Here is a 144,179-nt window from a genome sequence, read left to right on the forward strand (position 1 = left end):
CAACCAAAGTTCCCTCTAAGGTGCAGAGTCTTGTGAGCAAAAATTCTCCTTTGTGAGCTACTGGGATTAAAGTTGTGAGCTGCTGCATGAATTAGTGTGCTCTGGGCACATCCTTCCTGAGCTAAGGCGAAAACGTGTGAGCTGGGGGCTAAAAATCTGTGAGCTAGCTAACTCAGCTTAGAGGGAGGACTGCTCCCAACCCACAAACCTGGCCCTCCTTCTCTCCCCCCTGCTGGCTCCATCCCTTTGTTGGGAAATTGCTGCTCCTTGCACAACTCCCCTTCCCTCACAGTCGTCATTTGGTGGAGCAGGGGTAGTGAAAGTTGCTTGGCTCCACCCATCGATGTAGTGGTTTCGCCAGTCCTCTCTGAGCTGTGGTTGGACAAGGTGGGGGGGGATAGGGTTGCCAATCCCAGTTGGGGGCAGGGGATCCCCCGATTTGGAGACCCTCCCCCTGCTTCAGGGTCGTCAGAAAGCGAGGGGGGGGGGGAAATGTCTGCTGGGAACTCTGTTATTCCCTATGGAGATTTATTCCCATAGAAAATGGAGAAACGTCAACTTGGAGAAACGTCGACTGCGGGGTGACATGATAGAGGTTTACAAGATAATGCATGGGATGGAGAAAGTAGAGAAAGAAGTACTTTTCTCCCTTTCTCACAATACAAGAACTCGTGGGCATTCGATGAAATTGCTGAGCAGACAGGTTAAAACGGATAAAAGGAAGTACTTCTTCACCCAAAGGGTGATTAACATGTGGAATTCACTGCCACAGGAGGTGGTGGCGGCCACAAGTATAGCCACCTTCAAGAGGGGTTTAGATAAAAATATGGAGCACAGGTCCATCAGTGGCTATTAGCCACAGTGTATGTGTGTATATAACATTTTTTGCCACTGTGTGACACAGAGTGTTGGATTTGATGGGCCATTGGCCTGATCCAACATGGCTTCTCTTATGTTCTTAAAATCATGGAGAATTGATCTGCGGGTATCTGGGGCTCTGGGGGGGTTGTTTTTTGGGGTACAGGCACTAAATTTTCATTATAGCATCTAGTGCCTCTCCCCAAAATGTCCCCCAAGTTTCAAAATGATTGGACCAGGGGGTCCAATTCTATGAGCCCCAAAAGAAGGTGCCCCTATCCTTCATGATTTCCTATGGAAGGAAGAAATTGAAAAGGAGTGCCGTCCCTTTAAATGTGATGGCCAGAACTCCCTTTGGAGTTCAATGATGCTTGTCACAGCCTTGAACTTGGCTCCACCCCCAAAGTCTCCTGGTTCCACCCCCAAAGTCTCCTGGCTCCACCCCCAAAGTCCCCAGATATTTCTTGAATTGAACTTGGCAACCCGGGGGGGGGGGGGGAGAGAACATCATGCTCCTCTTTCTTTGCCTTCACTGCCGTTCCCCCGCACTGCTTTCCTTCAGCCTGCTCTCTAGATATTTCCTTTCTATTTATTGACAGCTTCAAAGACTAGGGTTGCCAAGTCCAATTGAAGAAATCTCTGGGGACTTTGGGGGGGGGGGGGTGGAGCCAGGAGACTATGGAGGTTGAGCCAGGAGACATTGGGGGCGGAGTCAGAAACAGGGCTGTGACAAGCATACTTGAACTCCAAAGGGGGTTCTGGCCATCCCATTTAAAGGGACTGCACACCTCTGAAATGCCTTCCCTCCATTGGAAAGAAGGAAGGATGGGGGCACCTTCTTTTGGGGCTCATAGAATTGGACCCTCTGGTCCAGTCCTTTTGAAACTTGGAGGGTCTTTTGAAAGCTATACTGAAAATCGGGTGCCTTTACTCAAAAACCAGGGGGCCCCAGAGACCCAGATACTCATGGATCAATTCTCCATGATACCCAATGGGGGCTGGTCTCCATAGGGAATGATGGAGTGCCCAACAGACATTTCCCTCCCCCTCCCCACTTTCTGTTGGACAAAGGGGATGCTTTGGAGGGTGGACTCGATGGCATATCCCACTGGAGTCCCTGTCCTCCCCAGGCTCCACTCCCAAATCTCCAGGAGTTTCCCAACCTGGAGTTGGCAACCCTACCCCCACCTTCTGCCCATGGGCAGGGGAGTCCTGACAACCTGTGGGCGGAGAGCTCATCAGGCATTTCACGAATCTTTTGCATTGCTCGTGACTTGAACTCTGCTCTCCTGCAAAGTTCCCCAGGAGAGGTCATTTGGAAACCTGTGTCATTGGCATTCTGTTCTTCTTTTCTTCAGAGTCAGATGAGGCAGCGGGAAGTCCAAACCAGAGTCTGGAAACCGTCACGGCCTGGAGGACAACTGAGGCTCCGGAGAAGGATGAGAAGCAGTTGGTTGATGATATTGCCTATCAAAGCCTATCAAGTAAGCTTCGTTTTCTGAACAAGGTGGCAGTGGGGATCTCAACGAGGGTGTGGGTTTAAAAACTGAAAGAGCCCCGTGGTGCAGAATGTTAAAGCTGCAGTACTGCAGTCCTAAATTCTGCTCACGACCTGAGTTCGATCCCCGGTGGAAACTGGGTTTTCCGGTAGCCGGCTCGAGGTTGACTCAGCTTTCCAACCTTCCGAGGTCGGTCAAATTTATTTATTTATTACGTTCAACTTATATCCCGCCCTCTCCGCAAGTGGACTCAGGGCGGCTTACAACATCATGGCAATACAGTTAAACCAATAAAACATATAAAACCATAATTTACATATTTCAATTTAAAAAAAAAACCTATTACAATTTTTTAAAACCATTCTATGGTGCTGCATCAGTACAATATAGGCGGCATTGAATTTCCGAACAGCGATCACCAGCATTCTATGTGATGTCTCGGTGGCAGCCCTCTTTCCGTCAATTCGGTCTTACAGGCCCTGCGGAACGCAGACAGATCCCGCAGGGCCCTTATGGCTTCCGGAAGGGTATTCCAAAGCTCTGGTGCTGCCACCGAAAAAGCCCTAGATCTTGTCACACATAACCTGGCTTCTTTTGGTCCAGGGGCGGACAGTAAGTTTTTTGCCCCTGAACGCAGTGCTCTCTGGGGGATATATGGAGAAAGGCGGTCCCGTAGATAGGCAGGTCCCTGACCATAAAGGGCTTTAAAGGTCAATACCAACACCTTGAAGCGAACTCGGAACACAACAGGTAGCCAGTGCAGCTCTTTCAGCACTGGCTGAATGTGCTCCCATCGCGGCAGCCTCATTAACAGCCGTGCCGCAGCATTCTGCACTAACTGTAGTCTCCGGGTTAGCGTCAAGGGTAGCGCCATGTAGAGAGCATTACAGTGATCTATTCTTGAGGTGACCGTAGCATGGATTACCATCGCTAAATCGTTGTGCTCCAGGAAAGGAGCCAGCTGCCGCACCCGCCGAAGATGAAAAAAGGCAGATCTAACAGTGGCTGCTACCTGGGCCTCCATTGTAAGGGAGGACTCAAGGAGCACGCCTAAGCTCTTGACCTTAGGGGCCGGTATTAGTGGCACCCCGTCAAGAGTCGGCAGATGGATCTCTCCCCTTGGACCACCCCGACTCAGGTAGAGAACCTCCATCTTCGTCGTACCCAGTTTGCTGATGGGAAAGCGTAGATGACTGGGGAAGGCAATGGCAAACCATCCCGTAAAAATTCCACAAATGCAATAAAACGGTATTTGTACAAATGGCTCCAAGAAGTATCTAAAAGTAGCAACAGACAATTTATTCAAATTACCTCGATATTTTACTAGCTCTCGTATTTTTTTTTTTACCACCCTTTGCACCTCATTGTATTGTAGCATTTTCAAAATGTAAAGCTGTCTTCCTTTTGATTGACACAGCCGCACTTACTGGTAATTCTTAAGACACTGTAATACCTCAATTATGGCATCACAGATGCGAGATTTCTATTTCAACCCACCTCACCGCACAATCGAAGGGAAGGTCAACACTTACTATCAAAGTAATTTGTACATTAAATACTCAAACAATATCCTGCTATTTCCTGCCACCAGTAGGCAGGCTGAGCGAGTCAAGTCAAATGTAGGTCTCCTTTGGCATTGTAGACAATGTCCCGTCTCCACGGCACGGGATCGCATGTGCACATAGTACATGAATCGAGCTGTCATGTTGCCCATGTGTTAAAGAAGAAGAGATTTCTTCAAATAATGTTCCACCTGCCAGATTTCCACCCCCTCCCAAGCTAATTGAACACGAGGTGCTGGCAATCTGGTGAGAACAGCCCTCTCTGCAATGACTTTTGCGAACTCAAGGCCATTCCATAGGCATCTGAAAATCCTTCTAATAAATTCACTGGTCACAGGTGTAAGAGCTGGAAGGGGAGAATTTTGCTCGTCTTCCAGAAAGCTATGGATTAGGGCAGGGGTGTCAAACACGCAGTCTGGGGGCTGAATCAGGACTCTAGAGGGCTCCTATCAGACCCCCGAGCAACCGGCTGTCATCTACTTCCTTCTCCCTATATCTTCCTTACTTCTCCATAACGGTTTGCTTTGCAAGGCTTGCTCAGTTGCACAGGAACTACAGAGCAAAACCTTTTTATTTTCTCCATTGCCTGATGCTCCTCCCTTGGGGAAGGGAGGGGGGGAGGCAGAGCTTGTTTTTCCAGGCTCTCTCAATCACACAGCAGAGCTATTGAGCCATGTCTCTTTTCCTTCTATTGGCTGAGGCTCCCCCCCCCCCCCCACAATCCCTTGGGGAAGGAAGGAAATAATCACAGCTTCCTTTGCCCAGTTCTCTGGATCCCATGGGAGAAGTACAAAGAAAGCACCTTTAAGACCAATGAGTGCTAATGTTTTACGCATGTTTTACGTTTAAAAATATGTGTGTGTGTTTTTATCCTTTATAAAGTTTATATCTCTGCTACCTCGTCTTAAATAGGTACACACATGGCCTGGCCCGACATGGCTCAGCCCAACCCAACATGGCCCGGCCCAACAAGGTCTCATTTATGTCAGATCCGGCCCTCATAACAAATGAGAGCAACACCCCTGGATTAGGGATGGGCAGGAACCAGGAAGATGAAGGTTTGTCCGAATTCGTGAGGTCCCAGGAATTCACATGAACCTCCACCTGGTTTGTGAACCAGTTCAGTTCATGGATCTTCCCCTCCCTCCTTTCTGCCGTTGTGGCTCCCCAAGGCCAGCAGAATGGAAGGTGGGGGGAGAGATCTTGCAAAAGGCTGGGGTGGTGGGAGGGGGAAGAAAGGGGGATTGCAGAAATCACTTCCAACTGGGAAGACATTCAAGGCAGTGGCATGGCTCAGCGAGTCAGCCGAGGAGGCATTTAAATGCTTTCTCGGTTCACTTGATAGTGGTGTTTTAGAGGTGATGCGGCTTGCAAGAACAGTTTAAAGGGATCCCTTTAAATGGGTTTTGCAAGCCATGGCTGTGTAGCTTGGAGTAGGCATTTAAAGAGACCGCAGTCTCTTTAAATGCCTTCTCCAAGTCCCGCTGCCGGCGCCAGTGTGTCTACTGACACAAAACATACAAACCCACCTGGGAGCTTCATGGGGTTTGTGAGGTTTGCAAACTACAAACCAGGCCCAGTTCGTGATGGACTTTAGCTCGTGCCTATCCTCATTGTGGAGAGTGTCTTAACTAGTTGTAAGAGGTCAGCAGATCGGTAAGCTAAGTTTCCTATAACTGTGTAGACTATCTTCATAGATCAGGGGTGGGGAAAATCCATCCCAAGGGCGGTTTATGGCCCTCAAAATCACTTGGTCTGGCCCTCAGGGATTGCTGGGCCGAGCCAAACCATGTGGCAGCCTCCCTGGGGCCTGGCTGACCAGCAAGGATCATGCGGCCCAATCAAGCTGTGCAGCAGCTTCCCCGGGGCCTGACAGGTGGCAGCTACCACCAGTTCAATTTGCATCCCTTGGCAGAGCTCTGTTTTTTTAAGTTGATAATTTTGTATGGCCCATAAATGATGTTATAAATATCCAAATGGCCTTTGGCAGAAAAAAGGTTCCTCACCCGTCACGGATGTTCACGCATTTTTCCCCGAGCAACCTTCTCCTTTGACATCTACATATTATGCCAGTGCTGCATTATCTTACCATTGCATCTACTTGTCAGGCTCTGTAACTTTATCATACTGAAATTATAGAATACTAACCAAATGGACTCTCCATACTAACCCACAGCCTTTTGTTATATTGTAGGTAGCATGCATATCAAAGGGGGGACGTTTGAAGTGTTAACTTTGTTTAGGTCGTAAAAGGAGCAAAGGAATGTGGCCGTTAATCGATACCACCGCTGGCCAGCATCTTCCCAGAGGCAAAGAGAGAAGCAGAAGCTCTCGTGTGAAAGTTTGCACCTTCACTCCCTGTTGCTTTGAGAATAGTGCCTTTGTTTAGATATCGCTTTGATGTAGATTCCATAAGACTACGAAACACCCATTCCCAGGTATTAGTCTCAACTTTTGTTTCCAACTATGAGTTTCCAATAAAGTATTACATTGTCTCAATGAATACCGCCTTGAGTCTCCATCGCCTGACACGACTTTGGAAGAAGCTGCTCCAATCCATATTGTATTCGTCAATGCTTCAAGAATGTAACATCCATGTAGTAAGAACCTTAAGTAGGTGTATCTAGGAAGTGTAGTTTAGTTTTTATAGAAAAAAGTTTGAGTTCAGGGGCACGTTAAAGACCAACAAAGTTTAATTCTGGGTATAAGCTTAAAGGAGCCGCTGGACTCAAACTTTATTCCATTACTTCAGACCAACATGGCTGCCCACCTGAATTGATCTCGTTTTTATGCCCTTTGAACGCTCATTGGAATTATATGGCTTTTAACCTTTTGTTTTCTTTACAATAAAGCTTAGATAGAATCGTCAAATCATGGAGTTGGAAGGAACCCCCAGGGTCATCTAGTCCAACCCCCTGCACAATGCAGGAAACTCACACCTCCCCCTCAATTCACAGGATCTTCATTGCTGTCAGATGGCCATCTAGCTTCTGTTTCAAAACCTCCAAGGAAGCAGAGCCCACCACCTCCCGAGGAAGCCTGTTCCACTGAGGAACCGCTCTAACGGTCAGGAAGTTCTTCCTAATGTTGAGCCGGAAACTCTTTTAATTTCAACCCATTGGTTCTGGTCCTACCTTCTGGGCCACAGCAAACAATTCCACACCATCCTCTATATGACAGCCCTTCAAGAACTTAAAGATGGGGATCATATCACCTCTCAGCCACCTCCTCTCCAAGCTAAACATGCCCAGCTCCTTCAACCTTTCTTCATAGGACTTGGTTTCCAGACCCCTCACCATGTATGTTGTTTGTTGCTGTGGGTTGACTGGCCCTAACCTAGGGCATTCTCGGTTACTTTATCAAAGGGGGGGCCTTGTTCCAGAGCCTTGGGTATAAGAAAGGAAAACTGTTCACGCAAAACGATGTGGGGCAGCCTTGATGCCATGTGCTAGTGATGGTGTGATCGGTGTGACCCACGTATTCAGAGATTTTATACACTGAGAGGCCTGAAGAATGAGACTGTGGATGAAGTTGAGTTCATGTTGCTCCACTCTTCGATATGATGTGGGTAAAAAAAGGTAAAGGCAGTCCCCTGTGCAAGCACCAGTCATTTCCAACTCTGGGGTGACATTTCCAACTCTGGGGTGAAAAAGATATGCATAGAAATCATTCAGACAGAACTGGTTACCCTTTTAAGGATTTAAGCCTGAGAATATATGAAGTCTGCATGTGATGTGCCGTGAAGTCACTTCTGGCTTAAGGCAACCCTATGAATTAATGAACCCACCCACCCACCCCCCACACAAAAAAAAACTTCCTATCATTGACAGTCTTGCTCAGGACTTCTTCTGTAGCAGGAACTCCTTTGCATATTAGGCCACACCCCTTATATAGCCAATCCTCCATGAGCTTACAGGGCTCTCATTACAGGGCCTACTGTAAGCTCCAGCAGGATAGGCTACATCAAGGAAGTGTGACCTAATATGCAAAGGAGTTCCTGCAACAAAAAAAGCCCTGGTACTTGCTCAAGTCTTGCAAACTGGGGGCCTTTGTGGCTTCCTTGATTGGGTCAGTCCATCTTCTTGCTGCCTTCAACTTTTCCTAGCACTGTTGTCTTTTCCAGCGCCTATGTACACATACAATTAGCACACCAAGCTTGCGTGTTTCCAAGTGGCCACTGTGTGACACAGAGTGTTGGACCGGATGGGCCACTGGCCTGATCCAACATGGCTTCTCTTACATTCTTATGGAGCAGAGGTCCATCAGTGGCTATTAGCCACAGGGTATTGATGGAACTCTCGGTCTGGGGCAGTGATGCTCTGTATTCTTGGTGCTTGGGAGGGGCAACAGTGGGAGGGCTTCTAGTGTCTTGGCCCCATTGGTGGACCTCCTGATGGCATCTGGGTTTTTGGCCACAGTGTGACACAAAGTGTTGGACTGGACGGGCCACTGGCCTGATCCAACATGGCTTCTCTTGCATTCTTATGGAGCAGAGGTCCATCAGTGGCTATTAGCCACAAAGTATTGATGGAACTCTCTGTCTGGGGCAGTGATGCTCTGTATTCTTGGTGCTTGGGAGGGGCAACAGTGGGAGGGCTTCTAGTGTCTTGGCCCCATTGGTGGCATCTGGGTTTTTGGCCACAGTGTGACACTGGCCTGATCCAACATGGCTTCTTTTATGTTCTTATGTTATAAGTGAAATGTCAATGCACAATACACATTTGGGTCCACTTGCCAGCAGGGCACCGTTTGACAACTTACATGAGCGCCTGGCCAATCTCATTTGATCTTCCGATGTTCACCGTAACTTTGGTCAATTTCTAGGAGCTGCGAGTGGAAGGCCTAATCTAACTGGGCTGTTGCAAGACCAAGCCCATGACAGCCCAACTCTAGTCAGCACTGACTAAGTTTGCAATCGTAACACTGCTTTCATGGGAGTAAGCCCCACTAAACAGACCACAGTAGACCAACTTAGCATTGTTCTCTAAGTATGCTACCATAGGCAGGGGGTGGAATTCTAGCAGGAGCTCCTTTGCATATTAGGCCACACACCCCCCCGGATGTAGCCAGTCCTCCAAGAGCTTACAAAAAAGAGCCTTGTAAGTTCTTGGAGGATCAGCTACATCAGGGGTGTGTGGCCTAATATGCAAAGGAGCTCCTGCTAGAATTCCACCCCTGACCACAGGGGGAAAAAGGTAGCAGTCAAATCTTCCTCAGCCGTCAGCTTTCAATACATGAAGTCTTTTATTGATTCCGTCAGATTTTGCATTCAAATCTTACCAGTTCAGGTTGTTCAATAAGCACACTGGAAGCAGCGGGGTCAAACTGTGACTCGGGAGCCGCGTGTGGCTCTTTCCCACTTAGTGTGTGGCTCTTGAAGCCTCTACCACCCTGGTGGCTGACTTGGAGAAGGCATTGCTCTCTTTAAATCACTTCTCCAAGCCAAGCCAGTTGGCGGCTGGGAGCATGCATTTAAAGTTGCTTTCGTTCCACCTCTCTCTCATCCTCCCATCTATTTTCTTTCTTCCCTCCCTCCCTTCCTTCCTGTCTTGTAGCTCACAAACATCTGACATTAATGCCTTGTGCAGAACGCGGCGGCCAGGTTGTTAGTGGGACTACCCCGGTGGGAACACGTGCAGCCTGGGCTATGGGAGCTGCACTGGCTGCCGGTTGTGTACCGTGTTCGTTATAAGGTGCTGGTTATTACCTTTAAAGCCCTATATGGCCGAGAACCTGCCTACCTTAGGGACTGCCTCTCCCCATATGTTCCCCAGAGAGCACTGAGATCTAGTTCTCAAAATCTTTTAAAAATCCCTGGTCCAAGAGAGGCTAGATTGAAAACAACGAGGGAGCAAGCCTTCTCAGTAATGGCCCCCCGATGGTGGAATCAACTTCCAGAGGTGGTGCGAGCCCTGAGGGACCTGAACCAGTTCCGCAGGGCTTGCAAAACCACCCTCTTTCAGCTCGCTTTCAAGATAGAACCCGGCTAAACTGACTTCTAGCCATCTAACCATCTTATATATGACTGTGAATTGTAGCACCTTAATTATTAATTATTAACATATAACAGCTGTTTTATCTAATTTTATCCTAACTTATAATGGTAATTTAATTGTATTTTAATTTGCCTTATTGTATTGTATTGATTGTATTTTATAGAAATCATGGTTGTTCCATGTCTGTGAGCCGCCCTGAGCCTGCCTTTGGCGGGGGAGGGCGGGATACAAAAATAAATTTACCTTACCTTACCTTGTGGCTCTCAAACATCGGATGTTTATTCTGTGTGGCTCTTACATAAAGCAGGTTTCGCCACCCCTGTTCTAAGCAGAGCTAGTGTGATCGAGCTCACAGTTTTTTAGCCTCCAGCTCACACATTTTGGTCTTCGCTCAGGAAAAATGGGCCCCAGCACAAACTAATTGATGCAGCGGCTCACAGCTTTAATGCCAGTAGCTCACAATGTGAAATTTCTGCTCACAAGACTCCGCAACTTAAGAAGGAGTGCTGACTGGAAGATGCTACCGAGTAGTAAAAGACAAACCAAAAACGAAGTAGAGCGGGGTGGCTTTTATTGATGGCAGTATTAACAATGGGTTTTCTTTTGTATGTAAAAACGTCATTCAACTAACTTAAAAAAAAGTCTCTGGTATATTCCGTACTCCGTGCTCGTCCCGGCCTTCTTTATCAACTCCCATTCCTCAGGCAAAAAAACCGGACATCTCGACCACTGAGCAGAACGCGAAGAACTTTAGCCATAATGAAGAGCCTAGGGAAAATAACAAAGACAACAAGATGTGAAGACGAATAATGGAAGGTGGATGGCACGTGACAAGGTAATCAAACAGGGTATGTGTCCTGGCCAGGGGTCATTTTGTAGAAAAATAGGAGGCGGAGCTCATTAGCATAACTCATTAGCATATGCCGCTCCCCCCCCCAGCCAAAAGCAACCCAACGCAAGAAAGGAAAGCCCCGGGCGAGCGAGGCCTGCTTGGGCTGACTAGAGATCCAGCCAGCCCAAGCAGGCCTTGCTCACCTGGGGCTCTCCTCGGCTGCCCCCCACCCCAACATTCAAAAGGTCAGCAAGCCCCCCGCCTCCCCCAGATCACATAAGAAGTGGAGAAAGGGTGGCAAGATCTTCTCCAGGGGTTAATGAGGGCTGCTGGGGGTGTGGCAAAGCCCCTGGTGGCTGGCTGCCTGTCCGCTCTCCTAATCCAGGGATTGTTATGCAGCTGCACCTACTATTCAATGGACAAGGTAGATGGGGAGGAGGAGGGGGAACCCTCAGAAAGGTTCGGGAGCTGCGCTCCTGTGAGCTGCTGCTGAATTCAAGGCCTGGTCCCAGAGAAAACACTTGAAGGAACCAAAGGGGGAGCAAGAACCTGATGTTTAGAATTTGTCATTAAACAACTTTTATGAGCTGAGTACAGATTTAGAATGCATTTTTAGCAACGTGCTACTAAGAATTAGCAACCTCTTAATTACTGTCCCCTCACTAAATAGAAAAACAATCAACATTCACACTGGTAGTCCAGCATTCATAAATGCAAGAGGGCAACTTTGGTTCCAGCAGTAACTCCCACTGGAAGAGACAGCTCAGAGGGCAAACTACCCAATGTCAAGATCCCTTGCCATTTTATTGTATTACTATCTTACTCAGGGGCAGCTTGCCCCACTAACAAACTAGGCGGTTGCCTAGAGTGCCGGCAGGGTGGGGGCGATAAATTCAGCCTTCCCCCCTCCCCCCTAAGCAAACGCCTACTTCCCCCCCCTGCCATGCCTCCTCCTCCCTCTCTTCCCCACCCCAGGTCTATTTCAATGCTTGGAAGGGCAATCAAACGCCTCCTGGGCTGTCTAAAGGCGACTCCCACCCGTCGATCAGCTGATCAGTGGGTAAAACCGTGCTGCACACTCGCTCAGCGCCCGGGCAGGTCAACGGCAGCACGAATGAACCGCATCCCGAAAGGGCACTGCTGACTCCTCCCCACTTCTTTCCCATCCAAGAAGTGGGGAGGAGGGAGCAGCAGCGGCGCCATTTTGGGATGCGGTTCGTTCGTGCTGCCACTGGCCTGCCCAGAGCCGGTTTGGTGTAGTGGTTAAGTGTGTGGACTCTTATCTGGGAGAACCAGGTTTGATTCCCCACTCCTCCACTTGCACCTGCTGGAATGGCCTTGGGTCAGCCATAGCTCTGGCAGAGGTTGTCCTTGAAAGGGCAGCTGCTGGGAGAGCCCTCTCCAGCCCCACCCACCTCACAGGGTGTCTGTTGTGGGGGAGAAAGGGAAAGGAGATTGTAGGCCGCTCTGAGACTCTGTCCTTGAAAGGGCAGCTGTTGTGAGAGCCCTCTCCAGCCCCACCCACCTCACAGGGTGTCTGTTGTGGGGGAGGAAGGGAAAGGAGATTGTGAGCCGCTCTGAGACTCTTCAGGAGTGGAGGGCGGGATATAAATCCATTATCTTCTTCTATCTTCTTCTTCTTTAGACAGCCCAGGAGGCACTCGATCGCCCTTCCGGGCATTGAAATAGACCTGGGGTGGGGAAGGGAGGGAGGAGGAGGCACAGTGCCACAGGGGGGCATTGTGGAGGGGGGCAGCAGGCCACCAGTCTGCCTAGGGCTCCATGCGCCCTCGAGCCTGTGCTGGTCTTACTGTTCTGTCTATTCCAAATCACCTGCTATGCTGGCTGGGAAAACGGAAGTATTTAGGTCCTCTAACACTGTCTAACTATCAAGGTCATCACTATCCGTTAGAGTGTTTTGCTAACGACTCACGTGGCATGAGAATGTCTGCCTTGTAAAAATTTAGTGTTTTGAACTTATCTCGCACCAGAAAACCAAGCACGCACGTAACGGCTAACTGCTTCTGTGCGTGTATATATATATATTCACCTCCGTTTGAACTGCCTTAATTTCGCCATTGGCTTTGCCAGCGGTACTATCCCATCTTACAATAAACGCTAATCCTGATGAAATGGGAGAGTTGTTATTCTTGAAGACAATCGCAGACCTGACACCAGAGCCACAAGCCTCTGCCAGACTCTTAATTTTGTTGTACATTAAACCAGTTCACATTCTTGACCCCCTCTTCTTAGCACTTGTTTTCTACTCAATTCTCAGCATCTCCCGCTTTCAGGGTCCAAAACATGCCTTAGGCTAAGACCAGGCTGGTCCCCAAAGGAAATGTTCACGTCTCATTACAAGTCCCCCCCCTCCCCTTCTGTGCTTTGTTACATCGAAGAAAATTCCACACCTGCAGCCTGGCTGGTGTCTAAACTGCTAAAAAACAGCCAGATTCTAACACACTTAAAGGTGCCCCTAAGCACTGAAAAGTCCTACTGCGCTCAAGCCAATGATGTGGGTGAACAAAAAAAAATCATTAAAAGATGGTTTTTATTCACCTTCCCCTCCAAGTAAATAACATGAAGAAGACCACAGATTTACACCCCGTCCTTCTCTCTGAATCAGAGTCTCAGAGTGGCTCACAATCTCCTTTATCTCCTTCTCCCACAACAGACACCCTGTGAGGTGGGTGGGGCTGAGAGAGAATTCACAGAAGCTGCCCTGTCAAGGACAACTCCTACTAGAGCTATGGCTGACCCAAGGCCATTCCAGCAGCTGCAAGGGGAGGAGTGGAGAACCAAACCTGGTTCTCCCAGATAAGAGTCCGCACGCTTCACCACTACACCAAACTGGCTCTCTCAGTTTGTAGCTGAGAAGAAGAGAGAACCAAAAATGCTCTTAATCAAAGAGATGAGTAGCTATTGTGCATGTCAGAAAATTAACATTTCTGGTCTTATATGCTGAGGGCCTTGTGAGCAGAGCTAGGGGTTCAAGAAAACAGTTCTCCTTGCAGAATATGAACGTGCCATCGAGTCACAGCTGACTGAGGTTGACCCCTTCACACAGGGTGTTCAAGGTGATTGCAATAAAAAAGGCCAACGCCATGCTGGGATTGGGAATTATTAGGAAGGGAATTGAAAACAAATCAGCCAGTATCATAACGCCCCTGTAGAAATCGCTGGTGCAGTCTCATTTGGAGTACTGTGTGCAATTCTGGTCACCGCACCTCAAAAAGAATATTATAGCGTTGGAAAAAGTCCAGAAAAGGGCAACTAGAATGATTAAAGGGTTGGAACACTTTCCCTATGAAGAAAGGTTAAAACACTTGGGCTCTTTAGCTTGGAGAAAGGTCGACTGCGGGGTGACATGATAGAGGTGTACAAGACTATGCATGGGATAGAGAAGGTAGAGAAAGAAGTACTTTTCTCCCTTTCTCACAATACAAGAACTCATGAGCATTCAATGAAATTGCTGAGCAGTTGGGTTAGAACAGATAAAAGGAAGTCCTTCTTCACCCAAAGGGTGATTAACATGTGTAATTCACTGCCACAGGAAGTGGTGGTAGCTACAAGCATAGCCAGCTTCAAGAGGAGATTGGATAAAAATATGGAGCAGAGGTCCATCAGCGGCTATTAGCCACAGCATCTTATTGGAACTGTCTGCGGCAGTGATGCTCTGTATTCTTGGTACTTAGGGAGGGGGGGGCAAAGTGGAAGGGCTTCTAGCCCCACTTGTGAACCTCCTTTGTTTTTGGTCACCGTGTGACACAGAGCGTTGGACTGGATGGGCCATTGGCCTGATCGAACATGGCTTCTCTTATGTGACACAGAGTGCTGGACTGGATGGGCCATTGGCCTGATCCAACATGACTTCTCTTATGTTCTTATGTGACTCAGAGCGTTGGATTGGATGGGCCATTGGCCTGATACAACATGGCTTGTCTTATGTGACACAGTGTTGGACTGGATGGGCCATTGGCCTGGTCCAACATGGCTTCTCTTATGTTCTTATGTGACACAGAGTGTTGGACTGGATGAGTCACTGGCCTGTTCCACCATGGCTTCTCTTATGTGACACAGAGTGTTGGACTGGATGCACCGCTGGCCTGATCCAACATGGCTTCTCTTATGTTCTTATGTGAAACAGAGTGTTGGACTGGATGGGCCATTGGCCTGGTCCAACATGGCTTCTCTTATGTTCTTATGTGACACAGAGTGTTGGACTGGATGGGCCATTGGCCTGATCCAACATGGCTTCTCTTATGTTCTTATGTGTGACACAGTGTGCTGGACTGGATGGGCCATTGGCCTGACCCAACATGGCTTCTCTTATGTTCTTATGTGACACAGAGTGTTGGACTGGATGGGCCATTGGCCTGGTCCAACATGGCTTCTCTTATGTTCTTATGTGACACAGAGTGTTGGACTGGATGGGCCATTGGCCTGGTCCAACATGGCTTCTCTTATGTTCTTATGTGTGACACAGAGTGCTGGACTGGATGGGCCATTGGCCTGGTCCAACATGGCTTCTCTTATGTTCTTATGTGACACAGAGTGTTTGACTGGATGGGCCATTGGCCTGGTCCAACATGGCTTCTCTTATGTTCTTATGTGACACAGAGTGTTGGACTGGATGGGCCATTGGCCTGGTCCAACATGGCTTCTCTTATGTTCTTATGTGTGACACAGAGTGCTGGACTGGATGGGCCATTGGCCTGGTCCAACATGGCTTCTCTTATGTTCTTATGTGACACAGAGTGTTGGACTGGATGGGCCATTGGCCTGGTCCAACATGGCTTCTCTTATGTTCTTATGTGACACAGAGTGTTGGACTGGATGGGCCATTGGCCTGGTCCAACATGGCTTCTCTTATGTTCTTATGTGTGACACAGAGTGCTGGACTGGATGGGCCATTGGCCTGACCCAACATGGCTTCTCTTATGTTCTTATGTGACACAGAGTGTTTGACTGGATGGGCCATTGGCCTGATCCAACAGGGCTTCTCTTATGTTCTTATGTGACACAGAGTGTTGGACTGGAGGGGCCACTGGCCTGATTTAACATGACTTCTCTTATGTTCTTATGTGACACAGAGTGTTGGACTGGAGGGGCCACTGGCCTGACCCAACATGGCTTCTCTTATGTTCTTATGTGACACAGAGTGTTGGACTGGAGGGGCCACTGGCCAGATCCAACATGGCTTCTCTTATGTTCTTATGCAGAGATGTTCAGAGGCAGTTGGCCATGGCCTTCCTCCACATAATAAGCCCAGTCTTCTGGGCTTCAGTGGTCTCCTGTTCAAGTATTAACCATGGCTGATCCTGCTGAGCTGTGGGAAAGACATGTCCTCTGTTTCATTCAGACTTATTTATTTATTTAATCAAATTAATAGCCCGTCCTCCCCTAACGGGCTTAGGGCGGCTAACAATTGTTAAAAACCACATATATTAAAAACAATATAAAAAAAATCAACTCCACGCATTTTTAACCATAAAATCCAAGATGCATGTCGATGTTTCTGAATATCTGTATTTGTCCAATGGGATTGTCAGTGCTGTGGGGCATTTGCTGCCTCCCCTTTACCGTTGAAATTGTTTGGTCTTACAGGCCTGGGGGAACTTGGCAGGTCCCGCAGGGCCCTGATGTTTTGGGGGAGGGCGTTCCACAGAGCAGGGGCTATTATCGAAAATGCTCTGGCTCTAGTGGTGGACAATCGAACTTCTTTCAGTCCAGGGATCCGAAGGAGATTTTGGGACCCTGTATAAACCGATGTGGTCCCGAAGGCACAAGCAAGAGAGCAATTAACAGTCGGCATTTATTGCCTTGTGACACTCTCATCATCGTTCTCCCATTCTTACATTACTGTCTGATTGGTTCCCCATGCAAATGCTATCCATATCAAATGTTCTTTCAATTTGTTAATTTCCCTACTTCGCCATCAGGTCTAACGTTGCACCACTTTGCATTCTTAACTGCGAGCAAGAGACTCCTAATTTCACTTATATATGGACATCATAATCACCCGTTTGGTTGCCAGGGTGCCTGGAGATTCAACTCACACACATTTGCTGTGATTTGTGGGTTTTATCTACCAGTTTATAAGAGACTTATGTGAGTACTAATGGCCTCATTACAACAGCACTCTATCTCTCTGGAAAAGTGCTAGCCAGAAGTACACATGGGTTTCCAGCCGCTCCGTGCATGCACCATCTCGGCCATTGCAGTGGAAGAAGTTGCGCCATCAGGAGCTGTCCGGACAAGCAGTTTCCAGCCTTGACCATGAAAGCCATGCTGGTAGGCGAACATCATCAGCGACCATCTTTCTGCAGTGCCAGACTCCATGACAGCGAAGCGAGAGGCTCATGTACTCAACAGCTGTTACTTTTGCATAAGGCAATCAAGCTTATCTTAGGCATGGATCCTGCCAGGCTGCCTAAGCTTTTATTCAATGGAACCCAAGACAAAAGATGGTGCCAGCAAAGAAGTAAAGAAGAGGAAGAAAAACAGGTTGCTTACCTGTATCTGACGATCTTTGAGTGGTCATCTGTGCAGTCACACACATGGGTTTTCCGGCTGGAATGAACCCGACCTCAGAGAATTTAAAGCTAGCCTAGGCGTTTATTTTAGCACACATTCCCTTTTGCTCTGGGGAGCAGGCATCCACTGTGCATGGGTGGGAAAGCGCTCCACCCACCCAGTTTCTTCTAGCCGCTGTATAGAGGAATCTGAAAAGGTAAGCATATCATAAAGCAGCAGTGGGGAAGGCTGGGTGGGTGTGTGTGACTGCACAGATGACCACTCGAAGATCGTCAGTTACAGGTAAGCAACCTGTTTATCTTCATCGTGGTCTCTGTGCACTCCCACACTTGGGTGACTGGTAAGCTGAAGTTAAAGGAGGCGGGTGCTGGTTCTGAAAAGGAACAGCAGGGATTAAGTATGCATATATAGACACCCAAAAATATTGTACTTACAGGAGAGGAGACTGCAGGCTTCAATCAAAGATAGAGCGAAGTACAGCTTGTCTGAAGGACACGTCTCGCCGTGCACGGATATCTAAGGCGTAGTGCGTGGTGAATGTCGATGAAGAAGACCAGACTGCAGCAGCACAGATGTCTTCCATCAGTACGCCCTTGGAGAAAGCCGAGGATGTAAAAAGAGCTCTAGTGGAATGGGCTCGTAAATGTTCAGGTATAGGTTGTTTAGTTAGTTGGTAGCATAACGCAATAGCAGCTACAACCCACTTCGAGAGTCTCTGGGTAGAGATTCTTTGTCCTTGTTTATGAGTTCCGTAGGCTACGAAAAGTCTTGAGTCCTTACGAAAAGGGCTTGTTCTATCAATATAGTAGGCAAGGGCCTGACATACGTCAAGATTGTGTAAAGTTCGTTGGCCCATGTCACTAGGTTTCTGAAAGAAAGAGGGTAGAGTGGTTGGTTTTCCCAGATGGTAAAGTGAAACGACCTTTGGGAGAAAGGTTGGATCAGGACGTAGAACCACTCTGTCATTGTGGAAGACAGTGTAAGGTGGGTCTGTCCGGAAAGCACAAACATCACTAGCTCTTTTGCCAGATGTAAGTGCCACCAATAGTGCTGTTTTCCATGATAAAAGATGCAGTGGGATAGATGCCATCAGTTCAAACGGAGGTTTCATTAGTTGACTCAGAACAAGAGATAAACTCCACGTAGGTTGCAATTGACGAATTGGGGATCGTAGGTGTAGAATGCCTTTGAGGAATGATTTTGCAGCAGGATGAGAAAACACCATGCGTCCTTCGATATGTGGATGGAAGGCTGAAATAGCGGCCTAATGAACTTTCAAAGAGGAGTAAGCGAGGCTGGAGTTGGAGAGAGATAAGGTGTATGACAGGATTTGAGCTATAGAGGATGATGTAGGTAAAAAATTGTGATGGGCGGCATACTCAGGAAATCGCTTCCATTTTTGAGAATAAGACCTTCTGGTGGATGGTTTTCTGGCATACAACAGAACGTGTCGGACTTCCACAGGAAATTCTAAAAACTGATCCTCCATGCAGTCAGTCGCAGGAGCCCTGGATCGTGATGTTGGACCTTGCCATTTTGTTGCAAAAGGAGGTCCTGAGTTTGAGGGAAGTAATGAAATACACTGTTGGAGAGAAGGAGAAGTGTGATGAACCATGGTTGATGAGGCCACCAGGGTGTGACTAGTATGCAATCGGTCTGATCCGATTGGATCTTTTGAAGCATTCTCGTTATTAGTGGAATGGGTGGAAAGAGGTAGTGAAGCAGTCCTTTCCATTGGTGGAGAAAGGCATCTCCTGCAGACTGAGTCGATGGGGGACCTCGCATGTAGAAGCGTGTGCATTGGATATTGTCCGGGGAAGCAAACACATCTATGGCCGGAACTCCAAACATTTTAAAGACTGGTTGGAGATAGCATCGTTTGAGTGTCCATTCGTGATCGTTCACGAGTTGGCAACTTAGGGTATCCGCTTGGATATTTTGGGTCCCAGGTAGATGCACAACTGTCAGATGTATGTTGTGAGCAATGCTCCAATGCCAGAGAGCTAGAGCTCTTTTGCACAGACGGGTAGATGCATTACCTTCCTGCCGGTTGATATAGAACACGGTCACAACGTTGTCTGATGTGACCTGAATGTGTAGACCATGAAGAGATGGCAGAAAAGACTTGAGTGCTCTGTGGACGGCCAAGAGCTCCAGACAGTTGATATGGAGGGATTTTTCGTAGGCTGTCCACTGCCCTTGCACCGTTAGTGTGTCGAAATGGGCTCCCCAACCCCATCTCGAAGCGTCTGTCGTGACAATGGTTGATGGAGGTGATCTCAGGAATGGCATTCCTGCCAGAAGGTGATGTTCTATTGTCCACCATTCCAGTGCTGGAAGAATGTGATGTGGGACTGTTAGTAGAGTTCGCTGGCATTGACGGCGTAGATGGAATGACCTTACGAACCACAATAGTAGGGGTCTCATGCGAAGCCTTGCATGACAGAGGACAGAAGTCGTAGACACCATAAGGCCCAGCATGCGTTGAAAGATGAGAACTGTATGGGTGGGATGAGATATGATGGCATTGGCTAGGGTCTGAATGTTGTGAACTCTGTCTGCCGGCAGGTAGGCTTTGTGAGCTATCGTTGATAGGTGTGCGCCTATAAATTGGATGTCTTGTGTTGGGGAAGATTGGATTTTTGGAGGTTGACTTGTAGGCCTAGTGAAGATAGAAGTGTTAGAGTAGTCAAAATGTCCTGTTGAAGTTGCTCTTGGGATTGAGCCACAATGAGCCAGTCGTCTATGTATGGATATATGGAAATTTTCCGTTGATGGAGTGACGCCGCCACCACCGCCATGCACTTTGTGAAGACTCGGTGCTGTCGATAGGCTGAAGGGAAGAGCGGGGAACTGATAGTGGTCGTTCCCGACAGCGAACTTCAGAAATCTTCTGTGGCAATTGTTGATGGTAAGATGGAAATAGGCGTCTTGAAGGTCTATGAGTGCCATCCAAGCGTTCTTGAGAATTAGAGGAAGAATAGACTGCAGGGTGATCATGCGGAATTTTTTGTATCGGATATGACGGCTGAGTTCGCAGAGGTCCAGTATTGGACGCTGTCCTCCATCTTTCTTTGGGACCAGGAAGTATCGGGAATAGAACCCCGTGCGATAGAATTCAGGTGGTACTGGTTTTATGGCTGCCTTGGCCAGCAAGGTAGCGATCTCTTCCTGGAGGGGTAGAGAAGGAGGAGTAGGTATAAAGCGATGGTGCTTGGGGAGCAAAGCGAACTCTATGATGTAACCCCTGTGGATGATCGCCAGGACCCATGAATCCGATGTTATGGATTCCCACATGGGATAAAAGGGAAGCAGTCTTGTTGCACGGGGATGTAGATGATGTATCGGTGATGATGGCATCAGCAAGTCAAAGAGACTGTTTCGGGGCCGTAGTCGCCTTCTTAGTGGATTGTGGTCATGGTCGCTGATGGAATGGTTGCTTGGCTGGTGAAGCTTTGCGTTTCCAATAATCAGCTTGCCTGGGTGAACGGGGGCACTTGTAGAAGGATGGTTTCCATTCTCTTTGCCTGCTAGTTTGAGGTTGTTGCTGGCTAACCTCTAATCTCTTGGCTCTCTTTCTGCTGTCATCTACTGTGGTTAAGATGTCATCAGTGGTTGCGTTAAAAAGACCTTGGCCATCAAAGGGCAAATCTTCTATTTTAAACTTTATGTCAGGTTGAAGTGATGAGGAACGGAGCCAGGAATGCCTACATAAGGCAATGGAGGTGGCCATAGTTCTCGAAGAGCAAGCAACAGCGTGCCGGACTGAGTTGATTTGTCGCTTACTTACACGGTTAAGCTCTTGCAGTATCTTTGAAGCTTGTTTCTGTGAAGTTTCAGGTAAGGATGGAACCAATGTATTCAGTTGGGATGATAAATTGAAAGTATAGGCAGCGAAGTAGGCCAAATAGTTATGAATTTTGGATGTAGCGGTGGAGAGGGAGTAGAGTTTTCTGCCCAATGTGTCCAACTTCTTTCCTTCCTTCTCTGGTGGGACAGGGTGACGTGTCTGCTTTGATTTCGAGGATGAATGTACAATCATTGAATTTGGAGCAGGATGATTAAATAAGAATTTCGAATCCGGTACATGTATTTTGTATAGGGATTCAATTCGTTTAGACATTGGCGGAACTGATGCCTGCTTATCCCAAGCTTCCTTCAATGCCTCTAAATGGACAGGTAGCATGGGTAAGAAGGATCCTGCAGGTAAATCAGCATGGACCAGGTCGTGGACCACATCTGATTCTCTCGGCAGATCTGTGGTTAGTTTTATGTTTAGTGTATTTGCCATGCTCGTGAGTCAATCCAAATAAGCTTTAGCTCCCTCAGATGGAGATAGGTCAGCTGGCTTTGTAATGTCAGACGTAGGTGATGTTGGTGATGAGACTGAATGTGATGACTCAGCGTTTTCGGCTTCGGAATCCTCTGGAGCATCTACAGGAGTTGTGGGTCTGTCAAGTACCGGTGTCGTCAAAGTTAAAGGTTTCATCGCCAGGGTAGGTTGGTTTGATTGTACTGTATGTTTAGATAGAGCGGATGTCGAAGGAGCCGGTGATGTCTGCTTTGGTTCCTGTCAGAGTCGATAGTAGGCTTCGTCATGGTACCGGTGATGTGGATCTTCAATGTGCCTGTAATGATGAGCTTCCTCTCGGTACCAAGGTTGATAGGATTCCTCATGGTACCGAGGTTGGTCACAGTACCTATGTCGGTATTCTACAGATGGGGATCTAGAAGGCCTGTAATAGTGATGGTGTCAGTATGGAGATGGAGACAGAGATCTGAACTGGCTATAATAATAATATCGATCTCTATGTCAACTTGGAGATCTTTCTCGGTACTGACGAGCCGGGGATTCCCGATGGAGTGGGAAGACAGCAGAATCTTTAAATGTTCTTGGTGCCGATACCTCACGGAATGAATGCACCTCAAGAAAGTTGGCTCGTTGTGTTTGGATTTATGGTGATGGTTCCATAGACTCAGTAGCTAAGATGTCTTCGGGCAGGGACTCGCGAATGGATGGTGATCGGGATCGAATCCGTATTATCTCGTCAGCAATCACATCTGTGGGCATCGAAAGTTCTGGTGGAACAATTGGTGCTGTAGGTTTCGATACCGAAGTTTTCGATACCAAGATTGTACTCATGATATCCGAAGCTCTCAGATCCAGTTGGGTCCTCGAAGTCGACTTCGATGCAGCTTTCAACTCCTGCTGTCGCTTAGACGAAGGTTCCAAGTGGTGCTTTCTCTTGGATTCATCCGACTTTTTAGTATGTTTGCCGGACTTAGGCTTACTGGGATCCGATACCACTGAAGCTTCTGGTTTTGTCACGTCCTTTTGCGGGGTCAGGGAAGGTGGCGAGTTTTGGGACCCAGAAGCGTGGGACATCACAGGCCGCAATGAAGACTCTAAAAGGTGACTCTTCAGCCTAGCTGCGCGTTTTTTTTCGCCTGTTTTCCAAATTGGCTGCAATGGGTACAAGTGTCGGTCCTGTGGGCCTCCCCCAAACAAAATAAGCACTGAGAGTGTCCGTCTGTTGAAGGGATTTTCGCCCTGCAGCGAGTACACTTTTAAAAAGTGATTTTTGGATCCTTTCCTTCCATTTGCCTGGGGGGGGGGAGAGGGAAAGGAAAATGAGGCGATAGTAAAGCGGGTAAAAAAAAAGCAGTAGAAGATTGAAGAAGACAAAGATGGACAATGAAGGAATACGAAGGTTGAAGAAGGTAATAAGGCTAGTAAAGTTGAGGAGACACCATGAGGAAGGACTATCCCGAGCGGCAGCTAGAAAGAAACTGGGTGGGTAGAGCGCCTTCCCCTCGCTCCAGGCATGCACAGTGGATGCCTGCTCCCCAGAGCGGGAGGGAATGTGCGCCAAAATAAACGCCTAGGCTAGCTTTAAATTCTCCGAGGTCGGGTTCGTTCCAGCCAGAAAACCCATGTGTGGGACTGCACAGAGACCACGATGAAGATCAGCTTCATCTAGAGCCAGAGTTCTATGTATAAATCGGGTGTCAACTTAAGTACCAATTTGGCCCTCTATTGTCACTTTTAAATAAGTTGGATAGCTTGTTTAATCACCTCCACCCAATACCCCCACCCATGCCTTGTCCTAACTGTCACCCTGGAACCTCCCCCTTGCCCATTGTTACCTGGAAACCAAATCAGGTACCCGGGGCCAGGTCCTCTCATTGGCTGCATATGGGCATCCAATAAGGTACCCAGAATAGACTGGCCACTGCCCACCACACAAGCCAAGCCCCTATGGTCACTTTGGAGCCTCCCCTTTTTTTCTGAGGTCATGTACTAGCTGACCACCTGTCATCCGCCCCTGCACCTCCTACCCCCTAAGGGTTCAAGGTAGTCCTTATAACCTCTGACCCAACTCCCCACACGTGTGCATCTGACAGAACTACATACTCTGCTGTTACATACACTCCTGATACCTGATCAGTTGAGGGTCCATCCCCCATCTCCTTTTTCGTCGCCATTGGAGCCTTCCTCAAAGACTACGGTAGGTAATTATCACCCTGTTTGTCAGTCTTTGCGTTAACCCCCATCTATTTCTACCCTATTTTTATTAGGACTGTATGTGTGCTGTGTGACTTTATACCCTTGTATGTTTGCCTTTATTTTATAATAAACCCCTTTTATTATTATATCATATTGTCTCGTTACTGGGTAACTTCCAAAGCAGACACCTTGTGTATAAATCGGTTTTTGATCTCGCTAAAAGGCAGATTGCCCTCCACTCTAAATTCCCCCCAAATCCTATTTTTAGGGCAATTGGCTTAACAAAACCACTATCCACCAGCTGTATGTGGCTCTGCTCACTGTGCCCCGTGCCATTGTCTGATGAAATCTGCATGCACACGAAAGCTTGCATTCTGCATAAAACTTGGTTGGTCTTAAAGGTGCCACTGGACTCCTACTTTGTTCTATTACTTCGGATACTTCTGGCACACTGCCTCAGTAAACCCTGGGAAATACAGTCCTTGGAGAGCCTGACATAGCATAATCAGTTAAACCCATTTTTTTTAAATCCCACAGTTAGCAAATTAATGGGTTCAAAACCCAGCTACGTTCCAAGTTTCTAGGAAATCGAAACAACCTAGAGAATTCCAAGTAAATTCTATTAAATTACACCCGAAGCAGCGTTTTTAAAAGATGGAACTTGCCTCCCCCACCCAAACGTTCCACGTTTATCGGGCAGCATTTACCTTCCTTGCTGTCAGTTCCTAGCTCTCGGAGGCTGATAAAACTGCTGGGTGGGCCGCGTTGACCGCCGTGGTTGCCCGTCGCCACCTCTGCGAAATTCTAACGTTTGTTCATAAGCGATTTCTTCTTCCTCCTGCAGGGAAACAACAGGATTTAACAGAACACACTGCCAGGATGATACACAAAGCAAACGCTGGGGTAGGACTTCTTCTCCATTCTCCAACGAGGGACCTTTGCAAGTAGCAAGACACACACTGAACTTGGAACCAGACTTACATTAGGCATGCTTTGGGAACCATTTGGTAATTAGAATAATGAGACAAGGCAGGACATCTATTTGCTTTTTTAAAAGTCAAGTGGAGTGCAGCAGGAAAGAAAGGAACGCAAGAGTCCCATAAAATGCCAAGACAGTCAAGCGGATGAGCTTACGGTAACCTTGTGGAAGCAATGAGTCTATTCTCTGGCTTGCATCCACGCTCCTTCCTGATCCTGACCTGCTTGATTTCCTTGGCACCCTGACCTTTTGGCTTTTGGACACTGACTTCTGATTCTGGTTTGTGATTCTGCATTGGTGACCTGGCTCCTGCTTGACTTCCTGGACTTTGACCTTGGACTGGCTTTGGACTCCTGACTGCCTGCACCCGGAGAACATGGCAGAGTGCATCTTGGGATAGTCAAAAGCTCCACAAAACTCTAGTTAAACCCTTTCACCACAAGGAGGAATGTTCCTTTTGTTTACAAAAGGAAGAGACGGTGACTCAGTGGTAGAGGGATGGTGGCTCAGAGCATCTGCTTGGGAAGCAGAAGGTCCCAGGTTCAATCCCCGGCATCTCCAACTAAAAAGGGTCCAGGCAAATAGGTGTGAAAAACCTCAGCTTGAGACCCTGGAGAGCTGCTGCCAGCCTGAGTAGACAATACTGACTTTGATGGACCGAGGGTCTGATACAGTATAAGGCAGCTTCGTATGTTCCTATATGTTGCGGCAGGACGGTGGCTCAGTGGTAGAGCATCTGCTTAGTAAGCAGAAGGTCCCAGGTTCAATCCTTAGCATCTTCAACTAAAAAGGGTCCAGGCAAATAGATGTGAAAAACCTCAGCTTGAGACCCTGGAGAGCCATGGCCAGTCTGAGTAGACAAGACTGACTTTGATGGACCGAGGGTCTGATTCAGGAGAAGGCAACTTCATATGTTCAACCACAGGTTTTGCATATTTAATAACTCAGCAGTTCTGAGAAATGTTTTCAGGTCATCTTTCTGTGAAAAACAAAACGGGACTCTCTCTCTCAGAAGGAGGAGGAAAAAGAGGAGATTGGATTTATACCCTGCCCTTCGCTCAAAGTGCTTTACAGTCTCCTTTCCTTTCCTTTCCTTTCCTTTCCTTTCCTTTCCTTTCCTTTCCTTTCCTTCCCTTCCCAACAACAGATGCTCTGTGGGGCTTCGAGAGCTCTTTCAAAAACTGCTCCTGAGACCTTTGAGTTACGACTGACCCAAGGTCATACCAGCAGGTGCAGGTGGAGGAGTGGAGAATCAACCCCGGTTCTCTCAGATTAGAATCTGTGCGCTTAATCAGTACACCAGACTGGCTTCTCTTCCTTGGCTCTAAAGAAATTAATGGACTTTTTAAAAAAAAAAAAAAAAAATCTCTTCACCCTTTTGTGGGTTTCATTTCGGGGAGGGGAAGAATACCGCTCACAAATTCAGCTGGGTTTTTTTTTTGTAAGGTTGTTTTATATGATACAAGCGGCCTCGTGGCGCAGAGTGGTAAAGCAGCAGTACTACAGTACTGAGGTCTGAACTCTCTGCTCATGATCTGAATTCAATTCCGGCGGAAGCTGGATTCAGGTAGCCGGCCCGAGGTTGACTCAGACTTCCATCCTTCCGAGGTCAGTAAAATGAGTACCCAGTTTGCTGGGGGGGGGGGGGGGGGGTTGGAGTGTAGATGACTGGGGAAGGCAATGGCAAACCACCCTGTAAAAAGACTGCCGTGAAAACGTTGTGAAAGCGACATCACCCCAGAGTTGGAAACGACTGGTGCTTGCACGGGGGACCTTTCCTTTCTGACAGCGTGGTGGGAACAATCACAAAATGGACACTATGAGAGGCATGACCAGCCATACAATGGTTGCTGCAAGTTGCATTCAGTCACACAGCGGAGATCCTTGTGTTGTGACTGCAGCTGCTTCTTGAAGCTACATGGATAAAAATCTGCCCAGCCAATCAAATCTCAAATGGCCAATCAGAAGCCTTCCTGGGAAAAAAAACCACCCTGGACTTGTCCATTTTCTAAAAACACTTGGTAGGCACCAGAAAGGTTTTCAGCAGGTACTGTTTCCCTCACAGGCACCACACTAGGGTGAGAAGATAACACTAAATGTGATGAGGGAAAGAAGTACAGATATACCTGCCAATCTCTGGGCTGGGGATGTTTAGCCTGGAGTGGAGGCCACTGAGAGGTGATAGGATCACCATCTTCAAGTACTTGAAGGGCTGTCCTATAGAGGATGGTGTGGAATTGTTTTCTGTGGCCTCGGAAGATAGGACCAGAACCAATGGGTTGAAATTAAATCAGATGAGCTTCCGGCTCAACATTAGGAAGAACTTCCTGACTGTTAGAGCGACTCCTCAGTGGAACAGGCTTTCTTGGGAGGTGGTGGGCTCTCCTTCCTTGGAGGTTTTTAAACAGAGGCTAGATGGCCATCTGACAGCAATAAAGATCCTGTGAATTTAGGGGGAGGTGTTCGTGCGTTTCCTGCACTGTGCAGGGGGTTGTACTGGATGACCCCAGAGGTCCCTTCCAACTCTATGATTCTATGATTCCTGACACAGTGGTTACTCAGTGCAACAGGCTTCCTCGGGAGGTGGTGGGCTCTCTTTCTTTTGAGGGTTTTAAACAAAGGCTAGATGGCCATCTGACAGCAATGCGGATTCTGTGAATTTAGGGGAAGATATTTGTCAATTTCCTGCATTGTGCAGGGGGTTGGACTAGAGGTCCCTTCCAACTCTATGATTTTCTATTATTCTATTTCATACAAACTCACGTACTTTGCTAAGACCATCAGATTGTTCGCATAATTTATAGAACGGGCAAACAGAGATAAACTAAACAATGTCAGAATCTACAAGGATTGTATTTTAAGACTCCACGTCTACCGTTAACTCCAAAGCAAAATTGACTTGGTACAACAAAAAGCATCTAGAAGATTTGTCACCTTTCGACTTCCAATTGCTTTTAAAAAGCCACTGTGCTATTTCACCAGATGTTTCATATGCAATTCCAACAGCTATCACCTAGGAGTGCGAATTTAAATTTAAAATTGATTTTTAGGCCTTCCCATCTGCTCCCTTCCATTTATTTTAACGCAGCCTCCAATAAGAAGGATTAAAACCTGAGAAGAAAAAAATGACAACGGTGGGAAGAGGGAGAGAAGAAAAACAAGACATACGGGGATTGATGCCGGCTATTTATCTCTCTTTTGTGTGTTCGTCTAAATGGTCTTAAGAAACTGATCCTTCTTAAGTTTAAACCGCACGTTCACTTCCTATTAAATGCCACAGTACCCCTTTGTCTATCAGCAGCTGGGGAGAGGGGATTACTATTTCTCGTAAATTTAAATAAGTCAGACACAATTTCTGTGACTGCCGTTGCTATCAAAAATTCGGTAATGGTTACGGAGTAATTTGTGCGCTACGTTTATTGCCACACAGAAAAAAGGACACACAGGACTCTGGGAAACTGATCAAGAATAACAGCAAAGAGTTCCATTGAGTACCTTTTCTTACTCCCTAACGGAGCTGGTCTTTAACCATTCGTGATGACACAAACAGGGGTTTACAGAACATCTTGGATGGGAGGGTGAGATACTTGATAAACAGTTATAAAACCTAAGTGGCTCAATCTAACCTATCAAATGCCTTCTCTGCATCTCATAAAAAAACCGGAGCCTTACAAGGAAACTGTCTCCTCCCCACCTGTTACTAAACCCCACGGAGATGATCTCCTTTCTGTTGCCTCAGCAAAGAGCTAATATTCATACAAACGTAGAGTTGGAAGGGACCTCCAGAACCATCTAGTCCAACCCCCTGTGAAATGCAGGAAACTCACAAATACCTCCCTCACACACACACATCTCCAGTGACCCCTGTTCCATCCCCAGAAGATGGCTAAAAAGTCCAGAATTGACAGGCTGGAAAACTGGGCTAAAACAAATAAAACAAAGGCAGCCTAAACGTACACTGGACATACCAGCTTGTGGAACTTCAGATTATGGTCAAGAAGACTGAAGTGCTTGGAATTTACCATTAGCACCAAATTGTTTTCATATGTTTTAATTGTTATACTGTTTAAGGTTTTAATTAGTTAATGCTCAGTATTTGTAAATGTTTTTTTATTGTTGTAAGCCACCCTGAGCCTGCTTCGGCGGGGAATAAATCCAATCAAATAAATAAATAAATAAATAATGGTGGTTTCAGTTCTTCACAAGAAAGTGATACCACAGAAATCTACCCTCTGAGCCCTATACACACACACACATATATTGGCCACTGTGTGACCCACAGTATTGGACTGGATGGGCCAATGGCCTGATCCAACATGGCTTCTCTTATGTTCTTATGTGACACAGAGTGTTGGACAGGAGGGGTCAATGGCCTGGTCCAACAGGGCGTCTCTTATGTTCTTATGTGACACAGAGTGTTGGACTGGATGGGCCACTGGCCTGATCCAACATGGCTTCTCTTATGTTCTTATGTGACACAGAGTGTTGGACTGGATGGGCCATTGGCCTGATCTGACATGGCTTCTCTTATGTTCTTATGTGACACAGAGTGTTGGACTGGATGGGCCATTGGCCTGATCCAACATGGCTTCTCTTATGTTCTTATGTGACCCACAGTGTTGGACTGGATGGGCCATTGGCCTGATCCAACAGGGCTTCTCTTATGTTCTTATGTGACCCACAGTGTTGGACTGGATGGGCCATTGGCCTGATCCAACATGGCTTCTCTTATGTTCTTATGAATCCAAAGGGAAGCTCTCTGCCAACAGCACGGTCTCACAGAAGGTTAGAGAGAAAAACCTGCACCCAGCTTGACTAAACGCAGCATACAGATCTCAAGGTTGCATAAAGGTCATGGCCATTAAAACGCCTTATTGCTCTACCAATGAACTTATTTGATATCCATTGCATGGTTGGCAGTGCAAACACTGCTAAAGCAAGGCTGACTGCATCAGCAAGCCAGAGAATGCTGTGCATCACTTTCGCTTTCATCAACTGGCCATAGGCAGTTTCGGGACCAATAAGAACACCTGAGCCTGAGTCATCCATCACGCAACCTGCTGCCATTCCTCAGGCCAATGTGACGGTTTTGTTAAGAGCCACGGACTGAACAGATGGGGCTGTCTGGGCAGCTATCTGTATTCTTGACCACTATTAATCATGCTCAGCAAAAGTTTAGGGAGTCAGCTGACTTCGAGGAATCAGCTAGAGCTCCCTGGCATACCCCTTCATCTTAGGGGGTCAAACTTTAGACAGTCTAGCAAGAAATCAAACATAAAAGAAATAATCAAGGGCAATTATTCATTACAGCCCTTTGGTGCCAAGTGGTAAAGCTGCGGTACTGCAGTCCAAGCTCTCTACTCATGACCTGAGTTCGATCTCATAAGAACATAAGAGAAGCCATGTTGGATCAGGCCAATGGCCCATCCGGTCCAGCACTCTTTGTCACAAAAGAACACAAGAGAAGCCATGCTGGATCAGGCCAATGGCCCACCCAGTCCAACACTCTGAGTCACATAAGAACATAAGAGAAGCCATGTTGGATCAGGCCAGTGGCCCATCCTGTCCAACACTCTGTGTCACATAAGAACATAAAAGAAGCCATGCTGGATCAGGCCAATGGCCCATCCAGTCCAACACTCTGTGTCTCATAAGAACATAAGAGAAGCCATGTTGGGTAAGGCCAATGGCCCATCCCGTCCAGCACTCTGTGTCACATAAGAACATAAGAGAAGCCATCTTGGATCAGGCCAATGGCCCATCCAGTCCAATACTTTGTGTCACAGAAGAACATAAGAGAAGCCATATTGGATCAGGCCAATAGCCCATCCAGTCCAACACTCTGTGTCACAGAAGAACATAAGAGCAGCCATGTTGGATCAGGCCAATGGCCCATCCAGTGCAACACTCTGTGTCACACAGTGGCCAAAAAAAATTATATATATATATACACACACACACGCACACACACTGTAGCTAATAGCCACTGATGGACCTCTGCTCCATGGAAGCTGGGTTCAAGTAGCCGACTCAAGGTTGACTCAGCCTTCCATCCTTCCAAGATTGGTAAAATGAGTCCCCAGCTTGCTGGGGAGGGGGGGGGGAGTGTAGATGACTGGGGAAGGCAATGGCAAACCACCCGTTAAAAAGTTTGTGAAAACGCTGTGATGTGATGTCACCCCCAAGTCAGAAATGACTGGTGCTTGCACACTACCTTGACCTTTACTAATTATTCATTACCTGTTGAGTTATAGACAGGAGCACGACTGCGTCTCACTTCTGACAGGCACATGACATCACCCAGGCAATAGTTACTCTAATTTCTCATAAGACATGGTAGAACAACTCAATTGGAGTCCAGTGGCACCGCTGAGACCAATGAGGTTTTCAGGGCATTAATTTCAGAAATCCAAAGCTCCCTTTGCCAGATTTGACTCTTGAGAGCTTGTACCTCAAAAATCTGGTTGGTCTCTATGGCGCTACTGAACCTAGCTGCTCTACTGTCGACCAACATGGCTACCCTCTCAAATGGTAAGAGGCTGTGTAACTAATTAGTACTGATAGTGCTGCTCACCTCTGTACCTACACATGCAGGTACCACTGAAGAATGCTAACACAGAAAACTTGCCACAATAGTTTACGATCTGAAAGAAGAGAACCTGGACATGCAAGTACACAAGTATGGAGATTTACAAGACTATGCATGGGACAGAGAAAGCAGAGAAAGAAGTCCTTTTCTCCCTTTCTCACAATACGAGAAGTCGTGGACATTCAATGAAATTGCTGAGCAGTCGGGTGATTAACACGTGGAATTCACTGCCACAGGAGGTGGTGGTGGCTACAAGCATAGACAGCTTCAAGAGGGGATTGGAGAAACATATGGAGCAGAGGTCCATCGGTAGCTATTAGCCACAGCTTATTGTTGGAACTCTCTGTCTGGGGCAGTGATGCTCTGTATTCCTTGTGCTGGGGGGGGGGGGCAAAGTGGGAGGACTTCTAGTGTCCTGGCCCCACTGATGGACCTCCTGATTGCACCTGTGTGACAGAGTGTTGGACTGGATGGGCCATTGGCCTGATCCAACATGGCTTCTCTTATGTTCTTATATACTTATGAGCAAGGAATCAAATAACACTGCAGTTGGGTTGACCTTTTCTCCACTAACCTGAGTTCTGTCACCAAAATGATCAATATCACACAAACTGCCTCTTTAGATCTCTCTCAGACCATTTCTGCAGTAGTGAAATTCCCTGCACTGACAATTTTAAAGTTACATATCATCTGAAACATTCTTCAGTAGATTTTTCCTAACCAGGCACAAAACTGAAGTTGTCTCCTCCTAACCCCTCGTTTCCAGAACTCACTAAAACTGGGGATTTTGAGAACACAGTGTAAAGGAGGAGAAAACTTGAGGTTTGCTCCTGGTGAGGAAAAATCTACTGCAAAAAAAAATTCACAGTTTTAAAAACATCAATGTGGGGGATTTCACTACTGCAGAAATGGTCTCACTGCTGCATTAAAAATTCCATAATTTCCCTCACTACATCACACAAACATAGTTTAGTTAGCATCTGAGCTGTTGGGGAGGGGGTGGAAAAAGATACTGGTCAAGTCAAAGGCAAAAGTTGCCCAAATAATATTTCACTAGAGAGCTTTGATTCTGAAAGGGGAGCACGTGTGGGGGGAAATAGGTAGCAGAACAAAACATGAAGATTCTTGAGCCCAGTCCCCCGAAGAACATCTCCAGGGTGTCAGGCCAGATTACATGGGGACTATCTGACCTAGAGCAGTTGCTGAGCATTTCACAACAGTCCTGCTTTCCAGGCAAAGTTCTCTTGCAGCTAACAAAAATGATGTCCCTTTCAGCACCTGGACAGCTCCTTTTTTAAAAAACGAGGTAGAAAAACTAGAGATCAAATGGCCAACATTTGCTGGATTATGGAGAAAGCACGGGAGTATCAGAAAAAAGTCTATTTCTGTTTCATTGACTACGCTAAAGCCTTTGATTGTGTGGATCACAACAAACTGTGGCAAGTCCTTAAAGAGATGGGAGTACCAGACCACCTCACACGTCTCCTGAGAAACCTGTATAAGGGACAAGAAGCAACCGTCAGAACGGGATATGGAACTGATTGGTTTAGAATAGGAAAAGGAGTTCGACAAGGATGTATATTGTCACCCTGCTTATTTAATTTATATGCAGAGTACATCGTGCGGAATGCTGGCCTGGATGAAGCACAAACCGGAATTAAGATTGCCGGGGAAAACATCAACAACCTCAGATATGCAGATGACACCACTCTAATGGCAGAAAGTGAGGAGGACCTAAAGAACCTCTTGTTGAGGGTGAAAGAGGAGAGCGCAAAAGTAGGCTTGAAACTCAACATCAAAAAAACTAAGATCCTGGCATCCAGCCCCATCACACCGTGGCAAATAGAAGGGAAAGCCATGGAAGTAGTGACAGACTTCACATTTCTGGGGTCCAAGATCACTGCAGATGGTGACTGCAGCCATGAAATTAAAAGACATTTGCTCCTTGGGAGGACAGCTATGGCAAACCTGGGCAGTATAATAAAAAGTAGAGACATCATCTTGCCAACAAAAGTCCGTATAGTCAAAGCGATAGTATTCCCAGTAGTAATGTATGGCTGTGAGAGCTGGACCATAAGGAAGGCCGAGCCCAGAAGAATAGATGCTTTTGAGCTGTGGTGCTGGAGAAGCCTCTTGAGAGTCCCATCAGCTGCATGGACATTATATGCGCCAATGGGGAAACAAGACAAAATACCAGAAATGTGGGAATGGACTTTGAAAGTCATGCATTGGAGTGAAATGGACAAATTTACAAGAATCTTAAAAGAACAAGATCTAGAGAAGTTTAAAAACAAGTGGAGAAAGTTTCAAAAATATGGAATGTTAAAGGACATTTGGTGATCTTTGACAATGGTTAATTTTTAAAGAAACTATATATGGATTACAGTTTAAAAACTAGGACTATTGGATTATAACTTTTTCGTTTCCTTGCTAATGATTAAGAAGAACTATCAGGAAGATGGATTACAGCTATAACCTTTGGGCTTTTTTGAAGAAAGATTCTTTAGCAGATAGAGTTTATTACCTTATAACAAATTAAGTTTAATACTAATAAAGAGATGTTTGTTAAGAGGGTAGGCACTGCTGGGGGGTCACCAAAAAGGGGGGTGGGGTGGAGAAAATTATATATGTGTATTAACATTTAATGACCAAAGATAATATGCCATTACAATGTATTACATTATAATAAATTGTTTTATACAGGAAAAGAATCTAGAGAGTCCCTTGGACTGCAAGAAGATCCAATCAGTCAGTCCTAAGGGAAATCAACCCAGACTGTTCCCTGGAAGGTCAAATGCTGACGCTGAAGCTCAAATACTTTGGCCACCGAATGAGAAGGGAGCACTCCCTGGAGAAGACCCTGATGCTGGGAAAGACAGAAGGCAAAAGAAGAAGGGGAGGGCAAAAGAGGAGATGGCTGCACTGCATTACTGATGTAACAAACATGAATTTGAGCAGTCTTTGGAGGATAGTGGAAGACAGGAGGGCCTGGCGTGACTTGGTCCATGGGGTCACAAAGAGTCGGACTTGACTGTGCGACTGAACAACAAGAGATGCCAGAGAAGAGCGATCTTTCTTAAGCAATTCCTCATTTGGATGACAATGGGGGATTTGGTGCCTTGCCTAAGCAGCAGAGCCCCATGGCGCAGAGCGGTAAAGCTGCAGTACTGCAGTCGGAGCCCTCTGCTCATGACCTGAGTTCGATCCCCGGTGGAAGCTGGGTTTTCAGGTAGCCAGCTCGAGGTTGACTCAGCCTTCCATCCTTCCGAGGTCGGTAAAATGAGCACCCAGCTTGCTGGGCGGAAAGTGTAGATTACTGGGGAAGGCAATGACAAACCACCCTGTAAAAAGACTGCCGTGAAAACGTTGTGAGAGCAACATCACCCCAGAGTCGGAAACGACTGGTGCTTGCACAGGGGACCTTTCCTTTCCTTTATATGATACAATCACAGAGTTGGAAGGGGCCATACAAGCCCTCTAGTCTGACCCCCTGATCAATACAAGATCTGGCCTAAAGTGTCTGTCCAGCCTCTAGTGGAAGCCTGCCTGTGAAGGGGAGCTCACCCAAACCCTCCCTGGTAACCGATTCCACTGCTAAACTACTCTCAGTGTAAAAAATCCAAATATCCAGTTGGTACCTTTTCACACAGAATTTAAACCCATTACTGCAAGTCCTATCCTCTACTGCCAACAGGAACAGCTCCCTGCCCTCCTCTAAGTGGGAAAGGAAAGGAAAGGAAAGGAAAGGAAAGGAAAGGAAAGGAAAGGAAAGGAAAGGAAAGGAAAGGAAAGGAAAGGAAAGGAAAGGAAAGGAAAGGAAAGGAAAGGAAAGGAAAGGAAAGGAAAGGTTCCCTGTGCAAGCACTAGTCGTTTCCGACTCTGGGGTGATGTTGCTCTCACAACGTTTTCATGGCAGACTTTTTATGGAGTGGTTTGACATTGCCTAAGCAGCCCCGTGGCGCAGAGTGGTAAAGCAGCAGTACTGCAGTACTGTGGTCTGAACTCTGCTCATGACCTGAGTTCAATTCCGGCGAAAGCTGGATTCAGGTAACCGACTCAAAGTTGACTCAGCCTTCCATCCTTCTGAGGTCGGTAAAATGAGTCCCCAGCTTTGCTGGGGGGGGGGGGGGGAAGTGTAGACGACTGGGGAAGGCAATGGCAAACCACATCGTAAAAAGTCTGCCATGAAAACGTTGTGAAAGCAACATCACCCCAGAGTCGGGAATGACTGGTGCTTGGGCAGGGGACCTTTCCTTTCCTTTCCTAAGCGGCAGTGACCCCAGACCAGAGGTTCCCAATGTACTGCACCCCTGGGTGCCATGGCGCCCGCCTACGGTTTATAGAAAGGGGGCAGGGCCACATGGGGCTTCTGTCCAGCAATGCTCCTGATTGGCCGTACAGATTTTGAAAAGCACTGCTGGCAGCAGAAGTTACCACAGACCCACAGTCTGCACGGTGTGCCTGAAGGTAAGCCGCAGCATCCATTGCGCAGCTGGCTCCACCTCCTGCCGCAGCCGCTGTGTTGCAGTCCTCGTAGGGCTGCGTCCCCCACGCTGTGCCAGGATTCCAAAAAGTGGATGCAGGCCCCAAAAGATTGGGGAGGCCTGCCCTATATATTTAGTATTATTCCCTACGGCAGGGGTATTGAACTCATTAGTTACGAGGGCCAGATCTGAAATACATGAGACCTTGTTGGGCCGTGTCGGGTTGGGCCGAGCCATGTCGGGCCAGGCCATGTGTGCACCTATTTAAAATTAGGTAAGAGATGCAAATTTCATAAAGAACACAAACATATATATTTTCAAAAACTTAAAACATGTTCTTGCCTTCCTTCTCTGGGTTATGGGGAGGGAGCCCCAGCCAAAAGAGGCTTGGCTCAGTAGCTCTGAGCTGTGCGATTGAGAGAGCCTGGCAAAGAAAGCTCTTCCTCCCAAGGGACAAGCCTCAGCCAATCGAGAAAATAGAGGTTTTGCTCAGTAGCTCTGCTGTGCGATTGAGCAAGCCTCGCAAAGCAAGCTGTTATGCAGAAGGAAGCAAAAGAGAGGGAGAAGGAAGCAGATGACAGCCAGTTGCTCAGGGGCCTGATTGGAGCCCTACGGGGGCATGTTTGATACCCCTGCCCTATGGTGTGTGACGGTAGATCACCTTTAGTGAGTGAGACGGTAGATCACCTTTAGGCGACAGACTCTGTTCCTGTGGAGCGAATATTCCGGACTCAATTCAGCATATATTGCTGATTGTTCCTTTTATCATAATCTCCGTAAAGATTTATTTTGTAAACTTTCTTTCTCCCCAGATTTGTCTGTTCTGCCACCCTGTTATTATTTATTGAACAATTCTGAGGGGAGGATAGCAAGGCTGTGGCAAAAATTTTGGCTGACATCCTTAATTTAAATCTGACCGTGTATGAATGCATCTGTAAGCTCGGTTTCATTTTGATTTATCTCCAGTGTTTAAATTTTTATATTCTGTGTATTTTTATTTGCAACTGTTATGCCATTAAAGGTTTGGTATGGGATGGGGCTGAGGATGAGAAGCCACTGTGGTCTCGCTGGCCCACCTGCAAGCTGTCTGGGAGACCAATGCATGTCATCAGGCAAAATGGTGGCAGGAACTTCCATGGCTCTTGTGTTAAAGGTGGAACTGTATCAATCAGGTGTGTGTGCATGCTACACGTTAGCACAGGGGTGGCCACACTTGCTTAATGTAAGGGCCAAATAGAATAAATGTCAGAAGGTTGAGAGCTGCAAGACATGAATGTCGGAGGGAGGGAGGGAGGGAGGGAGGGAGGGAGGGAGGGAGGGAGGAAGGAAGGAAGGAAGGAAGAGAAGGAAGGAAGGAAGGAAGGAAGGAAGGAAGGAAGGAAGGAAGGAAGGAAGGAAGGAAGGAAGGAAGGAAGGAAGGAAGGAAGGGAAGGAGGGAAGGAGGAAGGAAGGAAGGAAGGAAGGAGGGAAGGAGGGAAGGAGGGAAGGAGGGAAGGAAGGAAGGAGGGAGGGAAGGAGGGAAGGAGGGAAGAGGGAGGGAGGGAAGGAGGGAAGGAAGGAAGGAAGGAAGGAGGGAGGGAAGGAGGGAGGGAGGGAGGGAAGGAGGGAAGGAAGGAAGGAGGGAAGGAGGGAAGGAGGGAAGGAGGGAGGGAGGGAAGGAGGGAAAGGAAGGAAGGAAGGAAGGAAGGAAGGAAGGAAGGAAGGAAGGAAGGAAGGAAGGAAGGAAGGAAGGAAGAAGGAAGGAAGGAAGATGGGAAGGGGGAGAGAGGTGGAACGAGAGCTTTAAATGCATTCTCCAAGCCATCGGCTGGCTTGGCTTAGAGAGCTGGTGTAGAGACAAATGCCTTCTCGGTGCTGGCTGACAGGGCAGTGAGGGCTTCAAGAGCCAAGCCCTATTTGTGAAAGAGCCACACGTGGCTCCAAATCATGGTTTGGTGATCTCCGCACTAGCATCATCAACGGCAGGCAATTGCCCTACGCCTGGTGTAGCAACAGTGCAGCGGCACATCTCTATGACCTTAGTGTGTTAAGCGGACTTACGGAACACACACACAGAACTGACTTATCAGTTGGTTCTTTTTTTCCTTGCAGCCAATAAGAACATAAGAGAAACCATGCTGGATCCGGCCAGTGGCCTATCTAGGTCACCGCCGTGTGGCACACAGTGGACAAAAACCAGGAGCCATTGGGAGGTTTCCCACAGCGGCCAGTATTCCAGAAGCCCTCCCATTGTTTCCCCTCCCCCAAACACCAAGAATACAGAGCATCACTGCCCCACGGTGTTTCATCTATATCTTGTGGCTAGTAGCCACCGATGGACCTCTGCTCCAGTCTCTTCTTGAAGCTGCTTGTGGCCACGGCCACTTCCTCTGGCAGTGAATTCCACATGCTTATCACTCTTTTGGGCGAAGCAGTACTTCCCTGATCTGTTCTAAGCCTACTATTTGTTAATTTCATTGAATGCCCACAAGTTCTTATACTGTGAGAAAGGAAGGAAAGTAGTTCTTTTCCTACCTTCTCTATCCCGTGCATAATTATGTGAACAGTCATGTCACCCCTCATTTGTTGTTCCTCTAAACTAAAAGAGGAGGAGGAAGAGGAAGAAGACGATGACAATGATGATGATTTTGGATTTATAACCCACCCTCCACTCCGAATCTCAGAGCGGCTCACAATTTCCTTTACCTTCCTCCCCCAAAGCAGACACCCTGAGAGGTGGGTGGGGCTGAGAGGACTCTCACAGCAGCTGCCCTTTCAAGGACAGAGTCTCAGAGCGGCTCACAATCTCCTTTACTTTCTTCCCCACCAACAGACGCCCTGTGAGGTGGCTGGGGCTGAGAGGACTCTCACAGCAGCTGCCCTTTCAAAGACAGAGTCTCAGAGTGGCCTATAATCTCCTTTACCTTCCTCCCCCACAACAGACACCCTGTTAGGAGGGTGGGGCTAGAGAGGGCCCTCACAGCAGCTGCCCTTCCAAGGACAGAGTCTCAGAGCGGCTCACAATCTCCTTTACCTTCCTCCCCCAGAACAGACACCCTGTTAGGTGGGTGGGGCTGAGAGGGCTCTCACAGCAGCTGCCCTTTCAAGGACAACCTCTGCCAGAGTTATGGCTGACCCAAGGCCATTCCAGCAGCTGCAAGTGGAGGAGTGGGGAATCAAACCTGGTTCTCCCAGGTAAGAGTCCTAAACCTCTACACCAAACTGGCTCTCTAAAAGAGGAGATGATGATATTGGATTTATATCCCACCCTATACTCTGAATCTCAGAGTGGTCACAATCTCCTTTACCTTCCTCCCCCACCCCAGACATCCTGTGAGGTAGGTGGGGCTGAGAGAGTTCTTACAGCAGCTGGCCTTTCAAGGACAACTCTTGCAAGAGCGATGGCTGACCCAAGGCCATTCCAGCAGCTGCATGTGGAGGCGTGGGAAATCAAACTCGGTTCTCCCAGACAAGAGTCCACACACTCAACCACTACACCCAACTGGCAAAGAAGGTTTTCTTCATAGGAAAGGTGTTCCTTCCCCTTAATCATTTTAGTTGTCCTTTTCTGCACTTTTGCCAATGCTATACCTGGTTTTGAGGTGCAGCAACCAGAACTGTACACAATATTCCAAAGGTGGTCGCCCCATAGAATTATAGAGGGGCATTAGGATGCTGGCTGGTTTGTTTTAAATCCCCTAAGAACCTCCATGCTTTTGCCTTTCGATCTCTCGATCTGGCAGCCTGTCAAGAACATAAAATTCTGATAAGACTGGCAAGCTGCAGGCTAGCCAGTAGCTCTAAACCCATCCACTCTGGCGACCATTCATGTACCCTCCATCATTTCAACATTAAGAATAAGAGACATAATTGCATTTCCGTAATATAGCCATTCTCACATCAAACGTACAGACATACAGCTAAAGACTGCTTATTATCTTCATTTAGCCTGTCCTCCGCCGGTTTCAGCAGAAGAATGCATGAACAGCCAGTAATTTTGAGGGTTTTTTTTTTTTTTGCTGAATTTCACAAAGGATTGGTTGTACTTTGAAAACAGTTGTCACTTAAACACATCTGGAAGCATTCGCTCGCGGCAGACTGGTAGGTGGAAGAAGAAGCAGAAATGAAAAGGTATTGCGATGTGGGGGATCACGAGGGTATTTGATAGAACAAAAGGTTTCTTCCCCCCCCCCCTTCTCCCATAAAGTGTTTAACAAGTCTGGGAAAGATACACGAACGACAGGGAATGCGAGCAATTCACACCAATAAAATCAATGCATGGTCTCAAAATTACGCCAAAGAGACAAAACAAGGACGCAGTAAGCGTAATGATAAAACTCGTGCCTTACTTTGGTAGAGGAGCTGTTCCAAAGTCTTGGAACTAGCAAAAAAGAATCCCCCCCCCCCCTTTACTTGCAAGAACTCTGTCATGGTAAACCACACAGCCAGAAGGCGGGCTTCGCTGGAGACAAAAAGCAAGAACAGACGACATTTGGAACATTCTAATCAAGGGAGAAAAAACACAGGGAACGGTCGCAGCTCCGTAGCAGAGCATCGGCTTGGCATGCAGAGCGTGGGGGGTGATGTGAAAGAATCAGGTGGTGGTGGTGGTGGGGGGGGTGATGCGGAAGACCTCTGCCTGAGACCAGGACAGCTGCTGCCCAGTCTGACTAAGCGAGAGGTGTCAAACATGTGACTAGCCGTCCCCCACCAAAAAAACACTCTCGATTCAGATGCAGATTTTGGATCCTTGGGAGAGCAGGGCACAGGATCAGGTGCCGGCAATGGTGTCCGAAGTGCCATCGTGTTTGAGAACCAAGGTGTTCTCACAGCTAGTGTGGTACAATCAGGGTCGCTGTTGACCAGGGGAAAACAAAAAGAACAAACTTGAAAATATACTTTAGGCCAGGGGTGTCAAACATGCAGGCCAGGGGCCGAATCAGGCCCCCCAGAGGGCTCCTATCAGGCCCCCGAGCAACTGGCTGTCATCTCCTTCCTTCTTCCTCTCTCTTGCTTCCTTCTGCATCTCAGCTTGCTTTGCAAGGCTTGCTCAATCGCACAGCAGAGCTACAGAACAAAACCTCTATTTTCTCCACTGGTTACGGCTCCTCCCCCTCCTGGTACCATGGGGACAGAGGGAAAGAGCCAGAGCTTCCTTTGCCCAATTCCCTGGATCCCAGGGGAGAAATACAAAAAAGCACCTTTAAAATCAATGAGCGCTAATGTTTTAAGCATGTTGTATTTTAAGTTTTTTAAAAAAAAAATCTTTGTGTTTGTCTGTGTCCTTTAAAAAGTTTATATCTCTGCTGCCTAATCTTAAATAGGTATACACATGGCCTGGCCCGACAAGGTCTCATTTATGTCAGATTCGGCCCTCCTAACAGATGAGTTTGACACACCCCTGCTTTAGACACTATGGCGCAAAGAGTACATCAGTTGCATTTGCCTGCAGGTGAAGAGAATAAGAGCAAATCACATTTTATTGTGGCTTTCGTTTCAAAGCCGGAACCACCTCTCTTAAGAGATACCCCGCAACTGAAAAAGATGATGAGAGAGAGCGTTGGTGCATTTTCCGCTGCTTTGGATCCAACTGTCAGTCCCTCCGCATTTCTCTGAAGGAGCATAGTGAAGACGGAAACTCTACATTTCTCTGAAGGAGCACAGTGAAGACGGAAACTCATTCTCAGCACAGAACAGGAACAACTTGTGCTTCCTGCCCTGGACTTTTGACACCCTGAGCAGAGTGTTCTGCAGCTCTATGCAGCTGTCAGGTCCAAGCCATGTCATCAACTGGGCTGCCACGAGGGAAATACATGACATGTGCCACAAGAGCTTACCGCCCGTTGACGCTTGCTTCCTTGGCGACTCAGATTCCCTCAACTGCGCAGCCCTAACCGGGATAACCCAGGCAAGTCCGATCTCATCAGATCTTGGAAGCCAAGTAGGGTGGACGGGAGACCTCCTTGGAATACCAGAAGTCAGGAGGGCAAGGGCAGGCTTTATTCAGCCACTTCTCTGAAAAATCCTACAGGCCCCCATTAAGGGTCAATCACCAGAGGTTGCCGTGACTTCCAGGTGCACAGACACATGCACACAAAAATATAAATAATAATAATAAAGATTCCCTCAAACTGTTCCAGCAGATTCCACTTCTAGCAGAGCACTGACCAGTTCTGAAAAAATGGCTAACTGTAGGTTATCTAAGCAATTAACTTAGTGAGAAAGATTCTCTCGGCTTGGCTTCGCGAACGAAGATTTAAGAAGGGTGCAATAGTCCACGTCTGCTGCAGGCTCGCTGGTGGCTGACAAGACCAATGCGGGACAGGCAGGTCCGGCCACAGCGGCTGCAGGGAAAAGTCTGATTTGGGGTTGGTGCTGTAGCAGTGCGATTCTTCCTCAATCTCCTTTTGTCCTCAAGACCAGCTATGCGTGCGTTCTCAAAGGAAGAGACGGCCTGGTGGATGGTGTGCCTCCATGCTTTGCGATCTGAGGCTAGGTCAGACCACTGGTGATGGTTGATGCAACAGGTGCCAAGGGATGAGAAAGATTAAGCCGTTGTGAAAGCTACAGGGAGGCTACGACCACAAGCCCAAGCCAGACAGGACCATCGTGGAAACCTACAGATGAATCACACGCTCAAGATAGGCAGCCATGCCGGTTTGTCCGTAGCAGTCCTAAAGAGTCCAGGAGCAGGGGGTGAGCTTTCATGAGTCATGGCTCACAACTTCAGACAAAGCTAGAATTCCAATTTATTATGGTCAATTGACCAGCAATCACAATATACAAAATCTCCTAGTCAAAGACCATAATTTCTGACTACACAAAAGCATTCTCATATTCCAATTCCAGCAATGTTAAACCTTAAAAATGGCATTATCAACCATCTCTACTTTGTTAAAAACTTCCGCTTATGTATTGTCGATTTATAGTCCGCCCTTCCCCATAATGGGCTCAGAGTGGACCATAAGCACAATAAAACAATAAAATCCAACAGTAAAATTTAAAAAAAACATAAAACAATCGGTGTTTTATGGCTAAAAACAATATTTTGCTACTGCCCAAGTTACAGACTTCTTAGTATCTTCCAATAAGTATTTCAGTAGCACAACATCTGCAAATTTCAGATAATGATCTAGGTTTTAAATGTAGAGATTAATGGAAATATTAACTGATGTCTCTCTCTGGACTAGAGCTTGCAGTGTAAAAGAATGTGAGTGACAATTTCAACTTCCTTTTCTGAACATTTACAGCATCTTTGGTGGATAGGCCAGCGAAGACAAAATTAGAATGTGATCAGGGCTTTTTTTTGGTAGAAAAAGCCCAGAAGGAACTCATTTGCATATTAGGCCACACCCTCTGACACCAAGCCAGCCGGAACTCCCTCCCTTCCCGTTTACCTCCCCCTCCCTCCTGCCCCAAATCTATTTTCCTTCCTTCCTTCCTTCCTGTTTACCTCCCCCTCCCTCCTGCCCCAAATCTATTTTCCTTCCCTTCCTTCCGGTTTACCTCTCCCTCCCACCTGCCCCAAACCTATTTTCCTTCCTTCCTTCCTTCCTTCCTTCCTTCCTTCCTTCCTTCCTTCCTTCCTTCCTTCCTTCCTTCCTTCCTTCCTTTCTTCCTTCCTGTTTACCTCCCCCTCCCACCTGCCCCAAATCTATTTTCCTTCCTCCTCTTCCTTCCTTCCTGTTTACCTCCTCCTCCCACCTGCCCCAAATCTATTTTCCTTCCTTCCTTCCCATTTACATCCCCCTCCCACCTGCCCCAAATCTATTTTCCTTCCTTTCCTTCCCCCGTTTACCTCCCCCTCCCACCTGCCCCAAATTTATCTTCCTTCCTTCCCTCCCCTTCCTTTCCTTCCTTCTCGTTTACCTCCTCCTCCCACCTGCCCCAAATCTATTTTCCTTCCTTCCCTTCCTCCCTTCCCTTCCTTCCCGTTTACCATCCCCTCCCCTCCTGCCCCAAATCTATTTGTCTTCCTTCCCTCCCTTCCTTCCCATTTACCTCCCCCTCCCACCTGCCCCAAATCTATTTTCCTTCCTTTCCTTCCCGTTTACCTCCCCCTCCCACCTGCCCCAAATCTATCTTCCTTCCTTCCTTCCCTCCCCTTTCCTTCCTTCTCGTTTACCTCCTCCTCGCACCTGCCCCAAATCTATTTTCCTTCCCCCCCTCCCTCCCTTCCTTCCCGTTTATTTCCCCCTCCCTCCTGCCCCAAATCTATTTTTCTTCCCTTCTTCCCTTCCTTCCCGTTTACCTCCTCCTCCCACCTGCCCCAAATCTATTTTCCTTCCTTCCTTCCTTCCCTTCCTTCTTTCCTTCCCGTTTACCTCCTCCTCCCACCTGTCCCAAATCTATTTTCCTTCCCTTCCTTCCTTCCCGTTTACCTCCTCCTCCCACCTGCCCCGAATCTATTTCCCTTCCTTCCTTACCATTTACCTCCTCCAAATCTATTTTCCTTCCCTCCCTTCCTTCCTTCCCGTTTACCTCCTCCTCCCACCTACCCCAAATCTATTTTCCTTCCCTTCCTTCCTTCCCCCGTTTACCTCCCCCTCCCTCCTGCCCCAAATCTATTTGCCTTCCTTCCTTCCTTGTCATGTGGCTCTCAAACATCTGACATCTATTCAATGTGGCTCTTGCATTAAGCAAGTTTAGCCACCCGTGGGCTAGATGGCCATCTGGCAGCAATGAGGACCCTGTGAATTCAGGGGGCGGCGTTTGTGAGTTCCCTGCATTGTGCAGGGGCCTGGACTGGATGGCCCTGGAGGTCCCTTCCAACTCTATGATTCTATGAATAATGCAACTCTGCTTAGAATTTCCCCGTCAGTCAGAAGAAAGAACGAAAAAGAGAAAACTCTGTGAAGTGAAAGTTCGGTTGTCCTTTTCTGGTCACTAAATAGAAACACGGTCTGCTCTCAGCTGAGGGCAGTTACGGATGTATATCTTTGTATGTTTCCTCCAGACTTGCTCCTAGCCCACGTTTAGGAAATTCTATGAATTGCAACACGTTGCCAGTATCAGAAGCCAGGCCATTTTGCCTTACATGGGAGAGAAGATAGAAGCTCGCCAAGGAAGTCAAAGAGCCCACTCAGAGGCAGCCAATGGCAAACCACCTTGAACATCTCCTGCCTTGAAAAACCTGTGGGGTCACCATGAGTCAGCTGCAACTTGATGGCATTTTATGCAGGCGGGGATTTGAATCTGGGGTCTCCAAAGCCTTCACCTGTTCTTGAACTACCACAGTCCAAGGGGGACTGCAGTTCGGGGGAAATCAGGCTCCCCAGCAACTCGCTGTCATCTGCTTCCTTCTGCATCACAGCTTCCTTTGCAAGACTTGCTCGATCGCACAGCAGAGCTACTGAGCCAAGCCTCCCTTCTTTCTATTGGCTGAGGCTCCTCCCCGCTCCTGGTCCCCTGGGGAAGGAAGGGAAGAGCCAGAGCTTCTTTTGCCCAGTTCCCTGGATCCCATGGGAGAAATACAAAGAAAGCACCATTAAGACCAATGAGTGCTAATGTTTTAAGCATGTTTTAATTTTTTTTAAAAAAAATCTTTGTGTTTGCCTGTGTCCTTTATAAAGGTCATATCTCTGCTACCTAATCTTAAATAGGTGCACACACAGGGTGTGACGTGTTGCGCCGGGCCTGACGTGGCCTGCCCCAACAAGGTCTTATTTATGTCAGATCCGGCCCTCATAACACATGGGTTTGACACCCCTGTATTACACCCCACTGGCTTCAAGTTGCATGCTTTTTCTTCGCTTACGTGCTGACCATGGATCAATATATTTTCCTTATAAACCTCAGAGTTTCTCTTATCACCAGCGTGCAACAGGTTGTCTAGAAACTTCATGAAGGACACACATAAATAGCAGTCTGCAATGACACGTCTTGTTACTTATTCAGCTATGTGGGACACGTGTGTACGTTGCAAAAGTGACAGAGGGAGCACGTGTGTACTTTACAAACGTGATTGAGGGTCTGTATGTGTGGATGTTCCCATGCAAGAGCACTCCAAACATCAGGACACGGTGTTGCCCCTAAACTACAGCCATTGTACAGGATGCCTCTTCCTTCTCTTCCCATCTTCAAAACGCAATCCACACAGGCCATTTTACTGTCCAGCTTCACCTGATGAGTAGCATAACCCAACTTACCACTCTGCAGTACAGATGTCCAAGCCTCTCTTGAGAGAGAGACACCTTGGCATAGGTTAACTCATGGTTACTCATGCAGTCCCCAAGGGAGAGGGGCAAGCATACTCATTAACGTACACGCCAAACGACTCTTCTCAGGCTGACAGCATTACGAGACTTATTTGGAGCACTTGGGCCAGTTCATACCTTTTCCTTACCGGTGGCTACCAACATTCTGCAGTTACTATGAAAGCTGAATTGGTGTCAATTCGGAAGACAAACTTCAGGAATTCAACAGGACTATTAGCCACAAGGTATAGATGCAACTCTGTCTGGGGCAAGTGAAGCTCTGTATTCTTGGTGCTTGGGGTGGGGGGGCATCAGTGAGAGGGCTTCTAGTGTCCTGGCCCCACAGATGGACCTCTTGATGGTACCTGGGTTTTTTGGCCACTGTGTGACACAGAGTGTTGGACTGCATGGGCCATAGGCATGACCTACCATGGCTTTTCTTAAATTCTTATGGAGCAGAGGTCCATCAGTGGCTATTAGCCGCAAGGTATTGATGGCACTCTCTCTCTGGGGCAAGTGAAGCTCTGTGTTGTTGGTGCTTGATGGGGGGGGGGGGGCAACAGTGGGAGCAGTTCTAGTGTCCTGGCCTCGCTGGTAGACCTCCTGATGGCACCATGGTTTTTTGGCCACTATGCAACACAGAGTGTTGGACTGGATGGGCCACTGGCCTGATCCAACATGGCTTCTCTTATGTTCTTATGTGACACAGAGTGTTGGGACTGGATGGGCCATTGGCCTGATCCAACAGGGCTTCTCTTCTGTTCTTATGTGACACAGGGTGCTGGGCTGGATGGGCCATTGCCCTGATCCACCATGGCTTCTCTTATCTTCTTATGACAACATTTAGTTTACTGAAATTTCTTCCAAAGCAACTTAATCCATGTATGGATTTGGTGGCTGTGGGAAGAAGTGCTGTCGAAACGCAGCTGACTTAAGGCCACCTGTAGGGTTTCCCAGGCAGGAGATGTTCAGAGACGGTTTGCCATTGCCTTCCTCTGAGAAGAACGGGCTAGACAGGTCAGGGCTGCACAGATCTAACTGTATTCAGTTTCCAAGTGCCGCATTTGCTCCGATGATGCAGAGCAGCAGTGTTTGACTTGCAGGTGGGGCACATCTTCCATCAGGGTGCTATGCCAGTACTTCCCTTGGTGCCTACCCTGTAAGTCATGGCGTCTTGCGAGCAAAAATTCTACTTTGTGAGCTACGGGTACTAAAGTTGTGAGCACTGCATAAATTAGTTTGCCCTGGGGCTATTCTTCCTGAGCTAAGACAAAAATGCGTAAGCCGGAGGCCAAAAATCTGTGAGCTAGCTCACACTTACACAGCTTAGAGAGAACACTGGTGTCTACCAAGCTTTTCTGAAAGTAGGTGGGGCCACTGTAAGGCAAGGCTTGCTATATGCTGCCCACATTCCAATTAAAGAGTTTGTCACTGGATGATCAGCATGACTGGTAAGCACTTGGCCTCTCCTTAGCCAGTGTGTGGTTCCACTTCCTCTCTTGGTCTTCCTTCCTCCCAGAAGGTGTGAGGAGGGAGGTATTCCATTTTGTCCTGCCTCCTGAGAAGGAATTTGAGGTTTGAAGTACTTCTTCACCCAAAGGGTGATTAACACGTGGAATTCACTGCCACAGGAGGTGGTGGCGGCTACAAGCATAGACAGCTTCAAGAGGGGGTTAGATAAAAATATGGAGCAGAGGTCCATCAGTGGCTATTAGCACTGGCCTGATCCAACATGGCTTCTCTTATGTTCTGATGTCCTACAGAAGCCATTTTGGGGATGCACTCATTATTCCCCTCTTTAAATTCCCAATGTGTCCACAGGCCCCAAAAGTTTCACTCAATCGAACTGCTGAGCAGTCAGATTAGAATGGATAAAAGGAAGTCCATCTTCACCCAAAGAATGATTAACACGTGGAATTCGCTGCCACAGGAGGTGGCGGCAGCTACAAGCATAAACAAGCTTCAAGAAGGGATTGGATAAATATATGGAGCAGAGGTTCTATCAGTGGCTATTAGCCACAAGGTATAAATGGAACTCTCTGTCTGGGGCAGTGATGCTCTGTATTCTGGGTGCTTGGGGTGGAGGGCAACAGTGGGAGGGTTTCTAGTGTCCTGGCCCCACTGGTGGACCTCCTGATGGCACCTGGGGGTTTTTGGCCACTGTGTGACACAGAGTTTTGGACTGGTTGGGCCATTGGCCTGATCCAACATGGCTTATCTTATGTCTGGGGCAGTGATGCTCTGTATTCTTGGTGCTGGAGGGAGGGAGCAACAGTGGGAGGGTTTCTAGTGTCCTGTTCCCACTGGTGGACCTCCTGATAGCACCTGGGTTTTTTTGGCCACTGTGTGACACAGAGTGTTGGACTGGATAGGCCACTGGCCTGATCCAACATGGCTCCTCTTATGTTCTCATGTGACACAGAGTGCTGGACTGGATGGGCCACTGGCCTGATCCAACATGGCTTCTCTTATGTTCTTATGTGACACAGAGTGTTGGACTGGATGAGCCATTGGCCTGATCCAACAGGGCTTCTCTTATGTTCTTATGTGACACAGAGTGTTGGACTGGATGAGCCATTGGCCTGATCCAACATGGCTTCTCTTATGTTCTTATGTGACACAGAGTGTTGGACTGGATGAGCCATTGGCCTGATCCAACATGGCTTCTCTTATGTTCTTATGTGACACAGAGTGTTGGACTGGATGAGCCATTGGCCTGATCCAACATGGCTTCTCTTATGTTCTTATGTGACACAGAGTGTTGGACTGGATGAGCCACTGACCTGATCCAACAGGGCTTCTCTTATGTTCTTATGTGACACAGAGTGTTGGACTGGATGAGCCATTGGCCTGATCCAACATGGCTTCTCTTATGTTCTTATGTGACACAGAGTGTTGGACTGGATGAGCCACTGACCTGATCCAACAGGGCTTCTCTTATGTTCTTATGTGACACAGAGTGTTGGACTGGATGAGCCATTGGCCTGATCCAACATGGCTTCTCTTATGTTCTTATGTGACACAGAGTGTTGGACTGGATGAGCCATTGGCCTGATCCAACATGGCTTCTCTTATGTTCTTATGTGACACAGAGTGTTGGACTGGATGAGCCACTGACCTGATCCAACAGGGCTTCTCTTATGTTCTTATGTGACACAGAGTGTTGGACTGGATGAGCCATTGGCCTGATCCAACATGGCTTCTCTTATGTTCTTATGTGACACAGAGTGTTGGACTGGATGAGCCATTGGCCTGATCCAACATGGCTTCTCTTATGTTCTTATGTGACACAGAGTGTTGGACTGGATGAGCCATTGGCCTGATCCAACAGGGCTTCTCTTATGTTCTTATGTGACACAGAGTGTTGGACTGGATGAGCCATTGGCCTGATCCAACATGGCTTCTCTTATGTTCTTATGTCCTGTCTTACAGCATGCTCCCACCGCAAAGAAATCCCCTTAACAGCACATGCTCCCAAAGCAATGAAAAGAGGCTCCTTAACAGATGTATGGACGTACACGCATATTGTAAAGATAGAGGCACTGGTCCTATGAATCAGTTCCATGTGTGCTCTGCCATGGAGCATGATTCCTCTTCCACTCAAGCTTCCATTTGCTCAAGGATACAGTAAAAACCACTGGTAGTGAACAAACGGAACAGGAATCGAGGCCTGGGAGCAGCTGGTGCACAAGTGACTTCTTTGTAGTACCTAAGCCAGGAAATATGCCAACAGTTGACAGGTGCAAGAGGTAAGCAGCGATGGTACCTATTGCTGTAGCACTCCTCCTTTGGCAGTACTTGGAGGCTTCTACAGGACTCACAGAACCCATCCTTGCCTCAAAACTGGCGTCATCTCCAGGGGTAGAATTCTAGCAGGAGCTCCTTTGCGTATTAGGCCACACCCCCTGATGTAGCCAATCCTCCAAGAATTTACGAAAAAGAGCCTTGCAAGCTCTTGGAGGATTGGGCTACATCAGGGGGTGTGGCCTAATATGCAAAGCGGCTCCCGCTGGAATCCCACCCCTAGTCATATCAGATGTTGAAATCCTACCTCTGGAAGTGAAGCCAAACGGTGAAGAGATACCTGGGGAGAGGAACAGGTGGGTTGCGACATGGAAACCAGGTGCTGACAAGAATGAAGCCTTTATAAAAGACGGACTTCTGGAAATTGGAGAAACACGGGCCAACACTTCAGGTTTCATTCTCGTGTTTTTATTTTATATTTCTACAGAACAGACTTAATTTAATCTGAAGTCTCTGAACATTGCATGCTTTTCCATTTTAAATGTCGAAGGAGAGGGAGGGGCGTTTTCTCTGATGGGATTTTATTGGGGGGGGGGGCTGGTTTCTCGCATCGATCATATACCTTTATTTTGCGATCATCCCTCCATTAAGCAAAACGGCAGATTACACGTATATAGAGAGAGCCAAGTTTTTATACCCAAGGTCAAACAATCATTAAACAGTGGGAGGTGAAAGCTTTTAAAACCTAAATTAATTTTCCTCTGGAAGATCAGTGTACCTACACCGCAAGGACTAAGAGAAAACTTCCCACCTATTACTTTTTAAAATGACATCTATGTAGCCCTTTCGTTTATTTTGTGGCGTGAAAAGCACTGACCGCAGGAGAACTGGGCTGCTGGGATTGTACCAAAAGCTTTGGCATTAGGCGACGAATGCTGTTTTGCCATCAAGAAACGAGGCAGAGTGAAGAACCGTGAGCGAGAGCTGGACCGAGATTCAGAACCTGCACAGCTCCAAAGAATTAAGACCTTTTGTTGGCTTCTGACAAAAGGTAGATGACTCCATCCCAGGAAAACTGAGGACCCCCACTTTGACCGTATGCCTGTGGGTAGAACAGAACAATGCAACTACAGAAAAAGACACTGCTTCTGTTGATCGCTGCTTCCAGAGTACATCGGTCGGCTATTGTGAGAGAGAGATTTATGCCGTATCTAAAATCCTGAGAGCGCTATTTCATACTTTTGGTTCTGGCCCCTGCGTTTCTTGAGTTCAGCCAATGGTGTGCGCTGTGCCACCAAAAGATGGGTGCTCTGTGACAGCATAAGCATCAGCCATTGACACTGCAAATGCGTGTACGCAGGCATGTCCGCAGTGTTGCAAGACACTGATGGCAAATGGAACTCGTATCAGACCACACGTGCATTTCTGAACGACTGCTGATAACCACCTCCCTTCTGCTAGCCTGCCCTTTCCACTATGCCCAGCATTTTACTATAATCCACACTGGTCTAGCTCCCATCTGCTGTGTTTCCTTAAGACACTACAAATGCCTGCATGTGTGCACGCCCACAGTGTTGCAAGGAAGAACACGGGCTAGGTACAGCTACAGCAGCCAACGCAAGCAAAAGGGCACCAGGGAGGGGGGAGTCCTGAGGGTGACAGGGCACAACTTGGCTGCCGCTGGATAAATACTGCACTGATCCGAACGGCTGCACCTCCATACCAAATAAGCAGCCACAAGAACCACTGCGTTTGGTGGGCTCCCGCAGCCTTTCTCTGCTGGGAATGACGTGACCAAATAAATCCCATCTGCCCAAAAAACAGGGTGGGGGATTCCCGATGGTGCGCTCCATCCCTGGATGCTGCAGAGAGCATGTGCTGCAGCCTGAAGACAGGTTTCTGGGAACATCCACCACTATTCCCTCTTATCTACAATGAGCACGCAATGGGCTTGACGCAATAGCGGGGTGGGACCTGTACCAAGTCCTGAATCCGGCTGGGTTCCATAGCGTCCGAGCCCTGACTGGAAATGCACTCATGGAGGCGAGGCTCCGGATATCTGATCTGCAAACTCCTCCTCGAGCCCAGGGCTAGGGCCTTGGGCGCCCCAGGCCCGCACCTGCCCCCCCCCCACAACCCTGCCCATGGGGAGGGCAGGTGCAGTGGCGTGGCAGGGGAGGGGAGGGCTGGGCAGGCTCCGGGCAAGCTGCACTTGCTCAGTGCACTCTCAGAGGCACACGAAGGGCACACTGTGCAGGTGCAGTCGCCCACAGCCCCTGCTCAGGTGGACTCGGGAAGGCAAAGCGGGGGCTGCAGGTAAGCTGTGCCGACGCTTCGTGGTTTCCTCCGAGCTCAGAGAAGCCGTGCCAACACCTCACCCGGCTGCTCTCGCCTTCAAGGCAAGAACAGCCCGACGGGGCACATTCTCCTCCAAGCGCAGCTTCCCTTGCCCAGCGGTGCCCTAGGGGGCCGCCTACCTCGCCAACACCCACGAGCCAGCCAGGCTCCCCCTCCGGTTATATGGTTCACCTAGAAAGGTAACGCTATCAAGACTATTTCTTCTCACTGTCATACAAGGGCCAAGCAGAGTTTTGGAACATCTACGATACAAAGGCTGAGAGCCAGCAGAAATAGGGCAGGATCAGGAATCATCCACTGTTATCTCATCGCCACACCCGACGGGAGCAAAGGGAAACGCGCTGTTCCGTCTACCTAGCCCATGAGACACGCATCAGGACCTCTGCAGCAACTAATCAAGGTACCATATTTTTCAGACCATAAGACGCACTTCCCCCCCCCCCCAAACAAAAGTGAGGGGGAAAGTGTGTGCGTCTTATGGTCCGAAGGTACGTACCTTCGGGGGGGGGGATCTGCTGCCCCTTCCTCCAATCCGGCGCTCCTCCCGCGCCTGCCTGCCTGGCTCCATCTTCTTCAGGCAAGCGCTGGGATCGCTCCACGTGGCCCCACCGCAAACCCAGCGCTTCGCAAGCGCCGGCTGCGGAGGGGGCAGCGTGCTTCCTCCTTGCCTGTGTGCCTGGCTTCAGCTGTGATGTTTAAAGCAAGCGCTGGGATCGGAGGGGGGAGGGAGCGATCCCAGCGCTTGCTTTAAACATCACAGCTGAAGGCAGACACACAGGGAAGTAGGAAGCACGCTGCCCTCTCCACAGCCGGCGCTCACAAAGCGCTGGGTTTGCGGAGGGGGCGGGTGCTTCCTCCTTGCCTGTGTGCCTGGCTTCAGCTGTGATGTTTAAAGCAAGCGCTGGGATCACTCCCTCCCCCCTCCGATCCCAGCGCTTGCTTTAAACATCACAGCTGAAGCCAGGCACACAGGCAAGGAGGAAGCACGCTGCCCCCTCCGCAGCCGGCGCTTGCGAAGTGCTGGGGCCACGTGGAGCGATCCCAGCGCTTGCCTGAAGAAGATGAAGCCAGGCAGGCAGGCGCGGGGGAAGCGCCGGATCAGAGGAAGAGGCAGCGGATCGCCCCCCAGGAGGAAGGTGCATCCTATCCTCCGGAGCGCCTTATGGTGCGAAAAATACGGTACTTTGAGACCCAGAATAATCCAGCTACATTAATATTGCTACCAACCGGTATGCACTGGCATTCTCTAATTAAAGGCTCCTCGTTCAGAGTTTATACAGACCGGCTGGAATTCCCTTGGAAGGTCCCAGCTCAGTGAGGTAAATCATTCTGCTCCCGACACGCCTCTACCCCGCCCGGAAACTTGGAAATGTTCCAAATAAGACCTGTCTCTTCACCTTCCACTCACCAAACCAGGCGCATATCCCTCCGCGCACCCAGATCCTCTTTCCCGCGCTCCACGTCAAGACAATGAATCTTTCCCTCCGCTGCCTTATGCCTGAAGCCAAAACCTGTCCCCAAAGTAGGCGATTCTGGGAGTCATCGGCAGGCACTCCTTTGGTCGATTGTACCTCCGTTTCTCAACCCGGACTCCTGATTGGGACACTGGCAGTGGGTGCTTGGTGGGTATGACTTGTGCTCACGCCCTGCTTTGCTACGGGCTCTAAGGGTCAAGTATGTAACCACAGCCTTACTGTTGTTCTTCCCCCTTTTGAACTATCCCTTTCCAGGACGTGTGGATCTGTCTATGTCCTGCTCAAATGGCTGGGTAGAAGTCCTTTCTTCAGTCTCTTACTCTAACCTCTTTAGCCTTCCCCCCCACATCCCCCTCCTATTCTTAGAGACTCGATTTCACACGAGGCTTGTTCCGGGTGGAAAGCCCTTTTGCTTCTGGGGCTTCTCTCCATTTTCGCACAAGTTGCCCCGGAGCTGCGAGTTTGCGTGCCGTTCTCCTGCGACAGGCTGAAACCACTCGGAAGAGGATCTTGCTTGCTGCGGAAGAGCGCCGCAGCAACTCGCAGCTCCAGAGCAACTTGTTCGAGAACGGAAAGAAGCGCCGGGAGCAAAAGGGCTCTCCACTCGGAACAAGCCCTAGTGTGAAATCGGTCTGGCTGTGGTTACACACACTAATCGGCTCTTTTTCAGTGCCCTTTCCAACTGGGTTTTGCCAGTTCGCACCGTGAAATCCAGTTGGAAAGGGCACTGAAAGTGGATTGAAAGTAAATTATTTTGTGTGTGCGCGATCGCAGCCTTTGAGTAATATAATGTACCGTGCAGATGCAGGGCTTCTAGCCCTGTGCATTATTGCCATACACCTGTTATTACTGTGACTGAGTGGGCTAATTATTTCCCCCCGCAAATGCTCCGATTTCATCACGTTCGGGGCCTCTGAAGTTCTTCCATCGCTGCACCAGGAACTGTGTCAAAAGGCCTGTCAGAGTCCTTAGTGTTTGGCGTTGCCTAGATTAGGCCTATTCCCTTCAACTAGCGGCTTGTACAAACGGAGAGGCAGTAGAAGAATTTTTTTTTCTTCCTTGTGATCAAGCTACCGCAGTATGTTGAAATCAGAGTACATTCACAAACACGGCAATTACAGTATATGTGTCTTCCTGACCTCATATGATAACAGAGAAGCACATAAGCAGGGGTTCTGGTAATTGCTACTTGGACTGTGGTAATAAGTCATAAAAAGGGTAGAAATACATGGGAGATTTTTTTCCCCTACTGGCCTGTTGAAATGCACGCAAAATAGTTCTGAGGTGAATCTTAAAAGATGCAAAAGCCAGTCTGAGCGTTCACTCTGAAGAACAGGGCTGGATGAAACCCCGCATTTCGTAGACAGCCCCCCATTAAGACAAAATTGAAGTTTTATGAAGCCGATTACAAAAATATTTCTGCAGCCGTTCTCCAGACCCAAAGAGATCTTTGCGCTCGTGAGACCTTTCAGAAGGACGCTCCTACGAAGCACTTTAGGTCTTTGATAATTATACCTAGGCAATATAGCAATTTCAAAGCAATAAGCACATGTAAAACAACCGTAGAAACATTTTAGCTGTACATACAGAATTTTGTTGGCTTTTTTAAAACCTTGGGGATTTAAATCTTATGAATTCATTATACCCTAAATGTAAACAAAGCCATATGGAAGCAGTCAATCTGAATCCTTAATTTGATACAACAGGGTAAATTTAAAAAGTATACCATCAGTTTTTCATATAAACATTACTTAGCTAACAACTCAGGAATAGATTGCCGGAAATTTTTTTTACAATTTTTTTCTTTTTATTATTACATGAGTGTAAGACCCCCCGTGCATCTTTTAAGGCATCGTTATAGATGGATATGTAATAAAGAAGGTCTAAAGTCAGTTCTAGCATTCTTCTCTTCAGGCTTTTACTTCAAAACCCCTTGCGCGATTACCAGTCATCTGTTTATGGCTTCCTTGTTCGCAAGAACTATGCACTTTTTATCTCTTTGTATACAATGTATTGTCACGTACCCAGGTGTCAGCTTGAATAGGCCTGATGTTGCTTAGTAACACCTCTTCATAGTTTCCATAATCGCAGAACTTAACAACGGCGGTCGTCCCGGAGGAGTGAAGCGCTTCGATTTTTGCCCGATAAAACTGGAAGAGACAAAACCTGTTAGGATCCATGCGTCGTAAATGAGGGGTCAAACAATACCACACTAAAAGGTAAAGCTAAAGGTAGTCCCCTGTGCAAGCACCAGTCGTTTCTGACTCTGGGGTGACGCTGCTTTCACAACGTTTTCACGGCAGACTTTTTACGAGGTGGTTTGCCATTGCCTTCCCCAGTCATCTACCCTTTCCCCCCAGCAAGCTGGGGACTCATTTGACTGACCTCGGAAGGATGGAAGGCTGAGTCAACCTGGAGTCGGCTACCTGAATGAGCTGCTGCTGGGATCGAACTCAGGTCATAAGCAGAGGGCTCCGGCTGCAGTACTGCAACTTTGCCACTCTGCGCCACGCTACTGACATCCAATGCATGAACTGCGAAACGGAATTAGGAATTCCCATGCCCCAGTAGGAAGTAAGCAGATCATGTCGGAGATCACACTTCCTCTTTTAAAACATCTTTTATCCAAGTAATCTCCTGTACAACAAAAATTTTTATCCATAGGTTCATTAACAACCATTTTTGAGCTAACACCTTCATTCTTAGGTTATTTCTGTCTTACTATTTTAGGGTATTAAGACAGAAATAACCTAAGAAAGAAGTTGTTAGCTCATGGTAGCTCAAAAATGGATGTTAATGAACCTATTTTAGGGTATTAGGAGCCTCGTGGCGCAGAGTGGTAAAGCTGCAGTAAAAAGGTAAAGGTAGCCCCCTGTGCAAGCACCAGTCGTTTTCAATTCTGGGGTGACGCCGCATCACGACAGACTTTTTTATGGGGAGGTTTGCCATTGCCTTCCCCAGTCATCTACACTTTCCGCCCAGCAAGCTGGCGACTCATTTGACCGACCTTGGAAGGATGGAAGGCTGAGTCAACCTTGAGCCAACTACCTAAACCCAGCTTTTGCCGGGATCGAACTCAGGTTGTGAGCAGAGCTTAGGACTGCAGTACTGCAGCTTTACCACTCTGCGCCATGGGGCTCTTACAAAAAGCTGCAGTCCTGCAGCCCACGCTCTGCCCACCTGTTCAATCCTGGTGGAACCTGGGTTCAGGCAGCCATCCCAAGATTGACTCAGCCTTCCATCCATTGAGGAGGGATGGTGGCTCAGTGGTAGAGCATCTGCTTGGTAAGCAGAAGGGCCCAGGTTCAATCCCCGGCATCTCCAAAAAAGGGTCCAGGCAAATAGGTGGGAAAAACCTCAGCTTGAGACCCTGGAGAGCCGCTGCCAGTCTGAGTAGACAATGCTGACGTTGATGGACCAAGGGTCTGATTCAGTAGAAGGCAGCTTCATATGTTCATCCTTCCGAGGTCGGTAAAATGAGTCCCCAGCTTGCTGGGGGGAAAGTGCAGATGACTGGGGAAGGCAATGGCAAACCACTCCATAAAAAGTCTGCCGTGAAAACGTTGTGAAAGCAACGTCACCCCAGAGCTGGAAACGACTGGTGCTTGCACAGGGGACTTTTACCTTTTTATTTTAGGGCATTAGCCCTGACCCAGATAGTCCAAGCTAGCTTCATTTTGTCAGATACTGGAAGCGAAGCATGGTCAACCCTAGCTAGTATTTAGATGAGAGACATCAAGAGGTTGTGATCAGGAGGCCGGCAATGGCAAACCAACGCAGAGCAACTCTTGCCCTGGAAATACTATGGGGTGGCCAAAACTCAGCTGTGATTTGACAGTGAAAAAAAATTAGGCTAGGATTCAAGAGATTTGCTCATTCTCTTCCCAGCATCTTACATTTTCTGCACTACTAAAATACATAGCTGTGGTTTCTAGGTGAATATGTTATTTATTTAGAGATTTATATCCCCTTTCCTCCCTAATAGGGACATATGAACTTATGAAGCGGCCTTATACTGAATGAGACCCTCCTTGGTCCATCAAAGTCAGTATTGTCCTCTCAGACTGGCAGTGGCTCTCCAGGGTCTCAAGCGGAGGTTTTTCACGCCTACTTGCCTGGACCCTTTTTAGTTGGAGATGCTGGGGATTGAACCTGGGACCTTCTGCTTACCAAGCAGATGCTCTACCACTGAGCCACCATCCCTCCCCTTTAGTGGCTCTCCAGGGTCTCAAGCGGAGGTTTTTCACGCCTACTTGCCTGGACCCTTTTTAGTTGGAGATGCCGGGGATTGAACCTGGGACCTTCTGCTTCCCAAGCAGATGCTCTACCGTCCCTCCCAAAGCAGTTTACAACACTCTACCATCCTCGGATTTGTTTTTATAAAGTGAAGTAGATGAGACTGAGAAAGGGATCCCAGAGAAGTTCCATGGAAGAGAGGGGATTGAATCCTGGGTCGCCCAGACCCTCCTCCAGTCCTAACAACTACACCAGCATAGGTCCATCCGTGGAGCAGAGGTCCATCAGTGGCTATTAGCCCCAGGGTATTGTTGGAACTCTGTCTGGGGCAAGTGATGCTCTGTATTCTTGGTGCTTGGGGAGCAAAAGTGGGAAGGCTTCTAGTGTCCTGGCCCCACTGGTGTACCTCCTGATGGCTCCTGTTTTTTTGGCCACTGTGTGATACACAGTGTTGGACTGGATGGGCCATTGGCCCGATCCAACATGGCTTTTCCTGTGTTCTTATCGAAGATCATAAGATGAGCTAAGACGTCCCCAGCCTTGCTTGGTCCATTGAGAAAACCAAATGCCTGCTCGTTTTCCTTCAAGCTAACCAACTGAATAATTTAGTAAGCCTCTCCCACACACCTGATCTGCTCTTAGCAGGCCAATTACATTTTTAAAGGGCATCTTATATCCCTGAAGGAGCCCTGTGGTGCAGAGTGGTAAACTGCAGTACTGCAATCCAAGCTCTGCTCACGACCTGAGTTCAATCCCAGTGGAAGCTGGGTTCAGCTAGCCGGTTCTATCCTTCTGAGGTTGGTAAAAGGAGTACCCAGTTTGCTGGGGGGGGGGAGTGTAGATGACTGGGGAAGGCAATGGCAAACCACCCCGTAAAAAGTCTGAAAACAGCATGATGCGACGTCACCCCAGAGTCGGAAACGACTGGTGCTTGCACAGGGGACTACCTTCACCTTTTAAAAAATATCCCTGAACATGCAGTATTAGAGATTTTAGAAACCTGTAAATTGGACACATCCCAGTTCCTAAGCACTACTTGCTTCCAAGGCAGTATAAGGTAGCAACAGACCAAGGAGCAATTCATTTGTCAGAGAATGTCAGTCTTCCCGATGACCAAACTGAGCATTCGTTCGACCACTGAATAAAGTATCGTCTGTTATTTTTTGTTTCAAACCGGACATACCTTGTTATCTTCCCAGTACAGGGCAAAGCATTCGTCCCCCGGCTGCCAGCTTTTTCCATACTCCCCCGAAGTACAGGTTTCAAACATTTTTTCTGGCTTAATGGGCCCAGATCTCTTCTTGGGTCCAGTATCATAATACATTTTCACGTCAAATGATGTAGCCATGTTGGGCGTAGGCAATTTAATAGGTCCAACCCTCCTTCCTTTCTGAAAATGTTCCAGATCGCCGTTCGGGATATTGCTAAAACGATCAGTTCTAACAGGGTTTTGATACTCCACGTTCATACCAAAGCGCTGCTCGTTTTTCAGGGCGGTCAATGTTTCGTTGGCTAGCATTAGCGTTTTCCTATCGTAGAAACTGTCGGGCGGATGCATCTGACTTTCCCGACTTCCGGGTTTCTGGTTGTTGTTTTCAGGTGGATCTTGAACAGCGGCGTTGTCTTTCATTTCCATGAACGATCCCACTTTCCCTTGTCTGTTTTGCACCGGGTTGTTGTCCCTCCGCTTGAAAGGAAAGTCCCCGGGGTGGACCGCCGTAGGGTACGCAAGGTCTTTCCGTGGATAAAGTCTATCGCACTTGTTTCTGTCTTCGGTCCACTGGTCGGGACCCAAGGAATTCTGCCTTTCAGAAGCTTTGGCTCTTAGCAGCCCGCCCCCTTCCCCACCGTGCCTCAAACTCTGGCTCTCTCGCTGAAAACGAGGGGGCTTCTCGCTCCTCGGCTGTCGGTCGTTACGAGGAGCATGTCTCTGATGGTTATAACCTTTGATGCCGTTCTGCTCGGTGTTTGGTGCTCTGTGCTGTCCCTGATGCAGCGATGGTATCTGTGACTTTGGTTCTAGAAATTAAAAACAAAACAAAACGCACGAGCCAATTAGTGAAACAACTAATTTGTATCAAACGAGGGGCGGTTAAAGCACTTGAGGCATTCAATTAGGAAACCGAAATGAGGTTATCCATCTGGCATAGAAATAACATGTCACGGTGGTTAAAGTTCCACTCCGGCTCACCACTGGTATAGAACTGTCATTTGCAAAGAAAATGGGGGAGGGGACTCAATACATGTGAGCAAGCCACAAAAGAGGGCAGTCGGCTGTCTGTATGGAATACGTTGATAATGGATGTAGAAAAACTACTCAGATTCCCCAATTAGCAGTAATTGGAATACTTTCGCAGCCCTGAGTGCTGGGACTTTCCAGCTCTACCACTGGCCCGTGAGCGTGCAAAATCAGCCATTGGCACATCAACAGCCAGTCAACTGTACTTACCTCCCATTGGTTGAGTACATGCCTCTCTCCTGCCTGCTGGGCCACTGGGGAAGTTGATAGGCAGTGGCTGTTGCTAGGCAACGAAGCACGCATTTATCAGTAAAAGTCAACCAAACTTGGTTCTGTCAGTAACAGGTGGGGGGAAGGGGACAGAAGGCCCTTTCCAGGCCTATTTTGGCCTTTGAGGGAGAACTCATAGGGCTCAGTCCTGACTACAGTGCCAGCTCCAGGCTGGTGGGAAATTCCTGGAGATTTTGTGGTGAAGTCTAAGTAAGCCAGAGTTTGGGGAGCCACGTGTGGCTCTTGAAGCCCCCACTGCCCTATTGGCTGGCTTGGAGAATGCATTTAAAGTTAGTTGCTTTCTTTCTACCTGTTCCTCCTCCCTTCCCCATCTTCCTTCCTTGCTTGTGGTTCTCAAACATCTGATGCTCATTCCCTGTAGCTCTCAAACATCTGATATTTATTCTATGCGGCTCTTATATTAGGAGAGTTTGGCTACCCCTGATCTAACCTAACCCCATGGTCAGCACAGGAATTTTTTTTTTTTTAATTATTGAATGATCATGACTTATGGCTGTCCAGTCCCCGTTTCAAAGACATGCAGTGAGGGACATCCCACCAGGCCGGTTCTACAGCTGAACTCCTTCTGAAGTTTCTCCAAACCTTACATTGAATCTACCCACCTGGAACTTCAATCACTTCAATGAAAGTCAAGGATCTACTTGGGCTCTGCACCTTTCATTTTTATGCGACTGCAGCCTTTGCCAAAAGTCAACCAGGTCTGAGGTAGTTACGTGACAAATTCAGGTCCCTCGCTCCCTTAGCTTGTTCTATCTACCCCAAGACAAAGACACTTTCACAAAACTAAGGAATGAATGGAAGACAGGAGGAAAAAAGGAATTTTACTTCCAATTCCTAGTGAGATCCAACAAGATCACTTGTACATATGAAGCTGCCTTATACTGAATCAGACCCTTGGTCCATCAAAGTCAGTATTGTCTACTCAGACTGGCAGCAGTTCTCCAGGGCCTCAAGCTGAGGTTTTTCCCACCTATTTGTCTGGACCCTTTTTTGGAGATGCCAGGGATTGAACCTGGGCCCTTCTGCTTACCAAGCAGATGCTCTACCACTGAGCCACCATCCCTCCTCAATGGATGGAAGGCTGAGTCAATCTTGGGATGGCTGCCTGAACCCAGGTTCCACCAGGATTGAACAGGTGGGCAGAGCGTGGGCTGCAGGACTGCAGCTTTTTGTAAGAGCCCCATGGCGCAGAGTGGTAAAGCTGCAGTACTGCAGTCCTAAGCTCTGCTCACAACAGCCAATGGAGAAAACAGAGGATTTGCTCTCTAGCTCCTGTGCAATTGAGGAAGCCTTGCATAGCAAATTGTTATGCAGAAGGAAGCAAGAGAGAGGGAGAAGGGAGCAGATGACAGCCAGTTGTTCGGGGGCCTGATAGGAGCCCTCCGGGGGCCTGATTCGGCCCCCAGACTGCATGTTTGACACCCCTGATCTAGACACACAGAACAAATATTACTTAATGTGCTCCAAACTCTCTTCCTTTTTTGGTATTTGTGTGTGTGAGAGAGAGAGAGTGTGTGTGAGTGCACCTGCAAGTCATGGCGACCTCTGGTGACTGACCCCTATTGGGGGCATGGAGAATATTTAGAGAGGTGGCTGAATAAAGCCCGTCCCTGCCTCTGGTATTTCAAGGAGGTCTCCCATCAAAGTGCTTGCCAGAGTCGGCCCTGCTTAGCGTCTGAGATTGGGCTTGCCTGAGTTAACCGGGTCAGGGCTTCAAACTATTTCTTATTCAGCTCACCTTACAGCAATCGAGCTGCTGCTTCGCATCTAGCGACAAAACATACGTTGCAGTTACCTACAATCAACCATTATTCAGCCTTTTGCAAAAAATATACTGCAAACCTGTTATTTACCAAAGTACTTGAAACATAGTGGGGTATTGCACACAGAAACTACAGAAGGCAACCCACCCATACTGGAACCTCATAATGTAGACCAGTGGAGTTTTTCCAGGGCAAGCCCTGAATGTCGAAACTTGTCGAGGGATAGCTTCAAGAGAAGCCGAAATACATCAGTCATTAGTTCCTGAAGAAGCTTTAACTTTTTCACAGGTTAAACATCTGTGTCCTTGGGATACGGTGCAGGGTTAAGGAAGGTGTTTCTGTACCATCTTGTGTCCAGAACAGCTGCTGAAACAGTCGGTGTTTTCCCCTACTTCCTTCCAGAACTCCAAGACCATGTTCAAGCTACAGGATCAAGCAATATATTAACCTTCTTACTTTCCTTCTCTAATCTCTCCTCCCTCTGCCTTTGCCAGCTTTCCCTGCCCCTCTGTTCCAGATACCCTCTTCTTCCCAGTGGAAGGGCTGCAGTTTGGTGACAGAACATCTGCTTGGCATGCAGACAGCCCCAGATTCAATCCTCGACATCTCCGATTGAAAGGACCAGGTAACAGGTGATGGGAAAGACTGCTGTCTGAAACCCTGGGGAGTGAGTAGACAACACTGACTTTGATGGCAGTACACAGCAGCTTCATGGGTTCAAGTCCTCCTCAAAGAAGCCCTCAGCCCATACCTTTCTCCTCCTGAACTGCAACATTCTCATCTCCACCATGCAGATCCTTCTCTCTGTGTCACAAGCAGGGAACCAGGAAGGGCGTCTAACCGACTGCCACCGCTCTGGTATGGCTCTACCTGGAAGGACCCAGAGCAACCACCCAACCCGTCTTTCTTCTCAGAAAATGCCTTCCTCCATGACCAAAGAGGCATGAGGACCCACACAGTATAACAATAATAAGTTTATTGTAAGTGTTCAAGAACAAACAAGTGGAGTTTTCATTCTTAGCGCAAGAGTGAAAAATTGAAAAACAATAAAGGCGGTATAAAGAAACCAAAAGCCCTGAAGTGACTAACCGCGCGTTCCCCCTCCTTCTAATTTCAAACCAACTCACCCGTGAGGGAACCATCCTGCAGCAGCCTCTTCTCAGCTCAGTCTTTCCAGCGAGAACAACCTTCCCACTCGAGCTAGGGCTTTTATTCTTTCCTCTCAGGTCCCACCCCCTTCCAGTGGACAAGTTTTCCCTCCAAAACTGTGGCCCACCCAATCAGAGGGACAGAAGGGATCCTGGGAGATGTAGGCTCACTACCAACTCTGAGGTAGGCTTCTCCAGGAGCCTGTAGGCTGCACTAGGGCAACAATCATGGCACTCTCCTCCTGGACACCAAACACAACCACTCCCCACTTGGGTGGGCTTTGCTTTGGACTAGCTGTGGGTGAAAACATATAGTCTACAGGATGGCTGTCATTAGGAATGCAAAATATCAACCTGAAGACTGTGCTCACCCTGGGCTTTTTTTTGAGCAGGAGCGCGGCTCTGGCCAGCTTGGTGTGCGGGGTGTGGCCTAATATGCAAATGAGCACCTGCTGGGCTTTTTCTACAAAAAGAGCCCTGTGCAAAACAATGGTGACATCAAAGCAGAAGTCAAGGCGCACCTTTAAGACCAACGAACTTTTCTTCAGAATGCAAGCTTTTGCGTGCTCTCTAAGCGCACTTCTTCAGGCAAGGTACTGGACTCCTGCTTTTTTCTATTGCTTCGGACCAACACGGCCGCCCTCCTGGACCTATCTAAATGATGACATCAGAGGGTGTGTGGCCTAATATGCAAATGAGTTCCTGTTGGGCTTTTTTGTGCCCATCTTCACTTGGACTGCTAAGAGCCCCATGGAACAGTGTTAAAGCTGCAGCACTGCAGTCCTAAGCTCTGCTCACGACCTGAGTTCAATCCCCGGTGGAAGCTGGGTTTTCAGGTAGCCGGCTCGAGGTTGACTCAGCCTTCCATCCTTCCGAGGTCAGTAAAATGAGTATCCAGCTTGCCAGGGGGGAAGTGTAAAAGACTGGAGAAGGCAATGGCAAACCACCCGGTAAACAGTCTGCTGTGAAAACGTTGTGAAAGCAACGTCACCCCAGAGTCGAAAACGACAGGGGACCTTTCCTTTCCATATGTGGACGAAGAGCCCTGCCACCAAGGCCTGGGACCTGCATGTGTGGAGAGGCTTACAAGCAAGAGTTGATATTGCATAAAAAACAACAATGCTTCTACAGTTGGATTAATTAATCCACGCTATTCCCTCCGCTCCCCCACAAAGCTAATTAAATTTCAGGTCCAAGCTGCTCCCGCAGAATCTCCCAGTCAATACATACCTTCTACTGCAAGAGTACCCATTTTAGACTCCAGGAAATCAAACAACGTGCTTGGAGCTGAAGGCCGGGCGTTCCCCATCTCCTCCTCATCCTCTGGTCGAATCCGCCCTCTGCCTTTTCCTTTCCCTGGAGAGAAGCCACATAAACTAATGAGACGCAGGCAAATAAAAACTGGCCCTAGGAGATGAAGCGATTCAAAATGTTATTACAGTTCAACCAGCAAACTACATTTCTGTCTTCCGGGAGATGACACGATAAATAAAAATATTTAAGCTTCCGTGCTTGTGAAAAGCTCTGTGGTGCAGAGTGGTAAAGCTGCAGTACTGCAGTCCAAGCTCTCTGCTCACACCCTGAGTTTGATCCCGGCAGAAGCTGGGTTCAGGTAGCTGGCTCAAGGTTGACACCATCCTTCCAAGGTTGGTAAAATGAATAAAACCAAAAAAATACTGGAGTAACGGTAAAAATTAAATTTAAACAACAACTTGACACTAGGCAATTATGAATAAAGATGTCACGCAGTGGTTCAGCTCAAGGTCTGTTCCAGATGAAGACTCCAGGATTTATTATCTTTGTTTCAATTTTATAACATCTTCAACAGTGGAATGAGCTTAAATGAATATTTCTGGACCTCAATGTTCACGGAAATTACTCCTGAATATTTTTACTTAGTATTTGTGAAATTCCAATATTAATTTTAGGGTGCTTTCCAACCAATTTCAAACATTTCCCATTTTAAGTTAAATTTATTTTATAGGAATCAATCCTAAATTCTAACTTAAAATGGGAAATGATTGAAATTGGTTGGAAAGCACCGTAAAATTAATATTGGAATTTCACAAATACTAAGTAAAAATATTCAGGAGTAATTTCCATGAACACTGAAGTCCAGAAATATTCATTTGAAATGAAGACAATAAATCCTGGGGTCTTCGTCTGGTAAAATGAATACCCAGCTTGCTGGGGGGGAAAGTGTAGACGACTGGGGAAGGCAGTGGCAAACCACCCCGTAAAAAGTCTGCTGTGAAAACGTGGTGATGTGACATCACCCCAGAGTCGAAAACGAGGGGACTACCTTTACCTTTTAAGCTTTCATGCACTAAAAGCACACTTCATCAGAAAACGAAATGGGGTACAGTTAGCAGTGCTACATATAGCTTGTGGGTTGTGGCTAAGCATGCAAAATAGTATGAAGTTAGAATCCAATGGCAAGATAGTGAAATTAACAAATTGAAAGAATAACAGTTTGGTCTGGACAGTATAAGTTGCGTGGGAAAACAGCAAAAGGCAATAAACTTGTCAGAATTGGGAAATGATGGTGAGAATGGCAATAAATGTTAATAACTCTGTTTCTTCTCAAGCATGGGTTTCGTAGGAACAGGGGTAGAATTCTAGCAGAAGCTCTTTTGCAAACAAGGGCACTCCTCTCCCCCCTCCCCGATGTAGCCAGTCCTCCAAGAGCTTACAAAAAAGAGCCTTGTAAGCTCTTAGAGGATTGGCTACATCAGGGGTGTGTGCCCTGAAATGCAAAGGAGCTCCTACTAGAATTCCACCCCACGTAGATATATAAGAAGCTTTTGGCCCCACTGAAATCATTATGTGTCTACAATGGCCAACAAACAATACATATATATTTTAGCATACATATGTATAGGAAGAGTGTTCCAAGCTCTCTTGTGCAAGAAAAAGAACTCGCCAATTAAAAAAAAAAAATCTTCCAATGCCAATCCTTTCATATACTGGCTGTTTTAGCATCTGATCTGCCCCTTCAATATACCTTAAAACCCAAGTTTCTGCCTTTTTTTTTTTTTAAAGAGACAGCAACTTTTGGTTCCATACTGAGTTTCATTTGGCTCCAGAACCACAGGTCGCAGAACCCTGGCCTAGAGGAGTTAAGTTAGAGGATGGGGCATTTTGAGTAACCACTAGGGCAGGGGTGTCGAACTCACTTCTTATGAGGGCTGGATCTGACATAAATGAGACCTTGTTGGGCCGGGCTGGGCCATGTCGGGCCACGCCATGTTTGTACCTATTTAAGGTTATGTTGCAGAGATACCCCCAAGGCGCAAAGTGGTAAAGCTGCAGTACTGAAGCCCTAAGCTCTGGACATATGGACATATGAAGCTGCCTTATACTGAATCAGACCCCTGGTCCATCAAAGTCAGTATTATCTACTCAGACTGGCAGTGGTTCTCCACATCTCAAGCTGAGGTTTTTTCACACCTATTTGCCTGGACCCTTTTCTGGAGATGCCAGGGATTGAACCTGGGCCCTTCTGCTTACCAAGCAGATGCTCTACCACTGACCCACCGTCTCTCCCCTCTCTGCTCACGACCTGAGTTCGATCCCGGCAGAAGCTGGGTTCAAGTAGCCGGCTCAAGGTTGACTCTGCCTTCCATCCTTCTGAGGTCGGTCAAATGAGTCCCCAGCTTGCTGGGAGGGGCGGGGGGAAGCGTAGATGACTGGGGAAGGCAATGGCAAACCACCCCGTAAAAAGTCTGCCGTGAAAACATTGTGAAAGCAATGTCACCCCAGAGTTGGAAACGACTGGTGCTTGCAGTCGTTTTACCTTTTTAAGCAGAGTTAAAATTTTTAAAGGACACAAACTTAAAACATGCTTAATATATTAGCCCTTGTTGGTCTTAAAGGGGCTTTCTTTGTATTTCTTCCACGGGATCCAGGGAACTGGGCAAAGGAAGCTCTGGCTCTTCCCCCACTTCCGAGGGGATCAGGAAGGGGAGGAGCCTCAACCAATGGACAAAACAGAGGTTTTTCTCCCTAGCTCCTGTGTGATTGAACAAGGCTAGCAAAGCAAGCTGTGATGCAGAAGGAAGCGAAAGAGAGGGAGAAGGAAGCAGATGACAGCCAGTTGCTCGGGGGCCTGATAGGAGCCCTCCAGGGGCCTGATTGGGCCCTCAGGCCGCATGTTTGACACCCCTGCACTAGAAGAACCTACGAAAGGGAAACAGCTCTTCAAAACGGCCAAATAGCAAGAGGATTGGAAGGCTTCTTTCCCCCACCAGGCATACCGAAGTAGAGGTTGGACAGCAATCTGCTGCCAGCACCCTGGAGCTGGATTTCCTGCACTGAGCAGAAGGTTGAAGAAGGTGGATTTGGAAGGGCCTTAGGCGAAGACAGTGGTCCCCAACAAGGTGCCCTGGAAAGCCCTGGCACTTGCCGACACTCTTCCTGGCGTCTGTCAAGTGTCTCAAAAAGTGGGTGGAGCCGGGTGGGGCTTTTGGCCAGCAGAACCTCTGATTGGCTGTACACATTTTTAACATTTTGCTTCAGCAGCTGCTGCCACCGCAGCACAAGGATCTGAACTGCACGGCTGCATGTATACACGAAAACGTTTTTAAACAACGTATCGATTTTAAAAAGGTGCCCTGTCAGGGCTTTTTTTTTTTTTTTTTAGCAGTAATGCAATTCCAGCTGGCTTGGTGTTGGAGTGTGTGGCCTGATAGGCAAATGAGTGAAAACAGGGCTCTTTTTGTAGGAGCTCCTCTGCATATTAGGCCATGCCCCCCCCCCCGGATGTAGCCAATCCTCCTGGAGCTTACAGTAGGCCCTGTACTAAGAGCCCTCTAAGCTCTTGGAGGATTGGCTACATCAGGGGGCGTGGCCTAATACGCAGAGGAGCTCCTGCCAGAAAAAGAGCCCTGAGTGAAAATATGGTGACATCGAGAGGTGTGTTCTAATATGCAAACGAGTTCCTGCTGGGCTTTTTTCACACAAAAAGCCTTGCATCCCGTTAGACACAGCTTCTACCTGAAATGTTGACAAGCTGCTTACTCCCCGATATTTTATGGCTGGCTCAACCCCGTGGAACAGCGTGTTAATGCTGCAGTACTGCAGTCCTAAGCTCTGCTCCCGACTAAGCTCTGTTCGATACCCGGTGGAAGCTGGGTTTTCAGGTAGCCAGCTTGAGGTTGACTCAGCCTTCCATCCTTCGGAGATCGGTAAAACGAGCCCCCAGCTTGCTGGGGTGAAAACGTAGATGACTGGGGAAGGCAATGGCAAACCACCCTGTAAAAAATCTGCTGTGAAAACGTTGTGAAAGCAACGTCACCCCAGAATCGGAAATGGCTGGTGCTTGGACAGGGGACCGTTCCTTTTTCCCACTCCTTTGGGCAGCTATTTTCTGGCGGGCCCTACCTCCTGCAGTAGCTATTTCATAGTTTTTTCCCACCACCCTGTGCTGGAGTTCCAACGGTACCCGCAGGCTCAAAAACGCTGGGAAGTCCCTGGCCTAAGTCTACACCAGTGAGAGCCAGTTTGGTGTAGTGGTGAAATGTGCGGACTCTTATCTGGGAGAAGCGGGTTTGATTCCCCACTCCTCCACTTGCACCTGCTGGAATGGCCTTAGGTCAGCCATAGCTCTGGCAGAGGTTGTCCTTGAAAGGGCAGCTGCTGTGAGAGCCCTCTCCAGCCCCACCCACCTCACAGGGTGTCTGCTGTGGGGGAGGAAGGTAAAGGAGATTGTAGGCCGCTCTGAGACTCTGTCCTTGAAAGGGCAGCTGCTGGGAGAGCCCTCTCCAGCCCCACCCACCTCACAGGGTGTCTGTTGTGGGGGAGAAAGGTAAAGGAGATTGTAGGCCGCTCGGAGACGCTGTCCTTGAAAGGGCAGCTGCTGGGAGAGCCCTCTCAGCCCCACCCACCTCACAGGGTGTCTGTTGTGGGGGGCAGAAGGGAAAGGAGATTGTGAGCCTCTCTGAGACTCTTTGGAGTGGAGGGCGGGATATAAATCCAATATCTTCTTCTACCTCACAGGGTGTCTGTTGTGGGGGAGGAAGGGAAAAAAGATTGTGAGCCACTCTGAGACTCTTCGGAGTGGAGGGCGGGATGTAAATCCAATATCTTCATCTACCTCACAGGGTATCTGTTGTGGGGAGAGGAAGGGAAAGGAGATTGTGAGCCACTCTGAGACTCTTCGGAGTGGAGGGCGGGATATAAATCCAATATCTTCTTCTACCTCACAGGGTGTATATTGTGGGGGAGGAAGGGAAAGGAGATTGTGAGCCGCTCTGAGACTCTTCGGAGTGGAGGGTGGGATATAAATCCAACATCTTCTTCTACCTCACAGGGTGTCTATTGTGGAAGAGGAAGGGAAAGGAAATTGTGAGCCGCTCTGAGACTCTTCAGAGTGGAGGGCGGGATATAAATCCAATATCTTCATCTACCTCACAGGGTGTCTGTTGTGGGGGAGGAAGGGAAAGGAGATTGTGAGCCGCGGAGTGGAGGGCGAGATATAAATCCAATATCTTCTTCTACCTCACAGGGTGTCTGTTGTGGGGGAGGAAGGGAAAGGAGATTGTGAGCCGCTCTGAGACTCTTCGGAGTGGAGGGCAGGATATAAATCCAATATCTTCTTCTACCTCAAAGGGTGTCTGTTGTGGGGGAGGAAGGGAAAGGAGATTGTGAGCCACTCTGAGATTCTTCGGAGTGGAGGGCAGGATATAAATCTAATATCTTCTTCTACCTCACAGGGTGTCCGTTTGGGGGGGAGGAAGGGAAAGGAGATTGTGAGCTGCTCTGAGACTCTTTGGAGTGGAGGGCGGGATATAAATCCAATATCTTCATCTACCTCACAGGGTGTCTGTTGTGGGGTGGAGGAAGGGAAAGGAGATTGTGAGCTGCTCTGAGATTCTTCGGAGTGAAGGGCAGGATATAAATCCTATATCACCAGTGCTGTTACGATTTCTCTGTACTGCTTTTACTTTGCGAGCTCCCTTGAGCTGGTCTCTGGGCAGGCAGTGCTTGGACTCTCTCAGATAAATTCAGGGGATTATGTTGCATTCAGAACCCATTTGCTCCGTGCTAAACTAAGCTGTCAACTTGGTTTGTTTGACCAAGCGTTAGGAATCGGCACTCGAAACCGCAGCTTGTTGGAAAAAGGCTCGGACTTTGATTGTGCTGCCCGTCTGGCTGGCTGCCAGACTCAAAATCCACAAAGCGCAGCCAAGGGAGGGACCGCCGGATTCGAGTCCAGCCGCACCTTAGAGGCCAACAAGATTTGTTTGGGGTTATGAGCTTTCGAGAGGCAAAGCCCCCTTCATCAGATACAAAGCTTCTGGTGCTTAACGGCTTAGGCCTCCCCAAATCTTGTTGCCCTCTGAGGTCTACTGAACTTAAATCTAGCTGCTGTGCCAAAGACCAACACGACTAATTTCTGAAACTATCTTCCGTGGCTGGGGGGAGCCTCACTTCCTTGTGTTTTAACTTCACAGTTCTTCGGCTTTTTTTGAGCGGGAACGCACAGCAAAGCAGATGGGGTAGATACTGCGCCAAAGCCTCAGAGGAAAACTTCGAACTTTTCGTTGAGAATGTATTCATTTTATGAGATTTGGATCTAATAAACCGAGCTCTCTCTAACGAGAGGGAAGAAAATAGCATCAAGCTGGAACTAAGGTACCTGTGGCTAAGGGAGCGCAGAGTGCATCGGCTTGCAGCCTCCTGCCAAATACAATTCCTCCTTGGGGAAAATTAAGGCATTTATAATTTTTAAATTTCATAAGCTCGTCAGATATTTGCAATGTTATATGCTGTTAGTCAGGAATGATGCATGTTATGCTGTTAAAGCGGTAACATTGGTTTAGGGGGGAACAGTAAGAATTGCATGTATTTCCATTTCTGAGGGAGAAAAATTTGACTCTCGAAAGCTCAACACCCTGAAAATCTTGCGGACTTGGACTGAGCAGTTCCGACGCAAACCAACACGGCTACCTCTGAAATCCCCAAAATTTCTGTCCCCCCTCCCCCTGGGGATTCACCCCTCCATGCCGTCAATGTTTTAGGAAATTTAACATTTCTAAGCAGCAGCAGCTATCCGAGAAGTTTCCCGACCAGGGCTGGCTCACCCTCTAGGCAAACCAGGTGGTTGCCTAGGGCGCCAGGAGATAGGGCGCATGGAATTCTCTTTAATGGTAAGCTCCAATGCTCGGTTGTACCTCGAAGGGGCGGGCCTTGGACATTTATCTGCTTATTGCTGTTCAGGAGGAAGTTCAACGAAGCTTCGAGGTTGTTGCCGTTGTCCATGAGCGCCTGCCTCGCGGCTTCCTTGCTGAACCCCATTTCCGTTATGTGTTTGAGAGCCTTTTCGTCCACCTGCAAGACACGAACGGGAGTCAGCCAGAGGGTACCGTGAACTCCACGCGTATGTTTGGCTTTAGAAGGTGAACAAATATTTAAGCTTTAATAGTTAGATTTCATTCACCACCGATAGTAGGACTCTCTTGTTGAACAAGGAGTTACTCTCATGAAAGTAACAGCTTCAGACATGTGACCGGAACATGCAAAGAGAGGTGACTCAAAGGCAAAAGATTCAAGGCCTCTTTCGGTGTTTCTCTCTCCCCCCAAATTGTCCCCAAGGAGGCCAGCAGCTGGCTTGGGGCTTGTGCCAACTATCTAGCCAACTGCCCAAATCACATGAAGTGATGGTATCGCTTTACTCTGTGCTGGTAAGACCTCACCTGGAGTACTGTGTTCAGTTTCGGGCACCACATATTAAGAAAGATACAGACAAGCTGGAACGGGTCCAGAGGAGGGCGATGAAGATGGTGAGGGGTCTGGAGACCAAGTTCTATAAGGAAAGGTTGAAGGAGCTGGGCATGTTTAGCCTGGAGAGGAGGGAGGCTGAGAGGTGATACGATCACCATTTTAAAGTACTTGAACAGCTGTCATATAGAGGATGGGGTGGAATTGTTTTCTGTGGCCCCAGAAGGTAGAACCAGAACCAATGGGCTGAAATTAAATCAAAAGAGTTTCCGGCTCAACATTAGGAAGAACTTCCTGAACGTTAGAGCAGTTCCTCAGTGGAACAGGCTTCCTCGGGAGGTGGTCGGCTCTCCTTCCTTGGAGGTTTTTAAACAGAGGCTAGATGGCCGTCTAACAACGATGAGGATCCTGTCAATTTAAGGGGAGGTATTTATCCTGGAGAAGGAAATGGCAAACCACTCCAGTATCCTTGCCAAGAAAACCCCATGAACAGAAACAAAAGGCTAAAAGATATGGCGCTGGAAGATGAGCCCCTCAGGTCAGAAGGTGCCCAATATGCTACTGGGGAAGAGCATTCAAGTAACCACAGAAAGAGTGAAGCGGCTGGGCCAAAGCCGAAAGGACGCTCAGCTGTGGAAGTGTCTGATGGTGAATGAACAGTCCGATGCTGCAAAGAACAATACTGCATCGGAATGTGGAATGTAAGATCTATGAATCAAGGTAAGCTATATGTGGTCAAACAAGAGATGGCAAGACTCAACATCAACATCTTGGGAATCAGTGAATTAAAATGGATGGGAATGGGTGAATTTAACTCAGAGGATCACTACATCTATTATTGTGGCCAAGAGTCCCATAAAAGAAATGGTGTGGCCTTTATAGTTAACAAGAGAGTGAGGAAGGCAGTAATGGGATACAATCTCAAAAATGACAAGGATCTCAGTCCGTATCCAAGGCAAACCATTCAACATCACAGTAATCCAAGTCTATGCCCCAACCACTGATGCAGAAGAGGCTGAAGTGGACCAGTTCTATGGAGATCTACAACACCTTCTAGAACTAACACCAAAAAAGATGTCCTCCTCATCATAGGGGACTGGAATGCCAAAGTAGGAAGTCAAAAGGTGACTGGAACAACAGACGAGTTTGGCCTTGGAGAACAAAATGAAGCCGGGCAAAGGCTAATAGAGTTTTGCCAAGAGAACAAGCTGGTCATAGCAAACACCCTCTTCCAACACCCTAAAAGGCGACTCTACACGTGGACATCACCTGATGGGCAACACAGAAATCAGATTGATTATATACTCTGCAGTCAAAGATGCAGAAGCTCTTTACAGTCAGCAAAACCAAGACCTGGAGCTGACTGTGGCTCAGATCATGAGCTACTCATCGCAAAATTCAGGCTTAAACTGAAGAAAACTGGGGAAGCCATTAGGCCATTCAAGTCTGACCTTGATCACATCTCTTATGAATATACAGTGGAGGTGAAGAATAGGTTTAAGGAACTGGAGTTGATAGAGTGCCTGAAGAACTATGGACGGAGGTTCGTGACATTGTATAGAAGGCAGCAATCAGCACCATCCCAAAGAAAAAGAAATGCAAGAAAGCAAAGTGGCTGTCTGATGAGGCTTTATAAATAGCTGAGGAAAGAAGGAAAGCGAAAGGCAAAGGTGAAAAGGAAAGATTCACCCAACTGAATGCAGATTTCCAGAGAACAGCAAGGAGAGATAAGGAGGCCTTCCTGAAGGAACAATGCAAAGCAATAGAGGAAAATAACAAAATGGGAAGGACAAGAGATCTCTTCAAGAAAATTGGAGAAATCAAGGGAACGTTTCGTGCAAAGATGGCCATGATAAAGGACAAAAATGGTAGGCACCTTGCAGAAGCAGAAGAGATCAGGAAGAGGTGGCAAGAATACACAGAAGAATTATATAAGAAGGATCTCAATGTCCTGGACAACCATGACAGTAAAATTGAAGACCTTGAGCCAGACATCCTGGAGAGTGAAGTCAAATGGGCTTTAGAAAGCATCACTAACAACAAAGTGAGCGAAGATGATGGTATCCCAGTTGAGCTATTCAAAGTCCTAAAAGATGATGCTGTTAAAGTGATGCACACATTGTCAACAAATTTGGAAAATGCAACAGTGGCCACAGGACTGGAAAAGATCGGTTTATATTCCAATCCCAAAGAAGGGTAATGCCAAGGAATGTTCAAACTATCGCACCATTGCACTCATTTCACATGCCAGCAAGGTCATGTTAAAGATCCTACGAGCTAGGCTTCAGCAGTATGTAGATCGGGAACTACCAGAAATTCAAGCTGGGTTTCGGAGAGGTAGAGGAACTAGAGATTAAATTGCCAACGTTCAAGGGATTATGAAGAAAGCATGGGATTATCAGAAAAACATCTATTTCTGCTTCACTGACTATACTAAAGTCTTTGATTGTGTGGATCACAACAAACTGTGGCAAGTCCTTTAGGAGATGGGAGTACCAGACCACCTCACATGTCTCCTGAGAAACCTGTATAAGGGTCAAGAAGCAACTGTCAGAACAGGATATGGAACAACTAATTGGTTTAGAATAGGAAAAGGAGTTCAACAAGGATGTATATTGTCACCCTGCTTATTTAATTCATATACAGAGTACATCATGCGGAATGCTGGCCTGGATGAAGCAGAAGCAGGAATTAAGATTGCCGGGAAAAACATCAACAACCTCAGATATGCAGATGACACTACTCTAATGGCAGAAAGTGAGGAGGACCTAAAGAACCTCTTGTTGAGGGTGAAAAGCACAAAAGTAGGCTTGAAACTCAACATCAAAATAACTAAGATCATGGCATCCGGCCCCATCACACCGTGTCAAATAGAAGGGGATAGTTCTGGGATCCAAGATCACTGTGACTTTGTCCATGGGATCGCAAAGAGTCGGACTCGACTGTACGATTGAACAACAACAACAAATTTATCCTCCAAGGAAGGAGAGCCCACCACCACCTGAGGAAGCCTGTTCCACTGAAGAACCGCTCACAGTCAGGAAATTCTTCCTAATGTTGAGCCGGAAACTCTTCTGATTTAATTTCAACCCATTGGTTCCCCACCTTCCGGGGCCACAGAAAACAATTCCACCCCATTCTCTAGATGACAGCCCTTCGGGTACTTGAAGATGGTGATCCTATCACCTCTCAGCCTCCTCCTTTCCAGGCTAAACTTGCCCAGCTCCTTCAACCTTCCCACACAGGATGCCTGTGGAATATCATGTTCCAGAGGACATACAGAATGATGCGTTACAGAAACAGCAGGACAGAGTTCCTCATTCCATTCCAAAATCCACCTTCGTCTTGATCATACGTCAAGCTTCTGGGGGACTCCATACACAATTTAAAACAAAAAACAAAACAAAACATGGCACAATATTTTTGCAATCACGAAGCGCCTGAGACTGATCACTTCCACGCTCTTGTCCAATGCAAGGAGTTTCAAGTTTCAGGCATACCCTGACCCACTAAATCAGGGGTAAAGAAGGATTCCCACAATTTAACCGTGTAGTTTGGGCAACAGGAGGACAGTCTTGAAGACTAGTAATAGCCCCGTGGCGCAGAGTGTTAAAGCTGCAGTACTGCAGTCCTAAGCTCTGCTCACGACCTGAGTTCGATCCCCGGCGGAAGCTGGAGCCACATGTGGCTCTTTCATGCATATCTTGTGGCTCTCGAAGCCCCCACGGCCCTGGAGAAGGCATCTGTCTCTTTAAATCACTTCTTCAAACCAAGTCAGCTGGCAGTTTGGGGAATACATTTAAAGTTGCTTTCTTTTTACCTCCTCCCATCTATTTCCTTCCTTCCTTCCCATTGTTTGTTACTAAAAGTCAACCTTTTAGTCTTTATAAGTCAAGGGTGTAAACTCAAGGGTGTCAAACTCATTTGTTATGAGGGCCGGAACTGACATAAATGAGACCTTGTCGGGCCAGGCCGGGCCATGTGTGTACTTATTTAAGATTTAAAAGTTTATATCTCCACTACCTAAAGGACACAAACATGACTAAAGATTTTTCTTTTTGAATTAAAACATGCTTAAAACATTAGCACTTGTTGGTCTTAAAGGTGCTTTCTTTGTATCTCTCCCATGGGATCCAGGGAACCGGGCAAAGGAAGCTCTGGCTCTTTCCCTCCCTCCCCAAGGGACCAGGAGTGGGAGGAGCCTCAACACGTCAGGAGAGGGTGGGATATAAATCTGATAAATAAACCAATGGAGAAAATTGAGGTTTTGCTCTGTAGCTCCTGTGCGATTGAGCAAGCCTTGCAAAGCAAGTTGAGATGCAGAAGGAAGCAGACAAGACCAGTTGCTCGGGGGCTCGATAGGAGGGGGGCCTGATTTGGCGCTCAGGCCGCATGTTTGACACCCCTGGTGTAAGTGGTGTTTAAGTATCTGGTACTCCACTGGTAAGCAAATTGGGGAATTTACAATAAATTGGGGAATTTACAATAAATAGAGCGTAACTGAGCTTTTATGTTCCTACATTCTCCATCAAACCATAAAGCAGTTTGGGATTTTACTACTTGTTTAGATGTGACCCTTCTCGATTCCTGTTTTAAGGATTCAGTAATGAAATTTAATAAATTCCCATAAATTCGTATTGCCTCTAATGGATTGGGGGAATGTATAAATGCAGATTTATAGCCCAAACTGGTGTTTGATTTCAATAATTTTCGAATCTTTTGGTCTAAGTCTGGAGATGGAAAAATCTTCGGCAGAAATTCCACATCCTGAGTCACAGCTGATGTGAAATTCCCATTAGTACCGAAGACACATATCAGGATAAATGGTCACTAAATGTCTGATCTCCGATTATAAAGCAAGAGACATAAGGCATAAAGGAGAGGGAGATTAAAATATAATCAATAACACTACAAGCCCCTGAGAGAAATATATGTAAATTCATGTGACCTATCAAAATATGTCAGACCATTCAGCCAGATTTTGTAAAACTGGGTGCAAAACTGTGCTAAATTCAAGCCTGCAGGGTTTGACAATTTATCCTTGGAGCATCTCGTGGAAGGAATAAATAAAAGCAAAAGGTCATCCTGATCAAATCCCAAATTACTAAGAAAAGACAAGATGTCATTGCCAACACTCGCATTAAAATCTCCAGTTAAAATTATTTCTGCATTGGGGAATTGTTGTTCAAGTTGTTCTAAGTAAGCAGCCAGCCTACTCCAATGTGTGGACATAACAGATCTGTCGGAGGAGGGCGGATTGTAGATATTCAGTAATAGTAAAGAAGGATTCCCACAATTTAACGGTGTAGCTTGGGCAATAGGAGGACAGTCCTGAAAGCTAGTAAGTGCCCCGTGGCGCAGAGTGTTAATAATAATAATACAATAATAAATTTTATTTGTATCCCGCCCTCCCCACCTAGGCGGCTCAGGGCGGCTAACAACCTTTTATACATGTACAATAATAAATAAAAACGTTGAGTTTAACAATAAAAGCATTTAAACATTATAAAAACCAGTTAATAATTAAGAATACATAATTTAAATTAATTTAAGTTAATCTGGCAGTAGTGGTGGCATTCTGACGCTGGTCTGCCAGTTTAATAATTCCATGATAATGTAGGTCCTTGAAACGGGACCATGCTGGCGGGTCCTTAATTCATAGTAATTCAGCAGCTGGTGTATGCTTGTTTGAAGAGGACAGTTTTGCAGGCCCTGCGGAACTGATCAAGGTTCCGCAGGGCCCGCACCTCCTCCGGAAGCTGATTCCACAAGGCAGGGGCTGCAGCTGAGAAGGCCCGTGCTCTGGTGTTCTGGAGCTTGACCTCTCTCGGCCAAGGGATAGTCATTTTATTTTTTCCAACTGACCTCAGTGCCCTCTGGGGTTCATATGGGGAGAGACGGTCCCTCAGGTAGGCTGGTCCTCGGCCATACAAGCTTTAAAGGTAATAACCAACACTTTGTACTGGACTCGGTGTATAATTGGCAGCCAGTGCAGTCCGCGCAGCCCCGGTCGTATGTGCTCCCATTTCGGGAGCCCTAACAGTAGCCTGGCCGCCGTGTTCTGCACTAGCTGCAACTTCCGGGTCCGGCACAAAGGTAGCCCCAAGTAGAGGGCATTACAGTAGTCCAGTCTTGAGGTGACCGTTGCATGGATCACTGTTGCGAGGTCACGATGCTCCAGGAAAGGGGCCAACTGCCTTGCCCGCTTCAGGTGGAAGAATGCTGACTTGGCAGTGGCTGCTATCTGGGCCTCCATTGATAATGAAGGCTCCAGTAAAACACCCAGACTCTTTACCTGGCGCGCTGGTTTCAATGGTGCGCGGTCGAAGGCTGGGAGAGCTATTTCCCCTCCTGGAGCGCCACGACCCACACAAAGGACCTCTGTCTTCGCTGGGTTCAGCTTCAGCCCACTCAATCTGAGCCACGTCGCAACAGCCTGTAAAGCTCGATCCAGGTTCCCTGGGGCGGAGCCGGGTCGGCCGTCCATTAGTAGATAGAGCTGGGTGTCATCTGCATATTGATGGCAGCCCAGCCCAAACCTCCGGGCAATCTGGGCAAGGGGGCGCATATAAATGTTGAACAACATTGGGGAGAGAACTGCTCCCTGAGGCACACCACAATCTAGTGTGTGTCTCTGGGATCGCTCCCCCCCAATAGCCACCCTTTGTCCCCGACCTGAGAGGAAGGAGGAGAGCCATTGCAAGGCCAACCCCCTAACCCCAATGTCGGCGAGGCGGTGCCTTAGCAACTGATGGTCGACTGTGTCAAATGCCGCCGACAGGTCTAATAACATCAGTACCGCAACGCCGCCACGATCCAGTTGCCGCTGGAAGTCATCCACCAACGCGACCAGCACCGTCTCCGTCCCATGGCCCGGTCAGAAACCAGACTGGCATGGGTCAAGGACGGAAGCGTCATCTAGGAACCTCTGTAGCTGCAACGCCACTGCCCGCTCAATAATTTTACCTAAAAATGGTAAATTAGACATCGGTCGATAATTCGCCAATTCGGCCGGGTCTGCTGTACATTTTTTTAAGAGAGGGCGAACCAACGTCTCTTTCAGAGGCGTTGGGAAATGCCCCTCTGCGAGGGATCTATTTATGATGTCCCGTAAAGGACATCTAAGCTCCCTCTGGCAAGATTTAATCAGCCAAGAGGGGCAAGGGTCTAAATCGCATGTTGTTGGGCGAGCAGCAGAGAGGATCCCATCTACTTCCTCCAGGTTGAGCGGGTCGAAGTGATCCAGTACCAAACCCGAAGACAGGCACGGAGCCTCAATTTCACTCACTCTTTCCAAAGTGGTAGGCAGGTCTTGGCGGAGCAATGAGATTTTATCTGCAAAATATTTCGCAAATGCCTCGCAGCCAATCTCCAATTCTCTAATATTTGGTTTGCCTTGTGGCAACGTTATGAGGTCTCCAATTATTCTAAACAATTGTGCCGGGCGCAAATTTGCAGATGCAATCTTGGTTGCAAAGTAATTCTTCTTTGCAGCCTTGACTGCCATCTCATAAGACTTCATAAATGTTCTGTAGGATGTTCTCATTGCTTCGTCCCGAGTATGTCTCCACTGCCTCTCTAGTTGTCTGAGCTAGTCGTCTGAGCTAGTCGTTAAAGTTGCAGTACTGCAATCCTAAGCTCTGCTCACGACCTGAGTTCGATCCCCAGCAAAAGCTGGGTTTTCAGGTAGCCGGTTCGAAGTTGACTCAGCCTTCCATCCTTCTGAGGTCAGTAAAATGAGAACCCAGATTGCTGGGGGGAAAGCGTAGATGACTGGGGAAGGCAATGGCAAACCACCCCGTAAAAAAAGTCTGCCGTGAAAAACTTGTGAAAGCAATGTCACCTCGAAGTCGGAAACGACTGGTGCTTGCCCAGGGGACCTTTCCTTTTCCTTGAAGGCTAGTAGATTTTAAATTAAAATTAGAGGAGACAAGAGCAGTTAACCCTTCACGGGGCGACCTCCATTACTGGCTCTGGACGCTGGGAGGGAATAGGATTCAAATCCTTCAAGAAATAAAAGAGTTCCAGCCCAAGTGTCCTGTAAAAGAACAATATCAAAGGATCCGAGATACTCTATGAAGTCATGATCATTAGCCTTATTCCTCCACCCCGATATGTTCCACGAGACAAATTTTATTGCCTCGGGCAGAGAGATATCTGGAAGTCAATCCATCTCAACAAGGTGATCTAAAGAATTATTCTCATCAAGGTTGACACACCCATTGCTAATTGTTCCAGCGTACCTAGAGGGCCTAAAACCCTAGGACTTCCTTTATTTATTTATTTATTTCTGTGGATTTAACGCTTTCGATTAGTGTTAGCTGCTAGGTCAGCTGCAGCTGGTCCTTGAAAAGTGCCATTTGGCCATGATATTCCATGCTGTGACAACCCCTATGAGCTGTTTTTTCCCCCCAGGACTTACCCAGAGTGGCCTTACCTTAATTAATTCAGGTTACTGTAATGGAGCTTCTGAAATCTATTTCTTTTAGAGCTCATTTGCCCTGTTTGGTGTCGTGGTGAAGTGTGCAGACTCTTATCTGGCCTTGGGTCAGCCATAGCTCTGGCAGAGGTTCTCCTTGAAAGGGCAGCTGCTGTAAAAGCCCTCTCCAGCCCCACCCACCTCACAGGGTGTCTGTTGTGGGGGAGGAAGGGAAAGGAGATTGTGAGCGCTCTGAGACTCTTCGGAGTGGAGGGCGGGATATAAATCCAATATCTTCATCTACCTCACAGGGTGTCTGTTGTGGGGGAGGAAGGGAAAGGAGATTGTGAGCCACTCTGAGACTCTTCGGAGTGGAGGGCGGGATATAAATCCAATATCTTCATCTACCTCACAGGGTGTCTGTTGTGGGGGAGGAAGGGAAAGGAGATTGTGAGCCGCTCTGAGACTCTTCAGAGTGGAGGGCGGGATATAAATCCAAGATCTTCATCTACCTCACAGGGTGTCTGTTGTGGGGGGGGGGGAAGGTAAAGGAGATTGTGAGCCGCTCTGAGACTCTTCGGAGTGGAGGGTGGGATATAAATCCAATATCTTCTTCTTCATCATGTCAAGCTCCCATATATTTCTTCCCTTCGGGAATTAGGTGCCCGGCAGAAAAGCCTGGTTGATCTCTGGTATTTACTACATAATAGCTGTTACCATCCAGAATACACAGCCTGGTGTCCAAAGATGCCAACTATATCGGCCCGATTTCCTCCTCGGTCGAGACGGTAATCGGTATTGGAAGTCGGCGGTATCAGTGTTGTCCTTCCTTCCTTTCCTGCTTCCTGCTCTCATTCTATACGGCTCTTACGTTAAGCAAGTTTGGTCACCCCTGTTCTAAATACAGGGCAGGATTATAAGCCAAATCAATGTTCTATGAATGTTAAATCGACCCCCTTGAAAGACGTCGCTCCGCCACACGCACACATCTTTTCGTACAAAGAAGTACGCAACGGGGTTGGGCAGCTGCAGACGCTTACAGAAGAATCATCTGGGTCACGCACGTAGTGCTCTCGGTCGCCAATGAGTCTCGGGAGTGAAACCAAGCTCTGTCTGTAGGTTTCCCCGGCCTAAGACTGGAAGGCAACCCACCCTGCTCAAGCTGTACTCAAAGTCAGCGAAGCAGATTTCAAACTCTGGCAGAACCTGAAGTGGCATCCTCGTCGGAAACACTGGAGCCTGCGTTATCTGCCTGCGGCACGTATCCAACATGACATGCACCGATGCACAAGCCAGCACGGCCTAATGTAAGCACGGCCCATGCAGAAAAAAGAGCGTGCAGCTATTTTAGGTATTTCAAGAGAGAGAGAAGAGAGAGTTTTGCTTCAGGCACAACTTCAGGAGGCTTGTTGTACAGCATCAGATGGGACCATCAAGAAGATCAGATCGCAGCTGAAACTTCTGTGTTTTAACAATTTATTAATAACATATGGTTACAATGTTTAATTATATCATTTCTATCTCTAACCCATATGGTGTTTTCTATCCCCCCTCCCTCCGTTACTAGACTTACCCCAAAGTTATATATTTAAGTCCAATTATAGAGGTATCCCTAACCCATCAAAGTTCAATATCTTTTTCTTCTCATTCGTATTAAAAAATTGTCCAATGTCTTTTTACGTTCCACTCTAACTCTATGTATCTTTTAAATTTCTTCCACTCCTTTTTAAACACTTCCAAATCATAGTCTCTCAAAGTTCTTGTTAATTTATCCATCTCACTCCACGATAAAACTTTCACAATCCAATCCCATTTCCCTGGTATTTTTTCTTGTTTCCACAACTGCGCATACAATGTCCTCGCAGCTGAGAGCAAATACCAAATTAAAGTCCTATCTTCTTTTGGAAATTTTTCTATTTGTAATCCTAACAGAAAAGTCTCTGCAACTTTCTTAAAAGTCATAACCCAGAATTTTAGAGATTTCTTGTTGTATCATCCACCAAAACTTTTTCGCTTTTTCACAAGTCCACCACATATGAAAAAAAGAACCCTCGTGATGTTTACATTTCCAACATCTGTCCGACATCTTTTTACTCATCTTTGCCAACTTCTTCGGAGTCATATACCACCCATACATCATTTTAAAACAGTTCTCCTTGATATTCTGACATGTTGATATCTTCATCGAGTTCTTCCAAAGGTACTCCCAGGTGTCCATTTGAATTTCTCTGTTCACATTGATTGCCCATTGACCATTTGAGATTTCACTACTTCCTCTTCTGTAGACCATTTCAATAATAATTTATATACTTTCGATATTAATTTTTCATTATCTCCAAGCAGCTGAAACTTCTGGAGACTGGAACTTAGCTTGCCTAAGCCCTGGTCATTATGGAAAAGCTAATTCCTAAGTACTTGTCATTAGGGAAAGCCTCATTCCAAGTTAGGCAAGGTATGCCAGGGAGGGTAAAGGAGGTAACCCAAGCCAGGCACTTCCCATGTTAGTTCTAGCTACCCACATGTTGTTTCGGTGGTTGTTTTTGCCCCCCAAGTCGCAGCCAACGTTCCTTCTAAGCTGCGTTAGCGGGAGCTGGCTCACAGATTTTTAGCGTCCGATTCACACATTTTTGTCGTAGCTCAGGAAAGATGATCCCACAGCACACTCATGTATGCAGGAGCTCACAAGTTTAATATCAGTAGCTCACAAAGTAGAATTTTTGCTCACAAGACTGCAGCTTAGAGGGAACATCGGTCACGGCTGACATATGGCCACCTCTTGTGGGGTTTTGAAGGCAAGAGACTTTGAGCAGTGGAGGGAGTTGCTGTCATTGCCTGCCTCTGCGTAGCAGCCCTAGAATTCTTTGGAGGTCGCCCTTCCAATACTAGCCAGGGTTGACCCTGCTTAGCGCTGAAGGTTCAAAGAGAGCAGGCTTATCTACACCATCCAGGTCAGAAGACTGCAGATTTACACCCCGCCCTTCTCTCTGAATCAGAGTTTCAGAGTGGCTCACAATCTCCTTTAACTCCGCCCCCCCCAACAGACACCCTGTGAAGTGGGTGGGGCTGAGAGAGCTCTCACAGCAGCTGCCCTTTTAAGGACAACCTCTGCAAGAGCTATGGCTGACCCAAGGCCATTCCAGCAGCTGCAAGTGGAGGAGCAGGGAATCAAACCCAGTTCTCCCAGACAAGAGAGCTACGGCTGACCCAAGGCCATTCCAGCAGCTGCAAGTGGAGGAGTGGGGAATCAAACCCGGTTCTCCCAGATAAGAGAGCTACGGCTGACCCAAGGCCATTCCAGCAGCTGCAAGTGGAGGAGCAGGGAATCAAACCCGGTTCTCCCAGATAAGAGAGCTACGGCTGACCGAAGGCCATTCCAGCAGCTGCAAGTGGAGGAGTGGGGAATCAAACCCAGTTCTCCCAGATAAGAGAGCTCTGGCTGACCCAAGGCCATTCCTGCAGCTGCAAGTGGAGGAGCGGGGAATCAAACCCGGTTCTCCCAGATAAGAGAGCTATGGCTGACCCAAGGCCATTCCAGCAGCTGCAAGTGGAGGAGTGAGGAATCAAACCCAGTTCTCCCAGATAAGAGAGCTATGGCTGACCCAAGGCCATTCCAGCAGGCGCAAGCGGAGGAGTGGGGAATCAAATCTGGTTCTCCCAGATAAGAGTCCGCACACTTCACCATGACACCAAACAGGGCAAATGAGCTCTAAAAGAAATAGATTTCAGAAGCTGCATTACAGTAACCTGAATTAATTAAGGTAAGGCCACTCCGGGTAAGTCCTGGGGGGAAAAAAGAGCTCATAGGGGTCATCACAGCATGGAATATCACGGCCAAACGGCACTTTTCAAGGACCAGCTGCAGCTGGCCTAGCAGCTAACACTAATCGAAAGCGTTATGTGCCACTGAGACCACCTCCCACCCAGGGTACAGCAGAACTCCATTCATTTATTTTCTTTAGATTTTTAGTCACCGCTCACCTAAAGGGTATTGCAGCGACTCGCAACATTAAAACAAAACGTAAAAATGACATAAAACCAAATTAGAAATATAAAATACTAACATTAAAATATGAAACCATCAAAATATGTGGCTGTTCTCACACCACTCATAAAAACAGCCCGAACGTGTGGTTACACTCCAAAGGCCAACCTAAGCTTAAAAAGGTAGGTAAAGGTAGTCCCCTGTGCAAGCACCAGTCGTTTCCGACTCTGAGGCGACGTTGCTTTCACAACGTTTCCACGGCAGACTTTTTACGGGGTGGTTTGCCATGGCCTTCCCCAGTCATCTACACTTTCCCCCAACAAACTGGGGACTCATTTGACCGACCTCGGAAGGATGGAAGGCTGAGTCAACCTGGGGCCGGCTACCTGAACCAACTTCTGCTGGGATTGAACTCAGGTCATGAGCAGAGGGCTCCGACTGCAGTACTGCAGCTTTACCACTTTGTGCCACGGGGCTCTCTAAGCTTAGACCCCCCGTTTTTCCCTCCCCAAGATGCTACTAGACTCTAACCTAGCCAATTCATGTCTTTTTTACTGCTAGTGCAAACAACCAGTGCTAGGGGGCCAGGGGTGGGGTGGGGGGTGGGATGTGGCCCATTCAACCCATTGTGCTCTGCTTCCCCTCCTCCCTACTGCAAGATCATGGGTGGGTGAAACAGGAAATGCCGAGGCAGATGGAGGTGTGTGTCTCCCACTGCAGGCCAGAAAAGAAAGTGGCATAATTTGTGCTGGCAAAAGGATAAAAACATCATAAGAGCCCTGCTGGATCTGACCACTAGTCCACCATTCCAGTAGCCAGGGCTTTTTTTGTAGCAGGAACTCCTTTGCATATGAGGCCACACCCCGCCGATGTAGCCAATCCTCCCAAGAGCTTACAGTAGGTCCTGTAATAATAATAAGACGACACTGGATTTATATTCCACCCTCCACTCAGAGCAGCTCACAATCTCCTTTCCCTTCCTCCCCCACAACAGACACCCTGTGAAGTGGGTGGGGCTGAGAGAGCTCTCACAGCAGCTGCCCTTTCAAGGACAGAGTCTCAGAGTGGCTCACAATCTCCTTTCCCTTCCTCCTCCACAACAGACACCCTGTGAGGTGGGTGGGGCTGGAGAGGGATCTCACAGCAGCTGCCCTTTCAAGGACAGAGTCTCAGAGCAGCTCACAATCTCCTTTCCCTTCCTCCCCCACAACAGACACCCTGTGAAGTGGGTGGGGCTGAGAGAGCTCTCAGAGCAGCTGCCCTTTCAAGGACAGAGTCTCAGAGCGGCTCACAATCTCCTTTCCCTTCCTCCCCCACAACAGACACCCTGTGAAGTGGGTGGGGCTGAGAGAGCTCTCACAGCAGCTGCCCTTTCAAGGACAGAGTCTCAGAGCAGCTCACAATCTCCTTTCCCTTCCTCCCCCACAACAGACACCCTGTGAAGTGGGTGGGGCTGAGAGAGCTCTCACAGCAGCTGCCCTTTCAAGGACAGAGTCTCAGAGTGGCTCACAATCTCCTTTACCTTCCTCCCCCACAACAGACACCCTGTGAGGTGGGTGGGGCTGAGAGGGCTCTCACAGCAGCTGCCCTTTCAAGGACAACCTCTGCCAGGGCTATGGCTGACCCAAGGCCATTCCAGCAGCTGCAAGTGGAGGGGTGGGGAATCAAACCCAGTTCTCCCAGAGAAGAGTCCGCACACTTAACCACACCAAACTGGCTCTCCACCTGACTCACCTCTGTGAGTAGCATGATTAAGGAAACGGCTATGTTGCGACTTAGCAGCCCGGTGGAGGGAGGCACACCTAAGGGGAAGCTCTGAGTCTTGGCAGGAGCTTCCCCGCTGTTAACTGGAGCACCACCGGAGGCCCATTTAGCCCCTTCTTGGGGCTGAGGCCTCCGCGGAAGCAACAAGGCATTTTGGCATGATACATGTCCACCTCAGCCCCTGCACTCTCACGCAGACTCTTCTGTATCCTGACTCCTGGCTCTAGACGACCTCGCTTTCCGCTCCCTGACTTGGCTTTGTGAGTCGGCTTCCGTTGGAACTTTTGGCTTCACCCCGGACTGGACTCGGACTTGCACCCAGCCCCTGACACCAAGGAGTTCCTGCTACAGAAAAAGCCCTGCCAGTTCCTCTGGAGGGCCAACCACAGAGGCAGAGAGGCTGAGGCCTTCCCCTGATGTTGCCTCTGGCGCTGGTTACGTATAATCTCTTCCCCCCTCACACACACACACACTTTTTGGCTGCTTCTGTTAGGTATGCCATGATATTTATCCATCAGCGTATCCACAGAACATAATATCCATTATGAAATCCTGCAGAAATTACCAAGTGTTGAAAACGCTGACTTTGAGAGGGGGGAGAGAGATGAATCTCCAGCAGGCTACACCACAACATGACCAAAATAACTGCTGCGTATTGAAAGCAACGGAGGAGATTATGAATGTGAGAGACATCAGGGCCCCTGGATTACATACTGGCATGTTCATGTCAAGCTCCTATATATTTCTTCCCTTCAGGAATTAGGTACCTGGCAGAAGAGCCCGGTTGATCTCTGGCATTTACTACAGAACAGCTGTTACTACCCAGAACGGGAATGTTTACAACCTCACCATGTTCTGTTTAGACTTTTGATGCGTGGGAAGAAATGCTCCAATGGTTTCAAGGCCTCTTATCTCATTGATATGTACTGACAACTCCTCTTCGTAGTTTTGCTTTTCTAACCTATGACCCTTGGGTTCGGAAAAACCCCCACGGTTGTGACCGTATTATATAGCTCTGTGTGTTGGTTGGTTAGCTAGTTCTTTCACAGACGTGTTCTGTAAGCATCTCCAGGTCTAAAAAAATGAGTCTATTTGCAATAAACAAAGGATAGCGTTATTTGGACTATCGGAGCTTGACAGTTCACCTGCTAAAAGATCTACTTTTCAGATATATGTGCATTCTACTGACTGCTAATTCTTTCTGATCGCAAGTTCTGACTGCTAATTCTTTCTGATCGCAAGACTCAGAAGCTAAAACGTTACGCTGCCTCTCTCCCTGTTCCCAAAAGCCCCCTTGTTCTAAAACGACTGCTCTCCCAAGGACTCATTCACCAATATTCCCGAACTGAGCTCAATCATACCTACTGCAAATTGCTCGGCATTTCCCCCCCGCCCCCGCTGCATCTGCGCATAGAGCTTCTGAATGACTAACTCATACCTTAGTATGACAGGAGCAAGAAGCCGATTGGCTGCTATCACTTTCTGTAGCACCATTTTGTTCCATGAAACGCTCCCTGCTATTTTGTTTACCGCTGAAGAAGAGACATGGGTGTCAAACTCATTTGTTAGGAGGGCCAGATCGGATATAAATGAGACCTGCTTGGGGCCGGGCCAGGCCATGTGTGTACCTATTTCAGAGTAGGTAGTAGAGATATAAACTTCATAAAGGACACAGACAAACACAATTAAATATATACTTTTAAAAAACTTAAAACATGCTTAAAACGTTAGCACTCGTTGGTCTTAAATGTGCTTTCTTTGTATTTCTCCCATGGGATTCAGGGAATTGAGCAAAAGGAAGCCACGGATCTTTCTTTCCTTCCCCGGGGATGGGGAGGGGAGGAGCCTCAGCCAACAGAAGGGAGAGAGGCTTGGCTCAGTAGCTCCCCTGGGCGATTGAGAGAGCCTGGAAAAACAAGCTCTGCCTTCCCCCCCTTCCTCCCCAAAAGGAGGAGCCTCAGCCAATGGAGAAAACAGAGGCTTTGCTGTGTAGCTCCTGTGTGACTGAGCAAGCCTGGCTGGCAAAGCAAGCTGAGATGCAGAAGGAAGCAAGAGAGAGGGAGAAGGAAGCAGATGACAGTCAGTTGCTCGGGGGCCTGATAGGAGCCCTCCGGGGGCCTGATTCGGCCCCCAGGCCACATGTTTGACACCCCTGAACTACAAGGTCTGCTACTACCTACTCCTGTCCTTATGAATACGGCGTGGGCAAACTATCTGGGCAAGTTACAAAGCTGAAGGGGAGGTGCTATTTCAAGTTCCTGGTTGAGGTGAGATTTGAACTGAATCATAGGATCACAGGGCTGGAAGGGCCATCTAGTCCAGGGGTGTCAAACATATGGCCCGGGGGTCAAATCAGGCCCCCGGAGAGCTCCTATCAGGCCCCCAAGCAACTGGCTGTCATCTGCTTCCTTCTCCCTCTCTTGCTCCCTCCTGCATCACAGCTTGTTTTGCCAGGCTTGCTCAATCGCACAGGAGCCACAGAGCAAAACCTCTATTTTCCCCATTGCCTGAGGCTCCTCCCCTGCAGTTACTGAGCCATGCCTCTCTTCCTTCTATTGGCTGAGGCTCCTCCCCCTCTGGGTTCCCTGAGGATGGAAGGAAGGAGCCAGAGCTTCCTTTGCCCAGTTCCCTGGATCGCATGGGAGAGATGCAAAATCTTTAAGTGTATTTGTCTGTGTCTTTTACAAAGTTTATATCTCTGCTACCTACTCTTAAATAGGTACACACATAGCGTGGCCCAACTTGACTTGGCACGGCCCAACAAGATCTCATTAATGTCAGATCCGGCCCTCATAACAAATGAGCTCGACACCCCCATCTGGTCCAACCCCCAGCTCAAGGCAGGATCATCCTAGAGCACCAGGTGTTTGTCCAGCAGCTGCTTAAAGACAGCCAGTGAGGGGGAGCTCACTACCGCCCTTGCGGTGAACAGGACTAGGACATCATGTGATTTGGATGAGACACCTCTGCTGATACACCCCAAGTGTTTTCAGGAAGTGGGTGGGGCCAAGTAGGGCTTTTGCCCAGCAAGCTTTCTGATTGGTCACTGGAGATTTGATTAGCATGCAGATTCTTTTTTTTTTTAAAAAAAAAGTTGCTTTGGCTGCGCCTCCCGCCACAGTGCAAGGATCTAAACTGTTATTAAAGTTAAGCCGATGAAACCATTTTGTGGCTGGCTCCGCCTACTGTGGCAGCCATTTTGTTGTTGCGCCCACCGTGCCATGTCAGAATTCCACACGTGCACACAGGCTCAAAAAGGTTGCTGACCCCTGACATTCCTAACGCCGATGTTCAGATCCTGAACCTTACCAGTTCTCGATAGACACCTTCGTTTTTCCCCTCCGATTTCGTCCTCTCCTTCTGGAACACTTCCCTGCTCCGGTTCCCTCCGGTGCTCACGCTGAGGTTGCTTCTAGAACTGCCGCCGCCTCCACCAAACGTCTTAGTCTGCAGGCAAGGGGAAAAACAAATGATAACGTATTTCTGTTAAGCCGAACAACTAAAATGCTCCGGATGACGAGGACTGGCTTCGACTAAGTTAATTCCAAGAGTAAATTCTGTCCTTTCCTGCGCCTGTTGAGAACGGTTCCGTACAAACTCCTGAAGCTATCGTAATGCTGAATCAGTATAGACCAGTCCACTGAGGCCAGCATTGTCTACTCAGACTGGCAGGAGCTCTCCAGGGTCTCAGGCTGAGGTCTTTCACATCATCTATGACAGGAGTGTCAAACTCGTTTGTTCTGAGGGCCAGATCTGACATAAATAAGACCTTGTTGGGCTGGGCCACGTCAGGTTGTGCCGGGTCATGTTGGGCCAGGCAATGTGTATAGCTATTTAAGCTTAAGATAGTAGCAGAAATATACATCTTATAAAGGACACAGACAAACACAATTAAAGACTTTTTTTTAACAAAAAAGCTTTAAACATGGTTAAAACGTTAGCGCTTGTTGGTCTTAAAAGGTGCTTTCTTTGTATTTCTCCCATGGGATCCAAGAACAGGGCAAAGGAACCTGTAGCTCTTTTCTTCCTTCCACAGGGGTCTGGGAGGAGGAACCTCAGCCAACAGAAGGAAGACAGACTTGGCTCAGTAGCTCTGCCGTGCGATTGAGAGAGCCTGGAAGAACAAGCTTTGCCTTTCCCCTTTTCCTCCCCAAGGGAGGAGCCTCAGCCAATGGAGAACAATAGAGGCTTTGCTCTGTAGCTCCTGTGGGATTGAGCAAGCCTTGCAAAGCAAGCTGTTATGCAGAAGGAAGCAAGAGAGAGGGAGAAGGAACCAGTTGCTTGGGGACCTGATAGGAGCCCTTCGGGGGCCTGATTCAGCCCCCAGATGTCATGTTTAACACCCCTGATCTATGACTTGAACCTTTTAGCTGGACATGGCAGGAGCAATGGCAGGAGACCTTCTGCATCCCAGACAAATGTTCCATCACTGAGTCACAGCCTCCACCATGTAGGGAATGCATACATATCCCCTGGCCTTTTTTTGTAGCAGGAACTCCTTTGCATATTAGGCCACACACCCCTGATGTAGCCAATCCTTCTGGAGCTTACAGGGCTGTTAGTACTGGGCCCACTGTAAGCTCCAGGAGGACTGGCTACATCTGGGGTGTGTGGCCTAATATGCAAAGGAGCTCCTGCTACAGAAAAAGCCCTGCATATTCCTAATTCTGTAGGAGAGTGCAAGCAGCAGCAATTCTAAATTCCCTCAGACGTTTAGGTGGGATACAAAGAGTAAGGCTAGTTAGATACCCAAGTTCAATCTGCAGCTTGTACGGACCAGGCTCTCGGTAAAGATTTCTTAATAAATGCGATCACTGAAAGAGCTCACGTTTGTACCAAGAGGAAAGCTACTATTCAGATAGGTTCGAAGAGGAATACACATACCAGCCAAAGTGACCCCACCCCGGAAGGCGATGTGCTTTATGGTATAAACCAGGGCGTCAAACGTGTGGCCCCTGGAGGGCTCCTATCAGGCCCGTGAGCAGCTCACTGTTTCCTTCTTTCCCAAATGCAGAGGAGCTACAGAGCTGTCATGATCCTGGGCCTAGTGAGGCCCGCAGGCCCCAGAGAAGCCTGCCTAGGAGTTACAAAAGAGTCTACATTTCCCAGGATCCCTTCTGTCCCTCTGATTGGGTGGCAAGGTTTTGGAGGGAAACTGGAGCAGAGAGGGGTGGGGCCTGGGTGGAGAACATAAAAGGGCCAAGCCCCGGCAGGGGTTTTTCTTTTCCTGGAAGGCTGAGCTGGAGGCAGGCTGTAGCCTGGAGAGCTTGTAGCAGGGGAAAGATCCCTCGTCCAAGGCAAGGAGTGAGTGTTGGTTGGTAGAGTAAAGACTATATAGTTAAACACGTCAGGGCTTTTGTTTCTTTGCACCAACCTTTACTGTTTTCATATTCTCTTTAGCACTAAATCTTTGTCACCCACTTGTAAATAAAGCACTGTAAATAAACCGCTGTTATTATACTCCTTGGGTCCTCACGTCTCCTTGGTCACAATTAGGAGGCATCGGGGTGGTGGGGTGCTCTGGGCCCTTCCATACAGACCCGTACCAGAGGGGTGGCAGCCAGTAGGAGGCCCTGCTAGGCCCGGCTGTGTGACAAGAGCAAAGTCTCTGTTTTCTCCATTGGCTGACCAGCGCACAAAGCGACTTACGTACAAAAAGTTTGCAATGTCCAGCCATTTCATGTTTTCCCTTCAGTCTTAGGCTCAAGGCGTGGACCATGAGATTTTTGTAATGGATGTCAATAAATCAAAAGTAGGTTTGCAACTTATAAACACCTGAACAACACCTGAACAGCCTACTAACTGTTTAAACGTGTTAAGTTTTTTTTTTTTAATTTAATTGTGTTTGTCTATGCCCTTTATACAGTTTACAAATCCACTACCTGGCATTACATCACATGGCCCAGTCCAGCAAGGTCTCATATATGTCAGCTCCGGCTCTCTTAACAAATGAGTTTGACACCCCTGGTGTAAATGGATTACCTACAGAATCTACTTCCCTGTCTTTTTCTGTTGTTCTTAGACAATGTAATGGCAAGTGAGCAACCTCTTTTATGTTTCCCAGTAAGACCAAATAGCTGTCGCCTGGGATGGGGCTGCTCACCCTGAAAATGGGCTGTTTCTTCTTTGCTTTCATCAGTTCTCCATAATCATTATTTCCCTAAACTGTCTCTCCCCGACCCCGCCCCTTTGAGCAAATTCATGCAATATCATAGGCAACAGCTTTGTGAGTGTTGATTTCTCCCGTTAGCCAGCGACGAGTAAGAAACAAAGCAGGACAGAGATTAACTGTGTGTCTTCCAGAAGAGTGCAACCTGTTCCATTTTACACGAGCGCCAAGGGGATTTCAAAAGCCACAGCCTCTTCCAAAATTCCCAAAACACGGCAAGAACTCATCATGATACTATTAGTAGCTGCTAAATTACTTATTGCCTCATCATGAAAAATGAAAGAAACCCCTACTCTGAACCAATGCTGGGCTAAAATTTGAATATATATATATTTTTTTACCATGGATAAGGTAGCAGACACATTAAACAGTATGGATTCTACAATAGGCCTTTCCAATCAATTAGACAAATGGTTACCTATTTTGGACTATGAGTGGCAGTTCTCTAGGTTTATGCAATACTTACCTAGCCACCTTCATCATAATATACTTTTATATGTTTAAAAGAGGTAAGTTTTCATTGATAGATAATGAAAGTTTTTATTTTAAATATTATTGCAAATGTAAATTGTTAATTTTCCATATATGCGTGTGTGTGTGTATACACACACACACACACACCAAAATGGCAATTTCAGATTTGTATTATTTCTATAAAGGTCTTCTTTGTTTTTTATCTTACTTGAATGTATTTACTGTAATACATTATTGTAATCTTCCTGTAAATAAAATATTAAGAAGTTTTTTTTTTAAAAGCCGCAGCCTTCGTTCTGACCTCTTTACTTTTGGCCACCTCCGCGATAGCAGCTGTCCGCTGTTTCTCGAACTCATCGTTGTCTCCAACGGGCTTGGCCACGCTCGCCACCTGCAAGGTTTTTCTCCGGTCCAGCTCCCGACTGTCCACTTGCTGCTGAGACGAGCATCTCTGGCGACAGGAAAAGCACCCAAAATTGGCAAGTTCTTCACAGATTTCTTCAGTTTGCTGTCTGTTTCCAGTCCACAGTGTACCCAGGTGACTAAACTAAGCCACGACCTATGCATGCCACAGGTATTTATTTCTAGACTGCCCCCCCACACGATGGGTATGCAAAATATTTTTAAACAATATGTTCATTTTAAAAGCTGTCGTTTTCTTGCACTCTGTGTGTGTGTTTTTGTGAGCATGTGCACATCTGGAAGTCATGACGGCTGCTGATGACCCCTACTGGGGCATGGAGGATGTTCAGAGAGGTGACTTGATACAGCCTGCCTTTGCCTCCCACTCCTGGTATTCCAAGGAGGTCGCCCATCCAAGCACTTGCCAGGCTGAGCCTATGCCTAAAGGCAGGATTGTTTTTGTCCTAATGTGCATCACCTTGCACTAATGCACATCATTTCCCCTGCTTTCATTTACTAAAAATGTGCATCACTAGTCTTCCTCCTTGGTTCTGGTGTTATTTATGTGTGTTTATTGAATTACTGTATTATTTCAAACATACTTTTAACTGTTCAAAAGCTTTAACTTTTGTGTTTATTGAATTGTGTATTATTTCAAACATATTTTTAACTGTTCAAAAGCTTTAAGGGGAGGGACGGTAGCTCAGTGGTAGAGCATCTGCTTGGTAAGCAGAAGGTCCCAGGTTCAATCCCTGGCATCTCCAAAAAAGGGTCCAGGCAAAGAGGTGTGAAAAACCTCAGCTTGAGACCCTGGAGAACCGCTGCCAGTCTGAGAAGACAATACTGACTTTGATGGACCGAGGGTCTGATTCAGTATAAGGCAGCTTCATATGTTCATCCTCTATATGACAGCCCTTCAAGTACTTGAAGATGGTGAAGTTTTGGGGAGGGAGGGTGGCTCAGTGGTAGAGCATCTGCTTGGGAAGCAGAAGGTCCCAGGTTCAATCCCTGGCATCTCCAAAAAAGGGTCCAGGCAAATAGGTGTGAAAAACCTCAGCTTGAGACCCTGGAGAGCCGCTGCCAGTCTGAGAAGACAATACTGACTTTGATGGACCAAAGGTCTGATTCAGTATAAGGCAGCTTCATATGTTCATCCTCTATATGACAGCCCTTCAAGTACTTGAAGATGGTGAAGTTTTGGGGAGGGAGGGTGGCTCAGTGGTAGAGCATCTGCTTGGGAAGCAGAAGGTCCCAGGTTCAATCCCCGGCATCTCCAAAAAAGGGTCCAGGCAAATAGGTGTGTAAAACCTCAGCTTGAGACCCTGAAGAGCTGCTGCCAGTCTGAGAAGACAATACTGACTTTGATGGACCGAGGGTCTGATTCAGTATAAGGCAGCTTCATGTGTTCATATGTTCAACTGTTCAAAAGTTTTAACTGTTCAAATGTTGCTGTTGGTGTTTTTTTTTTAATGTTCGCTGCCTTAGGGACCCTGCTTGGGTGAAAAGGCAGCATAGAAACGTTTTGAATAAATAAACAGAATCTCAGCTCAGTCACGTTTAGCTGCAGTGTGTCAAGTTCATTGAAACTCTGAACTTCACATCGCTAGACTTTTAGAAAGGACACATTTCGGATGTAATGAACAACAGTCGTTGCTTTAAAAGAGTACTTTACCCCCTTCTCCTCCCCTGAAAAACCCAGCATACCTGTCCGAATGGCACAAAGGGAGGCGGTCCGCCTTCTGTTCCTATGTTGCTTCTGTTGTGTTTTGACAAGCTCTGCAAAATGGAAACCGCGTGTTCACTCGCTGGTGCGGGGAGAGGAGGTAAGAAGCACAGGACCCAGCCCCATAGCAGGAGATCAGGAATGAAACATCTCCCTGCAACTACTTCCTCCATCTACCAACCTAATGGCCAACCAACAGTGATCAGTAGCCTGCGAGATCCGAACCCACTTCTCCAAGTTTCTTCTCTTTCCTTGTTGCAGAGGAACACAGCACCTTCAGGACAGTGAGGCACTTCCTGGCTGTTTTATTTCGTCCACATTACATACGCACGATGCAAGCCAAAATTCCACAGACGTACAATGAAGAGAGGCTGGACTAGGAGTGGCCAAACTGTGGCTCAAGAGCCACGTGTGGCTCTTCCACACATACTGTGTGGCTCTCGGAGGTCAAGGAGGAACTTAATGCAGGCTTTCTCGCAAGTAAGCTTGCTCAGCATCGGGGCCTCAGTCGACCCCTGAACACTGACGAATACATAGGTGAATATTTCCACCGGGTGTGAACTGGGGAAGGAGGGGGAAATAGGCCACCCCTGCTGTAGGCTGGTCCTCTTATTGAGCAGGGGGCTGGACTGGTCCCACCGCATCATGCAGTAAACTCGGTGTCGAGCTGAGCAGCCCTTGCTGCGCCACAAGCCAGCACGACAGGGCCACACAGTTCAACGATGCAACACAACGGGCATTATTAGATCACCCACCGCATCACCCAAGAAGCTGAACAGCCCCTCACACTGCTACAAGCCGGCATGGTAAAGGCCACACAGTTCAGTGATGCCAAAAAATGGGCATTATTAGATCACCTGCTGCATCATCCAGGAAACTGGGTATCAAGCTGAGCAGCCCCTGCTGGGCTACAAGCCAGCGGTTTATGGCCGCACAGTTCAGTGATGCAAAAAAAAAGAATTGGGCATTATTACTTCATCCGCTGCATCGTCCGAGACACATGACAAGTTGAGCAGCCCGCACTGCGCTACAAGCCAGCACGATAGGGCCACACAGTTAACTGATGATAACAATGGGCGTTATTAGATCACCCACTGTGGGACTGGCCAAACTGTGGCTTGGGAACCACACATGGCTCTTTCATTCATACTGTGTGGCTCCCCGAGGTCAAGGAGGAACTTAAGGCAGGCTTAGTCTCAAGTAAGTGTGCTTAGCATCGGGACCTCAGTCAGCCTCCTGGGTCTGACCCATACATAGGCGAATATTTCCACAGCGTGGGAAGTGGGGAAGGAGGGGGAAATAGGCAAGCTTGCAAGCTCTTCTCCTCCACTGCAGAGGTCGCCCAGAGACCTAGAGTGGGGAAAGAGAGTGCAGAGTTCTCCCATATATCTGTTCTCCCTGTGTATTTCTATAGTTGTGAAGTCTGTTTTATTCCACATTTGGCTTAAATAATGAGGATTTTCAAGGGAGGGTGCTGTATTCACTGGTGGTGTCAAAGCACTTTAAAAAAAATGGCACAAAATATCGATATAATTGTGTAGTGTTGTAATGATAATTTAAAAGGTTCTCTGAATTCCAGCACTCTTTAAAAAAATTTTTTTAAAGAAAGCCTCTTCCCTTGCAGAGATATACCTTTTTCTTTATATCTCTACACAGGGGTGGAATTCTAGCAGGAGCTGCTTTGCATATTAGGCCAAACACCCCTGATGCAGCCAATCCTCCGAGAGCTTACAAAAAAGAGCTTTGTAAGCTCTTGGGAGGATTGGCTACATCAGGGGTGTGTGGCCTAATATGCAAAGCAGCTCCTGCTAGAATTCCACCCCTGTCTCTACATGGGAAGGAGCTAAATGAAAGTTAGGTATTTGGAAAAACTGCTTAAACTATCATTGCAATACTATAGCGAATCGATACATTAGGGCCTTTTTAAACAAACAAACTTCTTAAACAAACAAAAAAAAACCCTGAAATCACTGTCTTTGCGGGGTGGGGTGGGGGGAGTAGTCTAACGATTATAATAGTCTGATCATCGCAAAGTGGACTGAAGGCAGGGGGGAGTGGGGCAGGACAAAGACAACTGAAAGAAACATTCCACACTAGATGAAAGCTAACTCAAAATCAACTTCCAAAAAAAGATTGGAGTAAAAGTGGTATCAAAAGAGTCAATAAAGAGGGGAAGGGAGCAAACAAACAAAAAGTGAAAACTAAGGGCACAAAATGCCTGCAGAAATTTGGGGGAGGCAAAACCAAAGAACTATGGGGCCAGAACCAATAGGGGGAAACCCCATGTGGAAAAGCCCGGAATTAGGAAGACAGCAGGCTACACAACTTTGCACAATACTATGTGTGTTTAACTGGCCGCATAAGGAGGCCGTTTAAACACATACACCACATGATACAGCTTCATATTCCGCCCCCACCCCCCACCCCAAAAGAAAACCTTGTCAGTAGCATACGATACAGGTGCTGTTTTCAATGCTGAGGAAACGATGGTGCTGAATTAGTTCTATGCCTCTAGTTTAGCTAAACTGCTATGACATCACCAGCCATGAAAAACTGCTCTCACGTATTCCGCTCATCCTTTGATTCAATGCTAATAACAATAGCATTTATCTAGAGCTCAGAACCCACTCAGCATTATCTCTGTCACTCTAATTAACACATTCCAACTGAAAACTAGGGAACTGGGGCTGAGAAAGGCAAACTAACCAAAGACCAACGAGTAAAGTTGGTCCCACCGGTTGCCTCCAGCAGAAATCTGGCGAGGGAACAATATACATGTCCTTAAAATGGCAGAGAAGCCATTTGAAATCGTTGTCATCAGGGTTCAGTCTTGGCTACTGTACTATATTAATCCTCAATACAGAGTTGTACGTCTCTGTGTATTCTTGGCTGTGATTACTTCCATGACGGCATGGATTCTCTCAACTGCTTTTGTGGAACTGCGGCATCCAGTCTCGCACTCCGAACATAATCGACTTTCGAGCCTCTTCCCCTAAATGTGGGATCTGCAGTTCCCCAACATACGCCTACCTAAAGCTTTAAGTTCATTCATTTCTAAGGGACAAGGAACGAAGGCAACGCTGAATAAAACAAGCTACAACCTGCAATTTTTTGTGACTGTTTGTGTACGGCTATTCTAGAGAACCTATTGGGACTGAATTATCTTCCCAATTTTTTCCACAAAATTCCACTGGAAGAAGGATTTCAAGTGAAATTAAGCCACTGATTGCACAGGCCCCGGAGAAATTATACAGAAATGACAAACAGTCTATACTCGTGGTCAGAAAAAGAAGGTTTTCTCAAGGTTCATATTCTACCTATCCAGGAGTGGAATTCTAGCAGGAGCTCCTTTGCATGTTAGGCCACACCTCCCTGAAGTAGCCAATCCTCCAAGAGCTTACAAAAAAAGAGCCTTGTAAGCTCTTGATTGGCTACATCAGGGGTGTGTGGCCTAATTTGCAAAGGAGCTCCTGCTAGAATTCCACTCCTGTACCTATCCCCTAGGAAAGCATTTACTGCAACTTAAGTTACTTTAGAACAGAGTAGGAGTCCAGTAGCACCTTTAAGACCAACGAAGTTTCATTCAGAATGTAAGCTTTCGTGTGCATGCAGACTTCTTCAGTGTCAAGCATCGATATTTCTCAGTAATCAAGCTTTTGTTCTTTAATCAAAAGTTGCTTTATTGTAAAACTCCATAGCTTGCCCAAGGATGACGTACACAGTATTGAATAGTAACTTATATGCACACTTCAAAAGGATAGGTTACAGATAACTTCAAAAGAATAACATAAAGATGCAAATTGAGTTGAGGGTTCAAAGGTTACTCACTAGTATCTCATTTATGACTAAGGAATGCCAGCTGATAAAAACATCTCCCTTTCTCACACATTCTCTGTGAGCTGGTAAGACCTGGCTGTGTGAATCTGGGGGAGAGGCACTCTATACCGTTAACATAAGGTTGCTCTAAACATCCTAGGTCCAGATGGATTTATTACGCAACCTTTGGTTAGAAGGAGAAAACGGGGGGGGGGGGAGCAAGAGGGGTGTTCTGCTTTGTATCTGGCTTGTCTGCTAAACACCTTTAGAAATAGCATATAGAAATAGCATGCTTGACATTCAGGCGGTCTTAAAGTTGCTACTTGACTCCTACTCCTAAGTTACTTTAGTCATTACAACGTAGCACAGCCAACTGCGCTAACTCCACCTAACCACAACGCTGCCCCCATCATTTTAAGACACCCAACGAACAATTGGCAACTCAGTTAGCATTCAGATAACTGTGGGGGGGGGGGGAAGCAGGTTACCTCACCCTTTGCAACTCCCACTTTTCTATAAGATGTTCCACTTCACCTCCAAGAATCACCGTGTTGCTGTCGTCGAGGAGGAGGAAGCCGTTTTTCACTTCCACGACTCCCAGCAGTTTAATTTTTGTTCCGGGAGGAGTGTTCAGGCTGAAAGCAGAAATGGAGAAGCCCGCTCGTTTGCTGTCAGATCAAGAGAACGAAATAACAAACTGTCTTGTTTCACTTATGCCGTCCTGTCTCGCATGCATTCAGTAACAACTCATTCATTACCCGCTGCAGATCAAATCCCTTTTCAAAGCTGTGAAAAGCACTCTCCGATATCACCGTAAAGAACTTACTGGAATAACGCAGGGCATCTATCTGAATTTTAAAGCACAGACACTGGTCATGAAGTGAACCACCGTCCACCGTAGCTTTATGCAAGCAGAATCGCAAGCATCCATCTCTACGCCGCTTGAAGGTGCTACTTGACTCCTACTCCTAAGTTACTTTAGTCATTACAACGTGGGGAGGGACGGTGGCTCAGTGGTAGAGCATTTGCTTGGGAAGCAGAAGGTCCCAGGTTCAATCCGTGGCATCTCCAAAAAAGGGTCCAGGCAAATAGGTGTGAAAAAACCTCAGCTTGAGACCCTGGAGAGCCGCTGCCAGTCTGAGAAGACAAGACTGACTTTGATGGACCAAAGGTCTGATTCAGTATAAGGCAGCTTCACATGTTTATATATGTTCATATGTCTAAGGGGAGAGACGGTGGCTCAGTGGTAGAGCATCTGCTTGGGAAGCAGAAGGTCCCAGGTTCAATCCCCGGCATCTCCAAAAAAGGGTCCAGGCAAATAGGTGTGGAAAAACCTCAGCTTGAGACCCTGGAGAGCCGCTGCCAGTCTGAGAAGACAATACTGACTTTGATGGACCGAGGGTCTGATTCAGTATAAGGCAGCTTCATATGTTCATATGTTGAAACACACCTTGAAAGCATGTTTTGCAGGACACTTCTAATCAAGGGCAACCATTACTTCACACCAAACATCTGTAAACATAGAATGCAGCTATGAGGATGCAGGATGTACAAAACTTCACTTATGGTACCAGACACCAGCCGTTATTCTCATCCAGGGGTGGCCAAACTTGCTTAACGTAAGAGCCACATAGAATAAATGTCAGATGTTTGAGAGCCGCAAGACACGAATGTCAGATGTCAGAGCCGCAAGACACGAATGTCAGATGTCTGAGAGCCGCAAGACACGAATGTCAGATGTCTGAGAGCCGCAAGACACGAACGTCAGATGTCTGAGAGCCGCAAGACACGAATGTCAGATGTCTGAGAGCCGCAAGACACGAACGTCAGATGTCTGAGAGCCGCAAGACACGAATGTCAGATGTCTGAGAGCCGCAAGACACGAATGTCAGATGTTTGAGAGCAGCAGGACGGAAGGAAGGAAGGAAGGAAATAGATGGGGAGGTAGAAAGAAAGCAGGTTTAAATGCATTTCCCAAGCTGCCAGCTGGCACGGCTTGAAGAAGTGATTGAAAGAGGCAGATGCCTTCTCCACGCCAGGCAGTGGGGGTTTCGAGAGCCACACCATATGTATGAAAGAGCCACATGTGGCTCCCGAGCCACAGTTTGGCCACCCCTGTATCTGTCAAACTGACTCAATCGATTGGGGGAGGGGGGAGAGAGAGCTTCCAGACCTTCCCAAAATCACCATGATTCAGAGAAGCCACAAGACGCATCTAGACGAGATCCCCAGGCCCACCTTGGGGACATGCTGCCATTTTGTAGCAGTGAGTTCCCACAGGGAACTCCTTTTAGCAGTGTCATGATCCTAGGCCTGGTGAGGCCTACAGGCTCCAGGGAAGCCTATGTTCTAGTAGCTATAGGGCCTACATTTCCCAGCATCCCTTCTGTTTCTCTAATTGGCTGGGCAGCAGTTTCAAAAGGAAAACTTGCTCAGTGGAGACCGGAGGGATGGCACCTTGGAGGAAGGAAATAAGAGGCCCAGATCGAGAGGAAGCGGTATCTCTCTGAAAAGGCTGCAGCAGAAGGGTTCCCTCACCCAAGAGGTGATGAATCTGTTGGGAAAAGGCTGCAGCAGAAGGGTTCCCTCATCACCAAGAGGTGATGAATCTGTTGGGAAAAGGCTGCAGCAGAAGGGTTCCCTCACCCAAGAGGTGATGAATCTGTTGGGAAAAGGCTGCAGCAGAAGGGTTCCCTCACCCAAGAGGTGATGAATCTGTTGGGAAAAGGCTGCAGCAGAAGGGTTCCCTCACCCAAGAGGTGATGAATCTGTTGGGAAAAGGCTGCAGCAGAAGGGTTCCCTCACCCAAGAGGTGATGAATCTGTTGGGAAAAGGCTGCAGCAGAAGGGTTCCCTCATCACCAAGAGGTGATGAATCTGTTGGGAACGTTATAGGGCTGTTATTTTGTTTGTATCACCTTTACTGTTTCTACCTTTCACTGTTGTACTAATAATTTAAACTCACTTGTTTATTCTTGGGCAATTACAACAAAATTATTGTTATATTGCCTGGGTCGTGTCTCTTTGGACTTTGGTCACAGACAGAGGTACTTGATAAGGATGACGGGTTGGGTGGGTGCCCTGAGCCCTCCCAGACTGACCCGTACCAAACAGGTGGCAACAACCAGAAGGCCCTCCCTGATCCCCTAACTGTGACAAGGAGGCTTGGTTCTGGCAGGACCACTGTGGGAGAGGGAACTGCCAAGGATCCCTCAAGAACACCTGGGTGACTCTATGGTCTCTGACAACAGGGCTCATATATGCTGTCCATCACTAGAGCCAGTTTGGTGTAGTGCGCTGATTCTTGTCTGGGAGAACCGGGTTTGATTCCCCGCTCCTCCACTTGCACCTGCTGGAATGGCCTTGGGTCAGCCATAACTCTTCAACGAGTTGTCCTTGAAAGGGCAGCTGCTGTGAGAGCTCTCTCAGCCCCACCTACCTCACAGGGTGTCTGTTGCGGGGGGAGAAGATACAGGAGATTGTATGCCACTCTGAGACTCCGAGATTCACTTGGTGCTTGGGGAGGGGCAACAGTGGGAGGGCTTCTGGTGTCCTGGCCCCACTGGTGGATGTCCTGATGGCACTTGGTTTTTTTAACCACTGTGTGACACAAAGTGTTTGACTGGATGGGCCACTGGCCTGATCCAGCATATCTTCCTATGTTCTTATTCAGAGTATAGGGCAGGATATAAATCCAATATCATCATCTTCTTCTTCTCTAGACTAGGAACCCAAGCTTATCAGCAGACAGATTTTGCTATTGGTTAGTGGCCTTTCCTGTTTCTGCAGCCTATATACAGAATCTCATTTATTACTAATTACTGACTTTACCCGCAGAGAGATTCCTCAGTCCAACCAGGTGGGTTCTCAACTGTTACCCAGTGTCAAATTTCAGACCATTAAATGTGCATTGTAAATGTGTTACACAGTTAATTGAGAAAGAGCTCTAGATATAGATTAAGACATTCTCAGCAACTCTCTACTTAGTTAGAATACCATAAAATGCTATTAAAACATTCCTGCATTTTCTATGCAAAGAACCCTATAGATGCCACATGACGGGAAGGGATTTTTTAAATATATTACCTGGAAAATACTTCAGAAACAGGGAAGATGAAAGGTAGAATTTTTTTTTCATTGGTTTTTTCTTAACAGCTTAAACTCACACCTGTTCTGGATATCTGGCTGCACGGGGAGAGACTCATGACATGCAAAGCGACCCCAAGCCAAAAATCAGCACTATTTACCTTATTTTTGACATGTAATTATATTCTATTGCTGTGCAGCTCGTGTGCCCATCCGTCATCTGCAAACGCAGCATTCTTGGAGAAGCCTGAGATTCTTCATTATCCTTTGGTGCAGCTATATTGCGGATTTTTTGGATCTGCAGGACACAGGGACCTTCTAGCTGCAAAAAGGAAGACAAAATTTTGTTTTAATTATAATTAGCATTTTAAGTTTGTTTTTGCAGCAGCCATGGATGTTGGTCCTGGCAAGCAAGCATTTCTGAATTAAAAGAGACACACACACTTTCGGTTAGAACTCAAGTTTTTCTCAGTTCAGTGTAGCGGTTAAATGTACGGACTCTTATCTGGGAGAACCGGGTTTGATTTTCCACTAACATAAGAACATAAGAGAAGCCATGTTGGATCAGGCCAATGGCCCCTCCAGTCCAACACTCTGGGTCACAGAAAGACATAAGAGAAGCCATGTTGGATCAGGCCAATGGCCCACCAAGTCCAACACTCTGTGTCACATAAGAACATAAGAGAAGCCATGTTGGATCAGGCCAATGGCCCCTCCAGTCCAACCCTCTGTGTCACAGAAGGACATAAGAGAAGCTCGTTTGGATCAGGCCAATGGCCCATCCAGTCCACCACTCTGGGTCACAGAAAGACATAAGAGAAGCCATGTTGGATCAGGCCAATGGCCTACCAAGTCCAACCCTCTGTGTCACATAAGAGAAGCCCTGTTGGATCAGGCCAGTGACCCATCCAGTCCAACACTCTGTGTCACATAAAAACATAAGAGAAACCATGTTGGATCAAGCCAATGGCCCATCCAGTCCAACCCTCTGTGTCACAGAAGAACATAAGAGAAGCCATGTTGGATCAGGCCAATGGCTCATCCAGTCCAACACTCTGTGTCACATAAGAACATAAGAGAAGCCATGTTGGATCAGGCCAATGGCCCATCCAATCCAACCCTCTATGTCACATAAGAACATAAGAGAAGCCATGTTGGATCAGGCCAATGGCCCATCCAGTCCAACACTCTGTGTCACATAAGAGAAGCCATGTTGGATCAGGCCAATGGACCATCCAATCCAACCCTCTATGTCACATAAGAACATAAGAGAAGCCATGTTGGATCAGGCCAATGGCTCATCCAGTCCAACACTCTGTGTCACACAGTGGCCAAAAAACCCAAGTGCCATCAAGAAGTCCACCAGTGGGGCTAGAAGTCCTTCCACTGTGCCCCCCCCCCCCGGCCAAACACAAGAATACAGAGCATCACTGCCCCAGACAGAGTTCCAACAATACGCTGTGGCTAATAGACACTGATGGACCTCTGCTCCATATGCTTATCCAGTCCCCTCTTGAAGTTGGCTATGCTTGTAGCCGCCACCACCTCCTGCGGCAGTGAATTCCACATATTAATCACCCTTTGGGTGAAGAAGTACTTCCTTTTATGAGTTCTAATCCAACTGCTCAGCAATTTCACTGAACGCCCACGAGTTCTTGTATTGTGAGAAAGGGAGAAAAGTACTTCTCTCTCTACCCTCTCCATCCCATGCATAATCTTGTAAACCTCTATCATGTCACGCCGCAACCGATGTTTCTCCAAGGTGAAGGAGATTGTGAGTCACTCTGAGATTCGGAGTGGAGGGCAGGACACAAATCCAATGTCATTGTCGTCTTCTTCATTACCAGAATACCACTTTATCTAGGCAAGTGATGGCATCCTCACTTGGGAATCTTCGCAGGACCAAGAACATTTGATTTTGCAAAGCAGTGAGACGTCTTAGCCTTTGGCTCGATTACCGCAGCCTAGCAACTTTTTAAAAAATCAGAATTTCAACTCTGGAATATTAGTGACAGCCTTCTCCATCCAAGTATATACATTCCACCTGCGAATTAAAAGGGTATTTGATGCCTTCTGGCAAGCACCACCAGTACATCCTTATAACCCACTTGCTGATGGAGTTCTTTACTCACAAGGATAAACATATGAAGAGGAAGATGATGATGATGATATTGGATTTATACCCGGCCCTTCACTCTGAATCGCAGAGTCTCAGAGTGGCTGACAATCTCCTTTACCTTCTTCCCCCTCAACGGACACCCTGTGAGGTGGGTGGGGTTGAGAGAGTTCTCGCAGAAGCTGTCCTTTCAAGGACAACCTCTGCAGGGGCTATGGTTGACCCAATCCCATTCCAGCGGCTACAAGTGGAGTGGTGGGGAATCAAACCCGATTCTCCCAGAAAAGAGTCTGCGCACTTAAGGTTTGAGACCCACAAGGAGGGAGGGAGGAAGATGGGGAGGGATGGAGAGGTGGAAATAAAGCAACTTTAACTTTAAATGCATTCTCCAAGCCGCCAGCTGACTTGGTTTGGATAAGAACATAAGAGAAGCCATGTTGGATCAGGCCAACGGCCCATCAAGTCCAACACTCTGTGTCACACAGTGGCAAAAAAATTTATATACACACATACACTGTGGCTAATAGCCACTGATGGACCTGTGCTCCATGTTTTTATCTAAACCCTTCTTGAAGATGGCTATACTTGTGGCCGCCACCACCTCCTGTGGCAGTGAATTCCACATGTTAATCACCCTTTGGGTGAAGAAGTACTTCCTTTTATCCGTTTTAACCTGTCTGCTCAGCAATTTCATCGAATGCCCACGAGTTCTTGTATTGTGAGAAAGGGAGAAAAGTACTTCTTTCTCTACTTTCTCCATCCCATGCATTATCTTGTAAACCTCTATCATGTCACCCCGCAGTCGACGTTTCTCCAAGCTAAAGAGTCCCAAGCGTTTCAACCTTTCTTCATAGGGAAAGTGCTCCAGCCCCTTAATCATTCTAGTTGCCCTTCTCTGCACTTTCTCCAATGCTATAATATCCTTTTTGAGGTGCGGCAACCAGAACTGCACACAGTACTCGAAATGAGACCGCACCATCGATTTATACAGGGGCATTATGATACTGGCTGATTTGTTTTCAATTCCCTTCCTAATAATTCCCAGCATGGCGTTGGCCTTTTTTATTGCAAACGCACACTGTCTTGACATTTTCAGTGAGTTATCTACCACGACCCCAAGATCTCTCTCTTGGTCCGTCTCTGCCAGTTCACACCCCATCAACTTGTATTTGTAGTTGGGATTCTTGGCCCCAATGTGCATTACTTTGCACTTGGCCACATTGAACCGCATCTGCCACGTTGACGCCCACTCACCCAGCCTTTAAGTTATTTAAAGACACAAGTGCTTTCTCCAAGCCAGCTGACAGGGCAGTGGGGGTTTCAAAAGCCACACAATATGTGCGAAAGAGCCACGTGTGGTTCCGAGCCACAGTTTGGCCACCCCTGGATTATACTGTCAAAAACTCTGCTGGTACTCGAGATACTACTGGACTCTTTACTCTAAAAACCAAAGAGAATCATTTGATCCAGACCATACCCTTAACCCACAGTAACATTTCATTTAAAAAAAAAATCAATTCCCCACATTTCATTAAAAATAACTGCAGCACAAGATGGCCAGCATTAGCTGTGGACTGCACGTTAGACAAAATAATCCAACAGTAAATTCCACAGAAACGTGCTAATGGCACTCAGCTTGAGTTAGGTCTAAAGTGTAAACACTTGGAAAATGCATCAGATTTCCTTTTTAAATGTAACAACAACAATGGTTTCTACAGATGAGATGTTTTAATCCTATTTGCAGAAATATATTGCTTTACAGGGAAAATACAATTAGTATTTGTCTTCAAAAGTAATCGCACGCAGCCATCTTGTGGCTGAAGACTGTTAAGACATTTTTCTTAAAAATCCCTGAAGACACATTCTATCGTTATTCAGCCAACTCTTTTGTGTAAAAAAACAAAATAGTAGTATACATGTTGTGGACCTAGTGCTGCAAAAGCTGTATATCCCAATATTCTTTGTGTGGCAGAGCAAAAGCATATAGAGTCAAAGGGGAAAAAAAGGATCTCTAACTGGCCAATAAGGGTTAAGAACATAAGAGAAGCCATGTTGGATCAGACCAATGGCCCATTTAGTCCAACACTCTGTGTCACACAGTGTATACACACACACACACACACATACTGTGGCTAATAGCCACTGATGGACCCCTGCTCCATATTTTTATCCAACCCCCTCTTGAAGCTGGCTATGCTTGTAGCTGCCACCACCTCCTGTGGCAGTGAATTCCACATGTTAATCACCCTTTCGGTGAAGAAGTACTTCCTTTTATCTGTTTTAACCTGACTGTTCAGCAATTTCATTGAATGCCCACGAGTTCTTGTATAGTGAGAAAGGGAGAAAAGTACTTCTTTCTCTACCTTCTCCATCCCATGCATAATCTTGTAAACCTCTATCATGTCACCCCGCAGTCGACGTTTCTCCAAGCTAAAGAGCCCCAAGCGTTTTAACCTTTCTTCATGGGGAAAGTGTTCCAAACCTTTAATCATTCTAGTTGCCCTTTTCTGGACTTTCTCCAGTGCTATAATATCCTTTTTGAGGTGCGGTGACCGGAACTGTACACAGGGCATTCAAATCTAAACACAAGTCAGATTCATTGGCAGTTGGGTCTAATTCCTGTATTATGTGCAATTGTGCACGTCGCTTTAACACCCTGTGCATTTGCCATTATTTCAGACCATGTAAACCAACTGTCAGTTTGTGAATCACTATAACATTATCACACTGGATCTGCAGCAAGCCTGGCTGCAAAATTAGGAAATAGCCTATAGTTATGGCATTTTGTCAGGTATTCAAGTTGGATAAGACCATAAGAGAAGCCATGGTGGATCAGGCCAAAGGCCCATCCAGTCCAACCTTCTGTCACAGTGGCCAAAAAAACCCAAGTAACGTCAGGAGGTCCACCAGTGGGGCCAGAACACCAGAAGCCCTCCCACTGTTGCCCCTCCCAAGCACCAATCAATTCTGTGAATGACACAAACTACGGACCAAATACTCCTTAGAGCGGGGGTGTCGAACTCATTTGTAATGAGGGTCGGATCTGACATAAATGAGACCTTGTTGGGCCGGGCCATGTCGGGCTGGGCCATGTGTGTATCTCTTTAAGATTAGGTAGCAGAGATATAAATTTTATAAGGAACACAGATAAACACAAACATATATTTTTTTAAACATTTAAAACATGCTTAAAACATTAGCACTCAATGGTCTTAAAGACGCTTTCTTTCTATCTCTCTCAAGGGATCCAGGGAACTAGGCAAAGGAACCTCTCTCTGGCTCTCTCCTTCCTTCCCCAGGTGACCAGAAGAGGGAGGAGTCTCATCCAACAGAAGCTTGGTTCAGTAGCTCTGCTGTGCAATTGAGAGAGCCTGGCAAGGCAAGCTCTGCCTTCCCCCCTTCCTCTCCGAGGGAGGAGCCTCAGTCAATGGACAAAACAGAGGTTTTTCTCCCTAGCTCCTGTGTGATTGAACAAGGCTAGCAAAGCAAGCTGTGATGCAGAAGGAAGCAAGAGAGACGGAGAAGGAAGCAAATGACAGTCAGTTGCTCGGGGGCCTGATAGGAGCCTTCCGGAGGCCTGATTTGGCCCCCAAACTGCATATTCGACACCCCTGCCTTAGAGGCAGTAACTGACTGTTTTACCATTTTACCCACTGACTGAGGAGACTTTGTCTCAACATCATCCGACATACCAACATATGTTAAAGATACCCATACTATCTGACGAAGAGAGCCAGTTGACTCATGAAAGCTCACACCCAGGGGTTGTTTTGTAGAAACCTAGGTGGTGAAGCTCGTCCAGGGATTGTATGCAGCTGCACCTACTATTCAATGGAAAAGGAGGTGGAACTCTCAGAAGGAGGAGGTGGAACTCTCAGAGAGGTTCAGGAGCTGTGTTCCTGTGAGCTCCCACTGAATCCGAGGCCTGCTCACCCCCGCCCCCCCAAATTTTTTTGTCGATCTTGAAGGTGCCACTGGGCTCAAATCTAGCTGTTCTGCTGCAAAGCAACCCAGCTGCCCTCTGAGTATCCTGTTTTATGTTTTGTTTCATAGGTCACTTTCTATACGTCGCAGGATAAAATGTTTTCCCCAAAGGCCTTTAAGCAGGGGGTGAAGAAAACCAAGGCAACATGTAAACCATGTCCAGCGATTCCAAGACCCACGTTGTTTCTTTGTTGGGTTTTATTTCTTTTATTTACTTCATTTATACCCCGGGGGGGGGCCTTCCAGCTCAAGGTTGACTCAGCCTTCCGAGGTCAGCAAAATGAGTCCCCAGCTTGCTGGGGAGAAAGCATAGGTGACTGGGGAAGGCAAACCACCCCGTAAAAAGTCTGCCGTGAAAATGTTGTGATGTGACGTCACCTCAGAGTCGGAAACGACTCGGTGCTTGCCCAGGAGATTACCTTTACCTTCTTAAGGCAGAGCAGCAAACAATATCCTTACCTTTTCCACTTTTCCACCATTGATGTCACTCGGGAGGAATTTCTTGCCAGTGGCTCTTAAATCTGTCTGAAGTTTAAAAACAGGTTATATGTGAGTACTGATTTCTAACACAGGCTTCCTTCGTGGGGCGGGGGGGGGAGGGGAACCAGAGCGGGGATGCAATTTCAAAATAACGAGGTTGCGTGCTATTTCTCGGTGAGCCACACTGGTAACGGTACATCACTAGGAATCAGCCGGGCGTGATCAAGCCTGTGTTTCTCAAATCTGTTCCAGCATTTTAAACAGGTTCGATATTTTACACAACTTAAAAACATTCTCCAAAACGCAATGACGCTTCAGCAAAACTCATCTAGTAACGAGCTTTGCTAAGGCATCATTGAATTCGCAAAAGATGGCTTGTCTTCAGGTCAAGTCTGCACACAGCTGCTTCCCAAGCCGAGGTTGCCTGCAGACGCTATTTTGCTTTCAGAGGTACACGGGTTAGCTGCAGAAGTAATGGTATAGGGGAGGGACGGTGGCTCAGTAGTAGAGCATCTGCTTGGTAAGCAGAAGGTCCCAGGTTCAATCCCCGGCATCTCCAACTAACAAGGGTCCAGGCAAGTAGGCGTGAAAAACCTCAGCTGGAGACCCTGGAGAGCCACTGCTGGTCAGGGGAGGGACAGTGGCTTAGTGCTAGAGCATCTGCTGGGTAAGCAGAAGGTCCCAGGTTCAATCCCTGGCATCTCCAAAAAAGGGTCCAGGCAAATAGGTGTAAAAAACCTCAGCTTGAGACCCTGGAGAGGAGCTGCCAGTCTGAGTAGACAATACTGACTTTGATGGATCCAGGGTCTGATTCAGTAAAAGGCAGCTTCATATGTTCATATATGTTCATATAATGTATTGCTCTCATTTGGATCCAGACTGCTATAGCAATGTCTTAAATTCAAAACAGCAGATCTGACACCAGAGATATCACTCTTGTTTATTCTGGACTAGGGCATAAAGCTAGGAGGAGGGCACTGGGCAGTCCGTGTATCCACAATACTGTTGAGAAACTTGATTATCATGAAACAAAAAACAAGCATGCATGTAGAAGAATCGTGCACAAAGCACACTGGGAAGCTACAGGGTTCAGTTCACAGTGCTCCGTGTACAAGCAGAAACCTGACGGCTCTTGCAACTGCGAGGCGGGGGGGGGGGGGGGGTCCTGACCTGGATGGCCTGGGTCAACCCAATCTTCTCCTATCTCAGAAGCCGAGTCAGGCCAGCCCTGGTCAGTATCTAGAAATAAACCACCAAGGAATTCTAGGACTGTGACACAGAGCCCAGCAATGACAAACCACCTCTGACATCTCTGACTTTGGGGGGAAAAAAGAAAACACGGGCCACCATAAGTCACCTGTGACTTGACAGCAAAAAAAAAAAAGCAGGGGGGGGGAGGTGCTGTTCATTTCTCTTCAGTAGCATCCTACTGTAGGATGGGTCTTGCAGAAAACCTCCTACGACAGATGGGTTTTTCAGTCTGCTCAGACCTTCCTCAACAACCTCCTTTATGCTTCGGCACAAAAGAGACATGTGGAGAAGACACCCCCCCCCCCCCAGGAACACCACAAGGGGAGAGTCAGAGGTCTGGGTTTTCTGACTGCGGACATTTAGGCTGGATCATGTAGCTCTGGAGGGCCCCAAATCCTTGAGAACAGCTTTACCAAAGTGGCAAAGGATGGTTCCTCCCTCCAAAGAAGGGGGGGAGGGATGCCCCTTTAGATCTCAGCTATGTTAACCAAGGAAGACTGAGCAGGGGCTTCAGAGTGTTAGCCCCAGACTGCCTTCTCCTTGTATAAGAAGAAGAATACTCCAGATCTATACCCCGCCCTTCTCTCTGAATCAGAGACTCAGAGCAGTTTACAATCTCCTAGATCTTCTCCCTCCTCAACAGACACCCTTGTGAGATGGGTGGGGCTAAGAGTGCTCTTACAGCAGCTGCCCTTCCAAGGACAACTCCTATGAGAGCTATGGCTGACCCAAGGCCATTCCAGCAGCTGCAAGTGGAGGAGTGGGGAATCAAACCCGGTTCTTCCAGATAAGAGTCCATACACTTAACAACTACACCAAACTGGCTCTGCCAAGTATACCCCCTAACAACATAGTCAGCTTATCCTGTCCTGCAAGCCTTGTGAAGATAAATGCACCAGCTTTAAGGATCAGTTTCTGCTGAAAGAAATCTTTGAAATTAAAGCAAGAACCAAAAACCTAAACACCAGGTGCGAATAAGCTTGCACGGTAGTAACTTTGGATTTTGCTTCAAATTTCTGATCAGATACTGACCGATTAGATAATATGCCACAATTAATTCCTGTAAGAACTCCTTGGGTGATACCAGGGCTTTTTTTGTAGCAGGAGCTCCTTTGCATATTAGGCCAAACCACCCTGATGTAGCCAATCCTCCAAGAGCTTACAGGGCTCTTATTCCAGGGCCTGCTGTAAGCTCCAGGAGGATTGGCTCATCAGGGGTGAGGAGTTCTTGCTAAAAAAAGGAGTTCTTGCTAAAAACAACAACAAGAAAACCCTGGAGAAGCTGTTAGCGATCGGAATACAGAAAGAGCCTGTTCTGTCAAGAGCTTAATATGCCCCCTTTTTTAATGGAAAAAATACTCTGAAATGTTACATTTCACTATTGTCTGCTTTTAAGAATATCGCAGCAGAAACAATTACCTCTACTTGCATCCCTGAATAAAACACCTATTATAGTGCAACCACAGATTTTATAGGTTCTACACTTGATTAATCTATTGTACAAAAAAAGGACAAAGAGTATACAGAAATTTACAAGAAACGCTTTTTAAAAATGTTAAAAAGCATAATCCTGCAAAACTGTATTAGGCCTTACTTCGCAACACTATCTTCACAGACTTTCTCTCAGTATAAGCCAATTTCTGTGATCCTGTTTGGTCTTTCAACTTGACAAATACTTCTTTCCTTTACAAAAGCTGACTTTTCTACAGTCTGTGCACTATGACTGTGGCCATTAAAAACCAGGCAGTAAATAATTAGGGAGAGGTACGAACCGGGAAAATTCAGTCTGGTTCATGCCATGCCCAGTTTGCGAACCACTAACTGCCACGAACTTTAAGCCACCAAACGAACCAGTTTGGTTTGCAAGGTTCGTAATGCAGTAACAACGGCCTGCACCCCGGCGTGCTAGAGGCACAAACTTGCAAGGGATCTCTGGCTGACTCTCTTCTACCTGCCCTCAAGATTAGTGAGGACTGGATTTACAGGTTCCAAGTTACGGACCCTCAAAGGTGCCCTCAAGAAAGTGTTTTCTGCGTAAATGGCAGGTGGCCGTTTTAACAGATGCCAGTTCAGGAGCACACACAGCAGATGCTGTGCAAGCTAGAAAGATTAAAGTCACATGGGAATTCTCCCAGATGCCCCCCCCCCCCACTTTGCTTTGAAGTTTGGTAAACAGAGCAGAGATAGTCTGTCTGGAAATGTATTCATTCACTAATAGCCCAAACCACCATGAACTGCTTGGAAGTTCATGGAAAGTTCATGCCAGTTGACCTGCCACAAACTGAAGCTTGTGAACCTTAAACTAGCCAAAATTTATTACGAACTTTAGTTCATGAGCTGGTTCATGCCCATCCCTGTAAGTAATTGCCCGGATATGGCTAACTGATGTGCTCAGAGGAGATGTATGTAGATTCATCAGATTTTTAAAACTCTGAGCTCATTTTGTTCCTTTTAAGAAACCAACTCAACTCCATTTCTCATACAGAAATGTTATGGCTTCCACTCTGCCCCCCTGGTTAAACGAATACAGGAACAAACGTTTCACTTTTCGTTATGAACTTCCTCTCTTCTTGCTTGCTGCTGCTTCTTTTCTTGTAACGATTTTACAAGAACACGGATATTTGAGAGTCATTTTTTTTTTATCACGCAAATCCACCTCCGCCACAGCCAGTTAAAATTTACTTTTTAAAATCATTCCTGGAATTTCCCAGCTGGTACCTACATTAAGTGCAATCAGGATAACGTCGTTTATGTTGAATTTGTCAGATGAGTTTGTGCATGCCTCGATCCCTTCGTCCGATAAGTACCTGTCAAAAGAAAACATGTACGTTTAGTGCAACCAAGAGACGTCCCCCAATCCTTCTTCCATCGCCTACAACAATAGGAAACTAAGAAATTTTAAAAAAACTTGCAGTAGCAGCCCTAGTAGCCCAGACCAGCCCAATCTCATCAGAGCTCAGAAACTAAGCAGGGCGGTAACTGGATGGAAGATCGCTAAGGAAGGTCAGGGCCAGCCCTACGGTACCTGGCGGCCCAGGCAAACCTGGCGGCCCTAGGGCACCTGGTGGACAAGCACGGTGGACAAGAGACAGGGAGGAGGTGGGGCAGGCAAGCTAAGGGCGAGGGGAAGGTGCAGGGAGGCAGAGGAAGAGGAAAAGCGATGGGGAGGAGGCTGGGCGGACAAGCTACGGGAGAAGGGAAGGCATGGGGAGGCAGAAGAAGAGGAAAAGTGATGGGGAGGCCGGGTGGACAAGCTACAGGTGAGGGGAAGGTGTGGGGTATAGGGAGAGCCGATTTCGGCGCCCCCACACTGCTGGCACCCTAGGCAAGTGGGAGGGCCAGATCTGGTCAAGTGAATATGCAGAGGAATTCAATGGAAACCACTTCTGCTCATCTCTTGCCTTGAAAACTTCAGGAGGCAGAACTTCATTGGGTCTCCATGAGTAGTGCTGCGATTCAATGGCAAACGACTTACTTAAGGAAACTTGTAGCTCTGCTAAGGTCACTCTCCATCCTAGGCTATTAATTTTGACTATCTATCCCCAAGAAGCAGGCGCTGGGGACGACAGAGGAGAATGACTTCTGCCTTTAGGGGCCACTTCTGCATATCCAGAAATCGTTTGGATAGTCATTACTGGAAACAGAATGCTGGGTTAAAGTGGACCTGGGTCAGATCTAGTCATACATGAAGAGCAGAGACCTCTGAAGAACGCTAGATCTTCTTCGTGGTCTCTGTGCATCACACCCATGGGAGAAAGCGCACCTGCGCTGATCCGATCGGTACTTAACAAGCCAAGGATTTTCGCGTTCAGCTCCAGTGGGCATGTGCAAGAACCCCACCACGCATGCTCACAGAGTGGGCGCGGACATCCCGTCAGTTCTTTCTGACCGCTGTATGATCCTAAAGAGTGCCGAAGGACCAGCAGCAGTGGGGAAGGAGGGTGGGTGGTGTGAATGCACAGATGACCACTCAAAGATCATCAGTTACAGGTAAGCAACCTGTTTTTTCACTGGTCGGTTAGTACAAGCCACCTGGTCCTCTCCAAACTGTATCTAACATGGATTAATCCAATTCCAGTATGCATTAGCCCCAAAAAGGGGTTTCGTGTGTGTGTGTGCTGTCATAATCTTGTTCAAGTTACTGACACGTACACATGGTTGGTTCTGTAAGCAGGCAAACCTACATTTATTTATGGTTAATAATAACTGCATGGCTACCAAAATAAACTTGTGCTTGCACAATTGGGGAATGACACCTTTGGGTCCAAGCCAATGCTATCCAACAGCTCCCAAACCATAAAAATACAGCCACTGCCTTCATTCCTGCCCCTGCACTCCACAAGGCAGCAAAATCAGCACCGGCCCTTTCGCTAAGTTGCTTTAAACACCGAAACTGCTATTCAAACCACTGCTCCGGGGCAGCACAACGGTTTGCGAGCAGCGTTTCTGATCTGCCCAAACTCACGCACGCTCCAGGCCTGCAGTCAAGCCAGACGCAGTGTTCTAAACGTGCCTCCAAATTAAGTCTTGCACAGCAAAGCAAAATCTGTGAAACGAAGCCCATGCGACTTGGGATAATTCTGAACTTCCATTAGGTGCTTCATGCAAGCATCTTCTCTTCCACCTCCCCCACTCCCCTCCCCAACAACTGCTCTTTTAAAGGTTACCGGTGAATAAGTACACCTGCTGGAAACAATTACCCTGTACTCCTCTATGAAAACCAACGTAGCAAATCCAAATTTCTACTTATGCGCAAAGGATTATTTTGCTTTAACTTCGGCACATTTTTACACAGGTTTGACATCGTGTTTACTGAAGCCCTTAATACTATTGAGAAGGAAATGCAGCTAACACGTACATTTTCTGTTTGTTGCACCCTTGTTAAGATTTCATTTTCGTTAAGCACAGCTCCTTGTTTACGTTAGCACCTACAGTTGGAATTTAAGCTATCAAATGCATCTAAACTGGGTTGGTAAACTAAACTGTAACATATTATGCTAAGAAGAGAAGTCAGCTAGCACTGACAGACCAAGCGTGAATCCCTTAATCCTCTAGAAGGCCCAGTCCTCCAAATTGCTGCGGCTGACCGGGACTTCCTGCAAATACAACTAAGCTGAGAAGGCTCAGGAGTAAAGAAACTTGGCACATATGTAAGCCTTACCTTGGGGAATTCTTCATGATTGAAACCATCAGCAAGAGGCTGGGCTGTTTCTCCAACAGACTGTACTGATACAGCATGAACACTATGATTTTAAAAAACATGCATGCACACATACTTTCACACATGCTGAATAATGCACTTTCAATCCATTTTCAAGGCACTTTGCAACTGGATTTGACTGTGTGGAATGGCAAAGCCCACTTGCCAATGACAGCTGAAGTGCACTGAAGGTGGATAAGCGGCCACATTTGCAGATGACACTAAATTGTTCAGGGTGGTGAAAACCAGAGAGGATTTTGAGACACTCCAAAGGGATCTGCTGAGGCTGGGTGAGTGGGTGTCAACATGGCAGATGAGGTTCAATGTGGCCAAGTGCAAAGTAATGCACATTGGGGCCAAGAATCCCAGCTACAAATACAAATTGATGGGTTGTGAACTGGCAGAGAGAGATCTTGGGGTCATGGTAGATAACTCACTGAAAATGTCAAGACAGTGTGCAATTGCAATAAAAAAGGCCAAGACCATGCTGGGAATTATTACGAAGGGAATTGAAAACAAATCAGCCAGTTTCATAACCCCCTGTATAAATCGATGGTGCGGTCTCATTTGGAATACTGTGTACAATTCTGGTCACCGCACCTCAAAAAGGATATTATAGCATTGGAAAAAGTGCAGAAAAGGGCAACAAGAATGATTAAAGGTTTGGAACACTTTCCCTATGAAGAAAGGTTAAAACGCTTGGGGCTCTTTAGCTTGGAGAAACGTCGACTGCGGGGTGACATGACAGAGGTTTACAAGATTATGCATGGGATGGAGAAAGTAGAGAAAGAAGTACTTTTCTCCCTTTCTCACAATACAAGAACTTGTGGGCATTCAATGAAACTGCTGAGCAGTTAGGTTAAAAAGGATAAAAGGAAGCCCTTCTTCACCCAAAGGGTGATTAACATGTGGAATTCAATGCCACAGGAGGTGGCGGTGGCTACAAGCATAGCCAGCTTTAAGAGGAGACTGGATAAAAATATGGAGCACAGGTCCATCAGTGGCTATTAGCCACAGTGTGTGTGTATGTATATATATTTGTGTGTGTGTATACACTCACGCATATATTGGCCACTGTGTGACACAGAGTGTTGGACTGGATGGGCCACTGGCCTGATCTAATGTGGCTTCTCTTATGTTCTTATGCTAGAAAGTGCATTGTTCAGAACATGTGAAAGTCAATACTTTCTATTTCACACATTACGGCATACAGCTGTTCTTCAGATCTTGGAGTTATATCGCTGCTTGCTTCACCATCTCCAAGCCTACTATTCCTTAATTAGCATTTCCAACAATTTAATTGTGGGGTGTTGCCCTGTGACAACTCAGGAGCTTGAAGCTGATCAAGGCCAATAATATCTGAATCAGCCAAAGGCAGCTATCTAGTAGGATCTTCATAAATCTTTGGGTTTTCTCCTTGGAACTGCAGCAACAGAGATGTGATCATCCACCTTATAAACCCCCATAAAAGTCATGCGCTGTGCTGCATTGCGATACGGCAGGTCTTTCTCCTTCAGAGAACCAGTTTGGTGTGGTGGTTAAGTGTGCGGACTCTTACCTGGGAGAACTGGGTTTGGTTCCCCACTCCTCCACTTGCACCTGCTGGAATGGCCTTGGGTTAGCCATAGCTCTCGCAGAGCTGTCCTTGAAAGGGCAGCTGCTGCAAGAGCTCTCTCAGCCCCACCCACCTCACAAAGTGTTGGGGGCGGAGACTGTGACCGCTCTGAGACTCTGAATATAGGGTGGGATACAAATCCTCTTCCATCATCATCATCTCCTTCTTCTCCTTCATCTTTATCTCCTTCTCCTCCTTCTCCCTCCTTTCCTCCAAGGAGGTCTTGCCTCTCTGCTACCCAGAAGTTTGCCTGAAAACCCACAAGGCGAGCAGACATTTGAATCTGGCTCTCCTTGGGATGCCTTGACCTAGATGGTCCAAGCAAGCTCGATCTTATCAGCTCTCAGAAACTAAGTAGGGTTGGCCCGTTAGGACTTGGATGGGTGGCTACCAAGGAAGTCCAGAATTGCTACACAGAGGCAGGAAATGGCAAACCGCCTCTACACATCTCCTGGCTGGAAAACCCCATGGGATCACGCTAAGTAGCCAGCGATCTGACAGCAGTTTCCACTACACCATTCCCTGGGACTAGCCCACTCTGCCACACTGGCTCTCCTTTAGAACCAGGCAGGTACTTTCTCTCCTTATAATGTGTTTCGGTAACTTAACTTTGGCCTACTTCAGTTGTCTCTTTCTGCTTTGCCTCAAACACTGTACCAGTATGGATGTAACTTAGATCACTGTGGATAGATCTGAGTGAACCGGGAAAGAATGCAGTTGATGCACCAGCCAGAGGCAACACGCTCCGAGCTTTCTACGGTTTTCTATGGTGACCACTGTCTCAAGGAGCACTCTCAAGCTGTGAACTTGGCTTCTCAAGGGTATTGTAACCCCAACCAAGAAGGGAACTCTGAAATCCCTGGTCTGCCTTTCAATTAACTCAGGGAACCTCTGTCTTGTCAGGATTAAGCTTCAGATTGTTGACTCTCATCCACCCCATTACTTTCTCCAAGCACCAATTCAGAGCGTCAACGACATCCTCAGAATCCAGCGACAAAGAAAGGGAGAGCTAAGCATCATCGACACAGTGACGGCATCACAATACATGCTGCCCGATAACCTATCCCAGAGGCTTGGTGCAGGTATGAAACAGCATGGAGGATAAGACTGGAACCCTGCGGCACCCCACAAGTCAACAGCCATGGGGCAGAGCAGGAATCCTCCAATGCTATCTTCTAAAATCAAGCCCTCAAATAGGACTCAAACCGTCGTAGCATGGTTCCCCTTAGTCCCAGGGGGGCTCAGCAGGATATTATGGTTGGATAACATCAAAGGCTGTTGAGAGATCCACAGGAACTAGCAGGATCATAGCCTCCCTTAATTCTCAACAGAGGTCATCAACCAAAGCAGTCTCTGCTTCAAATCTTAGCCTGAAGTCAGGCTGAAATCCTTCCCCCCCTCAAAAAAAAAAGTAAGTGTCTCCCAAGAACCCCTGAAGCAGGATCTTTACACAGATACAAAAGTTTGGAAGATGCAAGAATGGGGGGGAAGGGAAAAGAACATAAGAAGAACTGTGATGAATCAGACCATCTAGTCCAGCATCCTGTCTCACACAGTGTCAGCGCAGGGGCATTGAAGTTTCAACAATGGCTTTGTTAAAAACAAAGTTTCCTTTTATTGATTACAGCAATGCATTTCACTACGCAGGTTCGTTGATACTAATAACGAGAGGGGTGCAAGCATGAGCATATATGGATACACATCAAAGGATAGGGGTTTTAAATCATTTCCCATAATAAAACTGGGGCTCTCTGTTGAGAAGAACCAGGGCGCCTATCTGTTATCTCCCACCGACATAGCAGCTTCTCCTCCCCTGCAATGGCCTTGCTCGCCTCCACTCACTCCTGGGAACCGGCTAGATGTTTTACACTTCAAAAGCCTGTTGGCACTCCGGTTTCCCCCCTCCTGGCCACTTCTCACATTCCACTACAATACTATGGTTAGTATGGTAAAAGGCATGGGGTTAGTTCACAGTAAATAAACAGATCAGGCCATAAAGCAGACTTCAATGTATACAAGCTGACACACAGTGGCCAACCAGTTCCTCTGGACAGCCAACAACAGTCTGCAGTCTCCGCCTAGGAAAAGGACAGTCTTTCTCTACCGTGGGGACCAAAGCAGCTCACACATCATTCTCCTCTCCCCCTTCTGATCTGCGCAATAACCCTGTGAAGTAGGTGAGGCTGAAAGTCTGTGAGTGGTCCAAAATCACAGCATGGACCAAAGCAGAAGGGAAGTGATCTCAGTAGGGCATAATGACACAGATTCCACCCAGCAAAGCAGCCATTTCTCCAGGGGACCTGATCTCTGCCATCCAGAGAGCGGTTATAATTCTGAGTGATCTCCAGCCCTCACCTGAAAATTGACAGCAATGGTTCCCCAGGAGGAAACGGCTGGTTTGGAGGGTGGAGTCTATGGCATCGTACCCGTCTGAAGTCCCACGCCTCCTCAAACCCCACCCTCGCCAGGCCCCACCCCTCAAATCTCCAGGAATTTCCCAACCTGGACTTCACAGCCCTATCTCCTTCCCAGCAGCAGCAAGCAGCCAGGCCTAGGGAAGCCAATCTCCGGCGTAAGTGAAATACAATCAATGGAATGCGGATTCCTATGAACAAGTGCAGCAGGGAATGGACAACAGGAACCTGGAAACGAACGGAAATCTCAAAGAGAGCTGAAACAAAGCATGAACATTTAAACAAGTTGGGGAATGGTGCTGAGAAGAGCCGCAGGTGCGTTGTCAAACAGCCACAAATGGCTCCTGGGGCACTGAGTGTCACCATCCGGCTTCTACAATGCCTGTAAGAGGCCACTCTTTCCATATATGTCCAGGAGGTCATTACGTTCGGCCTCCCAACATCTGTTGGCTGCCCCCGGCCCAAGAGATGCCCGCCTCGCCTCAACTAGGGCCGGGGCTTTTTCAGTCCTGGCCCCAACCTGGTGGAATCAGCTCCCTACAGAGATCCGGGCCCTACCTGGCTTATTAGCCTTCCATAGGGCCTGTAAAGCGGAGCTGTTCCGCCAGGCTTTTAGCTGAGGCTGCGGGCGTCTTTTCTTGATCGGGTTGGCCTCCCCAGCCGGCACTGCCATCTGCGCTAGGAACTGGAATGAAAACTGCCATCCCTATGAGATACATCAGCGAGGGAGGGGGGGGATATAAGAATAAATTTATTATTATTATTATTATATTATTATTATATCATGATGTGAGATGGCTAGGCTGGGCAATATGTGATGTCATGGTAATCCGAGTGCTGTTGAGTTGTCTGTTTATAAAACGTTTTTATTGTATTTTATTGTTTTATTCTATCTTGTACTCCGCCCTGAGCCCCAGGGGGAATAGGCGGAATAGAAACGTACTAAATAAAAACAAATAAAATACTTGTTCACATAACACCTGTTTCACTTACTACAATATTTATGATCTCTATTTTCAACTACCCCGCCCCCCCAATTCTCAGATGGCAACAACTAATGGATAACAAAGCATGGTGTACAGTGCGCTCTCCCTAGTACTGGGTATGCCAGTGCTCCATGCTACAATTTTGCTTGTAAAAATTAAAAAAAATTATACTTTTAAGAATCATGAATATACCAAGTAGTTCAACTTTCTGCACCAAGTTATAAATGATGCATTTTTTTGTTAAAGCAGTAAAAAAAAAAGTTTAGGTTTGATAAGCAAGTAATTACTGCATATATGTTTAACAACTTTTCGAGAGGATTCGGGAAGAAAAGAGGCATTTCCTACCCACGGCATGACGGTTTCTGGAAATTTATTCTACATGTCCAGCTGTCCCTTAAGCACCTTTTAATAACCAGCCTACAACCAAAATGATAAACCAAGTGTCGATTTTCCTTCTCCCACTTGAAATTTAGCGTGAATTCTAATCTGTTGTTTGCATTAGTGGCCCAATACAGAACTTGAGGCTACAGCGGGCATTTATTCATATCGGTCATTCTAGTTTCCACTCAAGTCACTTTAGAGCAAATCACAAGCTGTCTTTAGCCAACTTGACTAAAAGGGCTAGGCGAAACCCTGAACCTACTCCCAACATTAATCGGGCAAAGCAGAGCTGTGAGACCATGAACGTATCTAGCACTTGCAATCTTATACTTATCGGTCCTTCAAGGTCAGTGTTATCATAAGGACATAAGAGAAGCCATGTTGGATCAGGCCAATGGCCCATACAGTCCAACACTCTGTGTCACATAAGAACATAAGAGAAGCCATGTTGGATCAGGCCAATGGCCCATCCAGTCCAACACTCTGTGTCACATAAGAACATAAGAGAAGCCATGTTAGGCCAGGCCAATGGTCCATCCAGTCCAACACTCTGTGTCACACATAAGAACATAAGAGAAGCCATGTTGAATCAGGCCAATGGCCCATCCAGTCCAACACTCTGTGTCACACATAAGAACATAAGAGAAGCCATGTTGGATCAGACCAATGGTCCATCCAGTCCAACACTCTGTGTCACATAAGAACATAAGAGAAGCCATGTTGGATCAGGCCAATGGCCCATCCAATCCAACACTGTGTCACACAGTGGCCAAAAAAACCCCAGGTGCCATCAGGAGATCCATCAGTGGGGCCAAGACACCAGTACCTATTCAGTGAGCCAGTATCTATTCAGACTGGCTCACCAGGGGCTCAGGCAGAGGTCTTTCACATCACCTACTACCTGATTCTTCCCACTGGAGATGCCAGGGATTGAACCTAAGGCCTTCTGCATGCAAAGCTGATGTTATTCCACTGACTCATGGCCCCCGCCTTTTTATTCACAACATAGTGAAATAACCTTACACGTAAAGATGGCTTCTAAAATTGAACAGCAATGTTCCACAAGCCTGCAACTAGAACAATGTGAAGAAACAGTTGAATCTTATCGAAATTATGATGCCCACGCCTTACCCCACGTGAGCCTCAGAGAGCACTAGGACCAAGCTCACAAATGCCAATGTGGGCATCCAGGGATCTGCCTTTCAGTGGCTGACCTTTTTTCTCCAAGATCGGGGACCTTCAGTGGCTGACCTTTTTTCTCCAAGAAAGGGTGGTGATAGGGGAGGAAGCATCCCAGAGGCACTCTCTTAGCTGTGGGGTGCCACAGGGAGCGGTCCTATCCCCGATGCTATTTAATATCTACATGCATCCCCTTGCCCAGATTGTCAGGAGGTACGGACTGGGTTGTCATCAATATGCGCCCAGCTCTATCTATTGATGGGCGGCCAGTCCGACTGTACCCCGGAAAATCCAGACCTGGCTCTACAAGCCGTGGCATCTTGGCTCAGACTGAGTCAGCTGAAACTGAATCCGACGAAGATGGAGGTTCTCTATCTGAGTCGGGGTGGTCCAAGGGGAGAGATCCATCTGCCGACTCTTGACAGGGTGCCACTAATACCGGCCCCTAAGGTCAAGAGCTTAGGCGTGTTCCTTAAGTCCTCCCTTACAATGGAGGCCCATGTAGCAGCCACTGTTAGATCTGCCTTTTTTCATCTTCGGCAGGTGCGGCAGCTGGCTCCTTTCCTGGAGCACAACGATTTAGCGATGGTAATCCATGCTACGGTCACCTCAAGAATAGATCACTGTAATGCTCTCTACATGGTGCTACCCTTGACGCTAACCCGGAGACTACAGCTAGTGCAGAATGCTGCGGCACGGCTGTTAATGAGGCTGCCGCGATGGGAGTACATTCAGCCAGTGCTGAAAGAGCTGCACTGGCTACCTGTTGTGTTCCGAGTTTGCTTCAAGGTGTTGGTATTGACCTTTAAAGCCCTTTATGGTCAGGGACCTGCCTATCTACGGGACCGCCTTTCTCCATATATCCCCCAGAGAGCACTGCGTTCAGGGGCAAAAAACTTACTGTCCGCCCCCGGTCCAAAAGAAGCCAGGTTATGTGTGACAAGATCTAGGGCTTTTTCGGTGGCAGCACCAGAACTTTGGAACACCCTTCCGGAGACCATAAGGGCCCTGCGGGATCTGTCTGCGTTCCGCAGGGCCTGTAAGACCGAATTGTTCAAGCAGGCCTTCGATGCTTAACTGAAAGAGGGCTGCCACCGGACATCACATAGAATGCTGGTGATCGCTGTTCGAAAATTCAGTGCCGCCTATATTGTACTGATGCAGCACCACAGAATGGTTTTTAACAATCGAAATATGTAAATTATGGTTCTATATGTTTTATTGGTTTAATTGAATTGACATGATGTTGTGAGCCACCCTGAGTCTGCTTGCAGAGAGGGCGGGATATAAGTCGAAATAAATAAATGAATGAATGAATGAATGAATGAATGAATGAATGAATGAATGAATGAATGAATGAAACCTCTTAATCCCCAGGCCAAAGGATGATCAGCTGTCTACCACCAGGGAAAGATCCTTTTCGGTGGCAGCCCCTACCCTCTGGAAAACATCAGGGCCCTGCGGGACTTGCCACAATTTTGCAAGACATAACTGTTTAAACAGGCTTTTAACATCTAATGGAGGCATCCATACTTCACCGCTCCACAGCATTAATATCTTAACACAACCCAAACAGAAATGCAAGGTGCTCAATAACATCCAACAACGTGACAGTAAACGGCGCTAATCAAGAATTAATAATAACGCCATCCAAGGATTAAAACTGCATACTTTTGAGACATTTTAATAACTTATTGTGATTTTATTGTAATAATTAATTTTTTGTCGTTAGCCGCCCTGAGCCCCTCAGGGGAGGGTGGGATACAAATATAATAAAATAAATAAATATTTTTTGGCAGCAGGAACTCTGCTTATTAGGCCACACACCCCTGATGTAGCCAGTCCTCTTGGAGATTACAGCAGGCCCTGAACTAAGGAGCCCTGTAAGCTCTTGGAGGATTGGCTACATCAGGGGTGCGTGGCCTAACATGCAAAGGAGTTCCTGCTACAAAAAAAAGCCAGGAAGATGCCATGTCATGAACACATGGCAAAGTACAACAGTGTTATGCTAGGATGGATGACTTTTTCTGGGCAATCTGAGAGCAAGTTACAATTAGCCAGCACTGAAGCGCCTATTTCATAGAGCCTCAGAAATGTTAAAAATGTGCAACCGCAAACTTGCCACTGGGTGGAACTATTGCTTCATCCCAGATCCTTGCTATCAAAAAAAAAAAAAAATTCTTGCTTTAAAACAGGGAGACCATTTCCAAAGATGATTTTCACAGCTGGCTCTTCATCGAAGGCCAATTTTATTAAGTGGTGTGTTTGCTAAATAACCAGAAACCTTAAGCAACCAGTTCTTGTTTGATTTTCTCAAGCTACTTTGATTTTTTTCCCCTCATCTAGTACATATCAACGAGTTCACAAATTTAAGTAACTCAAAAGCTGAAAGAGACCTGAAGCTACATTAATATAATCCACTGCCATAATATTGATCTACAAGGCACTGAAATGTATACCATGGTATGATTCTCACAGCCGTTGACCAGCAATACAAGACAGCAAGGGAAGATTCAGGACAGGACTAATGCTCTCGGGATATTTGTGCCTTCATGGTTTAGCGATTTCTGGGGACAAATAAGATAGCCAGAGCACATAAAGGAAAACCAACAAGTTCATAAGTGAAAGCACGAAGCTGGCTTTGTACTTCCTTTCTAAAACAAGTCAAGGTATGTGCCTTCTTGGAACATCTTTTGGAAGGATGTTCAAAAGAACTTTCAAAAGATTTGCAAAAGCATCAGTCCTATAACCAAGAAGAAGAGCCAGTAATCCTACCAGAGGGACGCAGAGGTTGGCCACTGGGGCACAATCCACGTATGGGTCCATAGAGGACTTTTTTGTAGCAGGAACTCCTTTGCATTTTAGGCCACACACCCCTGATGACGCCAATCCTCCTGGAGCTTATAGTAGGCCCTGTAAGAAGAGCCCTGTAAGCTCTTGGGGGATTGGCTACATCAGGGGTGTGTGGCCTAATATGCAAACAAGTTCCTGCTACAAAAAAAGCTGTGGGTGCATACAGAGAAAATGTGAATGGTTTGAGACAGTTTTCTTTCCATTTTACCCTTCTGGACTTTAATTTCTTTACAAAATTGTCTCTTTGGCTTCTGAACAGCTGAATCCAGTGAGAAACTCTGGAACACATACAGGTTCACACATGCCAATACAGTGCAAATTCAGTCCCCTACCTGTTCTACGGGAGGGGTGGGTAAAAAATTGAATAAAATAAAAATAAAATAAAGACCACTTAGATGCAACAATTTGCAGGGGAAAAGGCAGGGAAAAGAAAGATACGGAAAGCCGCAGCTTTCAACAGCCGTTTCACACAATGGCCAAAGTTTTGGGGAGAAGATGGAAATGGAATGTAAAAAGCAAATGATGCAACCAGTGCCTACAATTCCTGAGTTGTCAGCGCTTCCTTAATGCACTAGCACAAGTCTATACACACAGCCAGGCTGTATATCTGATCAAGCAACACAACCAACGTGGTCCAACAATTCACGTGATGGGGCTTCCCATCAATCACTCCCAGCATCTCAGCGGGCGTTGCAATATACACTTCATGCCCTCAACCGGTTCCACCTCAACTGTGTTGGGGCAGCTGCGCTCCAAAGAAGCAGTGTGCACCATGACAGGTGGATGACGAGTAACGTTCCCTCTACGCTGTGGAGTCTTGGGAGCAAAAAATCCACTTCATGAGTTACTGGCATTAAAGTTGTGAGCAAGCAATTTGGCTGCTGCGTAAAATAGTCCGCTCGGGGGCAATCTTTCCTGAGCTAAGACAACAATGTGCGATCTGGAGGCTAAAAACCCATGACCTAGCTCACACTAGCTCAAGGTAGAGGGAACACTGGCTCAAGCAAACTGCCAAGAGGTGCAGACACTCAGGACAGTTATCAAGGCTACTCTTCTGGTTCCCAAACTCTCGTAAGAGCTTATGAGAACATGCAGCTTACCATGTTTAGACGGAAAAGAGATGGGAGGTAGATGAAATCATACCGTGCCTCTTGCTGTAGATAGGAAATAGATGGGAGCAAAGAGGGCAATGACAAAACAGTGCGAAAGAGCAGACTGAAGGGGCCCCCAGCAACCAAAACATTCAAGCCCGCTAACCAAAGGGAAGGAGACGATGACTACAACCAATGAAGTGGTGCTATGGGCAGCAGCTCTTCAGCACCACCACCATCACCCATCCTATCCAACGCTCTGTTAACTTCCCCAGCTTATACCAGGCATCTGTTCCATGCTGCCATCTTGGGAAAGATAAGGGAGAAAGCAGCCTGCCCAAGGGCAGTAAAGGCAGTAAGAATAGTAACGACTTCAAGGAAGAGGTACATTTGGCTATCAAGGAGGTCCATGGACGCAGAGCGAAGAGCAGGCTTCAAAGCAGGGGAAGGAGCAAAAGGTTTGCTCCTCTTTGCAATTGGGAAGGTCCCAGACACCCATCTTGTTCTGATACCATCTGAGCAGAGAATCTCGTTCCATGCCTGACAGATACTTCTAAGAAGGCATTTTTTTTTTAGCAGGAACTCCTTTGCATATCAGGCCACAACCCCCTGCTGCAGCCAATCCTCCTGGAGCTTACAGTAGGCCCTGTAAGCTGTTGGAAGATTGGCTACATCAGGGGTGTGTGGCCTAATATGCAAAAGAGTTCCTGTTACAAAAATAGGCCCTGCTTCTATGAGACTCAGAGAGCAGCTGGTCTCTTTCTGAAGCGCCGGCTGTTATGTGCCCAGTTCTACTGATGACTTTCTTACGCAGTGCAATAAAAAGGAGTCATATTTACCCACTGCAAAACCCCCAGCATTCCAGTCTTGAGACACATGTGTGACCTGATCACGTCTCGTAATTTTGAAGCTTGGTCAACTTAATTCCAAGCAAGGTTCCTTGTAGCTCATGTAACTGTCCATGCCTTGGCAGAAAACCAAAACCCTAGGAAAAGGGGTACTCTTCCACCAAGGAAGTGGTCCTGCCCGCCAAATGGGCCACAACCATCCTATGCAGCCTTTTGCTTAAGTAGCTGGTGCCAGTGGAAATACCAAGCGAAGGATCATCGTGCGTGCATTCAAGACAGAGAGAGAAATACCATCATATGCCCTGACCTGGATAGCTCAGGCTACCCCGATTTTATCAGATCTTGGAAGCTAAGCCGGGTCAGCCGTAGTTAGTATTTGGATGGGAGACCACCACGGAAGTCCAGGGTTGCTACACAGAGGGAGGCAACAGCAACAGCAACCCACCTCTGAATGCCACTTGCCTGAAAACCCCATGAGGAGTCACTGTAAGTCGCCTGCAACTCAACGGCACTTTCCATCACTTTCCTATAGCTCTATTTGGGGAGAGATGGTGGCTCAGTGGTAGAGTATCTGCTTGGTAAGCAGAAGGTCCCAGGTTCAATCCCCGACATCTCCAACTAAAAAGGGTCCAGGCAAGTAGGCGTGAAAAACCTCAGCTGGAGACCCTGGAGAGCCACTGCTGGTCAGGGGAGGGACAGTGGCTCTGTGGTAGAGTATCTGCTTGGTAAGCAGAAGGTCCCAGGTTCAATCCCCGGCATCTCCAACTAAAAAGGGTCCAGGCAAGTAGGTGTGAAAATCCTCAGCTGGAGACCCTGGAGAGCCGCTGCCAGTCTGAGTAGACAATACTGACTTTGATGGACTGAGGGTCTGATTCAGTATAAGGCAGCTTCATATGTTCGTATCATCAGAAGGCGAGGAACGTACAGGAAAGAAGACTTTTCCCTCACAGACCCAGATACGAAGGCAATATACCATGCCATATTTATATCACCTAGAAAACCATGAATACAGAAGAATTTTCTCCCTTATGAGGTGGGACGCCCTCCCTTTGGCAGTCACAAAGAGTAGATACAGGAAAATCCCCTATGAAGCTTGTATATGCCCTTGCTGTAATGAGGGCATAGAGTCATTAGTTCATGTCTTTTAGGAATGCAAGGTGTATACTAAGCATAGGGAAATCCTCCTGCCTTCCATGATTACTCCCCTTACCAGAAGTAAAAAAATATAGAAGAAGTCGACTGCAGATTTATACTCCGCCCTTCTCTCTGAATCAGAGACTCAGAGCGGCTTACAATCTCCTATATCTTTTCCCCCCACAACAGACACCCTGTGAAGAGGGTGGCAGCTGCCCTTTCAAGGACAACTTCATGCAATAGCTATGGCTAACCCAAGTCTATTCCAGCAGGTGAAGGAGTGGGGAATCAAACCCGGTTCTCCCATATAAGAGTCCGCACACTTAACCGCTACACCAGACTGGCTTTCTATACCAACTTAAAGAACTTCTGGAGGGCAAATATCCTGCAGTTAATCTTAAAATAGCTAAATTTGGTTGGTTTGCCTTTAGAACAACAAAACTATTAGTAGCTTAAAATGCCAGAGCACATTTATCTTAATGCCCATTTCTGTATATTTATGAATTTTAATAGTATCGTAATACTTTTATTATGTTTTTACAGATAGTTCTTATGGATATCTACAGACATTCTTTTTGTTCAGGATGCTGGCTTTTGCCGTAAATAAAACCGATGGACTGAAAATTGACGGATGCACAACTTGAGTAAGATGTGTGCAAAGTTTAGTCCTTAGTCAACTCTTGATCCAAACGCAAAGCGCTCTCCTAAGTCTTCGACTGACTACTAACCTAAACCAGCAAGGAAGTCACACGTCAGACAAAACGGAACAGCCGAGGGTGTCATGGCTTAATTACCATCAACTATAATATAGCTGGAAACTAATCTGCACTATTTAAAATGATGTACCCTTTCAAAAATCACCATCGCAAGACTGCTGCAACGTTTCTGTAGCAGCATTTCAAGGCCGCTTCATCGCCGGGCAAGTGGAGAAAGGAGGGAGAGAAGGCTTTGTATCGATAGGTTCTTCTCCAATCAATCTCCATTTCTAGACATTATGCAGAAAATGAACTCCATATTGCCCCGCAGGCATGTGATAAAACGGGCCAGTGAACAATTCTCTCATCAGGCTTCCAAAAAGTGGCCGGGAATATAAATTGTCAGCGCTGCCCATAAAATACAGATTTCAGTCCTGCGACGGAGGGTGAAGCAAAGCGAGAGCAGATAAGTCATGCTGGAGCAGATGCGAAGTGGCAGCCCTGCAAGGAAAGGCAACCTGAAGTGTTATCTCATCCACATCACTTTTGCTTTTCCCCCTTTGGCACTCTGAACCCCATAAGGAGGAGGAGCAACTGTTTCAACCAACTTCACTTTTTACCGTTATCTTCCTTTTTTATTTTTTTTATTTTGCATGCAGAGCCTCTAACTGCCAGCATAGCTTTTTGGGGTCAAAGAAGGGATGCTGAGGAAAAGTCAAAGTGGGGAATTATCTACTTCCGGTAAGCTGGCGAACACAACACGGCATGCAAGCAAGCTCTGTTTACTTTTTAAATTCTCATTCTTTATGCCAAGCTTTCTGAGCCCGTGGGTGCCTTTTGGCATTCTGCCACAGGAGGCGGCGCCAAACACAAAATGGCTGCTGCGGGAGGAGGAGCCAACCCCAAAGGGAGTTTTGGGTTACGCATAACTAACTGCAACATTTCAGGCGGAATATCTGTTTAACGGGGTGACTTTTTAAATGAACCATTTTCCTCAATACACACAGTTTATCTTCAGTCACACAGCGGCGACCCTGAAGCTGTGGTAGGAGCTGCAGCCAATCAGATGTCCAAAGGCCAGTCAGAAACTCCACTGGACCAAATCCCCATCTGGCCCCGCCTACTTTCTAAAAAGACTTGGCAAGCAGCATGGTGTCCACGGGCCCCACACCGGGGATCCAACCTTTATGCGCGACATATACAAACACACACTGGTACATATCCACAGCAGGATTTTTGACTTTTCTTTGGGGCAAACTCCAGGGCTTTTTTTTTTTTTCCTTGTAGAAAAAGCCCCGCAAGAACTCATTTGCATATCAGGCCACACCCCCTGCCGCCAAGCCATCCGGAGCTGCGTTCCTGCTCAAAAACAAAGGCCCCGCCAGGTACAAACTTTTACAAAGTAGCCTCAGTTTCAAAAACAGGGCAAGGGTCTCTCTTTACTGAACAACGAAAACGTAGACTACGCAGGACCAGCGTTCCCTCCGCGCTGAGTTAGCGTGAGCTAGCTCACAGATTTTTAGGCTCCAGCTCACACATTTTTTGTCTCAGCTCAGGAAGGATGACCCCAGAGCACACTCATGGATGCAGCAGCTCGCCACTTTAATGCCCAGTGGCTCACAAAGTACAATTTTTTGCTCACAAGACTCTGCAGCTTAGAGGGAACACTGCACAAGACTGTTTCAGAGTGACGACTCGGAATGCTTGGGCATTAGGGGGCACTACATCACTCTAAGGGCATGCAGGTGTTGTCTCCTTGAATGGGATGCCTCTCTTGGTCTTGACCTGGGAGCCGCCCTCAGACCCCTCCTCTCACCCACTGCATATGGCCTTCCATAGAGACAATGCTCTCATAAGGGGACGGTGGCTCAGTGGTAGAGCATCTGCTTAGGAAGCAGAAGGTCCCAGGTTCAATCCCCGGCATCTCCAAAAAAGGGTCCAGGCAAATAGGTGTGAAAAACCTCAGCTTGAGACCCTGGAGAGCCGCTGCCAGTCTGAGTAGACAAGGCTGACTTTGATGGACCAAAGGTCTGATTCAGTATAAGGCAGCTTCATATGTTCATCCTCTATATGACAGCCCTTCAAGTACTTGAAGATGGTGAAGTTTGGGGGAGGGAGGGTGGCTCAGTGGTAGAGCATCTGCTTAGGAAGCAGAAGGTCCCAGGTTCAATCCCTGGCATCTCCAAAAAAGGGTCCAGGCAAATAGGTGCGAAAAACCTCAGCTTGAGACCCTGGAGAGCAGCTGCCAGTCTGAGAAGACAATACTGACTTTGATGGACCAAAGGTCTGATTCAGTATAAGGCAGCTTCATATGTTCACGTTCATACTCCCCCCCCCCCAACACACACACGATGCCAGACAAGCTGGCCACTTGTGATGGGGAAAGAACTCTTTAGATTGGGTTTCTCTCTCTTTCGACTGCAACCTGAATGTGAACTGGATCTACTCTAACGTAGGAAGAACACGGTGGGCAGCCGTGTTGGCCTGAAGCAATAGAACAAAGCAGTAGACAAGTGCACCTTTAAGACCAACTAAGTTTTATTCAGAATGCACGCTTTCGTATGCTCTTAAGCAGACTTCATCAGACAAAATGGGAATGGAAGCAGCAATTCTTTATATAAGTGGGCAGTGTAGAATCTTAAGAGCATATGAAAGCTCATATTCTGAATAAAACTTAGTTGTTCTTAAAGGTGCACTTGTCTACTGCTCTGTTCTATAGGAAGAACACTGCAGATTTATACTCCGCCCTTCTCTCTGAATCAGAGCCTCGGAGCAGCTTACAATCTCCTATATCGTCTTCCCCCTCAACAGACACTCTGTGAGGTGGGTGGGGCTGAGAGGACTCTCACAGCAGCTGTCCTTTCAAGGACAACTCCTACGACAACTATGGCTAACCCAAGGCCATTCGAACAGCTGCAAGTGGAGGAGTGGGGAATCAAACCCGGTTCTCCCAGATAAAGAGTCTGTGCACTTAACCACTACACCAAACTTGCTCTCCCTACACCAAACCGGCTCTATAAGTTTACCTTTTTCTGCAATATACTTCTTGAGAGATTAACTGACTGCACTCAGTATCACACTTCTGTGACTGAGCAAACTCTGCAATAGTAACCAAACATCCCAACAAGGCCGAGGTATGTGGGGTCTTTTTGTTTTTGACTCTTTTTATCTACAAATATAGGAACCGGGCTGCAAGTCTGTATGCACCCACCCTTCATTCTTGAACAACCTTTGGTTTGAAAAGCTACCAGCAGCCTCTGATACAGCTCGCTAGCGTGTTGCAAACCCCCCCTCAAAACTGGTTTCTCTGCAGGCAGCTAAATTCAAAGCCTCCTTCTGTCTAGCAGAGCACAGAACCTTACCTCCCAGAGAGCCAGTTTGGTGCAGTGGTCAAGTGCGCGGACTCTTATCTGGGAGAACCGGGTTTGATTCCCCGCTCCTCCACAGGCAGCTGCTGTAATGGCCTTGAGTCAGCCAGAGCTCTCTTATCTGGGAGAACCGGGTTTGATTCCCCACTCCTCCACAGGCAGCTGCTGTAATGGCCTTGGGTCAGCCAGAGCTCTCTTATCTGGGAGAACCGGGTTTGATTCCCCACTCCTCCACTTGCAGCTGCAGGAATGGCCTTGGGTCAACCAGAGCTCTCTTATCTGGGAGAACTGGGTTTGATTCCCCGCTCCTCCACAGGCAGCTGCTGTAATGGCCTTGGGTCAGCCAGAGCTCTCTTATCTGGGAGAACCGGGTTTGATTCCCCACTCCTTCACTTGCAGCTGCTGGAATGGCCTTGGGTCAGCCAGAGCTCTCTTATCTGGGAGAACCGGGTTTGATTCCCCACTCCTCCACAGGCAGCTGCTGTAATGGCCTTGGGTCAGCCAGAGCTCTCTTATCTGGGAGAACCGGGTTTGATTCCCCACTCCTCCACTTGCAGCTGCAGGAATGGCCTTGGGTCAACCAGAGCTCTCTTATCTGGGAGAACTGGGTTTGATTCCCCGCTCCTCCACAGGCAGCTGCTGTAATGGCCTTGGGTCAGCCAGAGCTCTCTTATCTGGGAGAACCGGGTTTGATTCCCCACTCCTCCACTTGCAGCTGCAGGAATGGCCTTGGGTCAGCCAGAGCTCTCTTATCTGGGAGAACCGGGTTTGATTCCCCACTCCTTCACTTGCAGCTGCTGGAATGGGCTTGGGTCAGCCAGAGCTTTTGCAGGAGTTGTCCTTGAAAGCTCTCTCAAAGGGTGTCTGTTGTGGTGGGGAGGGGGAGGGAAAGGAGATCGCAAGCCGCTCAGAGATTCTGAGATTCAGAGTGAAGGGCGGGATACAAATCCAGTATCATCATCATCTTCACTGTCACAGATATGTCCAAGTGTTACCTGCATTTCCTAGCCAACCCTGACCGCCCAGTAATCAGTATTCACTGCAAACGCAAAACCACTACTACAAGCTAGATTTATATCCCCCAGTTCTATTCAAGAGCCTTCAAGTTGGCTCATAATTTAAAACCAAGGTGAAGAACGGGAACAAAAATATATGATGGTACGCACACAAAAAAGGAACACTGAGAATATATTTCTTTAAAGTATCAGAGTGCAGATGCTGCCTGACTATTGCTAGCCCACAAGACTCAGGCAGAAAGGAAGGTTTATAGGCCTCCGGGCATACAGCCTAGGCAAGGCTGCGATAGACAGTTGCAGTCACTGGCCAACGGAGCCACTGGGCCATTCAAAACAGCAGCTTGCCACCACCCGGGAGCAGAGCAGACCCCCAAGCATTTACAAATTTATGAGGATTTTATAATGGCTGCTGCACTCTTGCTTCTGCTGTCGTTTTCTGGTTCAGGAGATAATCAAGAAGGGAAGCTGAAATGGTGTGTTAAAAGGAGTTGCTTTTGATGATGATGATGATGATGATGATGATGATATTGGATATATATCCCGCCCTACACTCCAAACAGTCTCAGAGCAGCTCACAATCTCCTTTACCTCCCCCCCCCCCACAACAGACACCCTGTGAGGTAGATGAAGATATTGGATTTATATCCCGCCCTCCACTCCAAAGAGTCTCAGAGCGGCTCACAATCTCCTTTACCTCCCCCCCCCCCCCGCCCACAACAGACACCCTGTGAGGTAGATGAAGATATTGGATTTATATCCCGCCCTCCACTCTGGAGAATCTCAGAGCAGCTCACAATCTCCTTTACCTTCCTCCCCCCTTCAACAGACACCCTGCGAGGTAGATGAAGATACTGGATTTATATCCCGCCCTCCACTCCAAACAGTCTCAGAGCAGCTCACAATCTCCTTTACCTCCCCCCCCCCCCGCCCACAACAGACACCCTGTGAGGTAGATGAAGATATTGGATTTATATCCCGCCCTCCACTCTGAAGAGTCTCAGAGCGGCTCACAATCTCCTTTACCTCCCTCCCCCACAACAGACACCCTGTGAGGTAGATGAAGATACTGGATTTATATCCCGCCCTCCACTCCAAAGAGTCTCAGAGCGGCTCACAATCTCCTTTCCCTTCCTCCCCCACAACAGACACCCTGTGAGGTGGGTGTGGCTGGAGAGGGCTCTCACAGCAGCTGCCCTTTCAAGGACAACCTCTGCCAGAGCTATGGCTGACCCAAGGCCATTCCAGCAGATGCAAGTGGAAGAGTGGGAGATCAAACCTGGTTCTCCCAGATAAGAGTCCGCACACTTAACCACTACACCAAACTGGCTCTCCAGTTTGAGGGTCAGGGAAGCTTCAGCTGAAAAGGTCAAGAAAAACTGGCTGGAAGCCCAGTGCTGCAGGGTTCTCTGCCCTCATGCCTAACTGTGACCATCACTTCTCAAACTTCACCGAACCGCAGCCATTTCAAAGTCTTCCCTTCAGTCCCTTCAAACTGTTTTGTCCTTTCTCCCTTACCCTCATTCATGCCTGATACTGCCTCATAGGACACGTGTGATGCCTTCTCTCACCTGTGCCAAATACCTCTTCAAATTTTAAATAAGAACATAAGAGAAGCCATGTTGAATCAGACTAATGACCCATCCAGTCCAACACTGTGTGAAAAGTGGCCAAAAAAAACAGGTACCATCAGGATGTCCATCAGTGGGGCCAGGACACTAGAAGCCCTCCCACTGTTGCCCCTCCCAAGCACCAAGGATACAGAGCATCACTGCCCCAGACAGAGAATTCCAACAATACACTGTGGCTAATAGCCACTGATGGACATCTGCTTCAGATGTTTATCCAAACCCCTCTTGAAGCTGTCTCTGCTTGTAGCCGCCACTACCTCCTGTGGCAGTGAATTCCACCTGTTAATCACCCTTTGGGTGAAGAAGGACTTCCTTTTATCAGTTCTAACCCAACTGCTCAGCAATTTAATTGAGTGCCCACAAATTCTCATATTGCAAGAAAGGAAGAAAAGTATTTCTCTACCTTCTCTATCCCACACATAATTTTGTAAGCCTCTATCATGTCGTCCCTCAGTCAACGTTTCTCCAAGCTAAAGAGCCCCAAGCATTTCAACCTTTCTTCATAGGGAAAGTGTTCCAACCCTTTAATCGTTCTAGTTGCCCTTTTCTGCACTTTTTCCAATGCTATAATATCCTTTTTGAGTAAATGGTAAAGAGATATCAGCCTCTGCTTTTAAAAAGGCGTATATACTGATGTTGCTACCTGAGCAACAAGGACTAGCCATTGACAAAGCCCCCTGATTTGGGGGGAGGGGGTACCCTTACTATACAGTGTCTCCAAGTAAAACACCTACTCTCGCCTTGGTGGTGGTAGAAAATGCTATCAAGTTGCAGGTAATTTTTGATAACTCCTTACGTTGCTTGCTTCTGTGTGGCAACCCCAGACTTCTTTGGTAGTCTCCTATCCAAGTACTAACCAAGACCAACCCTACTTCACTTCCAAGATGTAACCAGATCAGGGTAGCCTGCACCATCCAGGTAGGGTTAGAGATGTTAAGAACATAAGAGAAGCCATGTTGGATCAGGCCCATCCCAGGGGTGGAATTCTAGCAGGAGCTCATTTGCATATTAGGTCACACACCCCCTGCTGTAGCCAATCCTCCAAGAGTTTACAAAAAAAGAGCCTTGTAAGCTCTTGGAGGACTGGCTACATCAGGGGTATGTGGCCTAATATGCAAAGGAGCTCCTGCTAGAATTCCACCGCTGGACCATTCGGTCCAACATTCTGTGTCACGCAGTGGCCAAAATCCCAGGTGCCATCAGGAGGTCCACCAGCGGGGCCAGAACTCCAGAAGCCCCCCAACCACCAAGAGTGCAGAGCATCGCTTCCCATTCAGAGATGGCTCGCCATTGCCTGCCTCTGTGGACCCCCCTAGATTCCTTGGTGGTCTCCCATCCAAGTATGAACCGGGACTGACCCTGCTGAGCTTCCAACCAGCGTTCCCTCTAAGCGAAGTTAGCGTGAGACAGCCCACAGTTCTTTAGCCTCTGACTCACACATTTTTGTCTTGGCTCAGGAAAGATGGTCCCAGAGCACACTAATTTATGCAGCAGCTCACCACTTCAATGCCAGCAGCTCACAAAGTGGAATTTCTGCTCACAAGTCTCCACAGTTTAGAGAGAGAATTGCTTCCAACATCTGATGAGATCCAGCCAGCCTGGGCCATCTAGATCAGGGCAACTTTCCTCTTAGTAAAGCAGTCAAAAAGAACTGGTAAAATCTTACTTTGGGTACTATTTCGTTATCACTGTCAAATGCGATGGAATGCTTAGCACTGGCTTTGACATTCAAGCTCACCCAGCCGCTGTAAAACTCGAAAGGAGATTTCAAATAAAATCCACTGTAATTTTCTTAGGTGACACACTTCTGGGTTTGGGCAGGAAAGAACAGCCAGAAGCGAAGAATAAAAGCAGCGTAGCAAAAGGTCAAAAGTGAAGAAAAAGAGCTGAGACAAAACACTTGCCAATATTAGAATTTCCTGAGCAAACTACTTAGTTCTGAATACATTTTACCTCATTTTGGCTGCTCACGATGCTTTTGAGAAGTCACAAGGCATCGAACAACTATAAATACTACAACGCCTCGGGCAACTTTGCTTTTTTTCTGTTTTCCAAGCTTTCTGCCGAGGTTTTTGATGGCACATGCTATTATTTCGATACAGTAAATTCACCGTTACAGCTTTTCTGCCGCTTTTGGGTATCAGTCCGATCTTTGCATCACGCTGCAAAAGAAGCCGCTGTGCTATGGATAATGACACTTAGTATGTACATATCTTTCATGAACTTCTAAAGCCACATAAAAGTCGGAGAATCACAGCCTACAAAGCCAACCCGAACATTCAATTATCTGCCTAAACCTGCAACATCAACTCTTCGTGGAACGAAATAGTCTAAACAGGCTTTTTCAAGGAAATAAATGGGACAAGCATAAACATGCGTGCTACAACATCTTCTGAAAGTGGGTTTTTAATACAGTTCACGGAAGTTACAAAGCTCCGTCTCAAGCACGCCTGGCGTAAGTCCAAGACTGCTTTAGAAGTTGCCAATAAATGAATGTTCAGCTCACCCGGCTGTTGTATGACTGGCCTGAATGGATCAGGCTTGGCCAATCTGTCCAATCTCAGAAGCTAAGGAGGGTTGGAGACCACCAATGAAGTCCAAGGTTACCATGCAAAGGGAGCCAATAACAAACCACCTCTGAATGCCTTTTGCTTTGGAAGCCTCATAGAAGCTAAAAAGGATCAGTCATGGTTATTACTTGGATGGGAGACCACCAAGGAAATCCTTGGTCACAACACAGAGGGAGGCCATGGAAGCCACCTCTGAACATATCTTGCATAACTCAAAGTGTGGTGATACAGAACTGAATACACAGGCTTCATGCCCTTCAATCCGTGACAAACCCCTCAGAACTTCTCCTGGGTTGCACAGAGTCGTTCAAGCAAGGCACATTCAAAGACCACAGCAAATCACTTAGCCACAGAAAATGCAGTTGATGCCGTTTAAGTGTCCTATCAAATTTCATACGCCCTCTGTTTGCACACAGCATAAAGAAAACGGACGGGAAAACTCAAAGGCCTGGAGGCTCTCTTCAGTGCATTATAATATATTGCTAAGAATAACAAACCAGTTGTGCTGCTCAACAAATCTGACACAGGAATAAGTGATCAGTATGCAAACGTTTTGTTCTGACCTGGATAGCCCAGCCTAGACTGATCTAGTCAGATCCTGGAACCTGGTTAGCACTTGGATGGGAGAACACCAAAGAGATCCAGGGTCAGAGCAGGGCCTTTTTTTTTTGTAGCAGGAACTCCTTTGCATATCAGGCCACACACCCCTGATGTAGCCAGTCCTCCAGGAGTTTACAGAGCATTTTGTTCTGGTTACTTAAGAGCCTCATGTGAAGCAAGATAAGAAGCGGTTAGCTGGCTGTGGGTCAGATTGCTCTAAGTTGGTTGGCCCATAAAGCAGTTGCAAAAATGAAGCATTGTGAATGGAATGGTACCACCACCGGTCAAGTCACATTTAGCAGTTTTTCAACAACACATAGCGGAAGAAAGCGCGATTGCAGAAAATTGTATAACTTCCACATAGTCACCCTGATCTATGCTTTGAGAACTGCTGGAAACCAAGCTCAAGAAATTTCAGAACTTATCATCCAGTTACACGGGCCACAAGCGAGAATATAAAATCCCCACAAATTTTAAAGCCACGGGAACAACAGAGTAGGGAAGGATTTTATATGGTTGCTGATCTCTAAGCGGCCAAATTACACAGGAAACACAGCCAAGGGCTGTCTGCAGTACATGTTAGCTGTGTGTTTTTCAGTGCTTCCCCAAACTTCCCAGTTTTCCCACTGGGATCACTGAGAGAGTTCTCAGGCCATACATTTTGACTGAAAAATCATGCCTTAAAAAGCATGTTACTCATTCACAAAAAAAAAAATGTATAGGTGTCTTTTTTCAGTTTCCCCAAACTTTCCAATTTTGGGAAAAAACAAAAACAAGGTCCTTGGGAGAGGACATGTGATCTTTCCAAATTCTTCTTCACATGCCCTGTAAGCTTTAGCAAAAAAAAAAAAACAACAACCACCACCCTGAAAATGTGGTTTCCATGCAGAAGACATTTGTGAAGGGTCAAAATGAGTCAAAGACACAGCAAACTATTTAAGTTTCTTCAACACAATTCCCTGCCTGGTTCATTTAGGATCCGACAGACTGGATCCAGCCAGCTTTTGTGCTCAATCTCAGCCACAATTCTTCTTATTACAGCCCCCCCCGCACATCCCATTTGGCTTTTATTCATCCACGTCCCTTGCTCCTCAACATATTTGGGGGGGATGGTCATGTGGAGCCCTCTTCTCTTTTTTACCAGTGGAAAAGCTGGTGGGATACAACCTAGTATCTTTCACCTTTTTCAGAAGGGGGGGGGAAACTGGTAAGTTAAACTGAATTCCGTACTACAGATACTTTACAGTCACGGTGTCCCCAGTTTAAAGGATCAGGCAGGAGGTTATGTGAAGGACCCGCCTGAGACCTTGGAGAGCCGCTACCAATCTGAGTAGGCAATATTGACTTTGATGGACCAAGGCCTGATCAGTATAAGACAATTTCATGTGTTCATGGTGAAGCTCTGAAGTCAGCTCCCGGCTAGATTGGGGGGTGGCGGGAAGGAACCTTACAGGAAACACTGAGGGATGAAGCAATTGAGGAAAACCTGCCAGATTTTGAATGTGATAAAGTATGAATGATTGCAAATGGCACTCCATTTCTCTGAATTAGTGAACGATCTCTCTAGAATTATGTCCCTAGTGTCATTTTCGACAGTTTTGTCAGCGCAAGGGAGGTTCTCCATAAATACAAATTTCAGAATTGTACTGCAGAAGACGCCCAGACTTTTGGACTTTTAACAACATAAAACCTGAGTTGCGCGAGAAGTTTTAGGCCAAGGGCAACATTTACAAGACCTTATTGAAAAGGAAGGCCCTTTCTAAGTCAGCCTTTCCCGATATGACTGTCTTACCCATTCCAATAAAATTCTGTGAGGGGATTGATCACATAAACCTAATCCAGAGCACAGGTGGAATCTACTAGTTTGAAAGATTTAATCAAGATTTCTTCGAGTGGATCGCACTCCTTGAAGATCACGGCGCACAAGACAGGAAAGCTCAGTGGGTTTCATGCATTGACATTGAAGACCTTTGCCTGCTTCAGGCTAAGACCCTCAAACCTTTTGACAAACCAACTTAGATTGAACTTCTCTTCTATTTTCAGCTGCGCTGTATGGGGAGAAATGCCCCCACCCTGGCATTCATCCCAGTAATTAAACCAGCAGGGTTAAGCTGTATCTCGGTCACAGGGGCCCCACCACGGATCTATAGCTGGGAGAGAGGACAATAATGCGCCCACCTGCCTAAGCACAGAGCACTCAAGCTCTCTGTGCTGCAACTGGCTGGAAGGGGGGAAACAAAGGGTCAGCCATCCCACACCTCGCTAGAATGTCACACCTCAGGGGGCAGAGCTGAGGACAGCCACATTACTAGAGAGCTTTCTCCTTGAGGCCCGAAGGTCGAGATGTGGGGGAAGGATTCCCAACATGAGATTATAAATTCCCAGGATGCAAGAAAGATGTTTTCTTTCTCTTCCATCTTCAGCAGTGCTTTTATTTTACGGCTTCTGTCCATGAAGGCCCTAGCCATGAAGGGAGGAGGGAGGAGGAGAAGAAGCAGAAGAGGAGGAAGAAGAAGAGAAAGAAGAGGAGGAAGAAGAGGAGGAGGAGGAAAAGGAGAATGGATTTATACCCCACTCTTTACTACATGAAGGAGTCTCGGAGCATCTTACAATCTCCTTTCCCTTCCCCTCCCCACAACAGACACCCTGTGAGGTAGTTGGGGCTGAGAGAGCTCTCCCAGAACTGCCCTTGAACAGAACAGCTCTGTTGAGAACTTATGATTGACTCAAAGTCACAAGAGCAGGTGCAAGTGGAGGAGCGGGGAATTAAACACAGCTCTCCCAGTTAAACATATCCACACACTTAACCACTACACCAAACTGGCTCTCGATAACTGTTTACCTAGGAATTCCATCTTCTTGCCTATGTAGTAGAGAGGGATAACAGAGAGAAGCCCCAGCTTCTTGAACTGAGTAGCGGTGGCCTTTTTAACTACTACAACCTGGCAAATTAGCCTGCCTAATTAAACTGTTTAAGATAAATATCGAGCGTAGGATGAGAAGACGGCATGTTTTCTTTATATCCTCGCTCAGTCTGAAGCTTTAACAGTGTGCACTCTCTTTATTTCTTGTCAAGCCTTCTTACGTTTTGATGCTCCAAGCCTGACCTCTCATGACCAGTGTGCCCTCTAAACTGAGTTAGCGTGAGCTAGCTCACAGCTTTTTAGCCTCCAGCTCACACATTTTTGTCTTAGTTCAGGAAGGATGACCTCAGAGCACACTGATTTATGCAGTAGCTCACAACTTTAATCCCAGTAGCTCACAAAGTAGAATTTTTGCTCACAAGACTCCACAGCTTAGAAGGAACATGGCTGTTGACACACCATACCTGTTCAGTCTTGCTATCTAAAGCATGACAACAAAGCGGCACCGCTAAACAGCAACACAGGTACAGAAGATGTACCCATATGTCCAGCAGCAGATACTCCTGGATTTGCTGGGGGGAGGCAGTTACTACCCAGTTTGGTTTTAGTGTGATGCTGGGGGCAGCCATGGTGCTTTTCAACCTCATGGGAACCTAAAGGAATGAAGACTTCAAGTCTGTCCCTTCATACTCAACAGTATGAGTTAACACATCCACATCCTGGGAAATTGAATCTTCTAGCAAATTAGCCTAGGTAGGAAAAATCCAATGCATGGTTATAGGATGGGGGAGACTTGTCTTAGCAGCAGTATGTGCAAAAAGGATCTAGGGGTCTTAGTGGACCATACGCTGAACATGAGTCAACAGTGTGATGCGGTGGCTAAAAAGGCAAACGCAATTTTGGGCTGTATCAACAGAAGTATGGTGTCCAGATCACGTGATGTGATGGTATCGCTTTTCTCTGCTCTGGTAAGACCTCACCTGGAGTATTGTGTTCAGTTTTGTGCACCACATTTTAAGAAGGATATAGACAAGCTGGAACGGGTCCAGAAGAGGGCGACGAAGATGGTGAGGGGTCTGGAGACCAAGTCCTATGAGGAAAGGCTGAAGGAGCTGGGCATGTTTAGCCTGGAGAGGAGGCGGCTGAGAGGTGATATGATCACCATCTTCAAGTACTTGAAGGGCTGTCATATAGAGGATGGTGTGGAATAGTTTTCTGTGGCCCCGGAAGGTAGGACCAGAACCAACAGGTTGAAATTAAATCAAAAGAGTTTCCGGCTCAACATTAGGAAGAACTTCCTGACTGTTAAGAGCGATTCTTCAGTGGAACAGGCTTCCTCGGGAGGTGGTGGGCTCTCCTTCCTTGGAGGTTTTTAAGTAGAGGCTAGATGCCATCTGACAGCAATGAGGATCCTGTGAATTTTGGAGGAGGTGTTTGTGAGTTTCCTGCATTGTGCAGGGGGTTGGACTAGATAACCCTAGAGGTCCCTTCCAACTCTACGATTCTATGATTCTAGCCCAGGGGTGGCCAAACTTGCTTAACGTAAGAGCCACATGAAATAAACGTTTGAGAGCCACAAGACATGAATACCAAATGTTTGAGAGCCACAACGAAAGAAGGAAGGAAGGCAAAGAGATGGAGGGGAGAGGTGGAAAGAAAGCAAATTTAACTTTAAATGCATTCTCCAAGTCACTAGCTGGCTTGGCCTGGGGAAGTAATTTTAAAAGAGAAATGCCTTCTCCAAGTTGGCCAACGGGGCTGTGGGAGCTTTGAGAGCCACGCAGTGTGTGTGAAAGAGCCACATGAGACTCCCGAGTCACAGTTTGGCCACCCTTGATTCGAGTCTTTTTTGTATTAACTTTACTCTTCACTGCCATTCTACTGCTGTTAGTCACTATGGACGTATATACAAAAAAGTTTATGCTACAATAAAGCCATTAGTCTTTAATAAGGTGCGCTAAGGCTCTTTGTGATTAAAGATTTTAATATATCAATATTCGTTTTGCAGAGCTGTCTTTAATTGAAAAAGAAGAAAGCTAAAGACTATATATTAATACCTATTCTAAATGTAGATGATGATGATGGTGTCTACATCTGCTATCGCACCGATGGCAGCCTGTTCAACCTGAGGCGACTAAAGGCTCACTCCAAGACAATGGAAAAACTTATCCGTGAGCTACTGTTTGCTGATGATGCTGCACTCGTCTCCCATTCGGTATCAGCTCTGCAGCATATGACGTCTGCTTTGCAGAGGCTGCCAAGCTATTCGGCCTAGAAGTTAGTCTGAAGAAGACAGAAGTTCTCCACCAGCCTGCACCCCAGGAAGATTATCACCCTCCCTGCATCACTGTGGGTGAATCAGTACTGAAGACAGTCCAGCAGTTCAGCTACCTGGGGTGCATCATCTCCTCAGATGCCAAGATCGACAAGTAGATTGACAACAGGCTGGCAAAGGCAAACCGTGCATTTGGCCGACTGCACAAAAGAGTGTGGAGCAACAAGCATCTGAAAAAAGGCACAAAGATCAATGTTTACAAAGCGGTTGTGATGACAACCCTCATCTACGGCTCCGAATCGTGGGTTTTATACTGTCATCACCTGCGACTCCTTGAGTGCTTTCATCAGCGCTGCCTTTGCACCATCCTCAACATCCACTAGAGTGACTTTGTGACCAACACTGAAGTCCTCAAGAGGGCGGAGGTTACCAGCATCGAGGCACTGCTGTTGAAGACGCGGCTGCGCTGGGCAGGGCATATTTCTAGGATGGAAAACCACCGCCTTCCCAAAATTGCTCTGTATGGCGAACTTTCCACCGGCCATCAAAATAGAGGGGCACCAAAGAAGAGGTACAAGGACTCCTTGAAGAAATCCCTTGGCACCTGTCGCATCAACCATCACCAGTGGTCTGACCTAGCCTCAGATCGCAAAGCATGGAGGCACACCATCCACCAGGCTGTCTCTTCCTTTGAGAACGCACGCATAGCTGGTCTTGAGGACAAAAGGAGATTGAGGAAGAATCGCACTGCTACAGCACCAACCCCAAATCAGACTTTTCCCTGCAGCCACAGTGGCTGGATC

The 144,179-nt window shown here is 47.3% G+C and overlaps 1 protein-coding gene and 1 non-coding gene across 3 annotated transcripts; one reads left to right on the forward strand and one right to left on the reverse strand.

The window, feature by feature from the left end:
- Positions 1 to 10,469: 10,469 nt before the first annotated feature.
- Positions 10,470 to 113,467, reverse strand: LOC132568075 (tudor domain-containing protein 3-like). Of its 2 annotated transcripts, none has more exons than XM_060233551.1 (13): positions 113,382 to 113,467; positions 109,388 to 109,449; positions 102,990 to 103,150; positions 99,237 to 99,378; positions 94,909 to 94,980; positions 93,104 to 93,253; positions 89,469 to 89,606; positions 71,448 to 71,604; positions 64,504 to 64,629; positions 59,016 to 59,851; positions 55,621 to 55,746; positions 24,500 to 24,630; positions 10,470 to 10,683 (listed from the first exon to the last, which is right to left on the reverse strand). In XM_060233551.1, exons 3-12 carry the CDS (start codon positions 103,061 to 103,063, stop codon positions 24,511 to 24,513), a joined length of 1,941 nt encoding a protein of 646 aa, XP_060089534.1. In that variant the 5' UTR covers positions 103,064 to 103,150; positions 109,388 to 109,449; positions 113,382 to 113,467; the 3' UTR covers positions 10,470 to 10,683; positions 24,500 to 24,510. The 2 variants fall into 2 exon arrangements, with proteins under 2 accessions (XP_060089534.1, XP_060089535.1); XM_060233552.1 differs by having other exon boundaries at positions 109,388 to 109,453; positions 113,382 to 113,464.
- Positions 113,468 to 131,169: 17,702 nt separating this feature from the next.
- On the forward strand, positions 131,170 to 131,240 carry TRNAP-AGG (transfer RNA proline (anticodon AGG)). Its single transcript has one exon. It is a non-coding gene; the product is annotated as a tRNA-Pro (tRNA).
- The last annotated feature ends 12,939 nt before the right edge of the window (positions 131,241 to 144,179 follow it).

Source organism: Heteronotia binoei, chromosome 3 (assembly GCF_032191835.1).
Source record: "Heteronotia binoei isolate CCM8104 ecotype False Entrance Well chromosome 3, APGP_CSIRO_Hbin_v1, whole genome shotgun sequence".
NCBI lineage: Eukaryota > Metazoa > Chordata > Lepidosauria > Squamata > Gekkonidae > Heteronotia > Heteronotia binoei.

Excerpts from the sequence above, each read along its gene's own strand:
- LOC132568075 (XM_060233551.1), bottom strand. The coding sequence starts at position 103,063 with ATGCTGCGTTTGCAGATGACGGATGGGCACACGAGCTGCACAGCAATA. Across the intron at positions 94,981-99,236 it reads AAAAGTGGGAGTTGCAAAGG|AGCTTGTCAAAACACAACAG; the intron begins GTGAGGTAACCT and ends TCCATTTTGCAG. Across the intron at positions 55,747-59,015 it reads TGTACTGGGAAGATAACAAG|TTTTATCGGGCAAAAATCGA; the intron begins GTATGTCCGGTT and ends TGTCTCTTCCAG.